This window comes from Lagopus muta, chromosome 1 (assembly GCF_023343835.1).
Source record: "Lagopus muta isolate bLagMut1 chromosome 1, bLagMut1 primary, whole genome shotgun sequence".
Taxonomy (NCBI): domain Eukaryota; kingdom Metazoa; phylum Chordata; class Aves; order Galliformes; family Phasianidae; genus Lagopus; species Lagopus muta.
Genome location: NC_064433.1, coordinates 69,426,610 through 69,548,038, shown reverse-complemented (window position 1 = coordinate 69,548,038; position 121,429 = coordinate 69,426,610). Strand labels below are relative to the sequence as shown.

The window sequence follows — 121,429 nt, the reverse complement described above, 5'->3', positions numbered from 1 at the left end:
AGTTTGTTACCAAGAGAGTGCTGAGATGCTGGAACAGGCTGCCCAGAGTGATTGTGGATGCCCCATCCCTGCAGGTGTTCAAGACCAGATTGGATGGGGCCCTGGGCAGCCTGGTCCAGGAGAAGATATGGAGGGATATGGAGGTTGGTGACTGCGGGAGGTTGGAACTTGGTGGTCCTTGGGGTCCTTTCCAGCCCAAGCCATTCTATGATTCTCTGAAAAGAAAAGAGAAAGAAAGTCCAGATAAGGTAAAGATCCAGGGAGACCTCATTGCAACCTTCTGGTACTTAAAGGGATCTTATGAAAAAGAGTGAAATAAACTTTTAATATGGGTAGATGTTGATAGGACAAAGGGGAGTGGTTTTAAACTAAAGAAGGGTAGATCTAAATTAGATGTCAGGAGGAAATTTTTCAGTGGGAGGGTGGTAAGGCACTGGAACAAGTTGCCCAGAGAAACTGCAGATGCCCCATCCCTGAAGGCACTCAGGGTCAGGTTGGATGGGGTTCTGCTCTACTGCCTCATTTAGTGGTTGATAAGCCTACTTGCAAATGGAGGTTGCAATTAGATGATCTTTCAGGTCCCTTCCAACACAAGCCATTCTATGATTCTATGAAAATTAAGTATAAGTTTTAACATTTTCAAATAGCTTTGAATGTTTTGTTTTTTTTTTTTCCTAACAGCAGAAATAAGAAATGAAGAAATTATAAATATTCTCTTTTAAAAAATTCAACAAGTTATTAGTGGAGTAGAACAATTGGAAAAGGATAAGGGACATTTTTACTTCTCTTTGGATAACAGGATAATTGAAAGTTGAACTAAAATTATTAGAACCTGGAATGTTTGTCAATATGGTGTTCATTTTCTATTTTTCAGCACATCAGCTATGCATTTTTGCGAGTGATGAACAAGTGTCAACCTGTTATCGTGCTCTTTATATCTGTTTTAGTTTTTGCGGAAATAAATAGGAGGCATTATTTTTGGAGACCTACATATTATATATGTAGCCCAAGACGATTCCTCTTTACTCAATGCAGCCCAAGCAAGCCAAAAGTTTGTGCACCCATGGACTAGTGCATTAAACAGGCCAGAGACCCTTCTCTGTCCACAAGACAAACAGACATGGCTGACAAGTCACCAACTCTTGCAATTCCCCAAGCCACAGAAGGAAATAATTTCCCCAGAATAAAGCAGTGGCACTTGGCACTGCAACAAGCGTGGAATTGTGTTCAGGGCCAGCGGTGTGTCTGCTTGGTTTGCTGGTACAGATGTAGTGAAATATGTCTGAAGTGAGCAGTCTGAAATGTAAGTGGGTTTTCTTTCTCTCATTGGTTGCAGGATTCAGGTTTGACAAAAAAAGTTCGGAGAGAATGGAAATAAAAAGCAAAAATGAAATGAGAATGAAATCTGCAGTCAGCTGTGTAGACAGGCAGACTGTGGTGGATGAAATGTCAGGTCACATCCAAGTTACAGCAGAGCATCCCAAAGATGCCTTCATTATGACAATATTTTTATCTTGATTGCTGCCAACTTTAATCTTTGAGGGACTTTGAAAGACTTTTGACATCTGATTTCCAAAGCTTTATGCATACATAATAAAACTATTGCTTAATCCCTTCAGAAAACAAACTTTTCCTTTGTGTATGCATAATAATATATCTGCATCAACTAGAGCCTGTAGGTGTTACATGTGAGACTGGAACATTCAAAGCAACGTGTTTGGTGGGTTTTTTCAGTCTGACTTGAGAAAAAAATTTACTTTTAATATTTGTTATATACTGCCCAACAAAAGAATATTGTCTTCCAAAGTGGAGTAGTTTGCCTATTGCAAACATCTACAGCTGCATTCACATTTCTGATCATATGGGCCTTATAGGGCAAATGTTGACCTAAGCTTACCTGCAAAGGTGCAAAAAAGGCACTGTAATAGAGCATGTGACATCAGAGCAGCTTGTTAAGAGAAACTCTGTCAGTTATCAATTACACTGCTGAAACAAACCATTTGTCAGAGCTAACATACAGCCAGGCATCCATGAACAGACAATGAAGCATTAGCTAATTACCTACCAAGTCTTTCCATCGACTTGATTGACTTTGGCAAGCAGATTCAGCATGCAAATTTACCATTCTACAGGGACTTGGCACTTTCATTTAGAGACATTAGTTCTTCCTCACAGGAAACTACTTTTCTCTCGTAACGTTTCTACACAAACAAAACAAAACAAAACCTAGTAAAGGGCAGGAAATACTTCTGTGCATTTGGCACTTGATACTCATGAAACTTCAGCAGTCACTATAAGCAGCTAGGGCTAGATGTAAGAGTTGGCAGGTGCAACAAAGTTCTCCACCCAGAGCAGCCATGGCAGCGCTCCTTGGCATTCCTGATCTCTGATTATATCAAGGATTTTCCAGTAGAGAAGCTGACAACCACAGTATCTGTTGGAAGGATTGAGAAGATATCTGTAACAGCAGACATTTATAACATACTGTTGGTTTTGGCCTTAAGAGTCAAATTAAGGTTTCAAGAGGGAAAAGCTTCTTCCTGCCTTTATGACCTCAAGTAATCACTGATAACACTATGAATAATTAGAGCTGTGAAATTCAAAATGATGCTCTTCAGTTTGTTCTAATGCACCAAAAAGTCTTTTATCTCCTCCAGTGTGAAAAGGCATTTCACTTCCTGAAGTTACCCTTGCTGCCTGTCTTTCTGTTGCAGTGCATCAGGAAAAGAAATCCCATTGCCATCTGTTTTCAAGGTAAGCACATAAGCTCCCTAAATTTAAAATATGTCACTGCATTCAAGCTAATTGGAGGAGCATTTTTCTTTGTCTAAAATATTTATCTATGGAATAAAAACATTGCATGAAAGAGTGCGTTGCAGGGGAAAAACACAGAAACTATGGATTGCCTTAGACTGCCTGTGTCAACCATCTCTTCTCATTCTCTGCTTCAGCCTGACATGAGCCTCATTCCTCAACTTTCCCAGAAGGTAGAGATGGGCAAATAGTCACAGCTGCGCAGAAGCAGGGTATCTAAATTCAGATAATAAATTAACATGCATTTGCTTTGCTTTTACTATTAATCCTGGCCAAAAAATAAAAAAAAATAAAAAATCTTAGCATTCAAGATTAGCGTTGTATGATGTTTCGTACAACTGGCCAGTGAACAATTTGCATCTAACTCAAGAAGATCAGTAGACACCTCAGTTCCTCACTTTTCAACTCTTTTTTCCTAATGTGACCCAGATCCATTACAGATGAGGGTAATCTTGTGTATGAACAGTAACGAAATTCATTTCTCTGAGACACACAATCCCTCCAAAATACCTGTTAGGGAATTCCTTATGCATCGTAACAGGAAGCTACACATGAAGTTAAGATTAATAAATAAGTTTATGTGTATGTAAATTGCCTTTACCAGGGAACAATATCTAAACAATGTAGAGAAAACCGTAGACACTTCAGAAGTGAAGCCATAACATTCAGCCACATAAAGATGCTCTTCAGTATCTCAAATTATTTTTGTTTATGTAAACTACCACTGCATCTATAGAAAAATGAAAAACAATTTCACTACCGCTCTTATTGTTGAACCTTATATATTCCATTATTATATTTTATTGATATGCTTTTCAGAAAAAGCCTACTGAAATGGCTAATATCCTCCTTTAGTAGCGTTCAGCTTAGCGTAGGATTTGTTTCTTGAAGTATGATGGCCTATGATGCATAGAATTAGATTAAATAAGCTGCCTGAACCTGATCACTGTTTAATATTTGAAATTTAAGCATATAGGCAAGTGTATTCACAACAGAGGCCTAGAGCAAAGGCACCTAAGAAAATAGTGTTCAAGATAGGGAGTGAGAAAAGAAGAGAGCCTTGAAAGCAACAAGTGATAATGCTAGAGGATGTGTGCTTTGAGGAGCTGGAAGCATGTGGCTTTCAAGAAGTAGCAACATTACCAAAGAGTAAGAGGAAATCATGGGACAAAAGTAGTAAAATGTACATCATAAGATTATTTCAATAGGGGCTTGAGAAGTGCAGGAAGTGAGAGAAAGGACCAACTTTTTGCTGCTTGAATAAATGAGGTTCCAAACCTATTGAAGCCTCCAGGCATTAAGAGTATTTATATTTTATTTTTATATTTTCCTGTGCTTCAACTCTTGAAGATGAACTTGCTTAATTTTTTTAAATACAAATTCATTTTCATGGAGGTATGGTCTACATTTAAATAATAATTATCATTTTCCAGGCAGTGCTGCACATAAAGCACATTGTAATACAATAAAAGCACAATTGCCATATGCAACTGCCATAGAGAAAAATAGATTGAAACTCGTAAGGCAGCTGTTTACAAACATACTGGTTATGAGGTTCTGAAATTATCATAAATTGCTGTGAATACACTAGATGAGTACCAGTTTAGAAATATATACAGGTATAGTTTCTTAAGCTTCTCTAAGAATAGCAAATCCCAGGATTTTTAAACACTTATTAAAAGGGGTATTGTACTGATAAGGCTTCTCAGAAGTAATAATGGCTCTGGCCAAGAAATGCTGTACAAGGCACTGAGTAACAGATGAGATCATTTTCACAGCTTAAGTCTACAGCTACTCCAGCTAATCACATTTCTACGGTTCACCTTGTTCACCACTAGTGCAATTAACTCTGTTGGGAACAAAGGTATCATACAGAAAACTGAGCTGGCTTAATATTTTACCATCAAAACTTCAAGCAACTCTGGACAAAAATATGATGTTCTCATGAATACGTCAGTCAGAAGCACCAATTTACTAAAACAGTTGATGTTCCATGTTCAAAAGGAAACTTCTAGTGTTTTAAATTCACAGAATCACAGAATTGTAGGGGTTGGAAGGGACCTCCAGAGATCATCGAGTCCAAACCCTTTTTTCCTTCCCTTCTCCCACTCCCACACCCTGTTGACCAGAATACAGATAATTATGTTTTGATTTGAGAGAAAAGTCAACACTTCATATGGTTTATTCTAAACATATTTATCCTTAACTGAAATGAGCCTTCAGTTCTTGTTTCGCTTTGCAAATAAAATTCTGTGTCAGAAAATTAGAGATCGAGCTCTCCTTATACATGAATTACTTCATGTCTTTCTGAAAAATATTAACCATCTATATTCTTCAGGGGCCTACAGAAATTCAAGCACTAAATGACTAAATATTACACTTATGTTCTGACCCCATTGGTACCTTCCTTTTACAAACTTGAGTTCAAGTTTTACCCAAAGATCATCTGTTCACATGCAGTCAACTGGCTTTAAAGTTCTTTCTTCTCTAAGCAGGAAAGCATTTCTCTAATTTGAAACTTGACTTCCCTTATATATTTATTATTTACTTAATATTTCACCTTACACATATTTGAGTACCAGCATATTTTGCCAAGGTGATTAAATAGCCTGATTAGATATCAGGAAAAGAGGGTCTGAGCAGAGATCAGCCATGTGATCTGGAGAGAAACTTTGTCTGACTGGTAAAAATATAGAAAACTACATGAATTGTCTTGAATGTAGTTGAATCAATTAGAATGTTTACTTAAATAAACGAATCCAAAGGAAACCCACTGTGGCTATTGTTTATGACATTCATTAGAGTAGTTCCCATAAAAGCAAGTCTACAAATAACAATCTTTTACTCTCCATTCACATGCTCCCTTTTGTATGTTACTTAAAATATTAGTTAATGTCCACTGAAATACTGAAAAGCTAATGTAACTGTAAAATATAGCATAATTAAGATAACTTATTAGAATAAAACAGTAAAAAAAATGCAAAAACCCCCCCAAAAAACAGCAACCAACTTTAAAAATAGCCCCTGTTATGGAATTCTAAAAATAAAGTTAAAAATTCAACCATAATAACTTGTATTCATACAATCATCTCCCATTTTCAAATTTTAATTTGCTCTTCCATCTGTAGAATTGTTCACAAATTTGCCAAGATTTTAAAACACCAGTTTCTAATTAAAATATTACTTTGGATTTCCTGCTGAAAATTCATTTTTTTATGAAGTTATTGCACAATTTAACCGTAAGTTAACCATTACATCCTCTGTAAACTGTGCATGACTGATCTCTTCTACAAGCAAGTAATTCTTTAAAACTCTCTATTGCTGCCTGATGAGATTTAACTTTCTTTTTAGAGTGGGTTGAAACTCTCTGTTGTTACAGAGATTTCACCCCTGCCATTAACAGATGTTGACAATAGACAGGAGATCCCAGCAGTGGTAACTGCATAGGTGCAGGTGTTACACAAGGTCAGTTCACAGCTCTGACTCATATTTCTGAGCCACTGTGGATGTACCATTGGTTCTCCTTAACCAGACCTGTCATCAAGTAACAACAGACAAGGAGGTATTCAACAACTTTTTTCCTCTGTCTTTACTACTGACTGCTATACACACAGCCCTTGAGTGGATGGTTCAGAAGATGGGAAACAGGGGAGCAATGCCCCTCCTGCTGTAAGTGCAGATCAGGTTTATGATTGCCTGAGGAACCCAAACATCCATAAATCTGTAGGTTTCAATGAGATTAATCCCAGAGTCCTGAGGGAATGGGCTGACATAGTCACCAAGCCACTCTCAGTGGTATTTGAAAAGTCATGGCAGTCAGCTGAAGTCCCTGGAGACTGGAACAAACATGATGTCACACTCATTTTTTAAAAATGCAGAAAAGGATGACCTGGGAAACTACCGACCTGTCAGCCTCATCTTTGCCAGGGAAGATCATGAAGCAGATTCTGGAAGCTGTGCTAAGGCACATGGAACAGAAAGAGGTGACTTGGGATAATCAGCACGACTTCATCAAAGGCAGATCCTGACTGACTAACCTAGTGGCTTCGTATGATGGCATTAACTGAGACTGTGGACAAGGGAAGAGCCATAGATGTCATCTATCTGGACTTCAATAAGGCCTTTGACACAGTTCCCCGTAACATCCATCTCTCCAAATTGGAATGATATGGATTTGACCAGTGGACCATTTGATGGATGAGGAACTGGTTCTGAGATCATACCCAAAGAGTGGTTGCCAATGGCTCAGTATCTAGATGGACATCAGTGGTCAGTACTGGGACAGGTGCCCCTTAACATCTTCACTAATGACATTGACAGTGGGATTGAGCACACTCTCAGCCAGCTTGCAGATGGCACCAAGCTGTATGGTGCAGTAAACATGTTTGAGGGACAGAATGCCATTCAAAGAGACCTAGACAGGCTCAAGCAGTTGGCTTGGGTAAACATCATGAGGTTCAACAAAGCCAAGTGCAAAGTCTTGCACCTGAGTCATGGCAAACCCCACTATCAATACAAGTTGGAGGATGAAAGGATAAACTACATGCTGCTTTCTAACACCACAATGGAGTTAGAGAGTTTTCTTCTTGGACTTTGGATAACAGCCCCAAGCTGCCAGAGTTCAAGGAGCTCTTAGACAGTGCTCTTATCCATGGCATTTGGATTTTGAGTGATCCTTTGTGGAGGCAGGAATTGAACTCAGTGATCCCTGTAGGTCCTTTCCAACTTGGCATTCTATATCTCAATAGATACTTGGTCTATGCAAAGCTCCATCTTATCTCTGCTGTCTAAAGCGGCTTCCCAGTTACTTTAGCTCTTTCAGCAAATCCCTGTCATCTGACTGCAAAGCCATCTTCAGATTGGCAGGAAGTGCATTCCTGTGCTTTAGGTTAATTGAGGGACTGCCCATTTCTTCTCATGAAATAAAAAGCCGTATAAACCCAAAACTTAATGAATTTCTTCCTGGACTTTAAATTTGCAGAACTGATGGAGAGTTTGAGGAGGGTTTGTAAGTAGTGAAGTGTTTCTGGATACAATATAGATAAAGTAAAACAATGAAACAAGGATTACGTGCTAGTAGCTTACAAAACCCGGAAGCATGTTATCACAAAGGCTGTGGTTCATATCTCAATCCAATTAAGATAATTGCACTCTCAGGAACAGCACAGGAGCAACTTAGAATAAAAGGCACAGAATGCACAATTGTTTTTGATCAAATAGAGAGGGATCAGTGGAGTTCAAAAGCTGTTTGTATGAGTTCAGACATGTTTCCACTTCTACAGTGCAAAGCTGAAGCACCTCTGGTTTCCATTCAGCATAACCCAAGGCAGTTAACTAATAGAATTAGAGACAGGTATGACAAGAATAGTACAGAGAGGGGGAAGAAGGGCTGGAGAAAGCTGAACAAATGAAACACCTCTAATTTCTGAAATACATGACCTTATAATGGTCTGTACTGCGTTCAGGGGAGTATTCGTAAGGGTAATTTTAGCTAAAAATTTTGTAACATTCTAAAAATAGTATTTTCACAAGCTTTAATTGTATATTTCATCTTGGGAGCAGAATTAATTCTGTGCTGTACACGGTAAGGTCCCAAAAGCAATTTTGGAGCATATTCCAACCTGCCCAATGTAACACGTTTCATAATGGGGGGCCCAAAGGTGTTCTTTACTAAGTCTAAATGTCTTGATGTAGTTAGGTAGGCAATTAAGTAAAAATGGCAGAATTAATCTTTGAATGCACGCTCGCTTAAAGGCCCACTGAACAATGTGCATGCCTTCAGCAGAAAGCAGCAAAAAGAAAACAAAAGAAAACAAAAACATAACCAGGATATGATTAGGATTTTTGAGCATTTTTTATCTTCAGAAGAAAGCTGCTTCTCATGTCTTGTATCTGTAGAGTTTATCCAACATTCATTTGCTGCAAGCAACTGTTTTAAAGCTTTACCAAAAATAATAAATCTAGAATATTTGTAAGCGAAGGTACTTTTCATGTTCATAGCAGGTTAAATGAGACTTTGAAAATGTCAGAATTGCAAAGGAACATACTTTTCCTGCAAAAGTGCATAGCTTGATGTATTTAAGTAATTCAGATCTCTAGCAGGCTGCAAGTATGTAAACAAGCCTTGACAGCATCAGCAATGCAAAGCATATATATTATTGTCTCATCTATTAAAAATACATTCAGATACGTTAAATAAGCCCATATCTACTGACTTCCAACCCCCTTTTAATTGCGAGGTACTCTCTGGTGATTTTGTTAACGTGCACTGCAAGCTATCCCTATTAGCTGCTACTAAAACAAGCACAGCAAGAAAAATGCAGACTTGCACATAGCTGGAACAAGTTATTTATGTAGGCGTAGCAAAGCTTGACCATTATTGACTAATTCAAAAGACAATGTTAACTCAGCTGGTACTTACTCAGCTTAAGTATTACATTACTTGAGATTTCTGCTGTACAACACATACACTCTAATGCAGCAATGCTTTTAGCTATCTATCTCGCATACATCAATGCAAGAAACCCCAACGGTCTGTTATCAGAGGGTGAAATAGTCTCTGGGGGTGCTAGCAGCCACAAGGGACCTCAGTTCTGCGGGACAGCGCCCTTAACAACTGCAGCACCTGATGGAAGGAGCAGGGGGGACTCGAGGCCACTCCTTCGGGTACTCAGGTGGCAGTGACACGGCCCTCGACCTGGTCCGGCTTCTTAACCTTGCACTGCTCAGCTGTACCTGCCAACACCGTCGGCACAGGAGGCGGGGACCTGACATACATCCCGCCCTCCTCCCCGTCCTCCGCCGCACCATTGGTTGATGCGGGGGGGGGGGCGGTGCTGGCGATTGCCGATGCAGGAAGCGGTGGGGCCGGGCCGGGCCGGGCCGTACCAGGCAGGGCGGTGCCCGCGACTGCTTCGGTCGGGGGCTGCGCTGAGTAGGGCAGAGCCCGGGGAACGTCGGGCTGCGCGAGTGGAGAGGAGCGGCTCGGTTCGGCGCTCTTGTCGCTGTCACAGAGCGGCCCCCGGCTCCGCCCGCCGCCGCCACCGGGGAGAGCCGTGCGGGCGGCGGGGGCGGCCTGACATGAGATCATCGCCGGCGGCGGCAGCAGCATGGCCTCTGCCGGGAGCGGCGGCCGCGCCGCATCGCGGGACGGGGAGGCCAACGGCGAGCCGGACCGCTCCTTGCAGCTGATGCTGCGGGCGATAGCGGAGGAGCGCAGCCGCACCGGCCTCCGCCACGAGATCAGCGGCCTCGGTGAGGGGCGGCGGCGGCCGTGGCGGGAGCGGGCGGCGGCGGCGGGAGGCGGGCCGGAGGGCTGTGAACGCCGCGGGGCCGCGCGTCGGCTCCCGCTCCTCCGTTGTTTGGCGTTATTGGGCCAGCGGCCGGAATTACTGCGAGCAGAAAGTGTGTGTCGCGTGTTTGGAGTACGGACGCTCGGCACTCTCGCCGACGCGCGTGGCCGTCGGGTGGTCCCGGTGGGTTTTTCCCTGCGCCCAGCGAGCTGCCCCGCGCTCGGCGACTCGGGGCTTGTACCGGGAGCTCGGGCAGCGGAGCGGCGGCGAATCCTCCCGGCACTCTGGTGGGCTTAACGTGCGTCGCGGGTGACGTCTGCTCAGGTGTTTTCTAAGCCCCTGTTGCAAAACGGGAGCTGGGAGTTGTGCTCCAGTTGACTTGAGGTGGCGATGGTACTACAGCTGCTTTAGCTGAGAGCCTTTGGGCCGGGAAACTCTGCCAGCCAGGGTAATGAATAGAAATCGCTCGTTATGTGCAACTGTGAGATCGTGGGCATAGAAAGCTCTGATGTGAGCACTGGTTTTTGCATTCTTCAGAGCTGCAGTATGCACTGTGCTGGAAGGGGTGCATGCATAGGATTCCCTGCAGGGTCAGGGCTTGAAATTAGGAGCACTTAAGTGAAATTTGTTGTTGTTACTTCTGTGTGACTCATCCTTCCACTCCTCGCTTACAACTTCCCAGATGTTTGTCTCCGGGTCTTTTGTAAAAACTGAGTTTTACTTGGATTTTACTGGTTTCTGTGGTGCATGTTGGTGTAGGAAGCCCTGTTCTCCTTCTGTCCCCTGCATACCAGGTCAGCCCCCAGTGCTTACTGGGGTCTCCACAGGGAAAAATGGGCTCTCTCCTTGTCTCTACCTTGCACTTAATGAAAGCTTCTTCAGATAAAAAAAAAAATGAGTCTTTCTCATTTCTTCATGCTTTTTCTAATGGCTTTGTGTCTCCGAATTGAACTGGAATGTAGAAGTGTTATGGCCAAATAAAAAAAATATAATAATAATAATAAAAAAAAAAAACCAACAAAAAAAACAACAAACACCTCTTATGGTCAAATAAAGCCTTGTGGCAACGAACGTGTGAATGAAAGGGGGAAAGCAGTACAAACAACAGCAGCAAAAAAGCCAACTGTGTGAGATTGCATTCGTGGAAAACTTGTTGCTGCCTTGTGTTTGGCCATATCAAGTTTGAGTGAAAATAAAAGCTTGCAGGAATAGAAATACTATCACTGCTTTCCTTTAGTGAAATTGGCTGGTGATAACGTAAGACTGCTTCCTTGCTGCTTGTAATTGAAGGTATAACTGAAATAGGTCATGCTTCAGCATGGCTTTGGGATGACCATGCAAGCCATGGGGCAGTATTGCATCTTTCAACCCCCATCCCTCCTCCCAACCCCTGACAGAGATATATAAATAAAACTCCAGGGAAATGACTGAGCTCCTTACACTGAGGTTAATTCTGGCTGTGAAGGGTCTCTTGTGTGTGGCTGTGCCTGTTTGAAACTAGGTCATATGTCAGCATAGGAGTGCCTTGGGTGTTCAGTTTTTGTATCTAGCTGAGCTCCAGCTGCAAATGCTGCTGTTTGCCAGTCTGTAGCTGCTATACCTTGCCCGCCAATGTGTCCTGCTGGCAGAGGAGTGCCAACATACCAAGTGGGACTGCTGTCAGGTCACAATATGAACATTTAAATTGTCACATTTGAAACAACCAGCCTTGAGGATGGTAATGCTGACCTTGGGCAAGTCCCATGCCTGGCTGCGGGACAAATATAGCTGCATTTGGTTTTAAGATGGTGTTTTGTCTTCTCATAATGGACAAATTCTTTCCAGTGGTGTCAGGAGTCATAGTAGACTCAATCTGTTGTGCGTTTGGCTTGAGTGCTCTTAAAATCAGCTTTGATCCTGTTAAACTGTAGGTTTTTCTGACTGTTCTTAACCCCTTTGTGGTAAATGGAACTTAATAGTTCAAATTTGTGAAGCTTTTTTCCCGTTGCATGTTTTCTTTAAGTTTGCTCCCCAGTTTAAGCAGGAGACTGCTATTTATGCTGATGCTGGATTTCTGTGAGCAAGAACACTTCAAGAGCATCACATCAGCAGTTAGGCAAGTGTTGTCCAAAAATGTAAATCCCCTCATAAGGGATTTTCCTAATTTTCCTCTTTGTGTAATGTAGAAAATACATCAAGTCCTCTGACATCACACTTCAGAATAATAACTCATATATGACTCTGTGCCAGGCTGATTAATGGGAATGATGATGCCACTATGAGATGTCTCAGCTGCATGTCAGTGTCATCCAGCTGTGCAGGGCATTGCACTCAAAGCTAGCTCTGAAGTGCAGTTTGGTACTGCATGACACTGTCAAAGTAGTTCTTTCTTAGGGAATGACAGGATTGCTTTATGTCCTTTATAAGAAAGTTTTAGATGCCTACAGTTTCTATATAATGTTAATTGGGTGGCTGTGAGTACTGTGTTCTTCATTTTAGGACCTAGTTGATAAAGCATAAATAATATGAGCTGGGGACTTGTCAAGCGCTGCTTTTCTGTTGGGAATCCCTTGCTGTGTTGTGCTTGCTCTCCTCAACAGTGTTGTGTAGAAAGCTCTGAAGTTAATTTTTGGCCAAAGCCCTGGCCTGATAGAGTTTAGGTTAAATCTGAAACTAGATATGTAGTGTTGTCAGATGCTTAACTTCTCTGTCTTTTATCACTTCAGGGATGAGTTGCCCTGTCTTCAGTGCAGCCTAATGTTCTCGGTTGGAGGTATGACTTGCTACCTTATAATTAGTAAGAAAAGAAGAAATTAGGTCTGAATACCATCTTGAACCATAGCTGATTGACAGACATGTAGCCAAGCAAAAGTCGAGGCAGCTGGCTCGGGACTAAACCAGCTGTCAAAAATTGCTGTCACTAGGCGCTGGTGACAGCAGCTGCAGTGGTTACAGGTGCTGGCTGAGAGGCTAGGCCCTTCAGAAGTCCTGATAGTTTTATCACTAATTAAACGTTCCCTTTGGCTTCTTGTTTGGGGAGGAAATGCTCTTTTGTTCCTCTGACCCTTGATAAGAGGAGGGCAAGGGGAGGTCCCTTCCAACCCCTACAATTCTGTGATTCTGAATACACGCTTGGCAGAGGGTCAGCAGAAAAAGGAACCTTTTTCCTCACAGGACTATGTGAACTTGTTTGTGCAGCAGTGATCTTCAGAGCCTGTCGTGTGAATAAAGGCAAGGGGATGATTCATGTGCCAAATGATCGTGATGAATAAATAAATCTCGGAAATAAGTAGGTCTCAAACCTTCCTGAGAGAAGGGAAGGCGAGGTGGCATTACTAAGTGTTTGTGGACATTGTGAAGATATGATGGGAATGGGAAGGCTTGAGTGGGAAAATGCGGGGAAAGAAAGGACAGCAAAACAAATGTTTGGAAATGTTAAAATAAGAATTGAGGAGAACTACTTATAACTAGGACTTGAATGTATTAAAATCAGACCTGCGTAGAGTGGTAATAATGTTAATTAAATTATAATATTCACAAAGTATATATTTGCTTCTGAAGCTCTGAAGAAAATATAACCACTGAGTAGGTGGGAGGATTTTGAGGGTTTTGCTAAGCTAGTTTGACAGGAGTAACTTGGATGTAGAAAGAAAATATATTCTTTGTTCATGTGTGTTTGTGGAATTGGCTCAGTGATTAGTCCAGTCAAAGGTGAGGGACTAGAAAAGCTGGAAAGCTTTGTTTTCTCTTGAACTGTGAGTAACAAGAAGGTCTGTAAATCAATTCTGCTCTTCTGAGAGCTTGAGGAACATATACAAGCAGTCAAATTCACTACCTTACAGAAAAAAAATTGTAGAATTGAGAAGGTTGGAAAAGATCTCAAAGATCATCCTGTCCAACTGTCCACCTATCACCAATGTTGTCTGCTAAACCATGTCCCTCAGTACAATGTCTGAATGTTTATTGAGCACCTCCAGAGTTGGTGACTCTACCATCTCCCTGGGCGGCTTGTTCCAGTGCCTCACTACTCTCTTTGGAGAAAAACTATTTAGTAGTGTCCAACCTGAATCTCCCCCACTGCAACTTGAAGCCATTCCTTCTAGTCCTATTGCTGGTTACGTGGGAGAAGAGGCTGACCTGCATCTCACCACATCCTGAAGCTGCCGGTTTCTCCAGGAGAATACTGTGGTAGACAATGTTGAAGGCTTTGTTGAAGTTTAGGTTGACTATGTTAACAGCCTTTCCCTCATCCACCTGATGGGTCACTCAATCACAGAAGGAGATCAGGTTGGTCAAGCAGGACCTGCCTTTCATGAGCCCATGCTAGCGAGGCCTGATCCCCTGGTTGTCCTGCACATACCATGTGATCTCCCTCAGGATGATCTGCTCTGTAACCTTACCTGGCACCGAGGTCAGATTGATGGGCTTGTAGTTACCAGATCCTCCCTATGACTCTGCTTGTAGATGGGAGTCATGTTGGCAAGCCTTCAATCCTCTGGGACCTCTCTGGTTGACCAGGAATACTGTTAGATGATTGAAAGGGGCTTGGTAGTCAGTTTCACCAGCACCCTTGGGTGGATTCCAGCTGGCCCTGTGGACTTGTGGCAGTCCAGGTGCATAGCAGGTCTCTAACCTAAATTGTGGGGGGGGTTATTTTGCTCCTTATCCCAGACTTCCAAGTCAGGGGGAAGGTATCCCGAGAACAACTGGTCTGACTTTTAAAGACCTAAAGAAGGCATTGAGAACCTCAGCCTTTATCTTATCCTCAGTGATCACATTCCCTACGACATCCAGTAAAGGATGGAGATTCTCCTTAGCCCCCTCTTACTGTATGCTTAATGTATTTGTAGAAATGGGTTTTTTGTTCTCTTTTATCCCATTGGCCAAGCTGGGTTTTTGCCTTTCTGATTTTTTTCCTTGCACATCCTATCAACTTCGTGCTCTCCCATGTTCCCTGGCCCTTCATCCACAGAAAGTAGATTCTCTTTTTCTCCTGGAGCATCAGTAAGTGCTCCCTGTTCATCCGTGCTGGTCTTTTTCTCCATCAGCTCATCTTGTGGCACAAAGAGATAGCATGTTCTATACCTTCAGAACTTCTTTCTTGAGGAACAACCAGCCTTCCTGGGCACTTTTACTCTTCAGGACTGAATCCCAAGCGGACTCTCCCTGCCAGTGTTGTGAACAACCCAAAGTTTGTTGTCTGGAAGTCCAAGGTAGCAGTTTTGCTGACCTTCCTCCAGACTTCACTAAGGATTGAGAACTCTATCATTTTGTGGTCTCTCTAAGACAGATCCTGTCCTCCATATCTCCCACTGGTCCTTCTCTGGGAACAGCAGGTCTTACCAGCTGTGTCAGGAATTGATCTTCCGTAGACTCTAGAAGCCTTTCAGACTGCTGCTTCTGCATTGTGTTGTATGTCCAGCATATATCAGGGAAGTTGAAGTCTCCCATCAGAACAAGGGCTGGCAGTCACACAACTTCTGCCAGCTGTTTGTAGAACACCTCATCTGTTTCTTCATCCTGATTAGATGGTCTGTAACAGCCCCCACCAGGATGTCCACATTGTTGACCCTCCCCTTGATCCTTACCCATAAAGATTCAACCTTATCATTTGCAGCCCCAAGCTCAACAACATCAAAACACTCTCTAACATAGAGATCCACACCACCATCCTTCCTTCCTCGCCTGTTCCTTCTGAAGAGCTTATACCCATCAATTCCAATGGATACAATCCTCTGTAATGAGTTTAATATACCAGTGTTTCTAAGTTGATTTTCATTCAGCACATCTATATTTTTTTTTTGAGTTTGAAGTCATCTTTTATAGTACCTCAATATTTGTACAAATTTCTTTGTCCTATTTATAAAACATTTTGCAGCTAATACATGTGAAATGTTCAAGAAAGGATGAATATTTAAATTTCTGAAAAAGGGTGCTTATGTAAGTAATTTATAAATAGTACAATTAAAAAAAGAGCAGCTTCTTAATGAGTAAAAATAAGACAGTGTTCCAGCCAGGGAGAATGTGTATTTCCTTCTAGGAAAGGTTCTAGAATGTAAAATGCAAAGCAAAATTAAAATAGGTAATTTGAATTTGTGCTAAGGGTAGGTGGTTTGACTTAACCAGCTTCCTTTGGGTATTGAATCTCAGGTTTACTTTGAAGAAATTTGAGCAAGCTGCAAATAAATTCCAAGGATTTATTTTTTTCTTCAAGAGAAAGACAGAATAGCTAGGAGGGTGATTGGGCACTGGAATGGTCTTCCCAGGGCAGTGGTCATGGCCCCAAGCTGCTGGAGTTTGAGAAACATTTGGGCAACACTCTCATACACACAATTTGATTTTGTGTGGCCCTGTGTGGAGTCAGGAGTTGGACTCAGAGATCTTTGTGGATCTCTTTCAATCTGTGGTATATGATTTTTGTGGTAATTTTGATGTTTCTTTTTTTTTTTCCCCTTCTTGGTCTTATGTGGAAAACATGCTGGATTAAACCTTTGAAGTCAAGCGTGCCTGTATACATCTGATGTGCAGTTAAGTGCTTGTACAGCATGGTGCAGGAACCTGTGCTGGATCTGGCTCTGAGACCTCCTGGCTTCAGCCCTGGAGTGGGAAAGGGTTTGTCCAGCAGCCCTGCACATAGGACCAATAAAGTGAGGGATTTGCTCAATAGCTCCTGTGTGAGATTTTCTTGCTTTTGTCCCAGCAAAGCGCAGTGGAGAAGCAGCAGAACGTGGCTGCAGAGAAAGGTCATTTCTGGCAGGGCTGTGCCATGTTGCTTGCTTTTTGTTGAGATTGTGTTCTGTTGCTATTACAAAGAAATAGGCTGTGATTTTTGCTATGGTGTGCTTCTATGTAGTGCTGGTAGGGTCTGAGGAGGGACAAATGAGGCTTGAGCATTGGAAGTGGGGGACCTTGTGATATTGGGATAGGCTTATGTGAAATTATGGGCAGAGGCAAGTAATGTTTAATATTGAAGGCTGGAGAGAAAATATCTGTTTCCAGAACAAACGCGGAGACCTTTTGCCTCATGATCCAGTCCTGCCACACGATTAGTGCTGGAATGTTTAGAAATAACAGCTTAGTATCAAGTCAGTAACATGTGTTTCCTGATCTACTTTTTAATATGTCACCTTAGGACAGTCATAAAATAGCTCCTGGAGTCTGAGTGCTAATTGCTTCTATTTGTTGTTACCAACTACTGTGCTGTGGAAAATGGTAGTCTAGGGTACGACCCCAGGGCTGTGATCCTCCAAGGTAAATACCTTTTTTATGGATCAATTTTTTTTTTACTATCATTCATTAAATATGTTTTTTTTTTTTTTCCCAGAGCCCTGCTCACACTATTGTAGCTAACAGTCTTTCAGGCTTTCCATTAGACGCCAGTGTTTTTAGGGCATTTGTAATTTGGTTATGGAAGTTAGCTTCTGGCAGGAGCTTGACAGGCATCATCCCAGATCGATAATATAATGCAATCATTTTATTATAGCTTTTACGTATTTTTGAGCAGTTGGATTATTTGTTTATTCGTTCTGTTTAATGGAGATGGTTTATGGGATTTCTGTGTCCTGCAGATTGCTATACATCTTTGAATCATAAGAGACAGGCCAGAGATGCTGAAATATGGAGGCAGATTTTTAAAAAACAAACAACAAAATAAAACAGCAGTACTCAAACTACCCTCTAGGTCAGTGTTGCCTCAATGAAATAAGTGGTTTAGTTCGTAAAACAAGATATGCTGCTGTTTGTTGGTAGCTGCTGTGTCTTTGTTTTTATTTGGTAAATGAGTCGCTTACAGTTGGACCATCAGTCTATGAAGTCTGATGATGGGAAGTTTTAAAGTATCCATCTTTTATAGATGTAGTTCTTGCTGTTTGGTTTTGTTGTTCTAGCAGTATAGGTATTAATCTTCTAAAGGGTGTTATTGGTTACAAATCCATTTTGAAGTGTGCGTTCTATTTTGTTCTTATAAGATGGATAGGAGGTCTTGGATTAAAATACATTCTATCATTACTGTTCAGGATGGATCAAAGCGTTTAACAGTGTATCTGCTTGGATTCTTTCCAAAGAAATGAAAATTCAATTTCCTGGTGGATGAAATATGTGGTTCTCCCCACTCATCTTCTGTGTTTGGAATGAACTCATCAGTAGAAAAACTTGAGAGGATGCAAACTTTCCAGCAATTGAAATAGACTTTATTGCCTTAATGTGCATCTCTGGAAGAGCAACCCCCTGCAGTTGACTAGTTAATACATGTTGCATCTAGTTATTCTTGTAAATGGGAAGTTAAGCAGTGTGAAGAAGTAGCGTTGCACTTTCTTTGCAGGACTCCAAATAATGAATTAATTACTTTCCTTCGTGCAGTCAGGATTCAGAAAGGCCACATAAATCATCCTACTGCTTCTTTATAGGAGTCCTGGTAATCTGAGTATGCTTCAACAGTTCTGTTGGAAGAACTTAGTAAGATGCAGCAGCTGTTCCGAGTAATTTTTTCCCCTGAATCTTTACCATTAAAGGTGTGAATCTTCAGGTTTCCTGCAATCCTGTTATAGAAACAAAGCTTTAAAACTAAAGCTCTTGTCATTTGGTTTTGCCTGTTCTCTCGGTGTGCTGATTAAACAGAATTTGAACTCTGTGAGTAACAATAGTTTTATCTTCTTCAGACATGAAGATGAAATGAAAGCAATAGAACTATAATATTTTTGGGTTTTCCTTAAGCATTTCATTATGGTTTTTGAAGTCAAATCTTTGAAGTGAATGCCTTGCTTTGTGGGCAGATAGCGTGTTCTGCCATTAAAATAAATTAATTTTGGAGATATGTATTTTGTTCCACTCTGGAATTGTCCCTCATATTAGGAACAATTTCAAAGCATGATAGGGAGTCTCCTTGTAAAACTCCTCTTTTTTTTTTTTCTTCCCCTTTTCCTGGGACATGGGACTGTGGATCCCTTCATCCCCTGTCACAGAACTAGGCCAAACCAGGTTGAACCTTGACAGATAGGTTTGAAGCCACCTTGTCTGTTGCACTGTCAGGTGCCCTTCATGGGAGGTTACATCACTGGGCTTGAGCCTTTCCCCTTTAATCATAATGTGCTCAGTCAGACTGACTGACACTGCTCCTGGCATTGGTGTTGATGTGTGGGCGATGAAAATCTTTACAGCTCAATCAAGACCTAGCTTTTTGTCAGCTACCATATAGAGGGGAGAGGTCATATATCAGTAATTGCCAGAGGCTTCCTCCATGCCTGGATTCTGAATTTCGGGAGGTTTGCATTAAGCTAATGCTTCCACAGACAACTGTGCCTATGGTGTGTTGAGTTGTCTGGAGGATGGGCTGCGCTCAGCCTTTGGGTGCTGAGTGGTACTTCTCTTGTTCACATGGTTGTGGAAGAGGTGGTATTTTCAGTTATCTCTATTAGGAGGTAACGAATGTGGAAGAGGTTTTTTTTTCCAATTTCCTCTGTTGGGAAGTAACATGGATAGTTTTAACTGTCATCTCTGTATATCTAACTTTCAAGAAAATGAAAAGTGTGCTGGGGCTTCTTAGGCCTGTCTTCCAGGGCTCCATGAATTTGGGAGATGGATTAGAACAATGGTGAAACTGGAGCTGTCTCTCCACTATGAAGAGTTCCAGTTTCCTGTAGCTGCTGAAACATCCTCATGGTGAGGGAAATGGTTTGAAATGTATTTATGGTATATTCTGCTAAGATACATGGAAGGTTTCACCAGGAGCTTACTCTTCTTGTCTCGCTGTTCAGAGACTAAATACAGGAATTGTTGAGTGTCTAGCAATGTTATATTTTCAATAAAGAGTAGTTTGCCTACCACCTTAAAGGATCTTGGGAGTTTTAAGTTACCATAAATCTCATTGTTCCATAGAATGCAGGGTGGTCAGTGTGATTTAAGTAATCAGTCTTAAGGAGATGAGTTTAATACTTCCTAAGCGTCACTCCTGCTTGACTATTGCCTGAACACATATTTTCCAAAACAAAGGAACAAGCTTATCATGGTATGTCTGGAGATAAAGCTCTGCAAACCCAGCTAGCTTCCTAAATAAGCATAATCCAGCTTTATGCGTTTTGTAGGAATGCTTAATATTTTTTTTTTGCTTGGTTTTAATGAGAAGGTTAATTTCTCCCTGTGCAGTGATGTGAATGGATGACCTGAGTTTTTCATAACAAGGGTGACTAAATTCTCTGTAGTCAAAGCATCATGTGAATTGTTAGTAGGCCACGTCTTATGTGAATGAAGGGGAACTAATTTCATCCTCTTTGATCATTTGATACTAATGGCATAGATTACTTTGTTTTGTTGCTTTTGGCCTGACTTGCCAAATATTCATACTAGATTGTGTTTCATAGGCAGATTTTTTTCCTTTCAGTTAAAATTATAATAGATGTAAAGACATGCATGGTGTGCTTGGGGAGTTTCTCAGTGTTCTAGGATTAGAATAACAATTGTAATGTTTTTACTTCTGTTCAACAGCTATAATATTGATTATATAAGTATTTAATTCAAAACATTGACTGTGACAATCGTAGGATGAATGTGGAAGGATGATGCGTTTACTACTTGTTTCATGTTTGGCTGTTTGCAGCTGCTCCAAGAAGCTGCTGGAATAAATGGTTCTAAGCCTAAAATAAAAGAGGATGAACAGAATTTGTGATCCAAAGTAAACTTTAAAATTTTGTTGTTTTGCGTAATAAAATAAGGTTTCTGGGTTGAAAGATTTGGACTTGCTACGTCTTCCTTCTGTAGGCTCACTCCTGTTTTGCTCAAAGACCTTGTGATTTGGGTTTGTAGGTGGTACTGGAAATGTAGACAATGCACTTTTAGCAGATTTGTGTGCATTTCTGTAAACTGTGCTCCCCTCTGAAAGGCAGCCTGCCCTGCATAGTAGGGTGGACAGGAGCAGAGTCTTCAATGAGCAGTATTTTACTATTGGAAAAGTTTTTCAGACATTCCTGGGGAATAGAAGATTGTCATGTATTTGATACTTACTTGAGGCTTTGAGTTCTAAAGCAACATAAGATTTTCTATTACCTTTGTTTTTACCAGATATTTCCAACACTATGTAAGGAGGTGGAGGAGTGAGTCATTCTCTAAACTAGAACCCAGTTGAAATCTAACTCAAAAGGTATGCCCAGAGAAAAAATATACCAACAATTAATGCAGAACTTCAGAGATCTGTATTCAGTGTCAGTGTTTCTATAGATTTCTTGTCATTTTGGGCAAGTTGGTGACACTCCTTGTGCTTGTTATTGGGTAATAACAAGGCATTTCCTCAGAGGGAAAACTGTCCTATGATTAAGAACTTTTCTAATTTCTTACAGTCAAAGGACGGGTGGCAGCTGAGCTCTGTGCATTATGCCAGAGGAGTGGAATAGTGTACCAACAGTGGAGCACACCAGGGAAGGCGTGGATCACACAGCACGAATGATCCTCTTTGATTCTGAGTGGCTTGTTAGGCAGAAAGATCGAGCATGAAATGAATTATAAACATGCTCTTTCTAGTCTCCAGGCAAGAAACATTTAAAGTGCATCACAGATGTTTTTTCAGCAAATTGCTGTGGCAAATGCAGCGGTTAGTGTAATGCTCATCTTGTACTTGGTTGCCACCCTCTCTTAAGCTTGAAGTTGATGACATTATCTAAAACTTACAGAAAGAGCAGGAGGGAAATCTGAGTTTCTGGAACCTTCATGCATCTCTTCAAAAGTACTGTCTATGCTGCAGTGCTACGATTGAATGGATGAAGGGCTATTAAGGTGTATATCCTTTACTAATGGCAGTTTAGACAGGTAGTGAACTGTGTAATTGAAATACCATAGCAGGGTGTTTGTAATGTAGCCATTGGCCAGTCATAAGAAAAAGCAGAAAATGACATTCCATCTTGTGCTGGGGAATTCTCTAGATAAGACCTTTCTTTCTCAACTCACATGTATATACTAGAGACCTTGCAACTGTCATGAGATGGAGGTGGTGATTTCTCAACAGGTAAATGTTGCAGCTGCTCTTGGTTTTATAAACTTAATTAAAAATAATTTTTTAACCATTGTCAGTCTGGAGAGACTGGCTATGTATATTTGGAGAGAAATGTGATGGGTGGAAGAGGGACCCGGGGAGGGGGAGAGGGCAGGAGAAACAGGGCAAAAGCATCTAACCATATATGTGAAATGGGGTCAGAAGGAAAATTACTAAGTCTCTTAAATGTGTAGTCCAGTACCCTATTCTCCGGACCCCACATTTGTACACTTGTGCAGGCCTTCTAGATCCATAGGAGTTTGTAGCTGAACAGAAGTGTCACCCTTGAAGGAGAAATCAGGGTAATGCTGGTTAGCAATGGAAAAGGATGTTTTCAGCAGCTCATATGTTGATGGTAGTTTCAACCTAATTGTATCTTTGTAATAGTTGCTGTTTGTCTTATTGTAGGGTGCTGTCTTTAGGGCAGTTAATGTTTTGAGCTCTTTCTGACCAAAGCTAGTATAAGGTTACTAAAATTCCTCTTATTTTTTTTTTCTTCCCTTTTCTATCTTTTAGCCAATAACAACTGTTTTTCAGAAATGCAAAATCTCTTCCTTCTTTAAACTGGTCGTCTTATATGTATGTCAAACAGGTTGGTGTGTTTTTTTTTTTTCTTTTTGTTTTTGTTTCTTGACCACAAGATGGATAAAAGTGTTGATCATCAGCTTCTGGAAGCAAATAGGCTTGTGGTTGGGAATGGGAGTGAGAATTGCAGCTTCCGTTGTGAAACTGCTAAACCGTCACTCAGCTGCTACCAGTGCATGATCAGTGTAGGAAATCTGTTTCCCTACAAATTGCTGTTGTAGCACTTGCTCTTTGCTTGTTCGTCTCCAGTGTGATGCTAGCTAGAAGCATGCAGTAGGGAGATTATGTGAGAGAATGTATGTACATGCAAACTCTAGGTAGTTTTGTAAGGCTAGAGTTCTGCTGAAAACTAATTTCCTGATCTTATCACATCAACAACAATAGTCTGTTAGTGTTCTGACGGTAATGTTTATTAATTACAAAAATAGAGATGTTAGATGCCATAAACTTACAGGACTGGCAACATTCAGCTAGCTGGCATGATTGAGTTGGCAGAGAACAAGAATGCTGCTGTGTATATACAACATAGATTTTGTTTGTCCTGCTGTAGACAGGCTTCCGCCAACATGCTTTCTAAGTCATCAAATGATGCCCCCGGAGTGGGAGTCTTGGGAGGTTTGGGTCTTTGTTGATAGATACTGGAAGTAGCAATAGGACACATGTAGCCATTTGTACCTCTTCTGCTGGAATTGAAGTGATTGCATTCAGTGGAGTTCAGATTGCTTCTGCTCAAGGAAGAGAGCTACACCTACACAAATTTTCTGCAGCTGTGTCAGTTGAGACATGGAAATGCATTCTCCATTAGTTTCTTATGTGAAAAGATGAAGTAATTGAATCCTCTGATGTTATCCTAATGAGTAAATTAAATGAGAGCAAACTGTGGGAGCAATGCTTCAGTCCCTGCTAGAGCTGAGTTGTATTCTGAAGTGAGTGAGGTTTGTATGCAGTTTCTGAAGAAGGTTCAGGTTACTTCCAGTGACTTTAGAGCATCTGATTGTTGCCAGTTGGAGTAGGTCAGATAAATCTTAGCTGTACGTTGAAGACTGAACTATTACATGATGCGTATGATGACTATTGGATGAAAAGACATTTGTTACTTCTGTGCATTGAAGTTTACTAGCAGATAACTGTACCCTACCAATGGTGTTGACATCTGCTGTGATTATGTATTTAAAGTAAGCTAGCAGATCTTACAGGCTGCCTTCCTTTGATGATTAATAATGACATTATTTCTTTCCAAATTTAACTTCTAAGATAGCTGTGTCTCAATATTTCTCAAATAGCTTACAGTTCAGTTTGAATTCCACACTTTCAAAGGGAATTCTGTAAGTGCTGTGGAGTAGTTTGTACTTGGAAATTCTAAGACCTTTGATTCCACATTAACTAAAATGTTTTTTTGCAGTGGATGCAGTAATAGAACAGAGAAGACAGTAAGAAAAGGGCATGAGCTTCAGAAATACCATTTACAGGTGTTTTGGGCTTTTTTAGAAGAGGTTGTGTTTGTATTCTCAGCCATCATCGTATGCAGCAGTATTCTGCAGCTAGAGAATATGGAGAATATGCACATGGAAATAGAAAATCAAGAAATAAGAAATGTGGGTAAGAGGAAGACTCCCTCCTGAATAATCTATAAACCATCACAAGGAAAATAAAGGAGAGAACTTCAGTGCCTGGGATCCAAACTCTAAGATTTCTTTAATGCTTTTGTGTGGGTAACAGTTGTTTTCTTCTATTACTATCATTACTTTCTTGAAATGAAGTAACAAGGAAGCATGTTTTTCTGGTGGGGTTTTCTTTCTTTCTTTCTTATTTATTTATTTATTTATTTATTTATTTTTAACATCTCTTCATAGGAGTTGTTCTCCTGTTCTACAGTCCTCCGTGTAGTAATTTGACCTAGAAATGGCAGTGAAGTCTGTGAAGAAATTTTCTTGTTGTGTATTATTCTCCTTTTGTGTTTGCTTCAGGTGCATCTGTAATGTATACTCAAGATAGCTTCTGCGAATTGCTTTTCTCTTGGGTGAAATTCAATAAAACAGAAAATAGCCAAAAAGAATGGTCTGAATCCAGAAGCAATCAGTTGTATATGGCCTGAAGAGTAACAGTGCGACTGAGAAATGTGTTGGTAGATTGCTCTTCACCTCTGTGGATGTTCCTCAGTTGGATGGAATTATTTAAGTTATTGCCAGTTGTCTTTTATGAATTCTGAGTACAGCTCAACATTTATTGTTTTCATTTTCTTGCCTCTTGCTTTGGACTATCTTTCCCCCCTGTGTTATGTCTTACCAATGAGAGATAGTCCTACAGTTGGACTGAATTTCCACATTACAAAGTTGTGTGGCTTCATACTGTAGCTGTACTTGAAGTTTTGCTTCTGAGAGCTACATTAGACTCTCATCTAAAGTTGTGTAAGAACAAATTTGAAATCTTAATCATTGCTCATGACTCTGAGTGAGAGTCAATGCTGTAATTGTCACATTTTACAAAGTAGTAGTTCTAGACAGCTGATGACAATCCTCAAATCACAGTGAGTGGCAGAGGAGGAGACAACCCTCTTCTGGGGGTTTTTGACCTAAGTTTTTTTTTCTGGAATGTTAGCTTTTTTGAGTGAATCTCTGATTCACTTGAAGGGCAATGTATTGCATTCAGTTTCTTTGTTAACATGTTTATGAGGTTCATTTTAATCATTGATTTTTATTTTTTTATTTTTTTTGCCAAACACTTTTTTTTTCCCTGCAAAAGGTGCATTTGGAGTAATGTTAATGCAAGCAATACTGTGAGCAAATATCAGATTTCATGCGTTCCATATAAAACAGGGCCATTTGGGAACACTTCACTTAGATACTAAGTGTATGAATGAATTCCTCTGAAATGGTCAGGTGCTCGAGCTGTTGTGATCTCATTCTTTCCCCCAAAGTTTTATCTCCTTTTGGCTGGAGGCTTCTCTCGTGATTTAGGTGAGCCCTCTCCATTTTGCTACTTGTACTAAATTAAATGTTGCTAAAAGACCATTTGGTTCCTGGGTAATTAAGCCCCTCTCTTTGCTTTGCCCTGTATAAGTTTTCAAAAGGCAGAACCTCTCTCATTGCTTCTGTCTTCCTTTCAGCCTTTGCCAGGTAAGTAAGAGCTATCCTGAAGTACTGCATTATTTGGTTGTTGAACACCTGCTGAGACCTTTCTTTTCTCAAACTGAATGCTGTGGGGTTTTTCCTTGTCTGAGGATTTTCTTTCCTTTTTTTCCTTCCCCTTCCAAAAGTCTCCGAGTCCAGTAGTCATATTGGAGCTAAATTAAGTCTTTCAGTACAGTAGGGAAGACTTAGAGTAATGGTTGCTATTTTCTCGTACCACTATTTATATGTTAAGGAGAGTGCATGGTGGTATGATGATAAGTCTGGAAGCTGTAGTTTGGTATTTTTCTGTCGAGGTTCATGGAAAGGAAGCAGTTTGTTACAAGTTTAAACAGTAGGTGCTGACAGGAAAAGGTAGGTAAAGAAATTGTAGGCATTAAATACGGTAGTAGGATAGCAAGATCATCTACTTCAACAGAAACATTTGAAAATAAAGAGTAACCTTCAAGGCAGTATCTAATGTATGAAATTTGTGTGAGATTTTTTTTCTAATAATAAATTAAAGGAACAATTAGGACAAACTTTCTCTGGGAATGAGGGCAATGCCTAGTTATTTATTATGTGGGTAGGACTAGGTGCCAGAACCATGTTGAAACACTTTTAGATAAAACAAATGGGACAAATCTACCACTGTTCTTTCTGTTGTTTGCTGCAAGTGTTTCTTCTGATACTGTAAATGCATCAGAAATAATTAAGCAAGCTAAATGTCCACTGGCTGCTGATGTGGTACAGAGATGGACAAAAGTGAGAAATGGTGACCAGATTGAAGCACTGATTCTGTCATTGCTTTTCCTGTTGTCCAGTATCTGATTAGGAGGTGGAGAGAAGGACACAAAACAGATCACAGAATACTGTGATTGCATTTATTAGCATCTCTGTATTAGATTAGCACTGGCCCATCCCTGGAGGCATCAATGCCAGGGAAACCTGGTGAGTGGCTTGTCCCTCCAGTTAGGAGGGGAATCAACTCTTTGAAAGGGTGGATAACAGCAGGACAAGGGGAAATGGTTTTAAGTTGAGGGAGGGAAGATTTAGGTTGGATGTCAGGGGGAAGTTCTTTGCAGAGAGAGTTGTGAGGCACAGGAACAGGCTGCCCAGAGAGGCTGTGGATGCCCCGTCCCTGGAGGTGTTCAAGGCCAGGTTGGATGGGGCCCTGGGCAGCCTGGTCTAGTATTAAATGGGGAGGTTGGTGGCCCTGCCTGTGGCAGGGGTTTGGAGATTCATGATCCTTGAGGTCCCTTCCAACCCTGGCCATTCTGTGATTCTGTTATCCCTGTGTTGTGATGGACAGCTTGTGTATGACAAATAATGACACCTGTCTGGTTAAAGATGACTCCTCCACATCAAAAGTCAACCCCAAATCTGCTATTTGTGGATGAGTTCTCCCTTTACACTGGAAACTTAAGATGTTCAGAAAAAAATAGATTTTGGAGTTTGTTTTTTAGTTTCGCGAATTAATGTTAGTTTTGCCAATGTTTTAATGTGTTGTAATTTCTCAGTAACCCTAATCTCAAGGATGTGCAAAGTAGTTGTGCTTCTTGAGGAGGATCTCTAAATTCTGTATTGTCTTCTGTACATGCACTTTGATGTGTCTGGACAGACCTGCTGTGGTAGTGTTAGAGCCTTAAAAGCTGAACTGTTATTACTGGCCAGAGGGGAAGTTGGAGTACTCTTGGTAATACTTTTTTGTTTGTTTTCAGCTTTTCCATGATTTTAATTGTTCTGGTTCTTTTTTTCCCCTCGCTGTATCTTTTTGTAAGGAAAATTATTGTAACGAGTCTTTGACACAGGTGTGATGTGAATTCTTGTCCAGCACGAAGGCAGTTCCTTCAGTGCACAGATAGAATCCATTCACGTGGTGTTGGCTAAGGCAACACATCCGGAGAGAAATAGGTACTGACTTGACCAATACCATATGAATGCCCATGTCTCACAAATTCTTACCCTTTAGCTCATTGGAAAATATAAGACTAGTGTAGTGTAGCTCTAATTTGGTGGAGCCACGAGGAGCATTCCTGGGCTGTTTACATGGATTTGATGTGTTTCATGTGGTTCCCTTTACAAAATCCAGCAAGCTCTTAGTACTTCTCTACATTCAGCCTTCAGTGCTGATGCAGCTGGGCCTGATGGTGTCCCTGGTGTCCATGAACCCAGCAGCAGGACCTGTAGGCTGAAGAAAAGACAAGTAACTTTTATTTTTTTAATATTAATTTGCATTAGGCTGATCCTACTCTTTCAGCATCTTTCCCGTTCTGGTTGATTCATTATTTTGGTATCTAATCACAGACTTGGTTAATAGACACTGATGCTGTGGGTTGGCTTTGTGAATTTGTAGTAACACAGATTTATAGAATGGAGTCTAGACAGGGATTTCCTTGAAATTAGTACTTGTTTGGCTGCAGACAGATGCATCCCGTTTTGGATTTCTTCTCTCCATCTGTTTTCTGGATGAGCATTAAGATACCTATCTCAGGTTTGGCTGCTGGAAAAATATCAAGTCAGACTTACTAATTTAGTGCTTTTAATTTGCTATTAACTCTAGAATAAAGCTTTATTCTGTATGTACTACTTATCTATGTTGGTACTACTTTGGGCTTTTAGGGAGCAGGTACTAAGAACTGATGTGAAAAGACCTCTAGTAAATAATCAGCAGCCTCATGCTGAGAAGATTTGGGAGGTTGCCATCCCCAGCTGTATCCACCCTGCTACCTGCTGGGGGTGACTGCCTACATAGCACGGGTCGAGGCACGATCTCTTGGTCTGTTCATAAGGAGCTCGTAGCCTGGCAGACTAACAACAAAAAAAATAAAATCAGTGATGCATTAATACTCTGAACCTTTGACAGTTGAGGCGTGAATTCAACACCTGTTTTGCTGTCCCTGCTCCCAAGGCTGTACTTTACAGTGGAAGAAGGAACTATCAACGACAGACAACAGCTTTTGATTTTTTTCCAACAGCAGTTGTCTGTATTTGGAGTCACGCTTGCGTATATACATAGTGAGAAGAGCTTCTTGCATATGTTCCTTTTTGTCTTCAGGTTACCTGTTCAAATCCTAAATACTAGCACCATCTCAGAGGAAAATCTGTGATCCAAATACTGCCCTAGGCTATTTTCAGTAGGTGCTGTGTTAGAGAAAACTGTAGTATATTCTTTTTTTTCCAAATTTTCGTTTTTACATGTTTCAGTCAACTGATCTAGCTGTGCTATTGTCTGATGCATGAAAGTATCTTCTATTTTGCAATTTATCATTCTGACGCGAGTATACAAATAATTTGTCTTTATTCCAGATATTATAATTGTCCATGCTAATACTGGAGAGATAATTTTGTGTTTTGCTCGTGATTTGACTTTCACTCTCCAGCTGGGAATCCTCTTTCATAATCATTTCTGTTATTTTCTTTTCCATATTTTAATTTGACAGAAAATTTCTGACAAATGCTTTCAGACCTTAAAAAGGGCAACAGTAGCAATGGAGTAGTGATGTGAAGGTTAGGCATCTTGACAGCTTGACAACTGATACACTGTGAAGAAAGCTCAGTTGTGGTGGTGTTTGTTGTATTATTGTTTCTTTTCCTGCAGGAAAGAGCATATGTCAAAGGTATCAAGATGTCACATTTCCTACATAAAAGAACTGGATGGGGTGGCAGTTGTGCTCCACAGATAGAACATCTCGATTCACAAATTTTTGTGTCTAAGTGGTTATTCTTTCCACTTCCCATTTTAGCAAATGGGGAGCTGGTTATTCCTACTCTGTCCTACTCATCTTTCTTCCGGTAGCCCTGTGTACCCAAAACACCAGCCACTCATTTTGTCACATCTGCTTATTTGTATTGTAATGTACTGAGGTTCTTCTTTCACTGGAAGCTGGAAAGGTTAGGTTCCTTGTTACTAAAAAAGAGAAGTATTTTCTTTCTTTCTTTTTTTTTTTGTCTGCTTAGTATATGTATGTCAAAGGACTATAGAGTAATTGTTATGTGTTTATGGCTTTTAATTTTCCCCCCTCCTTAAATTATTTTTCATGTTATGATTTTTTTTTCAAATTTTGGCTGAAAATAATTGACTCAAGGAACGCATTTGTTCCACATAGTCAGGAGTAGCTGTATCAAAATAGAGCTAAAAGCCTGATGATAGATTCCATATTCTTCCAAAATATGTGGGAACACCCATGATTTGGTATCTGGTGAGGAAACTGGATGCTAAAATGCATGGAATATAAATGGATTTAGTTTTCACTTTGCAGTGACATCATGAATCTGGGCTTTATGTTGACAAAGCCAACAAAATGAAGTTAGAAAACAGAATGAATCGTATTGCCCTTTTTATTGTTTCTGTTCTGCTTCACCCAACTTTTCTCCCTTATGTTACACTTGCTGCAGTACGGCTCACCTAAGTAGATGTTGCTCTGAGCTCTTTAATCTGCATTTTGGCTGCCTGGCAAACAAACTTGTGTTCAAGGCTTTCCTGTGTCAATCCCCTAATTGCTGATGACATAACTAGTTTCTGTTTTCCTCATGCTCTGCTTTGTCTTTTCAGAGTTTGTGTCCCTGGGTAAAGTTCAATCAGTATTCACACAAATCTCAGTAGGGGTTAGATGTTGGGGCACTTACATGGACTAAACTTGCAGAGAAAGCTTGTTTCTGGCCCAGTCTCATAGCCAGAAAACTAAAAAGGGAGGAGGGAAAAAGAAAATCCAGGAAGATTATATTTTGATTTTTTTTTGCAGCCTGAGTGGAAGGAATTTTACACAGACTGGAGAGCTGGCATGTCCTTCTGGTATCAGTGTTGTGCTATGAATGGGAAACAGTAATTAGTATGCTCCAGCAACTGGGGACAGGATGTGCAATCATCCCCATGTTATGTAAGCCTTAACCTGGCATGGCTACTGACGTATAGGTAAGTGACAAAAGGCTGAGTAAGGCCTTGAAATGATATCTTAACATTTACAGAACGAGACTGAAGTAGGGATGGCATGCATCTCTGTTTTGTCTTAGTTTTGCAGTTAAAATAACTTTTGCTGTATGTGTTACACCAGAAGAGAATTTAGAAACCATTAGGGAATTTCAGAGCCTTGAAAAGGAGGAAAAAAAAAAAAAAGCAAATGAACAAAAAATCCCACCTGTATGTTTGTTTGTAACTTTTATAAGGAATGCAGACCACGGGAGAAAAGTACCCCTTATCCTTTTTTCCTGAGGTAGCCAGAGTTGCATGTGATCAAAAGCAAAGCATTGGTGAGGAAGCTGCCTTTCCTGCGATGTTAGCTCTGCTTTCTGTCATGTACTGTTTTGAGGTGCTCCTGCTTCTTTCTTTTTGCCTGCCTAGTTATAATGGAAAGTAAGATTTGAATGTTAGCACCTGAAACTGGATCAATGGGGGCTTTTATTAGCATTGGAGAGTGAACATATAGTTGCTACCTTCAGCTAGCTATTTGCTTTAAATCTAACCTTTTTCTTTCCTTTTTGAAGTGTATGAATATTAAGGATTCATAAACACTGTGGCAGAAGATAACTGTTCTACATCTTTGTTTTTACTGCTGGTATAACTGATTGTTTTCTAAAACATTGCACGTTTGCTGAAAGTTTTTTTTATAGATTTTTTTGCACTGCATCTTATCATATAGTCAAGATTTCCTAACACTTAGTTTAACCTTGTGATGTAGGTATTTACTGTTCTGTTACCACTCCTGAGCTCAATGTGTATTTATACAAATTGCAATCTATTTGAAATTCCTGTTTTGTAGCCACAGGGAGTGTATTAAATATAATATATTGAAAAGGTTATTTTTTGCACCTGCTATTATCTCATTCTTATGTGGCAGATTATTATAAGTACACAGCTACTAGAATGGGACTTGAATTTAGACCAATTCAGATGATGATGGCAGCTTACAAAACCTGACATCATCTGTGATAGTCTTTGTCTCTACTCAGTAGATCTTTAGCATTTCCATTAGCCTTTCCCCTTATCGTGATTAAGTACTTTTTATCCAAGCTATTTTTCTTTGCATTAAAAAAAGTGAACAATCATTCATTTAATTTATGGTAAAAAATCTGTAAAATCATTTTTAATGGAGAAACTCAAGCCTTTGAGAGAGGGAGGAAGTACTACCTTCCATGAATGGATGTATTCAGGTATTAAAAGATGCTTTCCATTTAGCTACTATCTCTTAGTTGTTTTGATACCTTGATTTTGTTCTCTTTGTTTTTTCTTTCTCAGGGAAGAATGGGAATTGGTAGTTAGCCAATTAGTAGAGCAGAAGAAAATAAGATATTATAATTGTGTATAATAGTAATAATACCATATGAAAATGTGACACTTAGAAACCCACGTTCTTTATTTTTCCATGGTAATTATACTGCATGTGCTTGCGATTGCTTGGTAATTGGAATTAGGCTTTAAGCTTAGATGTATTTTATATAAAAAAAGTTTTGTCTCAAATTCTTAAGTCTCTTTTGTTGTCTTTGAGTAACCTAATATGCGCTTGGTTTGTACCTGTTTGTGTCAATATGCAAATAGTTATCTGTCACAAAGCAGTCTGAACAATATTTTGGTGGTACTCTGAAATAAAATTGTCAGTTTACTCTTGGCTGGTATTGCTAATCAATTCCTATGATTATAAGCTAATTTCCTGTGAGCTGCAAGGGGAGTTTTGACTTCCTCCAGGAACCTTCCTACTCTAGGTAGCTCTTTGCTGATTTGGCAGAAGACACTGTAAAAGTTAACTTTTGAAATAAGCATCCTCCCCTTTTCTAGTATTCCCTCATTAAGACTAGCTGTATGTGTTATATGAAATCAACGAAGAGGGGAAAAGGAACTTCTTACTAAATGATAGATGAGTGTCAGAAGTCAGATTACCCCTCTCAGTTCTGTTGGATACTTTGATAAGGAGCATTATGTGGGAGCGTGATTATTCATGGATGATTCAGAGTTGAAAAGAATGTGTACTCTGGAAAACACAGAGATATTTGGAAAGTTTAATTTGCATGAATTAATTTTTGCACTAGGCAGAAATGAGGAGCTTCCTTATGATGAACAAAATGATGCTGCAGTAAAAAAATATTGTTTTTTCTTGTTTTCTGGGGAAGTAAGTGGCCAGTCGTAGTTGGCATGTGTGCTGTGCTGAAGAAAGTACTGAATCATGATTATAAAGATGAGATATCTGAAGTTTCTGTCTGTTTGTGTATGGAAACTGTGCTGTATTGTAACCATAACCTTTTATTTTAACTTTTATGGCACAAATCTATTCCACCCAATGAAAGAACCAGTGGCTAGGTAATGGTGTGGTGTGGTTACAGGGTGGGGGGTCTATAACTCCTAAAAACCATCTGCAACAAATGTCCCTGGATACTGGGAGGCATTGCTTTGATTATACAGACTCTTTGGATGAGCTCCATATTTAATTATATGAATAGAAGTATTTTCAGAGTCTAGGCTGTCAAGAGAAGCAAGGGAGCAGTGGACGACCATTGCTATGGAATGTCAAATATGTTTTAAGGTTGTATTTTCATACTGGGAATAAAAAAGTTTTATGTTTTTGGCATTTTATTCTTTTTTTTCCTCCAAGGTGATAATTCCATCACTTTGCAAGTGGACAATAAGATAGGTATGTGATTTAGTTGTCAGATATTTCATAGTTATGAGCCATGAAGTTGAATTGCTACAGTGATGGTTTGACTTCATAGAACCTTTCAAAGTTCAATCTCTGGTGTGGGAAGGAAGCTTTCACTGAGAGAGGTAAACTTTATGGTTCAGCAGTAAAATGTGATGTGTTTCTCTCCCTCTTCACACAAAGGACCACATTTGCATTTCATCCAAGTGGCTGCTTGTCTCCTTTTAGCCTTTCAGCTAACTACCTGTGGCAACAGGCTTTGAATTTAAGGTACTTAAATTTCAATACACTGAAACTGTGTATTGATCCTGAGGCTCATAGTGGGTGTCTGCAGTTTATTTGTGTTTTGTGAAGGTGAAAAATGAGAGTTGTAGTACAATCTCTTGGCAAAATAGGGTACAGCAGCTGCAAAATCAATTGGCCTAATTTTCTTTCTTTGCTTTCTAACATTGATGACCCAATGCTCAAAGCTTAAGTTTTGTCAGCTGCCATAATCTCCCATAGAGATACTGTAAACCAAGTACAAAATAAGTATTATTGTAAGAGGCTTGAGTAGACGTGTATTTGAATGTATGGTAGCATGTTCTTTAAAAGTACTTGAAAAGAAAGGGAAAAGCAGCAACGCTTCTATTTAATCTAGACTGTCTTCATTCAGCTTCAAACTAGGCTTGATCTTTTCTTCTCTTTACTTGCTCTATGTTAGTAGAGGAGCATGTGGTGTAACTGTTAATTACAGACAAAAAAAAAATAATGTTCTGTTTATACTCTGCGTATTACCTTAATGGATGTATTTGTGCAACATGTGGTAGAGTAGGGGAACAGTTATCTCTATTTTGAGGTAAGAGGCATGCTGTCTATGGCAGAGAAGGAAGGTAAGCTATGGTGTCTATCTTGTCCCTGTCACTGTGCTGCCTTCCTTTTCTAGCTGGAGTTATGCCAGAGAAACTTAACATTGAAAGTATGTTGTCTTTTCTGACAGATTCAGGATTTGCAGAAGTGTGATTAGTGTTTGCAGAAGCGTGCTTCTTGCTATGCTCTGTCATTGCAGCTGGCGTTCATGGAAGTGCTCATTTCACGATGCAACTGCTTCTGAGAGGAATATGCTGCAAGGGTTTGGTCTGGGAACCTCAGTTTGTAGTGTGTTCCTTCTATATTGCCTGACTGGGAGCAGTTGGGTACTAGCAAGCTTTTGAATGCTTGCTGAAGTCTGTGTGAGGTCAGACTCAAGGGTTTAGATGTTGGCTTTTCATGTCTGCATTAGTAGAAGACTTAACTTCTGATTTAGTGATGATCTGGGGTGCTGGCAATTAACACAAGACCGGGGACATCTGTTCTGGTTTTATGCAGTTGTAGTTTAGCATATCGAAAGGTAGCTTTAATCTATGCGAAGCACTTCTCATATTGTCTTGCAGAATTCTTCACCAAATTCAAAACAAAATTAGTGTGAATTGCTCAGAACTCATTCTGGGTCTGCAATGACTGTGACAAAATTAGGTGAAATGAGTTTTATGATATTTCACAGTCAAAAGTAGCTCATAGCAGTCTGGAGTAAAGTACAGTAAACCCTGTCTGCCTTGAAATAATTGCTTTGCTAAGCTCAGAGTGGTACATGCTGAACAAAAAAAAGATGATTATTCACCAAATGAGAAACTGTCTTTTATTCTTTTGAAGCAAAACAATACGCTGGCGCATCGCTTTATCCACTGACTTTTTGGAAAGCATTAATTTTAGAAGAGAAAAAAATTGCAGTCCCCAGCTTATGTCAGTCTGGAGTCGGTTCCCTGGAATGAATGCTCAATATAAAAATCTTAATAGGTAAAAATGATTTATTTCATAGCAGCTGGCATAAATCTTGTTTCTAGTGAGGATAAAATCCATGTAAATTAATCATTACAGTAAATGGTTGTAATTAGGATTTATTCATTTCAAAGGTCTCATAATTATATAATCAACTTTTAGTGTATTAAGATTTATAGTCTCAACTCTTAATTCCATTTTATTCAGGAACAGAATTTGTTGGGGGAGGAGTGTTTTGAGAAGCTACTTGCTCTCAATTAGAAATGGAAGTTGGTTCCTTTTCAAATGCTGTCTAATTCTGGTGTTGCAGAAGGCTCAAATTCTCCAGCAAAAATAAACCTTACCATTTTAAAAGGACTCTTCAACTAGCTGGAGTCATAGCTTCCACCCATCAGCTTGACAGTGCTGTACATGTGTATGTGTACATCATCTGAACAAACCAGTGTCAGAGCAATGCAATAGAAAGCTGTTGCCAACTCAGGATTGTCTGGACTATTAAAACTTCTCTCTCCTTTTTATTTCAGTCCTTACCAAGTGCATGGAAGTAGTATTGAATACAGTAGTGGAGGGCTAAGGTCAGCAAACCAGCTGAGAGCTGAGTCTGTCTGTTTCTTTAGTGGCTGGCACTTGATGGGGCCAGAACTCCTCTGAGCCCTGGCATCTCGAGTACAGCTGAGGCTCCTTGACAGATAACTGTGACAGTCTGAAAAATTAAGGCCTCTTCCCTGTTCTCTTTATTGAAAAGAAAATTTTTCTTTGGCCATCTCAATGCTATTACCTAAAACAATTTAAAAAGCAGTTTCAAAGTTTCTCCTTAGCAGAGGTGGAAGGCTTCAAGTGGTACACTGAAAATTAATGACACGTTTGTAAGGATGTGACTTGCTTTGAAGATCTAATTGTTGAAGGCAAGACTGAATGGATTTATTTGATCTGTCAGTTCATGGCTTGATATTGGAATTGATTCCCCCCCCTCCCCCCATTGAGCTTTAGGAAGCTAGGATTGCAATGACAAATTTTCTTACTTCCTTTTCAAAGTTAATGCCATTTAATAGAAGATTGTAAAGGCTAATTCTTCATGTGCTGCTCCCTATCCTTCCTGCTTCTACTAAAATTAAATAAAAGCAGCTGTACTGCTGTGGTTTGACTCTTCTTGTCCTCCAGCCACTGCAGTCAGAATCAGTAGAACATCTTCAGGCCACTTTTAATGATACAGTAATGTCTGGAAATGTTTCTGAAGTTTGGAGGACAGCTTTCTCCAATTTTTTGCAGGTAGGATTTTGAACTGATGGCTGTCCAACATTCCTGTTGGGATTTTCCCCTGCATTATGCTGCAGTGCAGAAATAACTTCACTGCCACAGCACTTCTGTCCCCTTGTTTTCTGTTTACACTAATAAAATACATTGAATTAATTTCTTCTTTGTTCTCCAGCAAGGGCAGGAGGGCACATAAAGTCTTGGTATCTTTCTCTGTTCTGCCGTTCCCCTGTGTATATTAATGTCCTGCTATTAATGATGCTACCAGCAACTCATACAGCCACTTAGAATTGTGCAAGTACTACCAGAATCTAAAATTTATTTAACCCTCATTTATACTATTGAATTTAAATAACATGGTGATTCTTGTCTAAGGGGAAAGCAAAATTTCTCACTGATAGAAAAACTTTTCATTGTAAATTTATCAGTGTCTTGCGTAGGCTTATTTTGTTTGCCTATGTGTAAACCAAAACTGAAGTATTGTACTTCTAGGCGGTAGGTTGTCTTCAGTTGTTTGTTTAAATTCCATAGACTTCTTTTTATCTCCATTTTTTCCTAAAACTCCATATGAATTCAGGGCAATGTTTTTTTCTCTACTCCCTCCTCCTACCTCACATCCCTCCCCTTTAATTAAGGTTCTGAATTCGGGTACTCAAAACCCATGAGATCTAGTAAATTTTTTTGAGACCATTAATGAATCATGCTGATGCATGCCCTGTTTCCTACTCTTCACTAAATATAGAGGCAGGACTGGGTCACAATGTCCTCTGGTGTCACTGGTATCACATCAATCTTCTTAAATAAGGTTAGCTCTATCTTTACAGCTGTAGGGATTTTTGCCTTCCTTGTTAGTACTGAGGAGTCTGTTCCTGACGCTCATGGCCTGAATGCTTTGGAGTAGGCTGAATATTTGGAATATACTCCTCCAACCTACAGATATATCTGTTGGTATTTCAGAGCTGCTTGTCCTTGTGTCAGTAGTATATCGTTAAGCCTGAATAGCTCTTCTGTCGTCTTAGCATTTGTCTAGGAATATACTAAATGATGGTAATTCTATCTTTTCTCAGCCTAGCTGTGAGAATCTCAAACACATCTGAGACTGCTCTGGATTGGTAGGTAGGCAGCTGTTTGCCATGCAGTCCTGTTCACTTGCACCCAGAGGAAGGCTTCAGAGGGAGAAGGAGCACGGAACCTTGGAATTGTGCAAGATTCACCTTCTCTACTGGAAAAACTGAAATACAGTGTAGGCTTTATTTCACAATTGCACATTATGCTCTATGCTGGCTTAAGTAATCGCAGTGACTTCAGCACAGCTATGCAGATAAAGCAACTGCAGCTTGGCCTGAAAGTAGCCTTTATTGGGAACTTTCTACTGGGAACTTGGTCTTTTGCTGTTCTTTCATAGCCTTTTCATTAATACTTAGATATAATCAACTATATACATACTCTTGAAAATTATCCTTCATGATGTTGATTAATATAGTCTTTGTATGTTTCATCAGTGAAGTTTTATTTTGTTTTCAATATTGCTTTTGGATTTAGTTGAAAAGATGTTAAAAAAAAAAAATAAAATACTTCAGTCACTCATTTGTTTTCTAAAAAATTTGAAAGTCTAATCTCCTGCCCACCAAAGTCATTAAAGATTGGAGGAAAGATTTGGCTTATGAATACCGCGCTCATAATGAAGAAAATGTGCTGAGTTATGCTTGTGGATGAGAAGGTTGATTGATTTGCTTCATAAAGCCCTGAAGTTAGCCACTAGTGCCTAAGAAAAATCATGTTCATTGTTGTGGTATGTCAGCTTTCTTTTGCAATTGACTGGAAAATCTTTTAAAGCTTAATTCATGTATCACTGTAAATAAATGTAGCTTATGCAAGGCTCATCTCTCTGCAGCAGCATTTAATATGCTCTGTGTACCTCTGGGAGTGGAACACACAAGTGGGAATAGTTGCTGGGCTGGGGAGCATCAGCCAGTGCAGAGCTTTTGGGGAAATAAGTTGCTGTAAGGGATAGTTGGTCTGGAGGCTGTGCTGAGAGTCACATGTGGACACGTGTGCACATGTCTTATATGTAGCCAATTTCAGGTTTTTCTGTTTCTTAAGCCATGTAGGATTTTCAGTGCCATTCTCACAGATTTTGAAGCAGACAGTGAGTGGCTAACAGCTGCAGTTCCCACTTACCAAGACTCCTGAGGGAGTCTGTGACTGGGCTAAGCAGTGCTGAAGAATTTCAGCTCCGTGTCACCAGATGTAGATCTGAGATTTCTCTCTCTGTGTGAATGTTGGTGAATGTGCAGACATTGCAGTGTTGCAACACTTTAGCTGTTTTTGTTATAGTCAACCATGTTGAAGAGTTTCATGAAAGGTGAGGTCACCTTTGCTGTACCCCATTTTCCTGGTGAGAAACCAACTGCCATGTTCTTGGTGCTGTAATTTTTTCCTCTCCTTGAATAAGACACACTGTTATCTTTCTTTCCCAATGTTCCCCTTCTCCTCCCTGACTGGGATTCATGACTTCAAAGCACCTTGTTTTGTTGATGTAGAACTGATTTTTTTTTTTTTTCCTGATTAAAGAAGGTACAGTAGCTCCTGCATAAGTATGTTCTTGTTGCTGTGTATTGATTTAAGGAACAACAGCTGCTAGCTTCTGAGGGACTAGCAGCGCTCCTTGAGAGCGTACAATAGATTTGCTGATGGATTCATGTCGTTATCCTGGGCATATATTGACAATATGTGTATTTGAAACTATTCCTTTAGTGCTTCTGAGAAATTCTGGCTCTCTTTACTGGTCCTGTACTTCTCAATAGTACAGGCATAGGCAAGACATGCTTGTTGGCCTTGGTTTGTGTTTGTCATGTAGGGGAGCAGACAGATTTGAAGAGGATGATTTTGGTTGACCATGGCCAAAGATGGGCTCTGAGTTTGTGCCAAGTAGTGACTGTGTCGTGCAACAGAGAAGATACTACTTGGGGCTGTTGGGCTTGACTGTGCCATGCCTAGCAAAGACTGTGTGTCACATTAGGCTCAATCAAATATGATGTTTAATGACTCTTATTTCCCCTTTCTTTTGTGTCTTTCTTAGGGTGTTTCAAAGATGACCGTATCGTATTCTGGACTTGGATGTTTTCTACATATTTTATGGAGAAATGGGCCCCCCGGCAAGATGATATGCTCTTCTATGTCCGTCGAAAACTGTCCTATGTTAGTGGTGATAGTACAGATGGGAAAAAGGTGAGTAATTATATGTACCTTAATTTGGGAAATTCGAGTGAATGTGGTGTTTGTTGTTCTGGAGAACCTAATGCATCTGAAGAACTGCAGACCAATGGTGAGGAACTCCCATATTTGCCTACCATGAGTAAAGCTGATCCGTAGGGTTAACATTGCAAAGTTTTAAATGAGCTTCACTATCATGGGCTTGGAGAGATAAGTGAGTTTGTACGTCTTTTGGGAAGTTTTTTGTAGTGGTCTGCCTGCATTTATGGGAAAGTGAGGGTATTCAAACTATTGTTTTCCTTTTCATTGATAATATTTAATGAATTGAGAATTTAAATCTGTGGGAAGGTAGGAAAAAGAGGAGAAAGATCATCACTGAAATTTTTCTAGAAAAAGGCTTCCTAAGATACCAGAGTATCTGGAATAAACACCTACTGTGTACTGTAATGTGTATACCTACTGCTGGCAAAATACATGCAGACTGCTAGAGCTGGAATATGAGTGAAAGAAGTGGAGAAACTATTTTTAGGTATACTTAAGACCATTTGCATTCCTGTAGAAGTACTATTTCTCGAAAACATGTAATCAGGTAGCTTAATGTTGCTGCAGAGGCACTTTGCAGTTACTGGTAAGAGAAACTTCTCAGCATGTCGTGGCAGTTTTCACCTTAGTTGAGGGAAACATTAGCAAGAGAAGTGATAGTTCTAGTGCAGATGAAGAATATGACTTATAGGGTGGTCAAAAGAGGGAAGGTCATTGTGATAGGAAGAAACTGGGGTTAATTTCCTTACTTAGGTAAATAATAAATACTGTTGAATCACAGATGTATGTATATAGTGTGAGTTGTTTGTTTATTTTAAATTGGGTGTGTTGTTTGGGTGAAAATATGGTCACATAGCTACAGTTATCAATTTCCTTGAAAAAGGATCCTAAAAGAGACTTTCCAAAGGTGTGTTTTTGGTTGCTGCTTTTGTTGTTGTTGTTGCTGGACACATGGGAAATGCAAAGGGTTATCTTCTCTTTCCAATATGCCTGCAAGTTCTATCGTGCCAACCACTAAGGAAAGGATGATAGAATATTGACCTTTTCCTGTCTGGCTGGTACTTCCTTACTTTTCAGCAAAGAATTCAGGATAACATATTTGCTTGTTTAAGACTTGGAGGAAACTTTGATCCTAAATCGTTCGAATGATTACAAATACATTTGTCTTTCACATCAAACAACACTGTGGCTTTGTTTAGCATAATAAAAAGATGCGTCCATTTAACCTCTTATTCTTTCCCAACACAGGAGGTGGACCCTAGAGGAATTCTGATGGCTTAAAATTATTTTATGGGCTCCAATCAATCTCTGTTTAACTTATTAAATAAGTTCAGACTGTTTGAACCTCCCTCAGAGAGGAAAGTGAAATAACCCTTGCATTTGCTATCAGAGCTTTATTTAAGCCTCATTAAAAACCTCATAGATAATTTTGATTTGTGAGCACTATGGTAAGTGGTAGTTATTGCAGAATCAGCATTAGTGAATTGCTTTAGTGAACTGCTTGCCATAACAACTGACATGGAGAGCATATGTTATATGTAGCTCGTAGTCAGTGGAGGTTTATAAAATACTGTTTTGCACCTGTCCTGTTCAGTGATAAAATGGACTTCCCGAGATCTTTGAATTATAAATAAACAGCTTTTGATTTGACTTCTTGGTATTTCTTTCTTGAAAGATGGTATCAAAATACTCGAGTAATATCATTAAAAGAGGAAAAAGCTGGAGACCAGTGGTTTTTTTGATCTCCCACTGACCTCAGACATCCCTGTCATCCACTCAGCTGTGTGCTCTCATTTATATCCCCAGAGGTATATTGCAAAAGTGGGGAATGGGAGATGTTTTGGCTTGCCTGGGACCCCAGAGGTAGAATCAGAGCTGCCCTGCAGGCATGTGCCTTGTGATTAAATGGTGTCAAGCTGTCACTAATGGTTGCTGTCTGTAATGGTGACTTCTCTGTTGGTTATGCAGAAGCCTGAACATCGGGTATTTGTAGAATTGCGTCTATGTAACTTGGGTATATGATAAAGCAAACTCACTGTAGTTTTTCTGTAGGCATTTATTTGAATCATAGAATGGCTTGGGTTGAAAAGCACAACAATGATCATCCAGTTTCAACCCCCCTGCTGTGTGCAGGGTCACCAACCACCAGACCAGGCTGCCAAGAGCCACATCCAGCCTGGCCTTGAATGCCTCCAGGGATGGGGCATCCACAGCCTCCTTGGGCAACCTGTTCCAGTGTGTCACCACCTCTGTGTGGAAAAACTTCCTCCTAATATCTAACCTAAACCTCCCCTGTCTTAGTTTAAAACCATTCCCCCTTGTCTTATCACTGTATAAGCTCCCTTCAAGTATTGGAAGGCCACAGTGAGGTCTCCCTAGAGCCTTCTCTTCTCCATGCTAAACAATTGCTCTGCACTTATCTGGCAACTGCTAGTTTTGACTGAAGAATGCTGGTAAAGGCCTGGGAGATTAATTGCCCTCTGATATCTCAGAGTATTAGTTATATTCATGAGCATAATACCTGCACAGCTTTGAGCACAGTAGTCTCCTATAGGCTGCTTTGGATACCAGCAGTAGGGTTGTTTGTTTTCTGACATAATGAGCTCATGCAGCATGCTCATATTGCATGCTATAAAGATGATTTATGTCAGCAAGAAACAAGTGATGACTTAGCACACACATTACATGTTTTGATAGTTGTCCTCTGTGTTTTAGGTCATTCCTGCTCATGAAATTTCATTTTGAACAGCCTTTTAAATGACCTGCTTCATAGACCTCATAGTGTAAGGAATTTTCCATTTGCTTCTCCTTTCCACTTCACCAATTTCTAAGCTCTGTGTATACAAGTGAAGCAGCAATTAAGCTCTTAGTATGGTCTCTGCCAGGGAAGAACTGCCGTATCTAATTCTGTACTATATGTGTTACAGATTCTTGGATCCCAGGTAAGTGCCTTTAAATGTTTTCTTTTCTTGGCACTTTGCAGTAACAATCTTTCAGTTCTCTGTGCCAAGTTTTGAAGATGCTTTTTTTTCCCCTATGTCTTTAAGCAAAATTATAGATTCCCTGTAGGATCAGTGACAGCAGGGCAGTGTGGAATGTAGCTCTTCTCAAAGATGATTTACTATGTTTTTAAGGTAAAATCCCTTTAGCCCATGGCTCTTTATGTGCCAATTAAGTGAAGAGTAGAAAAATCCTTTTGCTGCTGCCTTACACTGTATCTAATATGACCAACTGGAAAATACAAGCTCTGATCCTCACTTAAAAAGAGTCCCTTGTGTTGCCAAAACCTTTAAGGTTACAGTGGTTGGACTTGGGATTCTGACTTTAAAATGGCATTAGATCAAAATTTAATATTTCTTAATCTTTCCAACCCAGTAGCCATTTATAAAGGATTACGCTTTGTTACAGTTGCAAGCTTCTGATCATTCTATAGAAAGCAGCTTTACCTTCTCTTAGGGATTAAGAAAAATGCTAGAATGGTGTTAGCAGGGATAACTGTGTAGTAGGGAAACCAAAGTAAAACCTCTAAGAACAGTGTATCAGCAGAGCAGGGTACACCTTCTGGCATTGTTATCTGGCAAGGATGCTGAATTTATATGGCAGAGATATAAGTACAAGTGAGCTTGCCTGGATTTTGGAGTAGGTCCTATTTTCTACAGCATCCTACAGTTGTGAGCTAGTGGATTTGATGCCAAATGCATATGGTAGTCACTTAGGCTGCTAATTCTTCACTAAGCTTAAGCTACTGATTTGTCTGTGGTTTCAGAAACAGAACTGTGCAGGAGCAATGGTTTACATACTTACGTGCATGTGGACTTGTGACACAACAAATATTGGCTGGAGTGGGAGACTAGTTAGTTTCTAAATGACTTCAGGCACATGACTCCCACTAAAATTCACAGTATTTCTTAGCTGAATATCTAATTCACATTAACCATCTGCCTGGCTGAAAGATTTGACAACCTGAACTTATAATTTATAACACTGCATTTCTGCTAGGTTCTCTTATTTTTCTGTCCCTCTTGGAACTCTTCAGACCCATGCTTTTTAACACTGTAAATAAATAGAATGTCTCCTGTAGAGATACTTGATGTGCTGACAAATCCACATCACCATCTGATTATGACAGAGAAAGAAATGGCCGAATTCTGAATCTTGTCTGCCAGATAAATTGTTGTCTTGTACGTGAACAGTTTTGTGGGAACAAAGAATGATTACGACATATACAAGTCAGCAGGAAGACTACTGTTTCAACTCTCTTGCTTTGCTAAGCTTATGGAGATGTTACAGTGAGTAGGAACAGGGGCTTCTGCAGAGAAGGAGAGGGTAAACATATTGTTCTCCTTTTGAAATGTGAAAGAGGAGCACTGGCGTTATCAGATTAATATTATGATTTCTTGTAGGGATCTCAACATTTAAAATCTAAAGATTTGGCTTTTCTTTTTACAGTTAGTCCTCTCATATTTCTGTTTTTCCAGTGTTATTCTGCTGCTATTTGGTTGTCTAAATACATGAACATGAAAAAACTGCTACTTGGTAACCTCTGCTTGTGCTGTATTTTTATCAAGCTCTCTGTGACAGAGAAACTTCATCTGGAAGAGCAGAAGCCCAAGCCTGCTTTACCCTACTGATTAAAGAGAATTAATAATTCAAATCTCAAATGCTGTGTGTCTAAGTCACCACGAGGTTAAGGGACAGCTGAGCACTGCTTGGCTGGGCTGCTCAGCCTGGAAAAGGTGCAGTGTCTGCTTGGAGCTCCCTGAAAACCTCATCAGACTGCTGCTTCAGCATAGCATGTAGCCTTGATCTGAGGGTTATGCAGGCGGTGTCAGCTTGCTCATTATGGTTATGAAAATGCCTGTGTTCTGTGTTGAAACTTGCACTATTGTGCAAGCTCTGGAATATTCTAATCAGGTCTCTAATGACACTAGTAATTAGGACTTAAAGGTTTAATTTACCTACTAGTTTTCTCATGTTTTCTGTTCAGTAATACAGTTTATACATTTCTACATCCAACAGAAGCGGTTTTAAATGTGATACTTTATTAATGTTCCATAACCTTATTTTTCCTATGTCTGCCTGCTGCCTGAGTTCACGATGAGACATACCTTCTCTTTTTTTGCTTACTGGAATCTGCAGTCAGCACAATGTATGTTGCTTCAGGTACTTGTGCTTCTCTGTGAAGGACTTCAAAGAGGTTGTCAAATACGGTAATAAGGCGGTGGTAAGCAGCCTGTTTCATCCCAAAATATTGCTTACTTTGTAGTCTGTGGCCACACTTGATAGTGCTGAAGTAGTGACACATATCTATCCTTTCAGTTCTTGAATGTTGGTTTAGAAAATTTATAGGGAATTTGAATTTGGGAATTAACAATGCAATTCAGAATAGAATAGAATAGAATTACTTTAATATTATTTAATATTATGTAATATATCTGGTAGGAGTTATTTGTGATGAGGAATTATTTGTTACGAGGGCTATAGTCAGTTTCAAAGGTGCTTCCTTTCCTACTGGTATATTAGTTATCCCAATGATGAAGAGTGACAATAAGAATCCATTGAGAAAGCATCCTCTGTGCCTTCTACTGTTGTCTCATGGGAGGTAAGTGAGGTCTGACTTTAACTTCACTATTCAATTCAGAACCAGTCATAGAACAAATTCAGTTCCTGCCCCAGATGTGCTGTTGCTTGGAAGGAGATGATGCAAACAGATCGAAGTTGGGCAACATTTGCAGTGATGCTTTGTCTTTTCTGAATGAGTTTGGAGTAACGAGCAGTGTAATTAACCTTGAATTTCAGGGGGTCAGACTTCTCAAATCAGAGCATTTCTCACTCTAACGGATGCTAAAATGTGGACTCTAATGCAGTCTTGTGCCATTAAGTTGTCATTTGCAACCAGATCAATATGTGACAGGGGAATTATTAGGCTGTAAGGAATTATAGCTGCACTAACACTGACCTGAGTAGTGAGAATAGCTTTGCAGAACTGAGTATCAGGAAGAAAGGAAGTGGAAGAGAATGAAGGCTTACGTGTAGATTGACTTTGTTGTTTTCAGGCTCAGATTGCAACTGAGCTTATCCAGTGAAGGACTGTGATGAGTGAATGCATCTGCAGATACAGCTACCTTTACTATCCTCCAGCCTCGGTCTTTCTGTGTTACTGCACTTTAATTAGTGAAAAATATCTGAACATTGTGTAGTTGAATGGTACAAGAGTAGGATTTCAGCAGGTCTTGCTACCCTTGTTTTCAGCTGGGATAGAGTTAGGTTTGTTTTCTTCATAGTGTCTGGTATGATACTATGTTTTGGCTTTTGGATAGAAACAATGTTGATAACACGCCCCTGTTTTGGCTCTTGCTGAGCAGTGCTGCACAAATCCAGGGACGTTTGTGCTTCTTATGCTGTCCTGCCAGTGGAGAGGACTGATGGGGCACAAGGATCTGGGAGGGGACAGAACCAGGACAGATAGCCTGAACTGGCCTAAAGGATATTCCACGTGATGTGACATCATGCAAAAAAGCTTTTAAAAACTGAGGCAATTTGGCTGGGGGACAGCTGCTGCTCAGTGACTGACTGGGTATCATTTGGTGGGTGGTGAGCAATTGTGTTGTGCACCACTTGTTTTGTAGGAATATACAATATTGTTATCATTACTGTTTTCATTTCCTTCTTCTTCTTTTCTGTTTTATTAATATATATATTTTTTTAAATCTCAGCCCACAAATTCGTTTTTTTTCCCCTCATTCCCTCTCCCATCCCACTGGGAGGAGGGAGTAAGCAAACAGCTGTGTAGATCTGAGCTGTTGCTGGGTTAAACCACAACACATCATCAGGGCTTTATTTGTGGAAACATTTTGAACAGAAATATGCAAATATGAGATACCTCATTGTTCAGACAGGAAGGAGAAGAAGCATTCATCTTAGGAATTAAGTAAATGAACTATACTGGTTTTTATACCCTGCCTCTACCCTTAAGCCTGTGTTAAAAAGCGCTTCAGCAGTGCAGGCAAAACACTAATATGGCAGAGTGCAAAGCCCTTTTTTGCTGTTCACAGATGTATGAGGCTTTATCCTAAAAAGTTGTTTGTTAAGTCCAAGAAAAAATTCCCAAGCCACCTGGCTTATAGTCATGGTATTACCTGAAGTATTTAAATCCTGTTTCTGTGCTAAAAGAGGGAACAATAATCCTGGTCATTTTGCTTTCTTGAAAATCCCAAGTTAGCTATGGAAAAAAGAAAAACACTCTTCTCTTTGCCTGATTAAATGTAAACTTGGGTGATTGGGAGCCGTGCTGAACCTGATCAGATGTGGTGAAATCACCAAGTGGGTATTAACCTTCTTAACTGATATCAATCCTTAGGAATTAAAAAAAAAACCCAAATATCATACAAGTGATTCCTCTTGTAAAGAGTTTCCCAAACATATCTTTCCAGTTCCATAGCAACAAGCGGAGTCTTTAAGTGATATCAAAATATAAATTAATTTTACAGTGCAATATTTTATTGACACTTTTATACCAAATAGAAATATACTATGCAATCAGATGTTTTTTTCAACTTCCCTGGCACTTACTTACCGTATTTACTTACTGTTGCTTTATATATTTCTTATGTGAAGACTAATAGATCTTGCAAGGTCTGCAGCTTTTAGTGGCAGGACTGTGAGTAGGATGATAAATCTAGCAAATCAACTTTGGTCCAAAAGAAAAGGTTGTATTTGGTGAATCTGTTATTAATGAACATCATATGTAGCTATTCCTCTTTGAAATCTGATCGTAGTTTTTAGTGACTAGCCTGCTTTTTAAACACTTCAATCTGTTTGAATCCACAAAGATGATTGTGGATACAGCACTGTCAAATATACTTGAGGTAAGTGGGTAGAACTTGTGAATACCTGGAAGATCTTGAACGGAAGTCCCAGCTCTTCTATAACTAGTGATCATTTTGCTTTTGACTTCAGTGGGCAAGGCTTTCATTCCCATTAAATGAAAGTTCTAAAACTGTTCAGTGAGTTGCAGAATAATATAGCCAAATCTCTGTGATCCCTAGTAAAAAATAAATAAATAAATCTCCCCAGCTACACTTGCTTGTTGCTAGTAGCCTTCTGTGAGTCCTGTGTTCCTTATGAGCGCAGTCTGGAATAGGAACAGTATTACAGCAGTGTCTGTTATCAGCCATACCAAACTTGGATGATGAAAAGGGTAATCCGCTACCCTTCTCTGCGGCTTCTATTCCATCTGCAAGTACCCTCCCCAATCCGTACCTGTACATTCATTTAGCATTTGAAATAAGTCAGTCAAGTTGATGTTAAAGTTAAATGTCAACTTGGTGGCGGCAGTGGAAGGTCATAAGCCTTCACTTTGGGATTGTGATGTGGGTTGCTGAGTTTCTCACCTGCAGGTCTTGAATAAATAGCAGAAGTTAATCGCCCAGCATTTCTTAGGCCAGCAAATGAAAGAGTCCAAAGCTGTGAACAGATTCTCCTGGCTGCTTGTGTTATGGAAAAAATAAGAACTGCTGTTGAGCATGCAGCTTGTCCCATTTGGACCTCTGGAAGATACTGGAGATTGAAACCTTTCTGCTGTTTTGATTTCTTTAGAGACAGCGTAAAATCAACTTCTTAGATTATTTACTGCTCTTTCTATAGGTCTGGCTTTTTGACTGTACTGAGATGGTTGTGGCAAAAGTAGTATTGAAACAAGTTAGATTAAAAAACTGTTTGCCTACAGCTGAACACATCTTACACAAAGCAGTTCACAAGCCTTTTATTGCAGTGGTCTTTGTTTCAGCTTTTAGTTTGTTTCAGTTTAGGTGTGTCTGGCTGCCATAACTACTGGGCATTATGCTGCCTTTTATGTAGACTCCAGGATATGTTCCAGGAGCCTCAGGTGCAAATTCTAAAAAATTAATAGTATGTGGGAAAAGGGAATTGGAATCTTGTTTTGGAGGGCCTTCTCCTTGCCTTCTAGAGTTACTGCTGATGAATGGTAGCTGATAAACCTAAGATGAAAACTCATTACATTTGAAAGAATCTTTTTCGTTTTAGTATGATTGCATACGCTTGTCCCCTTTAAAATATTGTCTTGGCTATAAATATTCTAGGCAAGGGATAGAATGTAATTTGTTGTTAATGTCATTGTCCTTTCTTGGCTACTCTATTTGACAGGACAGGGGATGCACCGTTCCCATAGGGCTTCTCTGTATGCTCAAGAAAATGCCAGACTGCTTTGATTTGCTTTCCATTTAATAGAGACAGGTCTGTCAGTGCCAAGTGGATGAATGAGCAGATGGATTTTCATGGTTGACTTGGTCAGATCAGCTCATGTTGTCTTACTGGATATATACTCTACAGTGATGCTTGGCAGCCCGTTAAAAACATAAATGTTTGTCTCACATACGTCTGCAACTTTTGCTTGCCTGTTAAATACATATGAAATAAAAATCTTCAGAAATTGGAGTAGTGACCTCTATGCTACACTTCCAAGATTTTTTTCTGCAGAAATCCCATATTTCTGTGTCAGAAAGTCCTGACAGCTCCTGGGATGCTATGTTTTCCTTCTGAATTGTCATGTTGATTTGTTGTTGCATGCTGGCAAAGAAGCGTGGACTATCCTGCATCTCTGTGCTTTGGAGGGGAGAGAGTGCTCAGAGAGAGAGCATTGCCCTAAGGGCAGCTAGCTTCAGGCAGTAGGGTAAGCTTGGATACGTTTTGGCAGATTTTTGGCAGATCTGTGTAGCCAGCCTTGAGTCTGAGGAGCTGGACTAGTTGCTGAAGCCAGAGTCATTGCAAGATTTTGGCACTCTACCACCTTTTTAAGAGCAAGATGAACAGACATTACTTCACACCCTTTCCTGGTACTGAGCTTTGACTTGGGCTGAGTTTACAACCTAGTATCTGCTAATTTCAGTCATGATACGTGCTAGTAAAAATTCCATGAAACGGGGTAGAGTTCTTGGCATTAAATCAGGAACTTGCAGCTTATTGATTGTTGTTGTGGTGTTTGGTTTTTAGATACAGAAATCAATATGAACCTTTTCTCTTCCCATCACCAGTATATTAGATTAGCTTGACACTTTTTGTAATGCTGATTCAAAATTTAGGGTTCTAACATCTTTAGCTCTTATAATATTAATATTTAGAGGATGCACATGTGTGTTTTGTTCTTTTAGTTGAAACAGTTAAGAGGAAGTTTACTGGGATTTGAAGTACTTCAGAGGTACAGAGAAAGTAAAATTAAAAATTCTCCTGGAGATCCTCAGCATTTTCTTATAGCATAGCGTCATTAACTTCTATAAGAGGACTTGTGCTTGGAGTTTGCTCTCAATGCCTTTTTAAAATTAATTCAAGCAGCTTATTACAGCTGTCTATGAAGCATATTCGTACCAATGATAAATATCCATGATAAAAATATCAGTGATAGCCTTGGTGGAGTTAGTCATGCAGACGATGCAGAAGTTTAAAACTATATAGGTTTTTGGAAACACACTGAAGCAGTGGTAGTGAGAATTTTTATCTTTGCAAAAGTGGAGGAAAAGGAAATTGCTTTTTGTGGTGGAAGGAGCTAAAGATGGCTGTTGGTACCCCAAAGCTTGTTCTTGCTGTCTGACCAATTTGTTCAATTAAGAAACTGCTAGAGCAACAAATTCTGTCTCCCTCACATCCATAAACTGCCGTAAAACTTGCTATAATAGCTCTTCTGTGCTGTATGAAGTATTTCAAGTTATGTCTAACACACATGTTCAAAGGGTCAAGAAGCAGAAGGAGCTTTAACATCCTACCCAGCTTAGGAATGTAACTAAACTTATGATTAACTGCAACATTGATGTAATTTTTTTTCTAAACTTTGCTTGATAACTGGTTCTAAGCATTTAGCACTACTTCTTTATTCTTTATTTTAGCTGATCTTTTCTTTTTAGGGATCTTTCATTCTGTTAAGTAAAAATTTTAAGTAAAGCATGAGAGAGGAGAACAAACTGGGACTGTGTTTGTAGAGTGAGAAGGGAGGAATCTGAAGCATGGGAGAGAAGGGCATAAGTTCCTGAAGTCAGTGAATTTAGAAAAATATAACATTCATCATGAGTGCTTCTAAGGCTCCACTTTGGAATTATACCTGCCTGGTGCAGGGGAAGCTAGTAAAGAGAAAACTAGCAATGTGATAAATGCAAGAGGAAAAAGTTCCACTGTTGGAAACTGTTGGGCTTCTCAAAAGTTGAATGCACTGTGTGATGAAACAGTTTTAAAACAACTGTACTCTAGTGAATATGTTTGGTGTTATTCTGGTTTTGTACAAGAAGAAGGAGTGAAGAAGAAGGGGTGGGGGGGGTTGGGGAACAGCTTTTAGTGTCTTTCTTGATCCTTTGAACCCCAAACTTGTCAGTGTAAATTCTTTAAAACTGGCCTTTATTACTAAATGGCTGAATGGCAGCTGGGTCTGGAGATGGTAGGAGGATCTCCTAACTGAATTTTTAAGCTGTTCTGTGAAAAATTCTTGGATGCTGTTCAGTCTCTTCCTCCTCTCTTTCTTCAAGCTTACTTCCCCTGAACTGTTTTCTGATGAATGTGATCTAGGAAACTGAAAAGAGGTGCTACTACGAGATATGCCTGTAATCCCATTGGATTTCATTTAAAAGAGAACAAGAATCTATTTGTTGTTTTGTTTTAGAGATGGCTTTTGAATACCAACAAAATAGTAAGTCTTGTAAGTCATCCTTCCCCTGCTGCCCAACTAACAGCTTGTATTGATTTTGATTAGATTTCTTTTCAGGAGTTTTTCAAAGGCTTATGAATTAAACCGCGCAAGTGAGGCAATGACAACACCTGTGTGAACTGAACAAATAGCATAGCATTGGCAACTATGTAGAATTCATGCTGTCCTGTGTGAAAAGTAGGGGGAGCATGTCTAAATATTATAGCATTCCATTATTTGGGGAATAAATGGACATGGTGAGGAGAAGTATACAGTATATCTCAAAGATTTTTAAAGCTGGGGTTCAGGTGGGTTTTATGGTGAAGTGCTTCAGCTGTCTGTATGTGTATAACTAATGTGTCTGTCATATTCAGTGTTTCCAGCATAAGATCTGTGATTTTTCTGTCACTTGAGTTGTTCTGCAAACATATCCAGTTGTATTACATTTCTGAAAGTCCTGTTTCTGTGGATAAAACTGTAGTAGATGCTTTGCTCCTTCTCATTAGAATGTTCTTTTGTGCAGATCATCAATTCCAGCAGTTCCAGTAATACTGTATGTTCCCTTCTGCAATAACCTACTGATGGCCCTGCCAGGCTCTTTCCAGTGCCTCTGGTGTCACAGCAGCATAGTCACAGGCATTGCATGAATCACAGAATCATAGAGTCATTAAGGTTGGAAAAGACCACTAAGATCACCTAGTTCAACCATCAGTCCATCCCCCCTGTTAGTTTAAAGTTGTGACGCCTGGCAAGAAAGCAATCTAATGCAAAGATGTACCTTTCACAGGTCTGCTAAAAAGAATCCAGCAAAACAAACTAAAATTTAATCAAATTACATTATTTTGAAAATTACATTCTAGGCTCTCTTTAGAGCTTCATTTTCTGAAGATTTTCACTGTAAAAAGATTTAGTGTAGCTGTAGCAAGTAATCCAAAGTTTTGTTTTTTTGTTTTTTTTTGTTTTTTTTGTTTTTTATCACCACAAATGATCTGAACTTTGAAGATTGAAATTTGGAAAGGCTGGAACTGGCTGCAAGAATGAACTAAATGATTCTATGATTCTAAATGGAAGACAGAATTTATGAAGTCTGAGAGAGGGTGAAAGCAAGAAAAAAAAGCAAGCAAGGAAGTATTTGCTTCCTGATCTGAAAACTGAAAAACTCTGTCATCTTCTATGATCTTCATACCCTACTTTGTACAGACTCAGTGTTCCTGATGTGTCATGAGGGTTGCTACTGAGTTTTGATGTTGGATAAGTCTTCAGTTAAAAGAAATCCTAGAGATGGACCATAGCTTGGCTAGTGTGCGAGAAATGTGCAAGAATTTGCCAGGATTGACAAAGAAATGGGGCAATGGGAAACTCCTAAATGAAGTCAGTGAAGTCGGGGAGCAGACACCAAAGGGAGATACTGGTGAAGAGGCTCCACAGAGATCGCTGACTGGGATGGTAGCATCAGAGCAGATGCAGATTTGTAGATGACACAGATTGGTGGTGCATGTATTAGTGAGGGGAACACTGTCACTGCACAGTATGCTCCCTGAGAAGTGTGGAACTCTTTGTTACTGATGTAGGTCAGTACTTCAGTGCCAGGAGTGCATGCAGGCTCTGAGAAGAATGTACAAGTCTTGAAGCATAAGTAATTTAGCATGAGATCGTGGAGCTGCTGCACAGAAAAAGCGCAGGCCTGATGTGTGTGAACAGTGGAGTAGTAAGAGTGCGAGTACCAGTGCTGTGCCAGTGCCAGGGATCTCCAGTACTGGTGAAATACTGAGAGAGTGGGAGGGGATTAAAAAAAAAAAGACACAGTTTGCAGTTGTCCAACTGTGGGAGGCACAGAGACCTCCTAAAGGAATTATTCTGCTCAGTTGTGTGTGAAAGGCTAATGAATGACAAATTTAAAGTGTGCAGATTTTTTGATGCAAACAACTTATATACATATGCTGAGTATTAAAGAGTAGTAGAAGCAGGCATGTCAAGAACCAGAGGATGGAAAAAGGATAGTAGATGAATTAAATAAAGTTGCATATTTTTAGCCAAGAAGTTGTTCTCAAAGCATGGTATTTCCCTGGGTGCTGCCTAGTCAAATATGGTTGACTGGGTATTATAAAAAAGTACCAGGGTGAAATGTCTTTGATGCATAGGTGGTCATCCTAGCTGACGTAATTCTTTCTAGCCTTAACTCGCTAGCTGAAAACTTTATATGGATGGCATAATGGTTTTCAGCTTGCTCCAACTGTAGAAGGGTGCATTTGCATTTTGACTTCAATGAGGAAATTCAGGTTGGCTTTAGGATTGCTGAGAGTAGGTAATTAGTACTTAATGCAGTTTATTAGTTTTTCTCACGTGCAGCAAAGCACGCCTAATGTAAAGCCAGCCAAGTGAATCAGCAGCAGACCTGGATCCCAGGCTTAGGTAGAGATGTTTTCTTGAGAGAACTTGTCTGTCCCCTGAAAGCCAGCGTGTTTTCCACACTTTCCTAACTCTGGAAAGCTGAAGGTGGCAATGTAAATTAAGGCCAGAAAGTCACAAAACTGTTCACTGAGAACCATGAGATCCTGAGAAATTTTGTGCATGTGCACACACCCCCATAGATTTTATATATGCTGTGTATATCCATACATACATTTACACATTTATAAATACATATATTAAACCAAACAACAACAAAACAGGGCTTTTGCCATACAACTTCTATGTGAATCTAAGAAAATGCTTTTGTAAGGCAAGTGTTTCTCTTCAGTCATAGAACACTGTGCTCAGCACTGGCAGCACCAGTTTATCTAAACTACAGTACTGGCTTCTATTACTGGAGACCTCTTGGGATTTTGATATCTCTCCTATTTGTTAGAACACTTAAAGGTCAGAACAGCGAACGTGTTGATCTTCTGTTTACCATACTTTCAATCCCAAGTATCTCCTAGCAGCACTGCAGTCACTTAAAATAGTTCGCCTAAATACAAAAGATTAGTACTTACCCTCTGGTTTTCATATTTTCTCATTAAATTAAGAAATCTCTTAATGCCAGTTAAGAGATAGTCACTTCTACAATATTTGAGGTAGCATAACTGCAACTCTTTTGCACATAAGTAACCTTACAGAAAAATGGGACTGTTCGGGTACTTCTGGCTTTTATTTTATGTGTTTGGCATGTATGCTGCTGCTGTGTAGTACCAGGAAGACGAGTATAGGAATGCTTGAGTGAATTTTTTTAGGGAACTGAACAAATCAGATCAACCTGTCAAGGAATTTCGATAGCTGATTCTAAACAGTAGCTAATAATGTGTATGAAACACTGAGAATTCATGTTTGAAGTTTTGTTGTTGGTTGTTGTTTTTTTTTTTTGCTTTTCTTAAAGTGATTTATTTATTTGTTTTGAATGTCTCCTTTCATAGTGACTGATGCTGAACAAATCGCTGCAGGTGGATTCAGCTCCAGTCATCCTTCCAATGTGCCAGTAGCATTGGGATTGCATTATACAAATTGATGTTATGGGAAATAAATCAACAGGCTTGAATCAAGTGGCTGTTACCTTCTGGCACTGTGGCAAAAGAAGGAGGTTAATTTGTGAGCTCTTGAAGACACTGCCTGTGTCCTAGTTGGTGTCACCTGTCTGTGACCCATGTGGCTTATTGTCTGGCAAAAAAAAAAAAGTTTTGGTTCATCTTACTTGAATAAGTTTCCCATTGCGTTATAGTGAAGCTCAAGGGCTTAGCACCTGTGGAAAGGATTTGCAGTGAGCTGCAGTGCTCTGACCCAGAAGCTGTGCTGCTTGGGAGTCAGATGCTAAATGAGTAGGGAAAAGTCTTCTTCCCAGCTTGGGAAAAAAAGAACTCACAGCTGATGAGAGAGAGGCCATTGCCTGTCATTATCACAGGGTGGGAATGGTGTTATGTGAGAAAGTTGTAGTCAAATGTCTCTGATCGACTTCTCCCTACCAGCGTGTGAATTAATTTTATGAGTAGAGAACATTGGTAATCAGCTTCTGTAGAGAAAGATTTGGACTTCATCATGAAGAGATGATTCTGCCTGGGTTAAAATAAAGGTTTTGTGGACACAGAGGCGGAATGGCCTGAGGTGTCTGCTGTGTGCTTCATCACCCTTGACCTGTTGTTAGCTGTACCTGGACTTTTACCCTTTAATTGTTGAGTTGTGCTCGGTTACGCTTGCCTTCATCCAGTCCTTCCTTTCTAGGCAGCCCAACTTTGTTTCACAAGGTATTTCTGGCATCTTGTTACTGTGGTGGTTCCGTGCTGTTAGGCATAAAAGTGCAAATCTCACCTTAGTTTATTTGGAGAGGAATTTTTATGAGATCAGCTGCTCACAGCTTGGTCTCAGGTTTTCACAGTAACCTGATCTGTGCAGTTATGATCTTTTTCATTAGTAACATAGGAGCTTTGGAAATAAAAACCAAAGGAGTACATATGTGTCTAGTATTTTTAGAAGATATTTGTAAGGAAAAAAAATTAATAACAAAATAATGCATTCAGCTTTCATGGTATCTGCATGATGGTGTCATGCAGTATTTTGTTCATCTTTGTATTTTTCAGTCTTGTAACTTTGTCCTTCTTGGAGGACTTGAAACAAAAATGCATTTACTACGGGGCTTAATGTTACTTTGTTTGATTTTGTTCATGTAGTCAATGTTTTATGATAATCTGTTGTCTAATAAGCTAGCTCTACCTCTTTTCTTTGGGCTATCCACAACAGGTTCAGGAATTAACCTGTTTGTATCTGTGTTAACTAGTCACCGTATTCCAGGAATCTCAACAGATGTTTAGGAAACATTAATGTTAACTAAAAATATTTCTCAAAGAGGAACAAATATTTTTCCAGGTGTATCAAGATAGTGCATAGCTTTGATATCAAAGTATGCTACCTGTGTCTCTGTTTTATGTACAACTTCAGAGATAAAGCTGTTCTATAGATATTTTAATTTTTGTGAAAATTAAATGTGACTTCTGTTTAACCATGTGCACTACATCAAGTTAGGTTTTTTGTTATTTCAGCTGCTTCAGTTTGATAGCCTTTGCAGAGTTGTTTCTACTTCCTGGGATTTCTTAGGCTTTTTGTATTTTCTTTTTTCAATACATGAAAATGTCATATGTAAGTACTGGTCCAGCCTAGTACTGTCAGTGTGAACGTGTAGAAGAGGGTTACTAAAATGTGCTTTCTGAGGGATTAACTTGTGAACTTAATCGTAGAGTCTCCCACTACACTTGGGAACAAGCTTAATTCTTTCTTTCTGCCTCCACAGTGACATGCAGATGTGTTGTGTTCTCTTTTTATCCCTGGTGATATTCTGCCTTCATGGGATTTTTCACAGAGCATTTGTAGGCTTCTTGGGATGAAGGTTTCTCATTGCTGGTGTGATGGCTTTGAGTTCCAGTTCCTGCTGCATGGTATTTTTCTCCAAACAGCTACCAGATGGATAAATGTGTGCATTCATCTAATGTGTTTCTATTCCAAGGGATTATGTTAAGAGAAATGCATGTCAGGGTATGGGCAGCAATCTTTAAGTCACTGTAGCTAAAACATACCCACACATAAGGAATAAACGAAGTTTTGCTTCCATGAAAGGTCTTGGGCAGCAAAATCTGATCCTTACAAAAACATGTCAGGAATATTTATTGGCAATGTGTAGTGTCTGGAGTCAATATTAAATATGCATTTGGCACCTTTGGGTAGTATTTTTCAAAGAGATTTGTTATTTTCTTAGCAGGTTGAAGTTGAAGTTTATCGAAGAGATTCCAAGAAGCTTCCTGGGCTGGGAGATCCTGACATTGACTGGGAAGAGAGTGTCTACTTGAATCTCATTCTACAGAAGGTAACAGTGATGCTTACTTAATTTTCACATGTTGTTAATGGTGCAAAGGTTTAAGGGAAAGCTTTAGTCTGTCCACATTCCTCTCTACTATTGGGAGGATTTGAACATTTCTGGAAAATGGAAACAAAACGTGTTTTTTGCTTTTGTTAGAGTCTGAATGAACAAAACCAGGAATAATTGTTCTTTTCTAGTAGAGTCATAAGAGCTTTCTTCAAAATCTTTGAATGTATCCAGTAAAGCTGAGCTGAATATTATCTGAAAGCTCTGCAGAATGGAAGGTTTTGTCAAGTATAATAGTTTTTGAGTGTGAATAACTATTTGACCAGCAGTGATTTCGTTAGTTCAGCCGACAGAGGGAACTGCTAAATGAAACCGCAATGGGATTTTTCTGCTGTATTCATCAGAGCTTTATTAAGCCTTTTCTTTCAGTTGGTGGAAAGATGAAACTAGCACATCCTATTTTTTTTTTTAATTATCTTGTGTTGTTCAGTTACTGTGTGTCATGTTGTTGCTTTGAGAAGGTGAATGCTGTTGGAGTCTTTCCAGATCCCTGAGAAGTTTTGTTGATTATGGTTTTAAAATGAGGCTGCTGCCTCATTGCGCACATCCTGGAGAATAAATTTTTTATTCTCTCCCCCTCTTTCTCCCCTTACTCCCAGAACTCAAATTGCAGAAGTTCACTGCAAAGAGTGTTTTCTGTATGTATTTGGTGTTGATTTAAAACATAATCTGTCAGAAGCACTACAGTCAGAATTTGGAGATGCTGCTACAGCTGAACACTGCTGTCCAGAGCTGTTACACATCTACCTTCTAAGTGTTCTTGGGTTGTTTGGCAGGCTGCATCAATGCATTCTGATCTTTTTCATTTTTGCTTATGTTGATTATTGTTTTCATTATGCCCCTTTTGAAAGGAGGAAATATTTTCCATTTCTACTGTAAAGTGTTCTGTGTGTTATGCTCATTCTCCAGTTGACCAGTTGGCTTTAGTGTTAAACAATACTGACAGATGTTTCTTTACCCATAGGTTGTGCACTCTAGCAAGCATCTTCATAGAAGATATTTTCAGTGTTGCTGAGTTAGCCCACAAATTTATGGTCTTTTATATCAAGAAAACTGTAGGGGTTTCAGGATGATAAAGAGAATAGCAATACCAAAACATTTTACTACTTAGCCAGAGAGCTGAAAGAGATGAAGATGGAATGTGTTCTCCTATGTACACTTTATTTTTCCGACTTTAAAACTTCATTTTTCTATCTGGTGTCCTTGTTTTAGCTGGATTATGTGGTGACATGTGCTGTGTGCACACGCTCCGATGGAGGAGATATTCACATTCACAAAAAGAAATCTCAGGTGAGATTACCCTATTCTTACTGTGGATAAGAGGTTGGCATCCAGTGTTTGCTAATCCTAAAAATTGTATCAACACCAGCACAGCAGTTCTCATGCTGTGCTCTGTCACAGGTTCATCCTTCTGAAACAGCTCAGGTCTGCCTGCTGATAAATCTTAGCAGTCTGCTAAATGTGGGATCTAATTGTGCTTTATAGCCCATCTCAAAAAGCCATAAAGACCTCTCTGCACTCTCAAGATTTGTATCTTTGCTTAGTGGATTCGCAAAAAGTGAGCTGAGAGGAGTATGTCTGACTGTTAGGGTGAAATCAGAGGTTCACCCAGTTTGTACAAGTCATGAGTTTAAAAAAAATAAATAAAAAAATAAATAAATCCTGCAGGATACATTTGTAATGTAGGTATATTAAACAGTAGGCAATTTACTGATTGGCATCTTATCTTTTTATTGCTTTTTTTGCAGTTCTTATTTTCTTCCTTAAATTGCTTATTCCTTACATCAGCCCACAGAGGACTTTCATCGCTGATGTGTGCAGCATACAGTTAATCCAGGGTTTAACATAGGGGAGGAGACTGAATGATAAGCATGAAGTGGATGGGAATAAGAAACCCTAGACTTCTTCACCCATTTTTTCAGCAGTTCTTGCCATACTTTTTCCTGGTTGACAGAAATTCTACTCTAAAAGGTTTCTGTTGCATAAACTGTTTGTCCCAGAGATTTCAACTTCTTTTGTTCTCTCAGCTGCTTGTGTGGCTTTAGCTAAAATAAGTCAGTGTTTTAAAATCCTTTAACCAGTTTTACTTCATTGAAATAAATTGTTTTGCCTACAAAGAAAACTAGCACTGCTGATTATTTTATTTGCAATTTGCACATTGGGCACAAAAATCCCTCCTAGTTTAAGGAGGGATCCCTAGTCAATGTTGTAACGTGATGCAACAAGTCTTTTATTTCTCATTACTGTTTCTGCTGTATACAAGTTCAGATTTCACCCTGAGTTAACTTCTGCAAAATTCTTTTGAGAAAAACAAATCTGTAAATATTGAGCGTGCCTTTGAAAACTAGGAAGATGAGAATAAGAGGCCTGCCCAAAGCACTTGGGCAATGTTCTGTGGAAGAGTGAGGTTTTCTCTTCCTCATATCTTGAGGCTCATAATGTGAGGCTGCTTACAAATTTTGCTTTGTTTCTTCCTATCTAGGAGAAACAGGAACATTAAAATTTACCTGGACATCCTAATATTGTGAAGCTGTTGTATAGAGAGAGGAGAAAGGGCAATTCTGTGTACTGTAGAAAGCATGTTTGCATTAGGACATTATATTGAAACATGCATGAATCAACTTCTTAAGATCTATATTACTGTTCTGATTGTTGTGGCTTTAGAAAGTATATATTATGGGTTTTTTGTTCTGTTTTTTTTCTTTACATTGTATGGCATAGGAACAAAGATGCCTTGAAGATGTCCTTGTTTCAGGCATCAGTCCAAGAAGCAGCAGAATTTCTTTTTAGTAATCTATGTGTAAATCATGTATTTGGTTGAATGACTTGGGATAAGGATGTCCCAAGCTTGACAGCTTGGGTGAATTCAGATCTTTTAGCCCATGGTGAATGCGTTGAGGAAACTTGGTGTGTTTCTTTAATTCAAAGCTTTGTAAACAGAAGTGGAAGCAAAGAAAGCTACTTAGTATAAATTCCTCTCCTTTTTAAGCTGTTTGTAGTCCTGTTGGACTGCTGAAATCTAAAGCTGTCAGCTTTTTAAGTGTTAGTAGTTTTGGAGAGGAAATGAACAAAGAGGGGATGAGGAATTGCTTCAGAGGGGGAAGACTGTACTACAGGAAGCATGGTGGCGAGGGAAAGAAACAGAAGCGGAAGGTGGGGATGAGAAATTGAGTTCTTGTCTTCTTGAGAGCCCTCATGTCTCATTACTGAGTAATACTGGTCTTATTGTGAGACTGAGCAAACAACAACATTCATTGTACAGTGTCAGGTCAGCAGCTTCACAGTAACTCTCTTGCTGTGTTTGTGATTTTACATTACAGCAGACTGCATTAACTTAACGACAACTCAGGATGGTTTTTGGTTAATGAAAAGCATTGCCATAGAATCACAGAATCACAGAGACACCAAGGTTGGAAAAGACCTACAAGATCATCCAGTCCAACCATCCACTATCACCCATAGTTCTCACTAAACCATGTCCCTCAACGCAAAATCCAAACGTTCCTTGAACACCTCCAGGGTCGGTGACTCTACCACCTCCCTGGGCAGCCCAGAAAAGTAGTATTTCCTAACAACTAGCCTAAATCTCCCCTGGCACAGCTTGAAGCCATTCCCTCTGGTCCTATCACTAATGACACGAGAGAAGAGGCCGACCCCAGCTCACTACAACCTCCCTTCAGGAAGTTACAGAGAGCAATGAGGTCTCCCCTGAGCCTCCTCTTCTCCAGGCTGAACATCCCCAGCTCCTTCAGCCTCTCCTCATAAGCCCTGTGCTCCTGACCCCTCACCAGCTTTGTTGCCCTTTTTTGAATCTGCTCCAGGGCCTCAATGTCTTTCTTGCAGTGAGGGGCCCAAAACTGGACACAGTACTTGAGGTGCCAAAGCTGAGTACAGGGGGACAATCACTTCCCTGCTCCTGCTGGCAATGCTGTTTCTGATGCAAGCATGAGAGGTTGGTGAGAGCTCAGATGCGTATAGAAGCATCTACCGTGAATTAATTGATTGTTTGCACATGAAAACTCATGAATTTCATGAGTGAAAGGTTCTGTCATTATTGTAAGGTGAGCTTTGCTTTCAGGATGTCCAACCTAAGTGCAGGTGCTGGCTGATTGTGCAGTGTTGACCATGGTGTTTAGGCATTGCTTGCCTGGAAATTGATGTGCCTGTTCCTGGGCACATTTAACTGAGAAGATGTAATTTTCTTTTTCAATATCTTTCTCAGCAAGTGTTTGCATCTCCTAGTAAACACCCAATGGATAGCAAAGGAGAAGAGTCAAAGATCAGCTATCCCAACATATTCTTCATGATTGACAGTTTTGAAGAGGTGAGTTACTTGCTGCAGTGGGGTTTTGTCCTATACTGGTCTAATATCCTAAGGAGTTGTGTTCTGGCACTTTTGAAGAAATACTTTTGGCTATTTGAATATTGTGCAAGTCATGGTTATTATATATAGTATACATAGTGTGCGTGTGTGTGTGTATATATACACTATATATATGAGATCTTCCTCATTATTTAATATCTCTGAAATCTGGATTTAGAGCTTTGGTGTAAGTCTTTTATGAAGGATTGAAGCAAGAGAGGATGATTTTAAGAGATGCCTATCCTAATGCATGATGTGCAGTGAGTACTGTCTAGAGTCTGTGATCTTTGGAAAGGCTGGGATGGAGCCTGCAGATTCCTTGCATTTTCCCATTGACATTGAATCTGCATTAGACATAAGGAGAGGGAACCTGAAAGTATTTGAACTTCAACAGCTGCAATTTTCCTTTAAGTGTTTTGTCTTGCATCATCCAGGTTTTCAGTGACATGACTGTGGGAGAAGGAGAAATGGTCTGTGTGGAGCTGGTGGCCAGTGACAAAAGCAACACTTTCCAAGGGGTGATTTTCCAGGGATCCATCCGCTATGAAGCACTCAAGAAGGTCTATGACAACAGGGTAAGGTGATCTGAACAACAATGTCTTGTAGCAGTGATGTTAACCATAGTTTTGGTACTGAGATTGTTGGCTTTTTGTCCTGTTAGATCATCTTCATCATAATTCATCCTATTGGGCTTTGAAAGCTGCTCCATAGTTGGTGCTTTTTGTCTCAAATGGCTGAAGTTTCTCAGATCAGGAAATATTAGTCTTGTGTTTGTCAAAAGGAGTAAAGCTGGTAAGCGTGGCAGGATGTGACACCAAAATAGATGTGAATAGCACGGTTCTGGGAGCCCTTCCATTTTTCTGAAACCTCATGAGTTTTTCTACTTACCTGTGAAAAGGCATGTTTTACAGGGAGATCTTGAACTCTGATATCTGTTATATTTAAAATGTTTCTGTACGCAAGTACAGAGGACACTACACTGAGTTTCATTCCTGCAAAATAAGTTTTCATTGTTTTTGGGTAGGAATTTGAAATGCCATCTCTCCCAGCTTCAAATTCAGTACTTAGTTTTGAAGTTGAGAGGTGGCAAGAGCCAATAAATTTCACCAAAGATTTGCTGCGAAGACAGTACTGAAGGATTAAAAAGAAAAGAAAGCCAATCAGTACCCACTGTGACTGTAAACTTTTTCACTTCTCTTTGTTTTTACCCTTTTCAATAGAGATTCTGAACAATTTCTCTTCTCCCCATTTGAAACGAGAGTTGTTTTGTAGTTTTTCTTCCAAAGAACGTGAAACTAAAGTTCTCTCTGTCCTGCTATCATCTTATTGTCTGAAATTATCAGCAGATGAGACTGCAGAGTCTCTAAGGACTAAATAAGAAAGTCTTGCGGCAGAGAGACAACATTTGATGTGTTAGTGTCGTGTTATAGCTGAGGAATTGACCATGTTGACTATGCTTGACCATGCTGCAGTTCTATTAGATGAAAAATGGAATGGTTTGTTTTAATATTTGATTACAGGTAAAGGTAAATCTGACTTCTTTGTATTGTCAGAAGAAAGCAGCAGTAAGCTATGTGTATTTCGAGGGTTACTTGGGTTTTAGTTGTCTGCTTTAATTCTTAGTGCAGTATGGATTGTTATATTATGAGCAAACTTGGCTCCTTAAGGGGCTAAAGTGCTGAAAGTTGTGATAAACCACTGAAGTTTGTGGATAGATCCTTCTTATTTTACTTGACTAAACCCTGACCATTTTCATATTGTTCTGTTCTCTCTTCCATTTCTCAGTTCAGTTTTTGGTTCAGTTGTGTTGAGTGGAAACAGAACCCTTCTCTCTGCCATGAGTTCAAAAGCTGTCAGGGTTTTGTGGCAGGTGATGTTGTCGTGCAGGTGTTAATTGTGCATCAGGACTCTGTCATTACGCTTTGTGCTTGACAATGTGAATATAAAAATGTCAGAATTATGCCTCCCGTAAGGTAGGCACACAAGCCCATTCTGCTCAGGTTTAGTTGTCTGTGATGTTTTGACTCAAGCAAACATTCCTGCACACCTGTGAGGAGCTGTACGTGTGCCTGTCTGTGTTCCAATGTGCCATGGTGTGTTGGTTTGGGAAAAGACTTGTTATCTCAATGCGTCATTGGATAACTCTGCTTTTGGGATAGCTGAAGGAGTTGATTCTTCTCTGAGCCACTGTTCTTGTATCTGTAACATTGCTTTCCCTTTAGAATTTGCTTCATATTGGGGCTTAAAATGCTTCCTAAGAATCAAGATATTAACCATTATTCGCAAGGTTTTTACTTCTACTTAAATAAAATCATATTTTGTGTCTGGGAATTAAATTGTATGTATTTCTTTCTTATCTCATGCACTGTAGGTGAGTGTTGCAGCAAAGATGGCTCAAAGAATGTCCTTTGGCTTTTATAAATATAACAACATGGAGTTTGTCCGAATGAAAGGGCCCCAAGGGAAAGGACATGCAGAGATGGCAGTGAGTAGAGTTCCTACTGGCGACACTTCACCTTATGGAACTGAAGAAGATTCAAATCCAGACTCCCCAGTTCATGAGAGAGTAAGTAGGCTGAGGTTAAGCATATGTTTTACTTCAAAGTCAGTGGAGGGACTAAAGCTGGAATTGTCTGACATGATGGTTCTGAACTTAGTTTTGCATGTGTATATTTTGAATATATTCAATGTATCACAGAATCATGGAATGGCCTGGGTTGAAAAGGACCTCAAAGACCATCAAGTTTCAACCCCCTTGCTATGTGCAGGGTCTAGTGGTTACTTGACCATGCTGCCAGAACCAGGTCCAGCCTGGCTTTGAATGCCTCCAGGGATGGGGCATCCACAACCTCCTTGGGCAGCCTGTTCCAGTGTGCCACCACCCTCTGAGTGACAAGCTTCCTTGTAATATCCAGCCTTAAGCCTCCCTTGTCTTTGTTTAAAACCATTCCTCCTTGTCCTATCACTATCAACCCATCTAAACAGTTGTTCTCCCTCCTGTTTATACACTCCCCATATGCAGATGGATTTTAGTCACAGTTTTCCTTGAGCAAATACTGAATACAGAGAAGAATGCATGATTCATATTTCTGGAGGAGTGTTTTGTTGAAACAACAGCAGTGTTGATGCTGAAAATGATGGAGCTGCCTATTTTCTATGAAAATTAATTCCATTTCTGTACAAGATGGGGTTTACCTAGAAACATGGAATTTGTGTATGGTGTAGCTTTCTTACTAAACCTCCCAGGTAACTTTTGAGGAGTTTTATGGAGAGATTTTGCCAGCAGCAGGAAGATTGTAATATTAAAGCAAGGACTATACATCTAGATGCAGAACTGTAATTATGCATATGCTGAATTCTAAAGCAAGCGCAGTAAAATACCAATGAAGTATCCAGAGATTCTGATTTGGCCCTTAATCAATCCTACGCATTGTTTTTAGTAATGATATTTAACCTAGTTAATGGGGATTAGACGGCGTTTGCCTTCAAAATATCTGTACAGGTGTGTCCTGACCCAGGCTGTGTGATTACTGATTCCTACGTAGCATCACTAAGCCTGTATTTGATAGACCCACAGAGCTGCTTTCAGATGTGCCCATGGAAGAGTATGACTTCTGGATTCTTAAAAGGCCAGATGAGCAGTCACACTGAACACATTAATTGAATGTGTGTCTTCTGTACTGTAGAGATACAGTCTGTGGAAACCATGCCTGGTGGGACTTCCTGAGCTGATAGCTACCAGGCTTCCAGTGTCTCTGTTGATGTATCATTGTTACTCTTTGCTAATGGTTTTGATGGCCTTTTGTCTGTTTCTGGTTTACCCTCCAGGTGTGATAAGAAGTGACTATGGAATTAAAAAGAAATTGAGACAAGCATAGATTAGAGATCAAGTGCAATTATGGGAGGATCATTTGGGTGATTGAATGCTTTTTTTTTTTTTTTAAATATATGTTAATGAAAGAGGGATAACATAAGGGCTTCTTCAGTGCAACACCAATGTGGTTTAGCTATCATTCTCCACTGCATATCACTTCCCTCCATATTTACAAGGACAAATACAAGCAGTACCAGATCTCATTTTAGGAAACGTTACAGGGTTGTTAAATCAACAGTGTGAGAAAGGAAGGCTGAGATGAAAGAAATTATTTCTATAGAGAAATAATACACGTACAGTTGAGCATTGATTGGGCTTTTGTGTCATGTTCTTGGGTTAGGTAATTGCCTGGTGACCCTGCTTCACAGTGACGTTTACAGTGATCTCATGTGGCATCCATTTAACCTGGGAAACAACTACCTTGTGCTTACATGATGATGCACAGTTCTGTGTTCACTAAGTACGTTCTTAGCTTATTAAGTCTTCTGCATTTCAACACGCAAAAATAAGATTGACGTTGTTGGTGCCTAAATAAGTTATTAATCCTTTGTGATTATAAATTTTTGTGTAAAGTGATCACATGACAGCTCTGAAGAGAAAGGGTTTTTTCACTATTTTATTTTTCACGTGACAGTTAAGGGTGCTGATGCATCAAAATATCTTATTTCGATGAGCAGCTTGAAGCTGAGGTGACTGCGGTTGACATTCTCTGACCACTATGCTAAAACTTGCAGCTAGATGCCAGTTGTGATTTAGTTTTAAATGTGACTGCCTTGTGACACATTTCAGACTAAAACGTTCTATGCTTCTAATAAGACATGAGCAAAATTTTCTCCAGCATTTCTTCTATTCTCTTTCAGCTCACGTCTTTCAGCACACCACCAACCCCAGAACGCAACAATCGCCCATCCTTTTTCTCCCCATCTCTTAAGAGAAAAGTGCCCCGAAATCGAATTGCTGAGATGAAAAAATCCCACTCAGCGAATGACAGTGAGGAGTTCTTCAGAGATGATGATGGTGGAGGTGAGACAAGTAACATCAGCTAAACAGACTTTCAGAGAGAAGGGAAAAACACATCTGTGGAAAGGGATCCCAATGCTGGATTTTTCAAAAGGTTTGCAGCATGAAAAACACAGCTCCACAGAAAGTCCAACTCTGGTGCCACTCCAAAACTGGGTTCACAGATTTAGCATCTATATGAAGGCAGAAAACCAATTTGTCTCCATGTTTAATTATGTAAAGGCTACAGTGTGGATCAGTTACTATGTAGTATGATGGGAAGAGCAGCTTTCCCATATGGAGTCCTGCTGTCCCAGTTTTTTTTTCCTGGAGGCTGCAGAAGATAGGCTGGGGTTCAAAGCTTTTATCCAGCAGCTTTCCATCCAGGTGATGGTGCCTGCTCAATATACTTGGTCTGATCCTAGAATGGTAATGGTCATAATGATGAACATTCTTATTATTTTCATTTTCAATTCCTTTAAAAACGTTTGAGTGGAAAAATGACCGATTTTTCCAAACATTTTATAGCATGCAAATATTAGAGCGTACGTATAAAATATTGAGATGTGTGCTTTTGTTTACAGTTGTGGATGTTTTGACCTTACTGTTCCTGGGCCTTATTTAAAAATACATGTATATAGCTTTTAAAATGAGCATTTTAAAAGCTTATGCTAGGAAGATTAATTTACTTTAGAATGGGCTTTCCGAAAGAAGCAATACCTACATTAGATTTCTTAATAAACTGTAGAAACCTGAATGTCTTACCAGTGTTTAATCAGGCACTGCAGTAATGAAATTCCATTATTGTTATTACTATTTTTTTTTTACCCAGAAGGGAAAAAGCTGACCTTATTTCACCCAAAGTTGGGATTATTGTAGGGAAATTCTGCTATCTCTTGGCCTTGTTGGTGGAGAATAACTGGCTTGTTTGAAGGTCAGTAGTGTTCTGGATCTGCTGCTGCAGATCTGACCCCAGTACAGACAGACCTGATGTGCACATGAACAGCCCGAGAGACTTCACTTCATTTTGCTGTGTGCAAGCATGACACAGCAGGAGAGTTGATCCTATTATAGCTACCAGAATTAGGTCATTCTGACCTGATCACTGTGGTGCTGTTGACGTAGTTCTAATATGTGGGAAGAGGGAATAGATTGGCCATATGTATTTATAGGGAAAGAAATCAACATTTTCTAATCCTATGTTATGTGCTGCTGCTTTTTTCTTTGGTAAGGCCTCTGGTTGATCAGAACCTATTTTTTAAGCAAGTGCTGCTCAGAGCTTGGATCAGACTGGTTCAGGAATATGTTTACTTCATGTGCTTTTTAGTGCTGTGGGTTAGGGCTAAGTTCGACAGAGGAATGGAGAGTACACTTAAGAACACTGGGAAGATGTAACTCATGCATTTGTGTTTACAGCTATAAAAATCTTCTTGAGCTTACAGGGGTTTCAGTATTTTTTTTGTTTTAAAGTATATTTGTGGATCTCTAAACTAACTTTAGGGGAAACTAACTTTGGCAGAAGGATCCCTGGTTTGGTTTGGGGAATGCATGGAGACCACAGTGAAATTGCTTACTAATACTGACTCTCCCTGCATCTTGTGGATTACAATATTTTTCATAAGATGGAATTTTGTTTCTGTCACACTTCAACATGAACAACTACTTTGTAAGGATATTCTATTATTTTATATACGAAGGAGGGCTTGCATAGGATTTTGCCTGTGCAGGTTCTTCCCTCCTCCTCCCTTTCTAGCTGGCCTACTAGTGGATGATGGTTTACTGCTGCTGCCAGCTGTTGCTGTAGTTCATTAGCTTCAATGTAAATAGTGAGTTCTGTATTGGGCATGTTCTAACTAATTTAAAAATAAGTGGCATGCCTGTGTGATTCACCTCTTGAAGGTGAATAGTTGGGTTTCCTTTTTTTTTCTTTGGCTTTCACAAGCTTTCATTGAGTCTTACAGTGAATTACAGAAAGTACAATCGCTTTAAAATTTGCTGTCTTCTACCTTTACAGATCTGCACAATGCAACAAATCTGAGGTCACGTTCCTTATCTGGAACAGGACGGTCTCTGGTGGGCTCGTGGCTGAAACTGAACAGAACAGATGAAAATTTTCTACTCTATGCACACTTAACTTACATCACTTTGCCATTGCATCGAATTTTAACAGGTGAATTTTAAGATGCATTACCTATAAACAGAATTGTTTGGTTCTCCCAGATTGCCCCTGTGTTGTGGGATTTTACTACTAAGATAGAGGAACAAGCTTTTTTATGAAAGGAAATGTAGCAACAAACCCCATTTGCTGACTGTAGCAGCAAATCAGTGTGAACAAGCAAAATGGTGTCAAATTGTTCTCAGGCTTTGAGCTGATTTTCCTTTGTGAGGGTTCAAACAAGATGGTAGTTTTTACTTCCAGAGGAATGTTAGTGGCTTTAATACTGAGATATAAAGTTCATCTACTTCCTGAATGCAAGGCAATTCATTCTGTGCCTGTCCACTGAGCAGTAGATGTATATAGCAGAGACCTCTGACTGAAAGGGCTATGGAAAAGTAGCTTCGGAATTTAGTGACCTCCTCTGCCAATGCTGAGTCCTAGATTTGTTTTCTAATTGAGTTTCTTGGATTGATCCAGGAGTCCACAGTGCCTGTAAGTCTTCTAGGCACCCGATTTCTTTAACGGGACTAAATGATTTTTTTGTGTGTCACACCATGAACAGTCAGTCCTGTGTTGATGGTCTAGCGCTGCCAATTACTATATTGATGATAGTCAAGTCTATGTTTGCTCAGGATTTTCAGAGTGCATTTGCAACCCAGAAGGCCAGCTGTATCCTGGGCTTCATCAGAAGAGGTGTGGCCATCAGGATGAGGGAGATGATTATCTGTGCTCTCATGAAGCCCCATCTGGAGTGCTGCAATCCAGGCCTGGGACCCCCAGCACAGGAAGGATGCAGAGCTATTGAAGCAGGTCCAGAGGAGGGTTATTAGAAAGGTTACAAAGAGCTGGAGGATTTATCTCTCCTGGGAAGATGAATTGAGGGAGCTGATCTTGTTCAGGCTGGAGAACAGAAGGCTCTAGGGAGACCTCATCGTGGTCCTTCCAGTTCCTGAATGAAGCTCGTAAGCAGGATGGGGAGCAACTTTTTACGTGGCCTGATAGTGATAGGACAAGGGGAAATGGCTTTAAATTAAAAGGAGGAACATTTAATTTGGGTGTTAGGAAAAAGTTGTTCACTCAGAGGGCGGTGATGCACAAGTTGCCCAGAGAGGCTGTGGATGTGCCATCCCTAGAAGTGTTTAAGGCCAGGTTGAATGGGGCCCTGAGCAGCCTGAGCTGGTGGGTGGCAACCCTGCCCACAGTAGAAGGGTTGGAGCTCCATGTTCTTTAAGGTCCCATCCAACCTAAGCTATTCTATAATTCTTTGACGATGGTATCACAATCAGTTGTAGTTTTCAACCTGAAGGCAGGTAACTGAGGTTTCAATTTTTTACCCAAATAATCCTTGTATGCCTAAAATTGCAGATGAACCAAGGAAAACTATTTCAGCAGGCGTGCTAGCCTCTCTGGGATATAGCTAGCAGTATGAGGGAGCTCCTGGGACTCTGGGATACTTTAACACTATCGCTTTCTCAATTTTTTTAAGCATTCTCTTCTCTGTAAATAAACTGTAGCTGATAAGGTAGAAAATTATACTTACAGATGCTTCTACATTATTTGCCATTTCACTGCATATAGGATAGGAGTTGATTTCAACTGAGAAGAACTTACAAATTTCCAGTAAGAATTGATCCTCCTATAATTAAAAGTGGATTTTGATTTGTTTCAGCAAAATATATAATTATTAGTTACAACAATTGTGTTGGCATTGTTATAGCTAATTAGCTGGTGTTATCAAGCTTGCTCTCTCTCTTGCCAGAGGCATTTTAGAGTTCACACAAAATGCATTGTTCCTGTTGGCACGTAATACTTGCTCAAGTGATGGCACAAATGCCTCCATGCTCAAATATTTGCTTTTAGCTTGAATGTACTTTCTGAGACTTAATTTATTTGACATATGGTTGCAGGAGTCAGTGCATGTATCGAGACACACAGAAATAGAACATAAAATGTCTGGGTTATAAGGCAGGATTTTAATGTGCAGTTCTTCACTGTCAGTGTTTACTTTAGCATGGCACATCAGGTAGAGCCTATTTGCAGTCCTTCGTGTAGTGAATGCATTAGTGTTGTGCTAGCTTTCCTACAGGAGGGGAGCATTACAGAGAGATGTTGATCTCCCCTTGGTAGCTGACGGAAGCCTGTACTGCAAAATTAAAATCCTAGGGATAGGAATCAAAGTCAAAAATATCTGGACTTTGTGTATTAATAAGACTTCCTCTGCTCTGGGCCTTCTATGCCTTCATGCTAAACAACCCAACTCTCAGCCTTTCCTTGCATGTCAGAGGGTCCAATCCCTTAGTAGCCTTTGTGGCTCTTTACTGGATTACTCCACTACATCTCTTTTTTTTTTTTTTTTTTTTTTTTTTTTAATAAGTGTGACTCAAACCCTCTGGAGCCATGGATCAGTTTTTTTTTTCTCACATCACCTTCTGTGTGCAGATGTGTGTGACCTGCCTCTTAATTAAGCATGCGCTCCCTTTTTCCACATTCTTTTTTTCCTCCACGTAGCCTGGAAAAAGACCTAGCAGCCCAGTTTCCAGATGTTTCTACATATTTCCATGACAACACTTCAGTTTTATTATTTGGGAAGATGACTATGATCAGACAAGTATCTTGAAGGTTAATATTCTGTCACACTTAGTATAGAACTGAGGAGCCAACAAATGGGATCAGCCTTGAGAGTGCAGGAATGTAGACTTCAGGCTATAAAATAGATGAGACTGTTAAATTGCTTGTATGCACATCTTCAGAGCCAAAAGTCGTCTTAAGGTTTTTGAGGATGGTGCATTTCTCCTTTCAAGAAAAAAAATAATTGGTATATCCTTTAATGCTTAAACTTTTTTTCTTTGGAAGATTGCCACTCTCTCCATGTCGAGACACATGTTGTTTCATGCCGCTATAAGTGATACTTAGGTCAGATATATCATGTCTGTGTGATGGGACATACTTGAGACTTAGCATCTTTCAGGTAGGGAGAAATTGGATCAGACTTCATTTATAGGCAAAATTTCATGCTAGTTGTGTTTTGAATTCTGTGGTGTAACAAGGGATGTATGCTGCAGTCCAGAATTGCTTGTGTGGTGGCTAATTCCAGGTCCTCCTAAGTGTGCTGTTTCTTTTTATTTCTCTCCCAGATATCCTGGAAGTGCGGCAGAAACCAATTCTGATGACATAGCAGAGAGCGGGCACAGCCTTGGAGCCTTGTTGCCAAGTGCCTAACCTCAGCAGTTTTCTGTGCTAACACTACCATCTAGTGTCAGGAACATAAACCTCCGCAGAAAAAGGGAAGTCAAAGAATACCAGCCGATCAAAAGTGCCTCTTTCTTCCTTCCTCTGCTGTCATACACCATATGCACACTTGCAGTACATCACTTGAGTGTTTCCGACTGGAAGAGGACTTTCAACAAAACAAAAGAAGGAGCTGTGTCTGAAACGTGTCATTGCTTTATGAACAGTTTATTACTATGTTTACTTTATAACTAAGAAACCAACAACGTGTACAGAATGTGTTAAACTTTATATTCTTTGAAAGAAACAATTTCATAATGATGTACTAATGAGCGTTGTTCCATTGACTCTTGCCCATACTCTCCTTGTTGGATTGGCTTCCTGTGTGTGAGCGTGTGTATGTGTTGAGACTGAAGGGATAAGATGAATTCCTGCTGAGGGAGGAAAAGGGAAAAGATGCTATAAAAACACATTGCCACTTGGTTATGTGCAGCGGGTTAGGTTAGAGATTGAAAGAGGCTTAAAATGTTCCCATTTGTTCATGTGTCAGTGTTAGGACAGGAGAACTCTGCTGACAAATTCTTGTATCTACCAAAGAACAGCAACATTTTCATCCTCAAGAACCGGTGAAGAAACTGAGCCAGGGAAGAGAAGGCTAAAACGTGCTGCTATAGTAAAGCTAAGGTTCATATCCACTACTAATGCTGCTTATCTCTTTTAGCTGAGTCCATGCAAGTCAGAGGCTAATGTGGAAAAACTGGAAACCTCACGTGAACTCCAGAAACATAAATCTTATTGATAACCAACATCCTCCTGCATGCACTGGACCATAGTACAAAAAGTTGTCCTTGTGGTAGTGTTTGTGGCCAAGGAGGGTATGAGAGCTAATTAATGTCTGGGCAGCTTTTCCAGATTCTTCTTTTCCTGGTCGCGTTCTGCTGTACTGTTACGTGCTGAAGCACAAGGAGTTTTCTTTCGAGGCAGAAGGTTTAAATGTGATCCTGCTCTGAAAAGTGACTAAAAATGTCATAGTGGGAGGTTTGAAAGTTGTGTCAGGAGCTCTCAGGAAAAACGCCTTATGTTTACAGGTAAAATGCAGCTTTCTCAAAACAGCACAACTGCTGTCCTTGACACGTGAAATCTAAGTAATGAGATGTTGAGTCTACTGCAGCTGGATTCACCACATCGATGTGGGAGCTAGCCATAGGTCACTTTATTTATAGCTGCCTAACTGGTGAAGCAAAGCGTGGGATAGCATGTCACTTAGAGCATGAGGCACTCTGATATACGCACAAAGATCTGTAGAGAGTGGAGGTGCCATTTTTCTCACTTTTTGGACACTGAGCACCTGAACTCTAATGCTGGTGCCGTACTTACCAATATGATGTGTGCTCTGAGCCTGGGCCTTTTGTCTCCCTCAAACTCAACCTTTCCCGAAGAGCTGTGTTATTCTCTCAATAGCATCTGATGATTTAACCTGTCAGATAGAACTTTCTGCTTTTTTCCTCAGACCAGGTTCCATGGGAATAGCTCCACTTCAGCATTAAAGATAGATTAACTGTCATTCAGTCCAACGCAATGAATCCAGCATGGTAAGGTGGTCTTTTCTTGTTTGAGGCTAGACCTGGGAGCAGTCACCTTTGTCCAAAGTGATGGCATTTCTGAAACTGGCAGCGTGAGTGCATAACAAGGACATCTGACCATTTTCTACTTGCTGCAGATGTTTTATGACAGCATTAGAAAAAAAAAAAAATTACTTTCATTGCCAGCACGGCCACTTTGCCTGTTGCAGACTGAGTTTTACTCTGTAGGAGTGTGCACTTTGTGTGAGGCTGTTCATGCAGTCTAACTTGAGGCATGTAGGTGAGATATCTGGGCAGTCTTACCAGAGAGGTGGACTCCTGAAAGAGCAACTGAAATGTTCTCTCAGGGAACTTCATAGGCAGCCCAGGTGCTTGCTTGAGATCCCTGACAGTGCACCTAATGCCAGACAGCTCAAATACTCTCCTTCCTTATGTCCATGCCAAGAAGTCTTCAGCTAGGAGGCCTGTCCTACTCAGAAGCCTCTGAAGATGTTCCATATTCTGCATTTTCATATTGGATTGAAAGGCAGTGCTGTTTCCTTCAAATAAACACTAGGGAGGGAGGGGAGAGAGGGTTAGTATTTGTACTGCTGCTGACAATTGATAACAGTTTGATCAAACAGAAACAATGAACACTGATTGGAACCTGAGTGGTAGGTGCTTGAGTACTGCCTAGTCAAAAGTAACTTTTAATGCATTTTGATACCAGTGTGTTAAGTTTGGACAGCTTGATTTCATGTGGTCTGAAAGACTTGAGCAGAACTTGCATAAGATTTTAGGCAAATGGCAAATGAGGAAAGATTCTGAAGTAGCAGAAAGGCAATGTTAGAGAAAGGACAGTGCAAACCTCAAGTCTACTAAGCAAGAAGTAGTGTTTGCTTTGTTATGTGTATGTGGATGAATCTGATGTCTGGTTTTTGAAGGGCTGAATGTGAAAGTCCTGTAGAAGAGTTAATTGATGTATTTTATCCTGCTAGCAGATGTGCAGTATATGCATTGAAGACTCAACTTTTTTAGTACAAAAGGGCTACAGGTATGCCCAGATGGATATTGCTGGTAAACAGAGATCAAAACATGTATTGAATGTCTGATACTTTTGGGAGCAAACTAGATTTACTCCGTTCTCAACTATTCAATCTTTAAACAACTGATTTACAGTTCTTGTGTGATGAATTTCCTTACTTTGTTATCAGGTGAGAGGGGGAAAAGTTATGTATTTTATTTTGCTTTTAAGTAATCCCTAAAAAATTTGTAATCTGTTATCCTCATACAAACACACTGACAGGGAAGATGATACAAGTTTTTTCTGGGTCAGGGTGGCACAGCTGGGCTTTTAGCTTGCTATTGCACTATACCAAAAAGAAAAGGGAATGTTAGTTAGAAACCTCTCACCCTTTTATTTTGGGGGGAGGGAGGTAAATTCTATGCTCTGAAGCACTAAGCCAATAGATTTGGGCCTGTGTTGGCCACTTAAATTGCGGAGAAATGATCTGGAATGTTCTGCATGCTGTAAGGACTGCAGCCATATATGGCTGTTGATGTCCTGACTGTTGTAGTGTGGCGATTTTCATTGTATTTATGTTGATGCTTGACAACAGCTCTATCTGAGAGGGCAGCACTGTTAACAAACTGGTGTTGCTTTGCAGAATCGTTTTATTTATTTACAGAATCTCACCATCCCTCAATACCGAGTTAGCTTCCCTCATCCTGTCCATTCACTCTCTCTGGGGACCTGAGGCTTACCGCTTCAACTCTTCACTGATGTTGCATTTGATGTCTGACAATATACAAGGTTGTATATTTTTTCAGCCTGCACAGATCTTTCACTTTTATAAATTTAGCATGTAGAAAGCCTTTGAGTTGTAAAGAAAGCTCTTAAATTACTTGTTTTATATTAGCAGATTATTGCTTTGCCTTAGAGACCACAGTGTATGTAAAATCACATTCTCTTAGTGCCAGCCAGCGCAGGATGGGATCCAAGTCTCCTTTGAAAAGAAGCCATTTCTAGAAATTCAACAGATCTTTCAGCTGTCTTGGCAAATCCAGTTTGTGTAGGTTCACGTTCCTTCTTTTTTGTTCTCTTAGGCTTTGTTGTGTACAAGGCTTGAGCATGTTGAGATGTGAATCCGTGTTACCCAGTTTTCCATTTCTGGGCACAGTGTGCTTTCCTGGAAAGAGAGTTGTTTGCAAGAGTGATTTTTCAGCGTACAGTATTTAGCCTAAAGTGTGTTATTTTACCATGTTTTAATTTAACAGTTGGGTCCTTGGTTTTGCAAACAGATTTCTTCTGGCAGACCCTCATGTGCAGAGTCCTGTGCTAGTCACTGAGGTTCTCTATAGACATGAAGTCTGCATAAAGAGTCTACATGTTTAAGCTATTCAGCTGTTTCTTGCCAATCACGAATGTTCCGCTTCCCAGATGATTGCTTGCCCTGTAGTCTAAAGCTTCCCCTTATTAAAGATGTAAAATCTTTAAAAGTGCCTAAGTCCTGTCGTTACCCAATGAGGTTTAAGAATGAATTTTTATTTACGAACAGAATATGCTTAAATTCTGTGTGGTGTATAGCAGTGTCAGGAAATAAGTTTATAGTTCTTGGAAGAGCTCTCCATCTCCTACAGACTCGCCCTTCCTGTTAGGTTCTCATCGTCTTCAGAAGTCATGGCTGAAAGCTCTGGAAAATTGAAATCTTGCAATCAGAGCAGTTGGATGTCTGTGAATGCCTTATCTTGTCCTGTGTGATATGACTGAAAGTGTATGGCATTGGTATGTAACAAAAATTCTGTGTCAAAAATAGGTGCAGTAGAATCCAGTGAAAGGCATTGTTAAATAAGTAGCTTTTACACCAAACGTTATGAAACAGTATTTTACACCAGAACTTAGGTGTTTGGATGCTTGGTCAAGAAAATGTAAGGCTGCAAGAAGGTTACAGTGTTGAATGTTCTGTGTGTGTGTGTGTTTGTATATATATATATATATCTATAAATACTCTCAGCTTAATTTTATCAAACAAACATGTTGCATGGTTTGTTTTTTGCCTCATTGATCATCAGTGTTGATTAAAAGATGCTGGGTTGGAAATCTTGCTGGTACTGTATTGAGCCCTAGAAACAAAGTGCAAGGAGAACCTTTGTGCACCAAAAACAGAGTTGATTTTGCATATGGCAGCAGCAAAGAAGGTGTTGGACCCTGCAGCCAATAAACAGACCTCTTAAACGACCGTGAACCTTAAGTGTTTTCTCTCAACCATGTCTGCTGTTTTTTGAGTTTGAATGTATTCTTTACTGGTAGCACTCTGTGGCACTTCTAACAAGTAATACTTGCCAAATAGACACCTGTGAGAAAAGATAGCCTATTTATTCTTCATTTTTATTCCGCTTTGGGCAAAGCCTAACTTAACTCTGCTTGCTGAATCACGTTGTATGAAGGGAAAGAGGGTTCAAATCACTGCTCCCAAATCTGTTTTAAACGTCTGAGTTCTCCATTAGGTAGACACAATAAAAGCAAAATTAAACAAACAAGCAAAAAAAAAAAAAGCCTACAGAAAACAAACAAAAAACCCCAACAATGAATCAAAAACCAAACAACAGAAAATCAGTTCTTCTAAACAGTTGTTTTCTTTTAAACTAAGCCAGGGTAGCTGTAAGTATTTAGGCTTGACTAGAGTTCAGTACTGGTTGGCTACAAGGATTCCTTCCTGATAAGTTTAGGAAGAGCTTCAATATGGGCCTATACAGCATTGTTAAAATTGTTCTTTAGCTCTTACTTGCTTTTGCTATCTTAAGTTGCACTTCATGACATTGAGTCATTTTTTTATTTGAAGAATTACAAGGCACTGCATCTTACCTGTAGCTGACTTTTGTGACTAATGTTTCGTAGTAGGCAGCTTCAGGGGGTAGGCTTCTGCATAAAAACAGTTAAAATGAAACACAAACCAATTATAAATTTAAGGTGGTAGCACTGATGCAAGCTTTAATTTATATGCAAATCAGTGTGTTCATCAACACCTGATGCCACGTAGAAATAGAGTGCCTGCACTAAGTCTGGACATGTTGCTTTGCTCTTGAAGATGAGGAGGTTGGTAGAGCCCACTCCTCTATCCCTGCATTTCCCTGCAAGTCTGGCGTTATACTGTGGTTGGGGGGGGGGGGGGGTGGAAAGAAAGATAGATGATCAAGGAACAAGAAGGGGTGTTGTTCAAGCTTGGTTCCCCATGAGGAATTCTGAATTCCATACTTCCTGTTAAGTATATCCATAGATAACCTGTTCATCTTCTCCGTATGTAGCAGGCATAGATGATAATTCACTGCAATCATTCTGACTTCATTTTAGTGGTAAGAAAACACTTGATTTTGTAAATTGTCAGTGGTGTTATATTTGGTATGTGACCTATGGTTTTCTCTTCAGTATTGGATATTTGCTTTTTACAGTGGAGAAACCGTCTGCAGGTTTTCTGTGAGACTGTACTCAACAGAATTGCCATTGCAGGTCAGAGGAATGTGTGAAGTGCCCACTGGTTTAGGTGGAATTCAAAAACCATAACTGAAACAAAATCTTATGTCATTTATGATGGAAGATAGCAAACCAAAGTCAGAAACTTCTACATGCAGTTAATTACCTGAGCTTGTGAATTCTAGTGTCTTTAAAGCCTATGCTGGTTTCCGGAGATGACCAGTTTCTGCACGACCTCTCAGTGAAGATTGTCCCTAATTGTAATTCCCACAAAACTGGTGGCAGTGAATACTTATTTTGATTATAATGCTTACTAATATTCAGGATGTTTGGGTACGAATAGAAGGATTTGTATCTTCTATCTTTGAAAAATGAACGGCATGTTTTATCTGAGCAGAATCCTGCCGGAAACTTGGGAAGGTGTATCAGTGACTGTCAGATAGTGTAACTGTCTTCTAGCTGTATTCTTATGTTGTGGCATCACCATCCTTCTGTTGGCTCTCATGTGCTCTGTTTTGTGCAGCTCCATACCATAACTTGTGGAGTGGTGTAGAGGTTATAATCCACTCACCACCTACTGAATAGCCAAGGAAGTTTGTTGCTCTTCTGCCTGACCTTTTTCACAGTTTCAAATGTTGTGTCATCTGGAAGGCTGTGTTACTCAAACCTGCTCAATTGGCTGTTGCTCTTACTTTGGCTTTCAGTTTGTCTTTAGCACTAGAGTGATTAGAACCCATAATCTGTCTGGGGATGTGTTGTTTGTATTGCGATAAAGTTTACTTGTCTGCTTCACTTGTTTTAATAGCATGCAGTATGTGCATAGCCTTTAGCTTGGACTTAACATGTTTTTTGGGTGGATCTGTTCTTCTGTATGACTCAATTGTGTGGCCAGTCTGCTCTGAGAGGTGTTTACTAGACGAGGAAAGAGATTGATTTTGATAATACAGACTGTTTTGAAGTGCTGCGCTTTGAGTCTGGATATTCAGGAGTTGCAGTCGTCTGCGCTCACTCTTGCCGTTTTCTGGTTTGCAAATGGTAAAATCTTTGGTTTACAACTGCAGCCACAAGTTCTCTAGAAGATGGGAGCATACTGCCATCTTGCTATTAGTGTTACATTTAGTAATTTGCACTGTGGTAGTATTCAGTTTGCTCTTTGTATTTTTTTGTGCAACTTTACTTGATATTACACACTTTCAAATGGAGACATATCAGTAGAAACCTAACCCTTTCACCCTGAGCCAATACTATACTACTTTCTCTTTCTTAATGTTAAATCATCTAAAATGTGGTTGCTGTTGCTATTTTTCACCGTGGATACACTGCAGTATTATATTCAGTGTGGTATAATATCTTAAGTTTTCAGCAACATCTAGGGTTGGAGGGTGATGGAAAATGCAGGAAGTTATCAGTATTTTATGAACTTGTCAGCTTTGGACACTGACTTGTACAAATGAGCATGAAATTTTGTGCCAGGTTAGGGACTAAGTTATCCAGGTTAAAATCAATGTAATGTTTGCTCACCAGTTAATATTCCCTCATGCAAAAAGTAGCTCCTGTTTGTGGGAATGGACAGATCCAGAACTAAAGAGACAACTGAGGTAGGGCTGAACAGAACAATAGTGGCTAATGGAAGAAAGCACAGTTGTATGATATGTGTAACTCTCATGGTCTCAGTTCATGGCTTTTCTTTACAAGTCTGATCTACGTTTTTAAATTTGTTTTTGATGTTTAGCATACTGTCACAAAACAGCTAAGAATCACTTTATGGCCTGGCTTTTGGGTAGAGCTTTTAGGCTTGACCTAAAAATGTCACTCACTGGATACTGTCAGGCAAACAGAGATGACTGCTTCTCATCTTTTAATGCTCAAGCTGGAGAGATTTTTAGATTTCAGTCCCCACAGTATTCTCTTAATGTGCAAGAACTAACATTTCTCTGCCAAGTAAAAGGCCACCCTGGCTCTTTCTTACCTCATGTCAGGTCAGTATTTTGCTGACCAAGCCTTTGGGGATGTGATAGCAGCTTAGGCAGCTCACCTGCAAGCAGCTGAGTGTAGAATTCCTTCTGTTCATAGTGCTTACAGTCCAAGAGAAAGGGATACACACAAGACATCTCTCTCATTCATTTATTCACATTTTCCAAGGGTTTTTGTACACTTCCTCAATGCATGAGAACTAATGAAAACATTGTTACAAGTTATGTGAAAAGTAAGTATCCATTGAAAAACTCAGAGCAGTTTGAAGTCTATTAAGAGAGAATCACATTCAGCATTTTCATTGCATTTATACTACCTCATGCCACTGAAAATTGTTTAATGACAGTAAATTTTTGCACGCAGGCACCAGCTACAAAATTTTAGCAGATGCAAATAAGTTAAGGCATCGGAAAGTAGGTCTTGAAGAACATTTTAAGTGTTACAGTGCTGCAAAGGGAGCTGAACTAAAGTTCCTGCTACTAAAGCCTTACCTCTTAATTGGTTTGTGTTCTGCAACATCTTCATTTAAACTACAGATTTGAGTTTTCATGTCCATCAGCAAAAAGAGATTATAGGAAGATGGTGCTGTGTTCCCAAATAGATCATTTAAGTACATTACAAAGGACTTGCAAATAGCAACTTAGTATTTTAAAATAAAATTCACAACAACTGTAATAATCTCTCTTAGATATGGTTCTGAGAAGTGAAAAGAAGCTGAGATCTTCACTTTCTTCTTTTGGAGGAGCAAAAAGGTGGGAGGGAAAAGGCTTTCAAGCTGCTGAAATTTCAAAATTGCAACAAAAGGAAGAATGCATGTCATCTATTAGACACTCCAACACCTACGTACAGCTTTAACAGTCTAGGCATTAACTCAAATTACAGGAGGAAACTTAAGATTTTTTAATATCAGCTGTCTGATATCTACCTTGATATTAACCACGATACAGGAATGCCTCATTGAACAGGAATTCTGATCAAAGTCCTTCCCTGTGTAGCCACTTAGTTATGAAGGCATAAATTGATTTCCGTTCTCCCCGCTAAGTTGCTTTTAACTCATTTTAGTTTTCTATGTAATGATCCCTAGCTTTTTATAACTATCATTTTATTTTAATATTTAGATAGAAACTCAAGGTTTATCATAGATTTGTTTTAGTAACAGTACTGAGAAGGATTGTGCTTTATAATTGAACACCACGTGAAACGTTTGACTGACTTCTACTGCTTCATAGTCAGATAATTGCAGGGTCACTGAGAATGTTGATTAAATCTCTAATTTGCAGTTATCTTTCCCACTTTTAAAACCATGTTTTTAAAGCTAGATATCTGACTCTGTGATTAACACAAGATTTCTATTACCTTTCCCTACACTTTACTGATAAATACGTACACTGCTAAAGAATTTTGATGTTTCATCTCTAATAGTCTCTCCCACAGCTAACAGAAGATATTGCTTGCTACCATGAACACTGTTCTCCAGAGTATCAGCGTATTCTATTACTCTGTTTACCTTTTTCTTAGACTCTCTGCTCATCCTCGGAGCGGCCACCCTTGAAAACACAACAAAGATGCATTAGGCAGTTTTAGAATTGGGCCAGAGGCATGTGCAAAAAAACCCTGCGACTGCCTCGCTTTGGAGGTAAGTCATTAAGGATACCTAGGAAGTTCAGTTTGTCTCTTAATTAACTGTTTTAATTGGTCCACACTTCAATGGATATGCAGTAAGTTATAAACCCATGAGATTTAGGAAATAAACATAAAACTAAGACCCCTGAAACCATCTGTACTGAATTACTCTTAAAGTGAGATGCATAACAAAAATCTGCTCACCCCATCCAGCAGTTTAACCTATAAATGCTGCTTCATGGCAACAGGTTAAGACACTACAATCTAAAGACAAATGCAAGATTTACTGAGCCCTTGGATGATAACACCTGAGCCTATAAATAAAGTTTCAGGCATTAGTTCTATTTTTCATTCATACAGTTACCGTGAAAGCCTTCAGCTTTTGGCCTCCAGTTTAGGAAAAATCAAAATTGAGGAAAGTAATGTCAATTATTTTTAACAGTTAAACACTAAGCTGGGTGCAAGAAAAAAAAAAGGCACAGCTTTGTATTTATTGAATAATACTTGAAACAGTATCTATGCTCCCTTTACACTTGAGTGTTAAAAATGCAATTCCAGTGATCTCATGAAGCTGACATGTTGAACAACGGCCTTTGTTTTTTAACTTTGGTCAGGAGGGCTGTAGATGCTGTAAAGTTTTTCTCCTTTGTGGTTAACGGGGGTGGGGGGGAAGGCCTTAACCTGAATTGTGCAGTAAACTAGGACTAAAGACAGCCATTTGTTCCCTCATGGAAAGCAGATAGAAGAAATCTACTCAAATGGTGCTGCTTTTTCCCCACCACAGGCTGCCACTGTTACAGATTGTATCATCCCCTGTGAGAATTGCATCGTGCTGCTGCATTAGTGAATATTTGGTTTTTCCCTCTGTGCCTTATTAGCCAGAAGCAGGGTGGCATGTTTATTCCAGATCCCCAGAGCTGGTCACTGTAGCAAATCAGAGGTCAAATTGAACATCAGCATCCAGCTCTCTCATAGTTCTCAGAGATGGAAGTGAAGCAGAAAAATATTTATGAGGGAGTTGCCAGCCAACCAGGATAAGATTTGAAAAAGAAAAGGATTAACTAACTGAACAAAGTCTGATGGAAACCTAGGACAAAACAATGTTCTGTTCTGTGGCTCTGTGAATCACTGCCATATGGTTTATTTCAACTCTGCTAAAACCTGTTACAGATTAAATAAGTGCTCCCTCGTTGTGACAGAAAGCTCATCCCAAAGCTGTGAACTACTGCTTTAGGGAGTGCAGCAATGCACTGTAGTTTGAGCACATAGGAAAGATAATTACTGACATACATTTGTGCATGCATTCTTGGTAATGGCCAGAGAGAGTACAAGGATTTTTACAAATCCTGAACTTTGTGAAAAAGCTATCTTCTGTGGAGTACTAGCAACTAGCAAGATAAGTACCCTCTGCCCCTGCTGAATTGCAGTGTTAGCCCAACAGATTAGGGAAGAATACATTGGAACCTTTGCCTCTGACTTGTCAGAAGGCAGCAAATGCCAGCTGTGGTTGTGGTCCAAGATAAACAGTCTTCCAGTTGTCTGCTTATACTATTGCACATCATTAGCTTGTTGCTACAGTAAGAACAGAAATGACAGTTCTTCTTTAAGAAACACTATGGTCAACAGGACTATGCAAGCTAACTTTGTATTAAATAGCTGGAGATGCAGTCTCCGAGTCCCAGAATCACACAAGTTTGTAAGAGTTAAAACACAGTACAATATACATCATCATTGTTTGGGTACATTGTCGTTATTGACAGTTTGAAAAATTAGTCTCACCAGCATGATAGACCAATTAAAAATAAAAATCTTGAGTACAGAAACAGTTTCAACGATTATATTTGAATATCCTCTCAAAATAGGAGGCTGTTGCATTGCACTGTAGTCTGTGAGGAATCTCTGGTACCATATTTTATACTCTGATTTCAGTCCATTCAGTCAAATTGACCAGTGTTAAAAACATGCTTTAATTTAAGTCAGTGTAGTTTATCCAGAAGAGGTCCTGCATTTCAACGTTGAAAAATGAGGGAGCACAGTCCAAAAACTTGTTCTATTAAAATTTTTATTAGCTAGTTTGCCTTTTCCTCACAGATTTTTCCAGAATTTCTATAGTAGTTCTTAGTATCAGAATAAAGAGTTAAGTGTTCAAGTGAAGATATGGAAGGAAAAAAAAATAGAGCAGCAGCAGTTTGGCAATATTTTCTCAAATCACTGACTGCAACATACTTAAGCCTCCTTCTTCTCGAGTAAGATTTTGTGCAATTCATCTGCATCCTCACTTGTTTTCACCCTTATTAACATAGTGACAGGAACAGTTGGATTGTTCTCATCAATTGGTGGATTAGGAACACAAACTATAAGAACGTTGTTTTTTCCGGTTCTTGTACATGGCATCTTGGGTGGAATTAGAACATTCAACAGTATATTTCCTGCATGTAAAGGAAGAAAAAAAATTAGCCATTTTCCAGCTTTTTTTTTACAGTATGGATGTTAGTATATTTATTAAATAGGGATTTAAGTCTGCTTGGAAAGAAGGAAAGACGCTTCCTTCTGAAGTGTCATATATACTTGTCTTATTCTTTAAGCATCTGCTCACAGCCCCTGTTCCTAATTTATTTCCTCAGTAGAAAGGAGGAATCTGAAAAACACTACGCCCTCCTGCTTTGAAGGGAGGGAGGTGTAGCAAATGACAGAGACATACAGTGAAAAAGGAACATGGGAGAATCAGCAAATAAGGAACTGAGTCGCTACTTAGTTTATGCTTATGCAAGTTACTCATTCAGAAGCACAGCTTGTAAGCAAAAGAAGTTAGCTTTAACACACATACAGACATATTAATCTAAAAATGGACAAACTATTGTATAAATACGAAGTATTTATTCTGTAAATCATATACCACAGCTGTTGTGGTCTACCTCTTACTAATAATGGTTCCATGTCACTCTGTAGTGAGTTGGAGATGCACAATATTAGTGGTCTATTAAAACGGTTGCAAACAAACTCAAATCTGCTTCAACAGAAGATGCACACGTTTTGTAAACCTGGTAAATAGCTCACAACACGGTAGTAGTGTTTATGGAAAAGTCAGTCTTCGCCTTCCTTTCCAGTTCAGTTTTTCAAACACAGTGAGATTTAAGGAAAGTAATACAGCACTGTGTGAAGATAGCAAAAAGGAAAGTGTGCATCACTATGAGTGTAGCTGCTTGTACAAACCAGTGCTTGGAGTCACCAAGCTGAAGTGTATGAGCTAGAAAAAAAAATTCCTAATATCACCTCAGATGATGTTAGAAGGGAATGTAAATCAACATAATGAAAATTAGCATCAGCTGAATTAAAAACTGAGACTTCTGTTATGAGGTATGTAAGTTGGAGAAAGCAAGTTTTCGCCTGCTCTATTCAGCATATTCAAATCCTTAAAAAAATGCTGAAAGAAAATGATCACTGCTCTAGCTGCCTTTAAGTTTTATTGCTAAAAAGAATGGCCTTTTATCAGGCAAACCTTGCCCGTTTCCATCAAAAGAAGTCATTGATTTGGAAGTGACCAACATAGGAGTTCCAGTCTCACCATGTATTTGAAAACTTTATCTAATAGGTCTGTGGGGGCTTTTACAGACCTGCCAGAGCATTTAATAAAGTGAAACTGAGATAAGGTTTACCAGTGGCTTTGCAGGCACAGCATGGCTTCAATTCTCACATCTTTATAAGCATAATTTACTGTATTTTATGGAAGTTTCCAACTTAATATGAACTCCATTTCACATTTGTTGAAATGAGGTACTGAAGATGTAGCAAAGCTGTTCAACAATTAATATCAAAACAGGTGATGCATGGCCTACATCATAGCAGAAATTATAATCACCTACATTCATCACACCTCTGATACAAATATACTTGATTGTGGAGTCCTAAAGCCAAGCCTCACAGCCGTTCAGCAAGTCAGAGGTGGCAAATAGCTACTAAAACAAAATTAGGGAAAAAAGTACTCCATCATACACCGTAACTTTTTACTTCCTTGCACTACTTGAAGTGTATTATTTCAGAATACTTGTTAGAGGTTCCAATTGCTTGAAATTATTCAAGAGGGGAAAAAAAATAAATCAGGAATCTCATCAATTATACTATGTATAAAATCCTAATGGTTTGCAGAGAATCTTACATCAAGACTTGTTGTTAGAAGAAATTTACTTACCTAAATTGGTATCTGCTCGGACTAGGAGTTGAGTTTTTTCATTTCCTGCTGGTTTTAAGTGCAATGTTCCTACACCTTTTTCTTTAAATTCATTATCCTTTTTGTAGAACAGTTTACATCTGTGCACAAGAAAAGCAAACATAGTTTGTAGAGAGATTAAATAGCAGTTTCCCCAAATCCACGTGTAGATATGTATGGCCATATGTCTGACTCCCAGTAAGCCAGCAGTTTAACAATAATCAGTTAACTTTCTGGGCTAGGAGTAATAAATCCTTATTCTTCCTGACTTTGCTTGATTTATTTTCTAACAGATAGAACAGTTCAGTTGGAAGAGACCTTCAAGGATCATTGAGTCCTGAACACTTCAGAGCTAACCAAAAGCTGTAGGATATTACCTAGGGTGGTATACAAACACCTCTTCAACGCTGATGGACATGAAGCATCAACCACCTCCCTAAGAAGCCTGCTCCAATGCCTGATGGCTGGAAATAAATACCACAGTAAATAAATGTATCTACAGTAAATAATTATGTCCAGTCCGACCATCCCCTGGTGCAGCTCTGTGCCATCCCCATCCTGTAATCAGTTCACAGGAGTGGAGTCTGGCACCTCTTTCTGCTTCCACTCCTAAGGAGCCGCAGAGAGCAGGGAGATCACCTCTTGGCCTCCTCTCCCCCAGCCAAAATAGCCCATTGGTCCTCAGCTTCTCCTACATAGGACATGCCCTTCTGTGCTCCTAGTGGCTTTGATGCCCTCCTCTGTAAGCACTCACAGATCTTTTTTGTACTGTGGAGCCTAGATCTGCACACAATACTCAACACGAGGCTGCTCCTATGCTAGACATAACAGGAGAATCACCTCTTTTGCCCTATGCTGTTTGTAATGCACCCCAAAATACAGTACAGTGGTACACATCAGTTCAGTAAAAGGAGGCTATTCCTTTCAGTACTGAAATGACAAGCATTACTTTCAGGGAAAAAAAAAAAAAGTATGTATATATATATATATATTATATATATATACATACACACACACAGTGACTTGTATTCAGGATCTGTAGAGAGTAAGCAATAACAATTATTATAAAGGCATTATTCAACAAACAATAGTAAAACACTACAGACAGACAAAGGCAGAAATTCCTTCAATCACTATAAAATAAAAAAAATTACGAAGAAAAACCCTTATTACAAATAGCTATCAGTGCTGTGTTTAAGACACAAAAGTATTAGTAAAATCCTACATGTCTTTGTAATTATGTTTTTACATGCAGAACTTCATGTTTTATTCCCAAAGTTATGATTCATTATTCTAAGGCAAAGACACTTACTTCTTTGAGTAGAAAGCATCGTCCTCTTTTATTTCATTAACAATGACTTTTGGTGGCTCTTCTTCCTCTTCTTCTCCACCTTTAAATAAAGTTTCAATACATCCCACGTGTTAATGTCAGGCTTGTGTTAGAATTAGTTATTCATACTATAGATGTTTATATAAACATATAACATAACATATATAAACATGCACAGCCTGTCAGTGATTGCCAAAATATGTTTAAATCAGTGTAGGTTCTTAGACAGTTTCACTTATGCAAAGCCTTTTTCTTTTTTTTTTCCCCCCCAGTCAAGCAACTTTATGCTCATCTTCAATTTCAATTAGATGAAAATATCAAACTCCCACCAACCAATCAAAAAACATTTAAACACAGCAAATAGAGCTTAATGAGTCAAATTTAAGTCACAACCTTTTCTCAGGGGAAAAAAATTGTTCTAACATAAGAGTAGCCTTCAGTAATAATAAGCGCACAAGGCCAGGTTTAATTTGGGAGAAGGGTACTCAGCTGCAGATACGACAGACAAGAGAGGGGCAGGATTATGCCACTGCAGTTCTTTCAGCTGCTACAGCATTTCTATCAGCTAACAATATTCAAGTTAGCTACAGACCTTCCAATAGCAAGCAAATTTGTCTCTTGCAGTCTTGCAAATAAGATGCATGTAAGTGTTTCATATCTTATGTATTTGATTGAGTAATCTTTTAATAAAGCTACAGGAAAAAGCAATAGAATTGAGATGTCCTACAGGCTCAAAGATGAGAGAAACACATACCAGTTGCTTTAAATTTCATTGGTTTCAGTCTTGCATTCAGCTTAAGAATTTATTACAGAAAACAAGTCTGACAGACATGCATAGGCTTTGATAATCATACATTTTCAGTGTTACTTAAGCAGTATGCAATACTGAGAATCCCACATGGGTAGCATCATTCTGCAACTTTCACACACGGAAACTGTGATTTTTGCAGTATTCTTAAGTCACAGTCATTCACAGTCTAGCATTAAAAAGATTTTTATACATAGAATTTACCTTTATCATCACTGTTCCCACTTTCTGTCTGAGCTTCCAACGTATTGGTGGATACTGCAGTGACAGACTTTGTCTGATTTGCATCTTTTCCAAACAAACCTGAATTTCCAGGAGAAAATGAGAAACTACTATGTGTTCCTGAACCAAAGGAACTGAAACCTGAACTGTGACCACTCTTGCCAATATTAAATGAGACAGTTGATGTAGCTCCTATTGATGGGTCTCTTTTTTCTGATGCAACTTCAGTTTTTTTGTCAGAGGCATCCTCAGTTTTGTTGTTAAATAGAAAAGTTGATCCTTGCTGTAGCTTTGAATTCCCAAATGTGGAGACAGACTGCGTGCCAGGTGTCTTGTTGCTTTCGTTTTCAGAGCCACTATCGCTACTGTTTCCATGTTGCTGTTCAATAGTTGCTAAATACTTCTCATAGTCTCTAAAGATAGGAGTCAGATCACATAGCGGGTTTGTGTTTACGTGCTTCACTATCCAGTCACGCACAGAACAGTTTAAAGCTGCTAGCTGTTTGTGATAAACACTAGAGCTACAGACTTTACTCTGAGTATAGCCAGATGATGATGGTTGGCTGCCACCATTAGCTTTTGGGCTTGCAGCTGCCTTCTCAGTAAGTGTGGTTGTAGTCGGACCATTTGACATGGGGGATCCTATTAAAAGAAAAACATGGATTAGAACTTCTTTTTTTAATTAAAAAAAAAAAAAAAAAAGCATTCTCTGTTTCTGTATCAAATTATCAAATCATTTAAGTCTGGTTCAGTTATGTACAGTTCATTGCATCACAATGCTGCGTGCCAGGTAGCACAGGCTGAGTAAACCAGGCAATGCTATGAAACAGATCTAAACTTGCTACGTTGACAGAAGTATTTAGTAAGGCTTGTAAACTTAAGGGACTAAATACCAAAGCACAAGGCTAGAGTTAGATTTACCAAAATATTTAGCATCTTAAAATGTAGGTAAAAATGTAAGAGATAAACTTCTTATATTGCAGTCAGTCTTACTAGATGTACAAGAACCAAAGTTTAAGACTTCAAAAAAAGTAAATAATACAGAAACAAGACCTTAAAAGCAAAACTAAACAAAACTACAAAGATGTCAGTGCTACTCAAAGGATATTTTCCATTAGCAGTATTTTTTTAATAATAAGATGCAGATAATTGGGATGATTTAACTGGAATGTGTCATCAGCTCTTTTATACTACTCAGAGTGTACTGTAGCAAACTTCTTCCACTCCCTTTGTTTCTAAATTTTTTATGTCCAGTATCAGATCCAACTGTAGTTTCCACCTCTTAAAACTGCATTTATTTGATATGAAATCTCTCCACTAGTCTAAAATCTTTAAGAAACAGAGCTACAGAATTATTGGAATTTGTTTATTCACTACTAAATTAACTCTACAGATTTTACGGCTGAACATTTTGATGAATGTATACTTATTTAAAGCTTACCAAAAGCAGATTTTGTTTCAGATGTTGTCTTTAAACTGCTGAAAGGAGTACTGAAGATACTGCTGTTTCCATTAGACAGGCCTTCTAAAGGCTTTATTCCTGCACCATTACCAAATCCGCTGAAGCCACCTCCTTCTTTTCCAGAAGGCAATACAAAGCCTTTAAAACCTTTAAACGCTCCTCTACTTTCAGGCTGGATAGAAAAATAAAATGAAATAAAAATCAGTCATATGTGCATCACTGTGCTTCTAAAGCCACTAGATATTAAATTTCAATGTGTCATTTCATGCCTTACGTCCCTTATTCTAAGTTAGCTATGTAAACAGGATTAATAGTTTCCTTATGACACATTACTGGTACTATTTTTAAAAGACTCAGAGGATTGGAATGAAAATAAACTATTTACAGGAAATGGATGCCTAGAAATTGTTCAGAGCAGCAGATGTGTTTGTCTACCTATTCGCACATTCATAGCATCTTGTTTTCTTCAAATAATCATGGAGCAATATATAACTTCAGAGTCATTTTCAGGAACAACCACAATTAGAGTCCAGCCCTCATTAAAACAGCATACTTTGTAGTAATATCTAAGACTTACCAAAATTGTTTCAATCTGACTGAAGGGAAACACAAACTGTGCGTAACAATGTAACGCATTTGCATTCTGCAACCAGAATTACCCAGTTCTGAACACTACTACCATAGTATTTTATGATGTAGCTTCTTATACATTTTTGTAAGATAGTCATATAGCACATTTAACACCCAAACAGGCACTGCTACTTTTATCTACTACATATCTTTTGAGGTAATGAGCACTTATTACCGAAGTAGAATTCCTCTTCTTTCAGTGTTCAGAAAAAGGAGAATGTCTTCTGAGGTTCATCTGCTTTTGTCACTGAGAAATAGCAGAACTCAGCAATTTTAGGTTTGCTTTCACTATCTGGCCTTGCAGGCCTGGGCTCTCTCTGATTCTCTCTGTGCTTCACCTTTACCAGTTCAGTCCTCTGTTTCTCATTTCTAGCTGGCTATTTTTATCTTGTCCCTTTGATCAGTCCTACCTCTCTCCAGACAACCCAGTTAAACTGCAGACTCTTGTCTTTGCAGCATTCTGCTTGTTCCATTTATGAACTTCAGTAAACTCTGAGTTTATCTTTTTGTAAATGTTTCACAGGTTTATCATGCAGAGCTGGCTATCCTGACATCTCTTCTGCTTTTTAGACTTCAGGCTAGCCTATTAGACTTCTTTGAGTTCTGATATTTGACAGCTGAATCCCAGCCTTAATATCATTTCTTCTGCAATCATCTGGTCCCCTTTCTCAACTAATTCTGTCCCATACATTTTATTTTGCCCCTGAATCCTTCCTGTCCAAGGTGCTGGTTGTTTTTTTTTGTTTTTTTTTGTTTTTTTTTAATATCACTATAATCCTGTTTATTTAGAGTCATCAAAGTAACTGCATCCTTTATCACATCTGTGGCTAAAACTACCACAGGTAAAAGTGAGATGGGACAGCTGCCACATTTATAGTGCTTAGACAGAAGGAAAAAGAAGAGCATAAGAAAAAGCTACATAGCTCAAAATTGAGCCTAGTCTTGTCCTATCTAAAAGCAATCTGGATGGCAGGTAAAAACTGTCCAATTCCTAATATGGGGTGTGCAATCTTGAAAGACAGTTTCACAAAAAGATGATTGACAAAGCATCTGTCAAGGACTTCTGAAAGGATTCCATTATGGTTAGACTGGTTAATGATTTCAAAGGAACTAAACCTGTAAGGAAGGCAAACTTCTTCTCTACATTCCATTTGTTACTGCAAAATGTACGTCACACTTCAAGGGGTAAAAGTGCAACTGTTTTTGACAGCAGACATTTCTTTCACTCTTAGACCAACTTAATAATTTGGCTTTTACTGCCTTGGACATCCCCCAGGCCTCCAGTATGAATAATTAGTAGCTTCCAGGCTTGATTTCCAGAAGCCTACTGCCAGGATTGGAAGTGGAGCAGTTGGCTAGTCGCATATACCTTTAAAACGATAGCTTGATATAGTACTGTTACAAGCCCAGGTAAGTAAAGTCTTGAACACAGATGTCATATTTTGCAACTGACTGAAATTATACTACTAATGCTCAGTGATTACATTACCTCTGATCCAACATTTTGACGCTTTGCTTTTTTAATAGCTCTGTTCTTCAGGACTTCCTCACTAGCCACTGAGAAGGTTCCCACCTTGGAGATAAAGTTACAGATTTATTAGTGGCATTCTCAGAATCCATCAGTTTGTCATAGCCTGAAGAGATGACTGAAATCCTGAGATACTTTTTGAACACAACTGTACTCTTTGAACACAATTCTCCCTAACGAGCAAAAGAAGACTTTAAAAAAATGAGGACTATTACAGTACTACCACTAGCTCGCCAGGTGCTTGGATGATTAGCTGATATTTCACAGCTCTGTTTTCCATGTTTTGCATTCAATTTTCCTGTTACACAGACTGCAATCTCAATTTTCTTATGGCAAATAATTCAATTTTTTAATATTTTTTTTTTTTTAAGCAAGGAAACTAATTTTGCTGAAGGTACTGTATCAGTAACAGTTACACTGTTACAAACAATATCCAGTTTGGAGAAGGTATGTTGAGATATACTTTCAGTTTTCCACAATTTCCACAAAAATTCCACAAAAACAGAAGTTCAAGTATTGGTAAAGTTAGCTAATGACTAATTACTACCCAAAAATGAACAAGGAGATGAAGCTTTCTTCTATCAGTTTTAGGAAAAAGTACTATCAGTTCTCTTTCTTACATTCTATAAAGTCTAAGCTTTTTTTTTCTTTTAGTAGCACAGAAACTAGAACAGTTTGTTTAGAGATAAAACACATGCTTTAAATAAGAAGGCCAGGAAATATGTGAAGAAAATATCTAGGCTACATTATATCTGTGAAACTCAGAGTCAACTATTTCAAGAAATCAAAAGCATTTTCTTGTGAACTGCATAAATATCCATCATACAGTTGAACAGTTCAAAAGTTTTAGACATCCTAACAAGCCCGGGTTTCCCTTTAGAAATGTAAAATTCCTATAAGCTGGTGGTGACTGTTAAAAGCTGCTTTGCCATATTATCTGCACATAGGGGAAGCTTTAAAAACAAAACAAAATCATCTTTAACTCCTACACTTCTAACAAATTTTATTGAAGATTTTACCCACAAGATGAATAAAATCTACACGTAAATAAGTATGTATCTGAGGAATCTAATGTACAGTCTTACCTCCTCAGCTTCATCTTCCTGATCCCAGTTTCTGTCGGTCAGTTCCTTTTCTGCAATTCTCTTTGCCATTTTTCCACGCCTGTAGGATATATCAGAAACGCATAGGATCAATTGCCCAGTCATTCTAAGCAGCAAGGATCTCCAACTTTTGTTATTCCAAACAAGTAATTGGAATCAGAGTTCACACAGAACTAACTCAAAATTGAAACAACAGTTGAAAACCAAGTGTTTTCAACATTTGTTGCAACAACAATCAACACGGCATATGAAACTGGGGTTGTGGTTATTAGCCATACTTGACACTAAATTTAAGCAACAATAGAAACACGCAGTTCAATCACAGGGTAATTTTTCTTCAGCAGTGGAGCAAGTTAGAAAAATTCCTTTTCAGTCTTGTATTCCATACTTTGCCACCAATTAGGCTGATGGGCTGCAAAAAAACCAACAAAAACACATAAAAGGATCTAGTTAAAAGATTACACATCCCAGTCCATCTTGCTTCAGGATACCCAGTAAACACTAACATCCTTGCAAGAGAAAAGTTCCTTGACAGCACCTAAAATCAATACTGATAATGACCGACCAAAGCTGGACAGCCAGTTCACTTTGGGTAAGGATGAAAGCAATACCCTCCTACAAAGAACCACATTGCTAAGACATTACTGATTAAAATGCTGAAAAAAAATCTATTGCAAATGAATCAGATGACTTTTCTTCCAAAAGAGACCTAGGTGTTATCAGGGGTTTTAACACTATTAACGTATGCAGCTAACTGTAATTTTGCTATTTGAACTGCAAAGTCAACTTTGGAGAATGAAAATCTGTAGTTTTAACTTCTGACTTCCATTTCTGTAAACTTATCAGCTGTGTTCAAAAACAAAGAATGAATCCAGGTGAGTTATTTTATCTGAAAGATTTGGCAAGTAATTACATTCAAATTTGATATGGAAGGAAGTTTCGATGATGATTTCATCTGGCACTAGATATGAAAGCTTATCAAGTACGTAGTTCTGTAGCAATATAAATGTTAAGCAAGTGAAAGATATAAAATTCCTCAAAAAGCCCTGTTAGGCTGGTCCAGAAAAAAACTAATTCCACAAAGAATTGAATTACAGAGCCAAAAATGATAATGCATGATAATGTCAGAACATTTCGCTTAGCCAATTATTATTAATTTTTTAAGCACAACAGTAAATCCAACTGCATAGCAGCAGCCTTACAGAGGTCATAACTGAAAGCCATGAATTTTACAAGGAAGGTTATCTATAGGATTTTTTAAAAGGGCAGAAACAAAAAACTGTTCTCTGTAAATGCTTTAAAAAGGCATAAGCCCCATTCTGCTGGGAAAAAAAAAGAGATCCTACCACACACTACATGATTCTCTGCAGACAAGGTAACTGGTTAAATTAACCCTATGAAAAAAACTAAAAATACTTATTTTAAAATTGGCTCCCCAGTGCAGTTTCCCTGTGGGAATACAGGCTACACAAACACTTGCCACCAGAGGAAGGCAAGACTGCCTCTCATTGGCAGCAGCCACAGCTCAAAGGCTCATGAGACTAACCTAGAGTTACTCCATCAGATTCCACAGAAGATCACATTACCAGTCTTAATGACAGCCACTGAAGCATTACAAGCACGATATTAACCAGAAAGCCTGTTCTCCACTGTGAGGAAACAGTGGCAAACTAATTGGCTCAGGCTCCAGGTTCTTTATACCTACTTGTCTTCATGTGATTTCTCTAGGTCAGGTCTGAAAATAGGAGCTGACAAGAGAATCTAACCTATATGAAGACAGCAGCACGAGGATTCTAGGCATTTCTAACCTGTGAAACAGGAAGCAAAACAAAACGATCTCTATGTTATTTTTTAGATGCAGCACAACCTTCAAGAGTTTTCTGTGACAAGTGCTTTGTGCAGGTTGAGATGGAAGAATTATGAGAAACGGCTTTTTATTTAAAAAGCTCAACACGTGTTTTGTTGAGCTACTACAACCCGCCTAATACGTATAGCATTATTTAACATAGTGTTACGAGAACTTCTCTGACATTTCACAATATTATTTCTACAACAGGGGGTTAAAATCTTGCACTGTCACAACTCACAACCTCAGATGTGGGAGCGACAGAAAGCACCGACATCCCAATAGTACTCAAAAGCCTTAAGCCAGCTAGCGTGGGGCTGCACAACCAGCATTATGGAGCTTTTTTCACCCCCACTCTTAAGCCTTCCATCAGGCCCGGAAGTCACAGGGCACACACGGGGCAGCTGAGCCAGGCTTCTCGCTTCCTCAAACGACGTGCCGTTTCAACACGGCTTCTTTCGCTTTAACACGCGGTCCCGTTTCTCCCTCTGCAAAAGCTAGCAGCAGTCTCGCAGAACACCGTCGGTTCTTCCCTCCACGGTGATTAAATGGGAGCTCTGCCCTTCCCGTGCAGCGGAACGTATTCCTGCCATCCCCCCAGCGCAATTCCTCAAAACGCCACCCGCCCTTCAAAGCCGCGATCCTACCCGGCCCCGCACACCTTACACGGTGAGCTCCCTACGCAGCCCGCCTCCCGCCGCAAATGCCGATCTGCTTTTTCATCCGCCGGCCGCCTATCGGGGTGACACACGCCCAACCGGGTCACCCCTCACCGCCCGCAGTCCCTCCCCGAGGGGAGGCGATCCCTCCCCGCTCGCTCCCACGCGGCAGGGCCTGCAGGGCCGCCCGGAGCCGCGGCGATCGGGCACCGTCCCGCCGGCAACGGCCCCCGCAGCCCCGGCCTCGTTCTGCCGCAGTGCCGCGGGCTCGCGTGGCCACGGCGGGGCCGGAAGCCCGGCAGCGACGGAGGGGAGCTGCCACTCACCCGCGCGGCACGGCGGCCCGGCCCGATGACTGTCGCTGCGTGGCCGAAGCTACGGCTGGCGATCAGAGTTGCCCGGCTCCGGAGCCCGCTCACCATCCCCCGCCCGGGCCCTCAGCCGCCCGTTCTGTCTTCCCGCCGTCCGGCAACCCGGCGTCAGGCCGCCATTTCGTGCCGCCGTCAGACGTTCGGAACCAGACAGACACCGGCCCGGCGGTCGCCCCAACACGCATGCGCCTCCCGCCCCGCGGCCGCAGCTCGGGGGACGGAGGGGCGGGGCGGGCCGCTGCCCCGCCGCCGGCCGTTGGAAAGCGAGACACGTGACCGCCCCGGTCCAATGGGCGGCCTCGCCCCGGCATGTCTCGCGGGCGGCCGGCCGGCTGCTTCCTGCGTGTGTTCGGCGTCTCGCGCCGCTCTTTCGAATTCGCTGTCACGTGACGTAGGCGCGTTCTTTCTGCTGCTGGTGCCGGTGGTCGGAGCTGGCGCTGCCGCGGTGAGGAGAGCTTCTACGGTCCCCGCCTGGCGCAGCTCCGCCGAGTCACGGGTCGCTGTACTCAGGTTGGGTTTGGGACAGCGGCAGTTGTTTGCCCGGCCCTGTGCCTGGCTGACCTATAACTGCCTCGCTTGTGGTATGATGGTATGCCTCCATGGTATGACAGTAATTGGGATTAAATCCAGCGTGAAGTAACAGCCTCTCCTGTAGCTTAGCAATGTCTCCAAACGAGTTTGCATCATGTACAGCGACTGTGTAACCTTAAAAGAGCAACTGCAAATGAAAGCAGTCAGAACGTTCTCCTCTATTACAGATTCAATGCATGGGAGAGAAAGAGACAAAAACGATCCCAGTAGATAACACTGATTTTTATCCTACAGGACCCATGAGTTCTGAAGCTGAGAGCTGTTCCCCAGTTGAGTTTCAACCTTGAAACCACGTATTTTCATACATTAATGCTCTCCTTCCTAAAAAGAAAGAAATATATATTTTGAGCTTGGAAAACTCATTTTAGGAGGAAGTTTTTCACCCAGAAGGTGGTGACACACTGGAATGGGTTGCCCAAGGAGGCTGTGGATGCCCCATCCCTGGAGGCGTTCAAAGCCAGGGTGGATGTGGCTCTGGGCAGCCTGGTCTGGTGGTTGGTGGCCCTGCACATGGCAGGGAGGGTTGAAACTGGATAGTCATTGTGGTCCTTTTCAACCCAGGCTATTCTATGATTCTATGACATGGCTCTGATATCCCTAAACTATCCTTATTATTTGTGTTAAATGTCACACCTGCAGGTTCCTAGTAGTTTAAGGACATCCTTCCCCAGAGTTTGGGTGCACTCTGGTTTGCCCCATCACAGCTGCAAAGACAGTCAGAAGATAGAGTCTTTAAAAGGAATTTCAAAAATAACAGCAGTTTCCTTCTACTTGCAAGAAAAAAAAGAAAAGAAAAGAAAAAAAAAAGAAAAATATGCAAAGCCCTTACTAACAAACTCTGTGACCCCATCATCTGATTTTTATGATTTTCAGATCTTTGTTCCTGGACTTGCTACTATAAGTGTGGAGGTTTTTTGGTTTTTGTTTTGTTTTTTTTTTTCCCCTGATCTTCATGTTGTTTGTTTGGCTTGCTTAGCCCCGAAAACACAAAAGGTGCTTCCTTCTGCAGGCAAGCTCTTTCGAGTTCCTCTTTGGTGTGCTTTTTCTCTATCATTTTTAAATACTGTCTAGATGCTAGTGCTTCCTGTTTGCTTTCCACCCCATCTCTCTGAAATGTGGGAAAAACTCATTTGCATCTGGCAGGAACAACCATTTAGTTCAAACACTGCTTTACCTCTTCAGATGCTGGGAGCTGAGATGTTTAAGGACTAGAAGTTTACTGTTGAGTAGAGTCAAATTAATACGAGCTCTTAGGTCATCCAGATTCATCCAGATTTGGACACTAAGCTTTCAGATGGATGCAAGATACCCACAGAGTCATAACAAAATTATAAAAGTGCAGGAAAGATAACCAGTGAAGCAAAGTGAAAATAATTGTTTGTTTGATGCAGAAATTTGAAGAGCTGGGGAATAAAGGATGATTAGTTCTTCAATATGTTGTTAGGAAAATGAAAAACCTCCTGTACATCCTGCTGAGGGATGAGTATTAGGCTTTATTTGTAGCAATGGACAGCAGAAGAAATAACAAAAGTTGTTAAGTATATTTAAGTACTATTACAGGCTACTGAGAAAGATCACCAGAGGTTCATCACTAGAAATTTTAATTACAGGTTAATACCAAATATTTTCCAGTTACATTTTGTATAATTTCTGGAAGTCTTGTTCTGCATTATCCTTAAAGTGTACTTCAAGCCATCTCAAAGTACTGTGAAGGATACACAGGCACAGCTTCAGGCCAACCTGTCCGCAGAGCAAAACAACTTCTGTGACAGATACGACCGTCGGAAGAAAAATGCATATGCAAATCTTGAACAAACTTACACCACAATATATCTACTTCTGTTTCAGAAATAATGTAGTCATTAAGAAATACATGGGAAATGCTACATAAATGTAGCATTTTTTTAATACAAATCAGTGCATTTCCAAGTACAATTCCCATGTGTCTTCCTACTTCTTTTTGTTTTTCCTGTCAATTTTCTTACAGCATGCTGTCCAAATGCTATGCTTTGTGTTCTCTGAGAGAGGGACCTGCATGCCTTATTTACACGTGCAGTTTCTCAGTGATGTTCATGATGCCTCTTAAATATATTAAAGCATTATCAGTTCTGATAATAAAGCTTTTAGGATAGACTCTATTTTTTCTTAGCTTTGTGCAGCACCCAGCATAATGGAATCCAAACAGAGGAAGTACACATGCCTGCATAACAAATGCACATAACAGTACTCACAATAGGAATATTGTCTGCCATGCGTACTCTTCAGAGCAGAATTTTAATGCAGCTAATATGATACTATATAAGATGCCATTTTCTAATAAATAAGTTATGCAACAGGTTGAAGTTAGCCTTACTGAACTTGTATGTCTAAAAGACTGGAGCTTAAATTGGAGATAAAGTAACCTGGGAAATGAAGGGCTGATATTTTTTGCCTAATTGTGTAAAAATGTATTTTTGTGTTCCTGCAAACCAGTCATTTAGATAAAATTTTCAGGAATAGTTTTGTGTAAGTCTCCCAATTTCCAGTATCTTGAACACTTACAGATATAGTGGCCTGGTCCCAAACAAGTGATTTAATGTCTCTAGTCAGCTTTTACACATTCATTTATGAATGCATTTTATCTGGCTTATATACTCACTTTGTAGAGCAGTCTGATAGACAATTACATAACATTAAAAAGTTACCTATTTCTAAATAACTTTCAGTATAAATTTAATCATCTCTGCTTTATGTAACGCATGTGTTACGGTACATAAATTTTATATACCATTTTCTTCCCAGAGTGCTTTTCTGTACCAAGTCTTGCAATGCTGCCGCTGGGTGCATAATGCAATTTCACTGCATGCAATAGCAGTATATTAAAGTCTTGAATCTGCAGTGCTGACACATGAGCAGTCTTAAATTCAGTAGTCCTGGTAAAAGGTGTGGGTGTTTAAGAGGCTCAGAGTCTTACTTCGGGAGACTGAACTGAAATGAGCTATGTAATCGTTGTCACTTATGCCCAGACAAAAATGTCTGCTAAAATTACTGCTGTAGGTAGAGTTAGACCTGCGGATAGAATTTACTAAAGCTTTTAAGTAAAAGTAAAAACTAAAAGCTTAAGTACTTAATCCTCTTTAAATAAATTTAAAAAATAAAAATAATAAAAAAAAAAACCAAACTACTCATATTGGCAGTATCTTTTCCTTTATCTGCTTTTCTCATGAAGGAAAGGAGAAAGCTCAGTAAACTGGTTGGGTTTGATCACAGCTTCTTTACTCTTACAGCAAAGTACAACAGTCTTGTCACAATTTGGTATGAGTAGATTGGGTACAAAAAATAATATGCTTTTGGGTAAAAAAGTAAATGCCTTAGAGACCTTGCAATCCTTCATGCAGGAAATTTAGCCTCCTTGGTTTTCATGGAAATGCAGAGCTGTGTATTGGTTTGAACAATTGTCCAGAGATTCCTACCCATACAGTGAAAGATATCTGAACCATCCTGGTTGGATGTAAGCCACAGATCACTCCTGTGCTTTTGTAATGGCTGATTAGTTTCCACCGTGGGAAACCCAAATACAGTAAATGAAAATACTGTTCTGCTTGTTCAGCGAGCTGAATTTTCACGTAAATTCCCGTGGGAACACTGATGTTTAAAACCCATACAGTCCACACAGTTCTTTTTAAATACAGAATATTGCACTAGAAAAGCTTCAACACCCTTTCCTTTCCTTATTGTAACAGTTCAAGATCAGAGTCTACCTCCACAATATCCCCTCAGAGGCAGCACAGCACGTTCAGACAGAGATTGCATCTGACTGCTCCCTGGCACTGGTCCTCCAGTGAGCAGAAAGTGAGAGGAGGGCTGTTTGGGTGTGCCTGCCCTCCAGCTAGCCTTAGCTGCCAGCTGGCCCACTGGTTCCCTCTGCCAGCTGGCACAAGCGCTAGCAATCCCATGATTCGTGTGTACACTGAGGGCTCAGGGAACCATAGTCTGCCCTTAGCAGATTTTGGCACAGGAGAAATTCTGACCCATTAAATGTATGAAAAAACTCATCAAAAAGTACAGGGGAGCAGATACAGTGATCTGGGAAAATTTCCCCTGAGAATTTGTTTGTGAAACATTCAGAATGGATCCAATTAAAACACTGACTGCAAATATGCTGTAGAAATACTGATTCACTCCAACACTTTTAGCTGAAATCTTTGTTCAGCCAGATTGAGCCAAGACTCGAGACTGCAGCTACTCCAGAGCACTGTGAAAATATGAGCCAAGTTTCAGGAGAAACAGGTGTAATTCAAGTCCCATGATAGAAAATGTTAAATAACATCTTGTTCTAGCAGCAAAAATAATGAGAAATAACCTTATGAGACAAGACAAAAGTCGTCCGCAGGCAGGGCTTTATGTCCAACTCTGTCTTGGGCCTGAAAGCTGAAAATAAAGATTATAATTCTTTCTCAGTAGGGGGCAGAGAGCACGTGAAGAGGAACTGAAAGACAAATCCAGCATTGCCCTTGAAAGACACTCTATTTAAACTGAAAAGGTCACTGCCCACATGATTGCATCATCCACTATGCCAAGTCTGAGTATGGTCTGAGGCTTTGACAGGTCCTCTGTTTTTATAGAAGATGAGGGGGTTCAGGTGTAGTTTGCTGATAAAAACCCCAAACATCAAATATAGATATGATTCTAAAAAGTAACCAACGGGAAAGAAAGAAAACATACTTTTAAATACATTTTTATTAAATTATAGGCTTTATCCACTGTTTACACATTTTATTATTCCAGAATTGTAGCTTTTTAGATTGCTTTGTCTGTCAACTCGCATTCACTGTAGTTCAAGCACCCCTAGTGCTTAAGAAAAGGTCCATTTATAAAATGTTCCTTCAATAGGAAGTTTTCTGGGGTCACTTAGTAGGATGCTAGGCATTTACTGGTTCTGTTTTTCATGCTTGTATGGTTGGGCATTGTTATCCAGAAGGTTTCTGATTTATCTCTAACAACTATTTTAATTGGAAATGTACGTGTTATTCTATACTATGTAAAAGACTTGATGATCAGAAAGTATCTAATGCTGTGTAATTATACAGGTGTTGTAACTTACTGTTCTGTTGGCAGGTAACAAGCTCAGTGTTGATCCAGAATTGCAGTGATTTCTTCTTGTCATTGTCTCCATTTTGCAGTGTTTATCCATTAAACCTTCAGGTACCTCCATTAAGCTATCTACGAAAAGACTTGGCTTTCATGACGTTATTTCTGGTCCAAAATAGTAAAGAGGAAATTAAAGAAATATCTTGTAGCAATGAATTGGGTTTGCTGAAGTGTCACCACTGATCTCATAATTAGCCTCTCAGAATACCTTGTTGTCTCTTGGTCTTCAGAGAGAAAGTAGAAATGAAATGCAGTTTGTACTACTCCTGAAAAACTAAAAACATAACTGGGAAGGCAAGGGTCATGTGAGAAGCTGCGTTTTAAAATATTGATTTATTTAGAAATGTGAAAGTTGATGTAAAAAATGAGAATAAAATGTAATTCTTACAAAAAGATTAAAAATAAACTGCACTTCCACAAGAATATCCAAACTTTCTTCATTACTATAGCTAAGAAACTGCAAAATTTCTTCCAATGGTTCATAAGGTGTGCTGACTACAGTTATTAGTCATCTCCCTTTTAATTTACCCGAAGTTACCACTAGCGAGTGGTAACAAAACAATTTTTTGCAGTTCTTCTAAAACCAATGTGCCAAACACAGCTCTCCTTAGTGAGGAAGACCTTTGAGAATGTATGAGAACTCACCTTTCTCACAGTGCTTTTGGAGGGAGAGCACAACTGCTGTTTCTGTAGTTTCAATGTAGAATATTCTTTGCTAGAAACTATATCTGATGTGTTCATTCCCACTGCTACCAAGTGCCAAAGACTAGCCTACTCTGTAGGCTAGTTAGCACATTATATGTATTTTTGGAAGTCTGAATGTAAGGCATGTTTATCACAGCACCTCTGGAAGGCTTAACACCCATTTCCCCAAGGATGCAGAGCTCTGCAACATCTTAAGGAATGTCATTATATTATAGGAGCAGTGTAATTAGGAATAGTTCATTCCCCAAGATATTCCTGTTACGATTTTTTTATTTTTTTTTTTGGTTAAAAAATGAAATTACATGTTTCTGTTCATTTTTTGTGTATGTTTAACAATTTGAAATTAGGAGAAAAGGGCAGAAAAGAAAAAGGAAAAAGAAATAAGGAAAGGAAAAAAGAAAGGAGAGGAAAGAAGAGGAAAAAGGAAGGAAAAAAGAAAGAAAAAAGGAAAAAGGAAAAGGAGGGAAGGAAAGGGAAAGGGGAAGGGGAGGGGGAAGGGAAGGGAAGAGAAGGGGAAGGGGGAAGGCAAGGAAAGGGATACAGATAGGGAAAGGGAAAGGGAGGAAGATTTCTCTGCGCTCTTCCCTCTGTTACTGGGGGGAGCGGTTGGCCTCTGCTAACTCAGTTATAAAAATGCTTGTGGAAATGCTATCCCTGTTCTCAAAGAGATTTCTTTCATGCCATTTTCAAGATTATTCTGTTAACAGAACTCTACTTTATTATCATTGTAATAGTAATTACTTCAAAGTGGGGTCATTAGTCCTAATTAATATTTACGAACATACCAGTATTGAGGTGAAACAATACAAAGCACTGAAATATTTTGTCATAGTGATGTATCTCAGCACTCTAAGAGTGCTTAAAGCACTCTTCATTTCAATCTCAGCTGCAAAATAGGTCAAGACTGTCAATTTTTGTCATTCTCTGACTGTCATGCAAATTCTGCTCTACCAGACTTCAAACGAAAGATTAGTTTGTACCGACTTTGCAGATCTCTGTAACAGTAATGATCTTAATTTAAAAAATACTAATTACTTGAGCTATTTTTCACATATAAGTTTTTTTTCATTTTACAAACAGATGCCATATTTTTGGCTGGGCTTCCATGAATTTTTAGGAAACCATCAGGTTTATTAACATTTTCTATATTTATAGAAACCTGTTTCTTTATGATAACATGATATGTTATTATCTGCATACGGCAGTTTATAGAAATACAGAGCCTAATTCTATCCACAGTGGGACGGTGAGTACGCATGTTATAAGAGCCTATCTGTAGAGAAACATTATTGCTGCATTTCAGTGTCCAGATGGCTAGAATGCTTGTGTGGGATTTTTTTTATTTTTTTTTAAGTTGTTTTTGCTGCTTTCCATCTTCTCATTTGGAAATAAGAGTTGTTATTCTAGGCCTATTCTAAGCCTATAGTAATTGTTAGAAAAATAAATTTCCATCTGTTATTGACTGAAAGAATATTGGGGGTGGGGGAAGAAATCAGGTGCAAACCCCATTTGCTTAATAGCATTTGTTGCCAGTTCTAAGCCAAAAATCTCAAGACACTCTGCATGAAGTGCTCTGGATAGCTGGTGACATCACCTGCTGGACAGCAAGGCAGATGCACATTTATTTATGAATCATTAGTTCATAATTTTTTTTTGTTAAGTTCTAATTCTTACGCACAAGATTTCTGAGTAGTATGTATATATTTTTTCTAAAAAAAGGAGCAAGTTTACCGTTCAAGAAAATCAGACTTTGTATACTCACTTAGGTAAAAAACATGCTAAAAGAAGACCAGGCTTCTCACTACATATAAATATCTTAGCTGTCATGCATTGCCAAACTTCCAGAAGCCCGAGGTGTTCTGCAATTAGTTCAGTGCAAGTTGTTGAATGCTCTTTTTCTTTCCATTATTTGTGGCCTTGCATCCAGGACTCTGTGTGCACATTTGAGTAGAAGCACAAAACTCTGAGGCAGAAGAATGGTGATGATTCTTTTTGTCAGTAGATTTCCCCATTAATATCTACCGTGATCTCTCAATTTATGTGACATAGGTAGTTCTGTGCTGAGCCCTGCTTGTCCTTAATGTTTTCCTAGCTTCCTGTGAATGCAGCAGTCTGTAAGGCTGACTTCATAAAACACCTAAGTCAAAATTGTTGCTGGTGCATGACTTTTTGTGTGTTACGTAAATCTTCCTTCTTCATCATTACCCTACTAATGATAGCACTGTTAATTTATGTCCTTGTGGTTTTTGTACTACCATAAATCATCGATGCCTTTCATAGAGTTCTTAGAGATATTTTAGCAAATGGGAACCTGAGGGGATTCGTTCCAATGTCACACCCCAAACAAACATGCATTTGTCAGAGTTTATATCTTGTTCTTTATTTCCCAGAACTCTAAATCTTTAACACAGTCACCAAACAATCTGACATGCGTCTTTTCTTCTTAAGCTCTTTCCTCTTCTGCATCTTTGCTCCTCTCTACACAAATATATTTCCCTAGCAAGATTCCTGGTGAAACCAAACTCACAACGGGCCAATTACATTGTTTCTGTATTGCTTGCATAGGCTGGTGTCAATGAAAGTTTGGAGATGTATGATTTTGACCTTAACCTAATAGGCCTCCTCAAAGATAAGTACATTTTAAGGGGATGCAAACTCACTGATCAGAGAGGTCCAGCTCTAATACACTGCATTTCCCTATTCTTCAAACCTAGTTCACATGGGGGGCCTCTGCTAGTTATTATATCCTGCTTTGCATAGCAAGATGAGGGTTCCCCTGCTCCATCCCATGCTATAGGCCAGGGGTTTCACCTGGTGTGAAACCTAATTTGTGTGGAGATGAGCAGTTCTGCGGAAGTAAGTGGTGCTAATCACCTAAGTCGACAAAGAAGGATATTTCCTTAATGTCTGGAATCTCTCTTGTTGCTCTAAATCTCTCAGTTAAGTCTGAGACTCTGTGTGTGCTATAGGTGCATAATATCATGACAGCTCTAAATTCTCATTGAAGCATTGGGTTGCTTTAAATTAGACATTGTATGATCAGCCCACAAGCTTTCTAGATGCTACTGTAATAATACTAACTGTATCTCCATTTGCTCTAATGCAAACATATACACAGAAGGTATACGTAGTCATCTGCAAGTAGTCACCTACATCACGTGTCTTCATCTCAAAATTGAACTCTGTCCCTAGTCTCTCTGTTACTTCCTTTCATAACTTCTTTCATAGCAGGTATGGAATTTGATACAGTGAGAAGTGTCATACTCCACCTAATTTGGGCAGAATGGAATTTGTGGTTCTTCGGCTATTTTCCATAGAATTTTTTTCACAGAGAAACCAAACTTGCTTGTCTGTTTTAAAAACTTGCTCTTCTTTGTCTCCCCTTGTTCCAACGTAGAGGTAATGTGCCTGAAAACAATATCAGCATCCACAAAGTGTTGTCTTTTGTCTTGCTTAACTTAGGTATGTGTGTTTATCCCAAGATAATGGAAGAGTCTGTAGTAAGAGGAAGTGTAAGACAGAAAATGGTACTTACCATGCTGTATGGGAACTGCTGAGTCACGGCCTGAACCTCTGATTAATCACCTGAGGTGAGCCATGAGTCAGCCAGAGGAGCACAGGTGAAGGCAATTCACCTGTGCTGCCGGAAGGGGTGGAGCCAGGCTCCAGCCCTCCTAGACCTATTTAAGAGCTGGCTACCAGTGGGGAAAATCTTGTCTGGAGATCCCTCCTTCTGGTGTTTTCTGGTGAGCCTAGCATAAGGGTAAGCCTTCCATTTATTTTCTCTTGTTATCGTTGTCTACTTTGCCTAACTCTCTTGTTTATTTTGTGATTGTAACATCTTGATATCCATCAATTATGCAATATCCGCACTGCTAGACAGAGTTTTGGGCTACTCCTGAAAATCTGTAGTTTTGTCTTCCTCTGGGGCTTTTAAAACAAATCTGATTTTGTTACAGGTTGCATTCAACTTTGGCATGTTAGTGTATTATTGACCACAACAGCAAAAATCCCTGCAGGTTTTGAAATGTATTGAAAGTCAAAGGTTATTTTATCTCATCAATTTATGAACTTAAAATATCACTTACTTCAGGGCAATGAGGTAAAGGCAAGATGAAGACAAGTTAAACAAAATAAGCAGTTATATAATTGTTTCTGATTCATCTCTGAACTTCAGTATTATTTGCAAAAATCAAAGGGGACATAATGGTATTTTTACATAAGATACTGTATTTTTACTTTTAATATATTATAAAATATTCTGTTGGAAGCGTTAATACCTAAGGGAAGTGAATTACTGAGCTTTCAGGATATCTAAGCACTTGATTTGAGATTTTAAGTCACTACTGAGGAAAATGTCTTGCAAAGCTGATACAGCAAAAATAAATAGCTTAAGGGAAGATAAGCTTTAAAAAAAAAAACTAGTTATTTTATTTTTTTTTTTTACAAATGAAGACTTATTTTTGTCCTCATTTGGCTTTGTTCTGCAAAAGCAATGATACTATCTTAGCAAGGTGTTTATGCATATGTCTAAGCCTTGATACTAAATTTCTGCATGGTCATCGGTACCTTGCTTATCATCCCTTATTGTTAGGGTTAATAGCAAATTGAACTGAGAGAATTGGTGAAAAATTCAGGAATTTGAGGAGTTTGGAGATAAGGTTTCTTCTGGAGTTCTTCAAGGTTCTCAATAACCATCAGTATCATATATAATCTTTGCAATGGTGTACAGTCAATCTGTTTTTGATTTATCCATGGGTGGATTATTCAGGATCCTAGACAAATTGTACTGCAGATGTGCAGTGCTCAAGCTTATGAGGCATCTTGCATCTAAAAGCAATATACTATGGTATTTTCATTTTGCCATGTGCTCCAATTATCTAATTGATATAGGTGTCACATCCCCTGTGTTACTCTACCCTGTGTGAAAGTGAGCTCTCTAATGACATTATCAACTAATCATCAACTTTGATGAGTTAAAAAACATGGGGTTGGAAGGAAGATAAGTGGTTTGATAAAAGAGAGACATCTTGAAGCTGTGTTTTTCTTTTTTTTTTTTTTATGTTTGGGTTTGATTTGTTTTACAGCTGTTAGTATTACTGAGTACTTCATATATACTTCATATATTTAGGCACAGTGAGAACAGAATGAATTTACAGCCATAAGTTTTTAAGACATCTGCAAATCGTAATCTGTGATCTGGCAATGAAAAATGAGAAGGAGTCAATAGTAATCACTTGTATTAAAATAAATAAATAATAAAAAAAAAAATTGGCATTTAGCACTTTGAATAAGACTTTACAATTTTCAAATGGTGTCATGGTTTTATGATTTTTGGTCATCAGTATTCCACACCATAACATCATGTAATGCACTGGGGGTGGGGTTTGATATCTGCCGAATGTTCGCCGCGGACGGTGTGAGGCCGGTAGCGGCCCCCCGGCGCGCCGGGCCCGGGGCTTCTCGGAGTCGGGTTGCTTGGGAATGCAGCCCAAAGCGGGTGGTAAACTCCATCTAAGGCTAAATACCAGCACGAGACCGATAGCCAACAAGTACCGTAAGGGAAAGTTGAAAAGAACTTTGAAGAGAGAGTTCAAGAGGGTGTGAAACCGTTAAGAGGTGCCCGCATTCTCCACCAAAGATGTCAACGGTTTATGGGCTGGTCCGGCCCAGTTCCGTGACCAGCAGGGCGGAGGGATCTGCGGATCTGCGCCTCTGGGAAAGGGGAAGCAGGGGACCCCAAAATACTTGAAAACAACAGCACTGATCTGAGGTGGAACAAATGATTTTACTAAATATAGTATTAGTAAAATACAATGAGAGAGAGAGAGAGTCTGTTTGAATTGTATAGACCTCACCACAATGCTGGGGTGAGAAGTGCAGTCCAGTTGAGTGACTGAAGTACAGACGGCGAAGCGCAGATAGCGAAGCGCAGACAGCGAAGAGCAGGCGAAGAAGAAGGATCAGGTGACCTTGCTTGGAGTTATATCCCCTTGCTGACCGCAAAGTCTCCTGGGGAAAAGTAGTTCTTCTCCGACGGACGAACATTCGGCAGATATCAAACCCCACCCCCAGTGCATTACATGATGTTATGGTGTGGAATACTGATGACCAAAAATCATAAAACCATGACAAATGGACATAAAGCCACACTTTCTCATAAAAATTCATAAAATTCACTGTTATGGGATTCAGAGGTACTTCAGATTGACAGAAATAGCAGTTTGTCCCTTGAATTTGAAAACTGATAGAAAAAAGCTGCAAGGAAGTTGCCTAGTTCTACAGTAGCCTCTAGAAAGCGTACACCACAAGATGCTCTCCTTGCTAGTCTTGTGTATGGGAACTGCTGAGTCAGGGCCTGAACCTCTGATTGATCACCTGAGGTGAGCCATGAGTCAGCCAGAGGAGCACAGGTGAAGGCAATTCACCTGTGCTGCTGGAAGGGGTGGAGCCAGGCTCCATCCCTCCTAGACCTATTTAAGGGCTGGCTACCAGAGGGGAAGGATCTCTTCTGGAGATCACCTCTCTTGGTGTTTTCTGGTGAGCTCAGCCAAAGGGTAAGCTCTTCCACCTATTCTCTTTTGTGATCGTTGTCTATTTTGCCTAACTCTCTTGATTATATTGTGATTATTACATCTTGATATCTATTGATCATACAATTATATTGTGATTATTACATCTTGATATCTATTGATTATACACTTGCCATCTGTTGGAAGTTATACCTCAGTTTCAACATTTAAAATTAGTAGATTCTTCTGATTTCAGGACTTCAGCTGCCACTAATATTCTCAGTATCTGCTAGGTATTTGTGAGAACAAGTTCACTACTCAAGAGGCAATCAGGTGCACACTTGCTAAAAAATATTGAGGTGATTAAAAGGTAAGGAGACAATTAACTGTTATTTTTAGAGCAGGATTTGAATAGGCTTGAGTCTCTCTCTAACTGAGGGAAAAATGAAGTGTTATGAGAGTATCATCATGCTGTATGCAGAGTAAAGCAGGTTCCTGCCAGTAGCAAATCTAAAGATGTTATCAAGTGTAAGGAAAACTACAATTTTTTTCTGAATGGAAATATGGGGTATCTACAATATACAGTAACTATCCTTTGATGCATGAGAGCTCTTTTCTACAAGGCAGTGAACTTGAACGTGGTATAGAGGACATTATGGGATATACACTTTCTGGATAGTGTCTGCTGTTATATGGATATGCAGTGCACCACATGAATTAGTGTGGGCATGCTTTCAGCTGATAAAAATAAAAGTCCTTTTGTCAACAAATACTTGATAAAATATTTATATGTACCATTTCTTGACAATAATGTACTTACAGTCCAAGATGAACAGTCTCCAATTCTGTTTTATAGTAAAAATATTTACCTTTGTCTTGTCTTTGAGGCTGAACAATGTTTTATATTACATACTTCCACACTTCTTTTTTTCCGGGACTTTTTGTGCAATGTTTACACAGATAGTAGTGTTTATTCTGAATTCTGTAGCTAAGGATGCTTTGTTATGATGAAATAGACATTTATTTATACCAGTACTTCTGCAGACTTAAATACTCATTTTCTTGCTTTTAAGTATTTGACTTTTCTAAATTTGGTGATAAATATCTCTATTGTTCACACAGATATGAGGGAGGTGTCTAGACCAGTGCTTTGCAGATCGATGTAATATTTTTATCTGCATTTAATCTCACTGCAAATATCTCCATTCATTTGAAAAATGTCTGCTTGTGCTACTAACCTGTTTTATTGCATGTCTATATAAATAAAGAGTTTTCAGCAAATGTAAATGCATCACACTATATATAACCTCTCTGCATTTTCTTCCAGTAGATATATTTTTGGCAAGTCATTCAAATACCAAAGGGGGAGGGAGGGAGGAATAAATTTTCTCTTATCAGATCTTGATATTTTTCCTTTTTTTAAATCTTGAAAAGCAAACTAATTTTAGTTATAGATTTGTGATTAAAAATATCTTCTAATAAATTTCAAAGTACAGAGTATGTTTTAAATCATTTTATCCATACTTGGGAAACTATGTTCTCTAGGCATTGTTATCAAGATGCAGCCCTGTTTTGTGTTGTGGTAAATCACGATATCAGTGAATAGAAAGATGATCGAAGACCTACAGGACACAATAGATTAATAACAAAAGGCGTATAGGAACATATTTCAACCTTAGAAAGGTATTAAACTTTTAGAACACTCTCCAGTTGTCACAGTTTTGAAGATACATGCTGGATGTTTGGAGTTCTTATTTGATCTCTATATGTTCTTGGAATACCCATACGATCTTCATAATAGCTCCCCTACTTGTTAAATAATGGAAATCATATCACCCGTGGGACTGGAAGTCCATTTTTCAATTTTTTTTATTCTTTTGCTAAGAGAGAACAAGTGAATATCTGTCTCTTCAGTTTGAACATAAAGGAATACTTCTGTGTTTAAATAGTTGCACTTAACAGCAACTTCACACACACTTAGTGGTAAATGTCATATTAAAGTAATGGGAGACCATATTCCCACATCCATCTACTGTTCATTGCTCTAAATGCTCCTCACTTACACTTGAGGATAGTGGCAGTAGCTCAAAATGCTTCTTTAAGTGAAGTCACTGAAAAAATATGGTGGAAAAAAAAAATCTTGATATCACTGTGAGTTTCTGATTGTCCACAGAAGAAAAAAATCCATAATAGTTTTGTTTTTCTGTATCGTCTTCAAATAGAGCTGACAGGTGAGATTTTAAGGAGATTTCATTGATATGGGGTGGGGGAGGGCTAGGAAGGAGCACTAACAGGATGTTTCTAACTTGATGGAAAAGGGAAAAAAATAGATTTTCATATTTCTTAGAGATGATCATTTTATCAGTAGTGTGGTTTCAGGCTTTGGAAAAGCACTATCCTTTATCATTCCAGAAACTATGGTATTTTTCTGTTCATGTCAATCTTTCGAGCCCAGGAGGCAAGGCGGTTAAAGCTGGACTTCATAAAGGAAGTTTGTAGCTGATTTAGTAGTTACATATCATCACTGTACCCTTTGTAACACCAGTTTTTCCCTAGAGTCTCTTCAGCAAAGTAATGATTTAGCCTTTAAATCATTAGGTAGCAGGCTGAAATGTTGTCCTTCTATTAAAAAAAAATAAAACACAAAATATTGATCATAAAATAATGAGGGTAGGTCATTCATCCTGATCTTTCTCTGGTATAACTCTCTTCTGAGAGTTTATCACAAGACATGTAACATCTTGTATTTCCAGCTAGCTCCACAGGTCTTACTGAATAGGGCAGACTATGGTTTTATAATCACTTAAACTGGCATTGCTGCCAAAAAGAGGAAAAAGAAAGTAGTCTTACTACCATTCACAGTTTGAACTATTCTTTCCGCTGTGTTGGCAGATGTTCTCTAACCTCAGCTGCAGGAAACTGGTGTGAATTAATGCTAATTTATATTTTCTTACCAGGTTGGTTTCAACTTAGGTGAGCTTTCTGATCAGGTTCACCATCCAGCTGTAGAAACAATTCTGCCAGCTCAAGAGAATAGCAGCACAAAGACCAGAATTAAACCCTATGTTGAAGCTATTTTTGTTTAGCGGCAATCCTGCTTTAGTTGCCATGGGACTTTATGAATCCACAAATTAAAGTGGGTTGAATAACAGTGCCTATGTCTAATTTGATTTGGTGGGTGCAGGAAAGATCACCCTCTGGCTTCCAGGGCAAAGAGCACAGCATAGATTGGGATGGATAAGTCATGTCTTTTCTGTATGCTGATGCCAGTGCTCTGTAGCTCTGAAGGTATCTCATAAATGCCTTTGTAATTTATACAGGCTTCTCTAGTGTAAACCTGTCTGCCTTTGTCACTGTCCTCAGTGACCAGATGTGAGATATAGGGAACATTAGCATACAAAAGCAGCTGGATTTTTAGCCAGCTTTAGTCTGTCTAAACACAATATAGGGTTTTCTATGTCTCACTGACCTTCATATTACAAGTAACCTGTCTGTGAGGCAATGTCAGATGCTGGGGAGACTAATAGGTCTTATTGGCCTTGCCCAGCACCACCTGGGACACCCTCCCACCCATGACCCAGGACCCCATTTTATCCTCAGCTCCAGCCCAGGGGCATCAGTCCCTGCCCAGCCACACCTCAGCAGTGCCAGCGTGCAACCCTGTTGATGTCCTGTCCCATCACTGCTCCCACAGAGGAATCTGGTTTCCAGGTCTTTCCTTGCTCTGCTATGCTATGGAGAGTTCCACTGCTCCCAGAGAGCTGCCAGCTGGTGTGGTGTCCTGACATCTGGCACCTCTCAGGGCTCAGGTGAGGGGTATGAAGTACACACCCCAAATGGTAGGGCAGGTGAATGAGTCTTGAAGGAGGGACAAATAAAAATGATGTCATTAAAAAAGTGAGAAGAAAGGCAACACATTTTCTGGCAAGGTTTGAAGAGTCTGTAATGAAGTAAGGCATGAATGTTACAGTGAGAAATCTCATTGTAGGCCAAATTTTTTTGTTTGAAATTCAGCTGTCAGTAGGATGACAGAGATGTCCATAAAACAAAAAGAAATCAGACAGCAGTTTCATGGGCTGGTGCCAGGCTCTCAAGACATGAGAGGGTAGCAGTGAACATGGTTGGTCAAGGGTCCTTCCTGCTTTGCTTACATCTACATCAGCCATATAGCTGCTCTTAAGGACAGACCTAAGGATACTGGAATCTATCTGGGGCAGCTATTGTGGAGGGATGTAAATTTACGTGAAGTGTAAAGGCTACAAAAAGACATTGAATTGTATTTTAAGAAAAATACAGATTATGTTTTGAGGGAGTTGTAGGGGGAAAAAAAAAAAGCAACCATGAATTTCTCTTTGTGGTTATGTATTTACAACTGAATCCACTTTCAAAGCCAATAGAATGTTTTAATATTAAGCTGCAGTTTTTCAAAGCCTCCAGACTGCCTTTTGTTTCCTCCTTTAGGGAAGCTAGAAACATTTTCAATTCCATTATCAATATTTTTTCCACCTTCTTGTGCTCAGGACAAGTGTCCTTGAAAGGGCAGCCGTTTTGGATTTGCTGATTGTCATGTAGACAAGGATGTTTTCAAAATAAAGGCACACAATCCATTTGTAAATCTTCCTGAATTTATGAAAGTCTAATCAGGCTGACTCAGACAGCCAAACTATGGCACATCTCATTTGAATTTTCTCTTCCCCCAGGCCTTGTCTACTAGAAATATGCATACATTGTTTTGTAAGTAGAAAACATGAATGATAACAATACTCAACCCTGGTAGAGTACTGAATGTATTTTAGTTTTAAATGCATTTGAGCTTTTGACTTCCTCATACACTGCATGTAGCTGTAACAAGGCCTACGTAACATCTTTTTTTTTTTTTTTTGTAGCTAGACAACATGGTCTTGAAGCAAAACATCTTTCCATTGCCCCATTTTTCCTTACTGCTCACTAGTTGACAGTATTTCCTGCAGTGTTTCCAGTAGATACATAGTCATTGAATTAGTAGATGAAGATGATCTTTCATGTCCCAGTCAGATGAATAGTTTGTCCTTTCAGAAAATTTTCTATTGTGTACAGCTGTATTAGTTGTATATGATTAGTAGGTCTTATCTCCATTTTAATCCCATTTTTTTTTTAGTCACAGACTCGCAGAATTGCAGAGGTTGGGAGGGAGCTCTGGAAACCATCTAGTCCATGACTGTCCAATCTTTTGGCTTGCCTGGGCTGCACTGAATGAAGAGGAATCATCTTGGACTACATAGGATGCAGTAAAGCCTCCTGTTTATTTCCTTGGTTTCTACAACCCATACAAAGAGCACAATAGCACTATTTGATAGAGCATATTCTCAGCAAGGTAACGTTATTTTTCAGCATACTCATCACCATTAGCTATATATTTTCACCTGCCATGAATTAGAGCCTGCATGTTGTGCTTGTCAAAATTTGCAAATAGCAGAGGTGACCCACTGTTCCACTGCTGCTATGATGGCATTTTTGCTGATACCCACTGCCTCACTGTGCTCACATCTATTGTTTGGTCTCCATAAACATTCAGCGAGCATTGATGGATATCAATGGATGCTATTTTTTCCACAGTGAGGAATTCAGTGACACACCTTTACTTCAGATGCACTTTCATGTCAGACCCATTTCTTGGACTGCCCCTCTGCTGTCATCACAGCAATACAACATAATGGAACATTGGCAGGAAGGTTCAACCTTTACTTCCACAATACCAGCATCTGCCTCTGATGTCGTGGGCCAACATAATAAAATAGGAGATATTACACTCAGAGCAGCCCTTGTAAATTATATAATATTGTGCATGTATATAAGTAACAAAACTTATTTTATTCTTTAATATTTTTATTAAAATATAAAACTGAGAACAACAAAGACCTAAAAATACTGGAGAACAACTGGTGTTTCTGTACAACTAATGTATCAAACTCGCTCAGTACCAGAGTATGCAATTCTTACTGGGCTCTCAAGGTGCACATCAGAGATTTTTGATGAAACTTTACTATTCCTGTACTTCATCCTTGAAAATAGTTCTTCACAAGTTTGTACTGCCGGAAAGTGATAACATGAATAAGGCATGATGGTGAAATGAGGGATATTTTTCCATGGCAAAAGATGTCTAATAAAAGTCAGGTAAAGAGACATGATCAAGTTTTTGAGTTGAATGCCTGATTGCAACTCTATGCATTCCATTTGAGAATGTGCAGGTAATGTTTTGATGTTGACTGAAAATGGAATCACAAATATACAAAAAAAAAAACCTGATTTTTTTTTTTTTAATCTTGAATCCTGTTCTCAAATTCTCTTATAAAAAGGCGAAGTGAAAATGCCTGTTTTTCACTATTTTCATAACAGTGTTTAGCCAATGTTGGGAAATAAAATTTCTCAAATAGGCTTGTTCACAGGATCACCAAGGTTGGAAAAGACCTACAAGATCATCCAGTCCAACCATCACCAATAGTTCTCACTAAACCATGCCCCTCAACACAAAATCCAAATGTTCCTTGAGCACCTCCAGGGTTGGTGACTCCACCACCTCCCTGGGCAGCCCATTCCACTGCCTGGCCACTCTTTCAGAAAAGTAGCATTTCCTAATGTCCAGCCTAAATCTCCCCTGGTGCAGCTTGAAGCCAATTCAATCATCTTCATCCCAAAAATTGCAAACTTTTTCTAACATAGCCTTTATTATTTATAGTATAGTTCTGGGTGTGGAGGTATGCCTTAGGGCCATTACCTTCTGTACTCTCCCAGTTTATTCAGTGGAGTAGAGTATGCGAATTATCAAGCATCTTACTAGGCCCATATCTTGAAGCAAACCCCAGTCAGTAGCGTGGTTCTGATCTTTGCCAGCCAAGCTCCCCATCTAGATAATAGGAGTGACTGAAAAAGGCCAGCTAATCCCAGGGACTGGAGAGCCATTCCCCCTCATCTTATTTATGACTTTCCATTACGTTTTCTAGATCTTCAGTCTTCCCTTTTCTCAACTAGAAAGTATCACTAATATTAAAGCAACTCATTCTCTCAAATTCCTGGCACCCATGATTGTGTTTTAGTGGCAGAACGGGAAGAGTAGCACTGTTAGATGGCATGCCAGACTTCTCCTAATTCCTTATTTGAGGCTGCAAGAGCCTGAGATGTAAAATTAATTGTTTTTGTGAGGGTACAAGTGACTACAGTAAGCTGTCAATGGTTGTGAATGGTTAGTCCTGGGACGCTCACTGAAGATAGGGCTAGGACAACTGCTTTCCCCTTTGACAATAGGTTTACATTACTATCACACTTTGCATCAAATTGCAGTCTCACCCATTTGAATCACCAGCCTCTATAGATACAGGAATGATCATAAGGAGATACGGATGTGATAATTCTCCCCGAAGTGCAGGGGCCACTTGTAGTATTAGTGGAAAACAGGAGTATGTGGCCCCCCCCCCCTGCAGAGAAAGAACTATCCCATTGGCAAAGCTACATACACCGAGATGAAGGTTGCATTCATCATCTCATTACACTGTAATTCTGGATTAGTTAAATTGTACTGGGGCTTAGTGCAACTCACTACCTACAAACAACATGATGCATGTTACTTTTGCCAACCTAAATGTGCATGTTTTGGCATGCCACTGGGTAGCTACCTCCCCCACAGTTATTGATCATCCAATACATGATGTTAATGTCAAATGCAGTGAGGAAAGATTAAGTTTGTATCATTTGGGGGTGAGTTGATATGGCCACCATGCAAGTGGTCATTGTGTCATCCACCGACTGTCCTGCTAAACAAAAAGCTGAGGTATTGACAGCCTCCCAAGCTAACCATACACACCTGTTTTTCCCCTGGGGTAGATACTTTCCTGGAAGTATTGCTCTGAATTCCTATCTGTAAGAAATTAACATCCAAACTCAAAATATGGTGGTTCCGGTTCATGTGCCCCCTTGCCACTATCCTCTAAAGCTTTCCTGGAAACTAGTTGCTTAGGGCCACTAGATGATGGGCTTCATTTAAAGGTTATCCACAATCCTCTGTCTTCTTTCAACTCGAATGTCCAGTTTTCTGGAGCTTGTGTGGCCTTAGCACAGGTATGGAGAATCCATATTTGACCTAGAGCTGCATCCTCAGGCATCCTTCCCCATGTCAATTCACCGGTGAGATTTCTTCATGGAATCCTCAGCTCCTCCTTTACCTTCTTTTTCTTTCTTCACTGGACTTCCCAGTCCACTGTCCCATCTGTCTCTGGGACAGTCTAGAAAGCCCAATCAATCCCCTAGTGCTGACAGTCCCCAGAGTGATAAATCAGTGAAGGTGCCCATCAGTTCACCCAAATGCTCATTGATTCCAGAGGGTGGAAGAATCCTGGACAAGTCTCCAAGTTGTGGGCAAAACATTTTCTCAAATAGGCTTGCTCAGTTATCCCAAAAAGAGATAAAGGAAAGTCTTTAGTTTTCTTTATTTGAATAAAGGGAGACTCCATGGGAACAGCCCTCAAAGGTCTCTCAAAGTATTGGAGGACAGACTCCTCTTACCCTTACTTTCTGTCTGCCTTGTCCCTTCCCCTTTCTTCATTTTCTGAAGTACTTGGAGGATACAAACTTTCCAGTTTGCCAAATATGTGTTTCCCCTTGTATGTGACTCCCTTCCTAACATGTATCGCATGTGTAATTCCCTACAACTTTGTGCTGCCTAGGGTGGAGACGTTAACATTAACTGGTTATGAAGTTTGTACAGTAAGTCCAAAGTTCATAAGTTCAAGTTGCCAATTGACCTTTGTAACCAACGCCTTATTTGGTGAGAGTTTACAAAGTAACTACTGACATCAAGAGGAGAGGAATTTGCAAGCCCCTGCACAAGGGCACCTTGTGCGCAAGACTCTTATATCTCAGGCAGTATTTCAAAATGCATGTGATTATTTGCTATATCTTGAGTTAGCACTGCACTGTGCCCTCCCCATGCCTTGGTTTCAGCCCAGAGAATTTCAATTGCATACTGATGTTTGGTTGTTGCTGAATGATGAGTGCACACTCTGGGCTGGGTTGGGTTGCTTGGTGGGGAAGAGCTGCCACCATGATGGTGCAGGGCAGGGTGCAGCCACAGGTTGGGCTGAGCTCTCCTGCATATGGGCTGTGCTCAGCCATGGGTTGGGTATGCCAGTTCTAGTCCAATCCACTGCCTGCAAAAACAGGTTCCCTGCAGTAGGTTACAAAGGAAAGAGTCCAGGTGGGTTCTGAATATCTCCAGAGAAGAAAACTCCACAGCCTCTTCGGGCAGTTTGTTCCAGCGCTATGTAGCCCTCAAATGTTTCATAACCTTCAAAATAAAATAACTATCAAAATAAGTTTTTCCTCATGTCCGCATGGAACTTCCTGTGTTCTAGTGTTTGTGCCCATTGCCCATGTTCTGTCACAGGACACTGCTGAAAAGCACCTGGCTACATCCTCCTGAATTCTTTCAGGATATTTATAAGCATTGATAAGATCGCCCCCAGTCTTCTTCTCCAGGCTGAAAAGTCCCAAGGCTCAGCCTTTCCTCAGAGAAATGTTCCACGTCCCTCATCATCCTTATGACCACAGGACGCTCTCCAGAACTTCCCTGTCTTTCTTGAAATGAGGAGCCCAGACTTGACTCAGTATTCCAGATGTGGTCCCACCAGGGCAGAATAGAGGAAGAGGACAACCTCCCTCGATCTGCTGGCCAACGCTTTTTAACGCATCCCAGGATATCATTGGCATTTTTGGCCACAAGAACACAATGCTGGCTCATGGTCAACCTGTTGTCCACCTGGATACTCAGGTCCTTCTCTGCAGAGCTCCTTTCTAGCATATCACTTCCTAATCTGTACTGGTTGATGTATGTGGTTATTTCCTCCCCAGCATAGGACTCTGGACTTGCCCTTTTTGAACCTCATCAGGTTCCCCTCTGTCCAACTCTCCAGCCTATCCAGGTCTCACTTAATGGCAGCACAGCCTTCTGGTGTGTCAGCCACTCCTCCCAGTTTAATTTAATCTGCAAACTTGCTGAGGGTGCTTGCTTTCTATTCCTTCATCCTTTGATGAAGATGTTAAACAGCATGGACATGGTATTGATCCCTGGGGAACTCCAGTAATGACAGGCTTCCAACTAGGCTCTTCATTACTGATCATAAGTCTTCAAGCTTTGCCAGTCAGCCAATTTTCAACCCACCTAACTGTTCACTCGCCTATCTCACACTTCCTAAGCTTTTCCATGAGGATGTTATGGAAGTTCATCAAAAGCTTTGCTGAAATCAAAGTATGCAACATTCACTGCTCTCCCCTCATCTACTCAGCTGGTCATGACATCATAGAAGGCTAGTGGATTGGTAAAGCATGATTTTCCTTTGGTGAATCCATGTTGACTACTACTGATAACCTCCTTTTCTTCCACTTGCTTGGTGATGACATCCATAACAAGCTGATTCATCATCTTCCCAAGGACAGGGATGAATCACTCAATTCAAATAATTACTTGCTGGTTATTACGTATACTGAAAACAGAAGTTTTGATTTGTTTTTAGTATTACCTTTCATTGTAAGTAAACAGAGACCAATTCTCACAATACTGAAGACAGAGTTTTTCATGGCTGGTTCTCTCATATTACCAACAGGTAATGGTAAAATGCTTCTTAACATTGATAAGAGTTTGAGGAAATACTGCTACACAAGTAGGCAGCAAGTTCAAAATTACTGAGGATTGTAAGCAAAATGAAGTTCTGCCTCTCTCAGGATGAGAGGAAGAGCAGCTTATGTGATCTCATTACTGGTAGTAGCAATGGTCATTTCTGTGGTCATGGGTGTAGCTGAAATAGGTTACTTGGGTTTTGGAAAAGTGAGAGTGGGAAATGTCATCCTAGTAGGATTGGGAAAGTCTGTAGAAATAAAATCTTCTTCCTTCCACTATAGTCTGAGGGCTGCAACTTGTTTCTAGAATGACTTCATGGTAACAATCATGTTTATATGTCTCCAGTCCGTGCCCTTTGGTTGTACGTGGCCATCCTCTGAGAAGCAGATTGATGTTAAGGTTCTTCTTTCCCAGTTGCTCCCCTTGACTATCTCACTGACTTAGAGGCCCTGCCATCTCTTTGTGTTCTAATGTAGAATCTGAATGTGCATATATATTTTGTTCTTTCTACCACTTTTTCCATCCTGTTTATGCTAAAACTCTAATCCAGTTCAAGTTCTAAGTCCAGAGACAGAAGACAAAGATGAATGAGCACATATTGCACCTCCTGCTTCCCTCTCGTTTCCCAGAAATGGGAGGAGCAGCTGGAAGCAGTCTGCCCTCCTTCACCTCACCCTGCTCTTCTTCAGTGAGCTCATGCTTTCCACACAGGCAGCAAGTTGTGGCTGCCTTAAGCAGACATTTACCTGCAAGACACTCACCTCTGTGATTGTGGCATGTCATTTTTTATTACCATGGGTATTTTATCCCCTTAGTGTGCATTGCACTTGCCTAAGTCCATTAACATAAGATCATTTCTTAATTTTTGTGACTGCTCAGGGGGCCATAAAATAGTTAAGAAAAAGTTAATAATTTTATTTCTTTATATTTTAAGTGTTGGCAGTATATTTTGTGTTACCCTGGTTGGATCATGCCTGAAGTGCACAATTTATATCTGTTTTTTGTTGTTGTTGTTATTTTGTTGCTTTGTTTTCACTGTGCTGACTTCAAAAGCCAATCTCTTGCTTTTTCTCTTGTTCAGAAGTCCCACCTTTTGCTCTTGTGAAGAAGTTAGATTTGAGATCTCTAAAATATTTATGGAATGGGGAAACATTGATTCTGGATTTAATAAGATACATGTTTTGACTCTTATCCTAGCAAATAAAAGCTATTTCATTACTACTTTGCTAACTTCTCTGCATGTTACCATGTTACCATTGCGAATTTCCATTACAGAGAAGAAATGACAGAAAGTTTGACACGCTATCATTATGTAAAACAATACCAACTCAGGCCTTGTTACTGGCAATTACCGTACTCCAAAGAGTAACCTTTTCCTTACCATTAGAGATTATTAAGCTAGATGCAAAAATATGAGGGAATTTGTATCAAGCAGCTTTATAAAATGTGCTTTATCATGCCTCCTAAATACATCGTTGACTAACTGGATCTTTCCACTGCAGTGAGCTCATTTAACACAGCCAGAAAGCACCAGCTATTTTTCTGAGTTTGCAGCCATTCCTCTTTTTTTTTTTTTTTTTTTTTTTTCTTAATAAACATGAGTTATACTATGAGTAGGCTTTGCCTGAATTAAAGATAATTAACACAATGTTGGTTGTGAATCCTCTCACCTTTTTGTCTGTCCACAGCAACGAGCCCACTTTTTCTGTACAATGATATGATGTGGTCCCACTGCCATTCCCTGAGAGAAGAGAGAGGCTTTTCCGGTAGCCAAGCTAGATGTAGATTCATCCCAGTGTGTATAATTAATGAATGTCAACAGTGAGACAAATGATCAAAGTTATTTGTGGGGGGGAAAAAGCATATTTAAAAAAACAAAACAAAACAACAACGCAACAACTTTGAACTCAGTGTTAAAGAGAAGACTCTCAAGGGATCAAAATATAAGGGGGCTACCCATAATATCCAAATCAATTGAAATAGCAATTCACTTTAGTTGGAAGCAAGTATTGCAGGAAAATGGTACTCAGAGCTATTGTATAAGGTGTTTTTTAAATCCTTGTGATACAAGTATAGAAAAAATGTCAGGAAACATTATGATTTGTTCTCATCTTTTCTTCTTCAAAAT

At 39.6% G+C, this 121,429-nt stretch overlaps 2 protein-coding genes and 1 long non-coding RNA gene across 7 annotated transcripts; 2 read left to right on the top strand and 1 right to left on the bottom strand.

The window, feature by feature from the left end:
- Nucleotides 1-9,669: 9,669 nt before the first annotated feature.
- On the top strand, nt 9,670-76,723 carry KIAA0930 (KIAA0930 ortholog). 4 transcript variants are annotated; one of them, XM_048939101.1, is made up of 10 exons: nt 9,670-10,068; nt 39,555-39,703; nt 57,136-57,240; nt 58,513-58,590; nt 61,523-61,624; nt 62,098-62,238; nt 64,035-64,229; nt 66,398-66,560; nt 68,551-68,706; nt 71,829-76,723. In XM_048939101.1, the coding sequence occupies exons 1-10, from the start codon at nt 9,924-9,926 to the stop codon at nt 71,867-71,869; spliced, it is 1,275 nt and encodes a 424-aa protein (XP_048795058.1). In that variant the 5' UTR covers nt 9,670-9,923; the 3' UTR covers nt 71,870-76,723. The 4 variants fall into 4 exon arrangements, with proteins under 4 accessions (XP_048795058.1, XP_048795049.1, XP_048795065.1 ...); XM_048939092.1 differs by having other exon boundaries at nt 57,133-57,240; XM_048939118.1 differs by lacking the exon at nt 9,670-10,068 and adding an exon at nt 30,459-30,708 and having other exon boundaries at nt 57,133-57,240.
- A 6,814-nt stretch (nt 76,724-83,537) lies between these two features.
- Nucleotides 83,538-95,939, bottom strand: NUP50 (nucleoporin 50). Of its 2 annotated transcripts, none has more exons than XM_048962251.1 (8): nt 95,674-95,939; nt 92,825-92,903; nt 91,701-91,784; nt 89,561-89,753; nt 88,102-88,761; nt 87,072-87,150; nt 85,742-85,860; nt 83,538-83,981 (listed from the first exon to the last, which is right to left on the bottom strand). In XM_048962251.1, exons 2-8 carry the CDS (start codon nt 92,891-92,893, stop codon nt 83,779-83,781), a joined length of 1,407 nt encoding a protein of 468 aa, XP_048818208.1. In that variant the 5' UTR covers nt 92,894-92,903; nt 95,674-95,939; the 3' UTR covers nt 83,538-83,778. The 2 variants fall into 2 exon arrangements, with proteins under 2 accessions (XP_048818208.1, XP_048818213.1); XM_048962256.1 differs by lacking the exon at nt 95,674-95,939 and adding an exon at nt 95,350-95,380.
- A 12,720-nt stretch (nt 95,940-108,659) lies between these two features.
- LOC125699210 (uncharacterized) lies at nt 108,660-114,879 on the top strand. Its single transcript, XR_007379485.1, has 3 exons — nt 108,660-108,701; nt 113,794-114,009; nt 114,252-114,879. It is a non-coding gene; the product is annotated as an uncharacterized LOC125699210 (long non-coding RNA).
- Nucleotides 114,880-121,429: the final 6,550 nt, after the last annotated feature.

Excerpts from the sequence above, each read along its gene's own strand:
- KIAA0930 (XM_048939092.1), top strand. The coding sequence starts at position 9,924 with ATGGCCTCTGCCGGGAGCGGCGGCCGCGCCGCATCGCGGGACGGGGAG. Across the intron at positions 10,069-39,554 it reads CCACGAGATCAGCGGCCTCG|GGTGTTTCAAAGATGACCGT; the intron begins GTGAGGGGCGGC and ends TGTCTTTCTTAG. Across the intron at positions 66,561-68,550 it reads CAGAGATGATGATGGTGGAG|ATCTGCACAATGCAACAAAT; the intron begins GTGAGACAAGTA and ends CTACCTTTACAG.
- NUP50 (XM_048962251.1), bottom strand. The coding sequence starts at position 92,893 with ATGGCAAAGAGAATTGCAGAAAAGGAACTGACCGACAGAAACTGGGAT. Across the intron at positions 87,151-88,101 it reads TGGGAACAGTGATGATAAAG|GTGGAGAAGAAGAGGAAGAA; the intron begins GTAAATTCTATG and ends CTTTATTTAAAG. Across the intron at positions 85,861-87,071 it reads GATGCTTTCTACTCAAAGAA|ATGTAAACTGTTCTACAAAA; the intron begins GTAAGTGTCTTT and ends TCTTGTGCACAG.